The following is a 143804-nucleotide window of genomic DNA, read 5'->3' on the forward strand; positions in this document are numbered from 1 at the left end:
AAGTGACTGAGAAATGAACCACCTATTAAAATCTGTCCTTTTTTTTGTGGTACGCGGGCCTCTCACTGCTGTGGCCTCTCCCACTGCGGAGCACAGGTTCCGGACGCACAGGCTCAGCGGCCATGGCTCACCGGCCTAGCCGCTCTGCGGCACGTGGGATCCTCCTGGACCGGGGCACGAACCCGTGTCCCCTGCATCGGCAGACGGACTCTCAACCACTGAGCCACCAGGGAAGCCCTAAAATCTGTCTTTAATAAGAAAAATAAAGTTAGGAAATGGGTGCAATTAGTAAGTCACAATAAAAAACAGGTAAAGGGTCACTTAGAAAAATTAAATCTAGGAAGATGCATAAATCAGAGCACATAAACTAAAAGATCTGGCCAGAATTAGCTAATGAACTTAAGGAACTCTTGACATTTACTTTCAAAAAGAGAGTGAACCATGGGAGATGGTGTAGAGAGGAAGAACATGGGACTGGGCTTGAAAAACAGGAAGAAAACCGATTCCAGCAATTCCCCCCCCCAGGGAAGCCGTAAGTTCCGTTTGTAGGCAAGCCACAGAACAAATTTTATGATTAAAAATTTACGATAAGTTTTATGAGTAGAAAATCCAGTAAGCAGCTGGAGGGCAACAGAGGCCTGAGCCATAAACTGTGCTGGCAGGTTTACGCAGAAGTCATGCCGGGAAACCATAACCCTTTTTTTATTCTAACTAATTTGTAATATTAGTGGGAAGAGTGTCCACTGAAGATTTAGTGCTTTTTGATTTTTAGAAAAGCTTTTGATTCAGTGTCTCATGAAATCTGACTGGCAAAATTAATTTAAATTGGCATGGACAGGGAACATCTCTGGGATGGGGTTATGCTGAAAGGCTATAAACAAAGGTGTGATGAATGGGAGCCACAAACAGGAGGGGCGAGGGGCCGGGACCGGGCTGCTGCTGGCGGAGATGAGCTGAGCAGAAGTAGGTGCCTGATTACATTGATGGTCTCAATGAAGGAAAAGTTACTGGCTGATCAATTAAAGCTGCGTGTATAATTCAGCCAGAGTGACACAAACAGGGGAGGGTGGGAAACCCGAGAGACATGAAAAGGACAGAATTACCCCCAGGAAACAGTGTGTGCTGTGCAGCAGATGCCCAAGACCTGAAGAACCAAGGTCCACCTAGCAGGAGAAATCTGAGTCCAGATGAATGTCTAGCAAGATCCCCGAGGGATGGGGACACACACAGGTGGTCGAAGCTGCAAGGGATGCAAGTAATAGAAACTCTGCCTTGAACAACAAAGAAACTTATCTCACATGGAGGAAGTAGAGAGGTAGGGTTAGCTTCAGGCACAGAGCAATCAGGGCTCTGGCTTGGTTTCTTTGCCATTTGTTGGCTCTGCCCTCTCCCACATGTTAGTGTTGTCCTCAGGCTGGCTTTCCTCCAGATTGGAAAATGGCTGGGATGGGGTGAATGGTGGCCCCCCAAAAGATATGTCTATGCCCCAGAACCTGTGAATATGACCTTATTTGGAAAAAGGGTCTTTTCAGATGTAATTAAGTTAGGGATCTTGGGATGAGATCATCCTGGATTGGCCTGCTGAGTCCTAAATCCAATGACAATTATCCTTGTAACAGACAGAAGAGGACTTAGGCACAGAGGAGAAGGCCACGTGAAGACAGAGGCACAGACTGAATTATTCAGCCACAAGCCAAGGAACGGCTGGAGCCACCGGAAGCTGGAAGAGGCAAGGAGGATTCTCCCCTAGAGCCTTCCAATCCTGCCAGTGCCTTGATGTTGGACTTCTGGCCTCTGAACTGTAAGAGAATACATTTCTATTTTTTTTAAGCCACCGGTTTGTGGTCATTTGTTACAGAAGTCTCAGGAAATGAATGCAATGCCTGCTAGGGAGCGGCGTGGCTTTGTTCTCGAACAGACTAGCTTTGTGTGGCCGTCTGGTGAGACTGAAGTTCTTTTCCCGTGATCCCCAAGCAAGCCTCTCCCCACATCTCACTGGCTGACATTAGCCCAGCCTTGTCCCTGAATCAGTCACAGGCAAGGGGCTGAGACCATGTCGCATGGCTTCCACTCACCAGCTGGGTGGAATGGGCGACACCCAGTGACTACCTTCAAGATGATGGAGCCTCGCAGCCAGCGTCTCCTGTGAGGGTGACGTGGAGCAGAGGCTATCGTTCTCTGTGATGAACATACGACGTACATGAGAAAGAACCCTTTCCTATGAACCCACATGTCACCGAGATCTGGGGGCTATTTGTTACTGAGGCCAACCTGACTAACACAGAGGGGAAGATTATTGATGTTACCTGGAAGAACTGGCAAAATTTTGACAGGAAGATATGAGAGACAGTCCAGGCAGGCAGAACTGCATGAGCAAGAGTTGAGGGGCCAGTGTATTCAGGGAAAGATGGATGAGGAAACAAGTGCTAGAAAGGAAGAATAGGGCCCAGTCAGGGAGGGACAAAGGCTCCCAGTACAGAATTTGTATGTGAAAAGGAGGGAATACCGGGGTGACAAGATAAATTTAGGAAGCTGTTGCCAAAATCCAAAGGTGCTAAGGACCTGACCCAAAGAGGGGCAGTGAAAATAACAATAGTAGTAGCAATATCGTAGTAACAGCAATAATAGCTACCACTTATCAAAGCCTCGTTATGTTTGGAGCATGGTGCTAAGTTCTTTATCTTCATACCCTAATGGAAAGGAGGGTTAGGGTGGAGGTGGAGGCAGCCAATGCAGATCCGACACAGGTTAGCCCCGAACTAGCCAGGCCCAGTGCCCTGGGCCGCAGTACCTCCACTTTGTCTCCGTAGAGCTCCCACCGCTAGGCCTGCAGACAAGGAGAGTTGCCCTGCTCTCTAGGCTGGGGACCCACTGGGGAGGAGACAGACAGGTCCGGGGGGGCAGCAAGCCCAGGGCCACAGAATCACAATCCAGGGAGGTGAGCCCTCTCTTGTCTTGATCAGAGATGCACTGTTCAGAGGTGACGAGGAAGAGTGTGCTTCTCTCTCCAGGGGCTGCTGGGCTGTCGCGTTTTTGTGCACTCGGCCAACCTTGGAAGCGGCAGACCCAGTGAGACAGCACAAGAAACTCCCGGTGTCCTTTGAAGACAGTCACCTCCGCTGGGGTCATGAGAAGCACAACGTTGTAAGCAAACTAAGGGTTTTATCAGCTCCTGTCATGGAAAGGTCCACGGGTAGGTGTGCCTTCTTGCAGAGCTGGGACCTGGGTGCTTTCATCCCTCCCACCGTCTCTCAGCCTTCTTGGCCTTGGTCTTTCTCTACTTGGTGATGAGGTTGAATCTGGTAGCTGCAGGCCTTCCTGGTCTTTGTGGCCAGTGACCCCAGTGGAAAAGGCTGTCCCCTTTTCCATACGCTATCAGCAAAAGTCACAGGGATGACCCTAGCCCCTGCCTTGAGTCAGTTCCACCTGAAATGCATGAACAAAGGATGGTGAAAAAGTGAAGTCTTTGGCTGGGTTTCCCCAAAGACCCTGAGACAAGGGTCTGAGTGCAGGTGTTTTAACTGGGAGGTGGTCCCAGAAAGCATCATTAGGGGCATGGGAAAGGGAGACAGGGAGAAACAATTGAAGTGCATTAACAGGCAGGTTACATGATGGGCAACTGGGGCTCAGCTCCACCGAGGCCCTTGGGAGACTGTGTGGAAGCAGGTTTGAAGTTGTCACACCCGAGGGCTGAGGAAGTGGGGCATTTACCCACCACTGCACAATTTATCTTTAGTTGAGGATTGTTCCTGGGAACACTAACTCCCCAGCACGTCTTTCCTGCTCCATGCACGTGGGCTGAGCATGCTTCTGGGGACAGAGAGCCCTCTGGCAAGTGCTCACAGTGAGAAGTCACCAGTGTGTTTGGGAAAATTGGTACTCTCTGTTGCAGTTGGTCCCCAAGGGGAAGTAAGAGGCTATTACCAAAAAGAGAGGATGGGGATGCAGAGCAGGCATGAAGAGCAGATATCCATTGTAGCCAAGCTCCTGACAGAATGTACTCTGACAGGGCAGGGAAGCTGATTTATGACACTGCCTCCCCCCAAATTTGTGCATGTTTCTGGACAGAACATCTATAGATTTCATCAGGCTCTCAAAGAAGGTCTGGTCTTAATTCCAGAAATATTAAGAACCATTTCTCTAAGGGATAACCTGATAAAACTGAAGGTATCACCACTCCCAAAGGATTCATACTAATAAAGAATGATGATAGATCCAAACAAGTACATCACTAATGGTAGAATTTCAGACTCCGCAAAGTTGTTTACAGTGGAGAGATTCTAGGTGAGGTCCTTAGCATTGATACCCCACAGGAGGTCATCCTCCATGGCTAATTAGACATAAGGTGATAGGACCACATCTAATAACAATCATCACTAACCTTGTTTAGCTCTTTTAATAATCTCTGAGGCAGAAGGAATAAGTATTATCCCACACAGAAAATTGAGGCTCAAAGAGGTCACACAGTAGAGCAAGACTCTAACCTGGCTCATCTAACTCCAGCTGATTCCCCCCTTGCTGTCCCACAGGTGACAAAGGGCACTGGCAGGAAAGTGTTTGCAAATGGGGCGTTATGCTCCAACTCAAAGCACATTCCTTTAAGACTCTTCCCTGTGGTCCTAAGCCTTCCCCCAAATCCAGACTCCACATGGGGGCTGAGTCAGAATGGGACGAAAGCATGGGGCCCCCTGGAGCCAAGTGTAGAAGAAAACGCAAAAGAGCACCATATAATAATCATGGCGACCCACATTAGACTAGGAAGACAGGAGAAGAAAGGTCTCAGAGTCTCTAAAAGCATCCAATTATGGATTTTGCAGTCACTTGATTGAGCATTTTTGCCCCGTCTGTGCCCTCTTACATATGCACAAAGCAAAGTTCTCACGTGTTCCAGAAAGCATTATCTTTCTTGGTAACTGCTGCACCCTCTGGGCACTCGTGCCAGCAAATTGTGCCCCACCCTAACCCATACCGTCCAAAGCGCTCAGATCAACTCTCCAATGTTGGTATTCACAGTACAGACGCACCTCAGCTAGAGAAAAATAACTTACAACACTCGTGTACGCCCAGGAGGGTTTGCTGGTGTCCTGCGCGCCTTTGTGTGTTATAGCAGAGGTCCAGAACGCTTGGCTCTGAAGCTAGACTATCTGAGTATGGATCCTCGCTCTGGTGCGTCTAGGTTTTGTGATCTTGGGCAAGATTCTCAACTTCTCTTGTTTCCTTAAAAGGCGGATAATAACAACACATACCTCTTAGATTGTTTGGAGGATTAATTGAATATATATACATATATATATATGTATATATATATAGTGCTTATATTTTTAAAATTTATTTTAGAGATTTTAAAAAATTAATTAATTTATTTTATTTTTGGCTGTGTTGAATCTTCCTTGCTGTGCACGGGCTTTCTCTAGTTGTGGCGAGTAGGGGCTACTCTTCGTTGCGGTGTGCGGGCTTCTCATTGCAGTGGCTTCTGTTATTGCGGAGCACGGGCTCTAGGTGCACGGGCTTCAGTAGTTGTGGCACGCGGGCTCAGTAGTTGTGGCTCACGGGCTTAGTTGCTCCGCGACATGTGGGATCTTCCCGGACCAGGGCTCGAACCCGTGTCTCCTGCATTGGCAGGTGGATTCTTAACCTCTGCGCCACCAGGGAAGGTATTCAACAAATGTTAGCTATTTGGATCATTGATAAGTGAGTGAGGATGTGAGAGGCACCTAGCCCTGGAATAGAGCTGCTATGTGCAGGAGGCGTGTTCCGTGAGGGTCCCTTACAACTTCTAAGGTGTCCTTATTCTTGCACCATCAACGTTAGGTGAGCTGCCTGTAAGAAACATCACCTCTGTTTTCCTGCCCAGCAGCTCTCCTGGCGAAGAGGCGCCAGGCTGTGGAGTGGCTGTCTTGCATAGAGAAGCTTTAGATTTGCTTGAATTTCACTCCTAAAAGGAAAGAGGGCAGGCACCCTCCCTTAGTTCAGCGGGGGATATTAGACAGAAGACAATGGCCAGCTACTCCCCCACCTCCAAGAACTTGTAGAGAGGAAACTGCCCTGACGTGAGGATAGACGTAGGTTAGTTATTGGATCAGGCGTATTTCGAGGTCTCCTTCCTGAGAGTCTTGAAGGTGAGTGTTGGCTGCCTGTCTGCACTGGGGACAGCCAGTTTTATTGCCAGGACCACTGCCCTTCCTAACTCTACTCACCCCCCAGAATTTTTTTTTTTTTTTTTTTTTTTTGGCTGTCCCTCGAGGCTTATAGGATCTTAGTTCCCTGACCAGGGATTGAACCCAGGCCCTCGGCAGTGAGAGCACGGAGTCCTAACCACCAGACCTCCAGGGAATTCCCACCCCCCTGAATCTTGCTTGGCCGATTTTTTTCCAGGGCAGAAGTATCTCACTATTTTATTTGATCTTCACAATAGTCCTCATGAGGTAGGTATAATTTTATCTCTATTCTAGAGTTAAAGAAACAGAAACACAGAGACGTTAAGTAACTTGCCCAAGGTCACACAGCTATGAAGTAGAAAAGTCAGGTTTCAAACCCAGGTCTCTGAATCCTATTCCAGAACTTATGCTCTGAACTACTGCCTGCAGTTGCCAAGGAGAAGAATGTCTGTAACTCCTTTCAGTGCAGCCGTCAGTGATCTGCTCTAAGCAATTAGGACATGAGCTGCCTCATTTAGATCCCTAACCCTGGGCTGCTCTGGTTCTGCCCTTGTGTGTTGCAATGATGTATAACACCCGCAGAAGAAAGGAGGCTCCAAGGTTCCTGCGTTTTGTTAATGGGAGAAGAGATCAAAGAGGTTCCCCCCAAAGTTCCTAGTTGGATGACCCAGAGATGGTGGCAGTGCCATGGAGGGGAGAATCAAATTCAGAAAGGGGAAGCCAGAGGCACAAAAAGCAAACTTCCCACAAATTCTCAGTTTGCCAAAGACTGGCTCCGCCTGGCACTTTCCTTCCCAGGCACCCCTTCTGGCCTCCCCAGCCTCCCTTTCTGGCCTCCCCAGCCCCCAGCCCCTGATCGGGATGCAGCATCATAGTGGGCTGTTTTTAATCCTTGCTAGATCTCTTTTATTTTTTTCCCCCTTTGCCAGGCTTGCTGGGCTGTAATTTTTCCCTCTGTGTCATCCATCACAGACACAACGTCGCTTGTGCAAATTAAAATGCACCTCAGAATAATAAAAAAGGGGCCTTCTTTCCCCCCTCCTTTTCCTTCCCAGCAGCAACTCCTCAACACAAAACATTTGTCTCTGGGCAAGAGCCCGAGCATTAACCCTGCACGTGCCATCACCAGGCCCATATAGTCCCAGCAGCCTCGTGTAACCAGTGATCAGGGCCAGGGGACGGCTGCAGAACCGAAGAGCCTGGTTCCCACCACTTCACTGTGTGCTGACTGTGTACCAGGCACTGTTCATACATTGCCTCTTTAGTCCTTACTATAACCCGATAGGGCAGGAGCTAAGCTGTCTTCATTTTACAAATGCAGAAACTGAGGGGGGTGTTTAGCGACGCGCCTAGTTAGTTGGAGCCAGAGCTGGTATTTGAACACTGTCTGACTCCAAAGTCCATATTGTACCCTTGTTACTCAAAGTGTGGTCCGTGGACTGGTAGCACCACGGGCATCACTTGAGAGCTTGTTAGAAATGCAGAATCTTGGGTCCTATTCCAGACCTACTGAATAAGAATCTGCATTTTAACAAGATGCCCTGGTGATTCACATGCACATGAAAATTTAAGAAGTGCTACTCTAAACTATTTTGCTATCCTTGCTCTCACCTGCTCCCCACTCCCACAGCTTTGATGTCCCCACCTTGACCTGCCAAGAAAGGGCCATTTCTAGGGATGGGCCAGGAGCTCCGGTGGACTCAGCTCAAGCATCTCCTCCTCCATGAAGCCAGGCCCCAGGAGAATTTGACCAGATCTCTTTACCTGGGCCTATTTCCATCACAGCAAGTGTAACAGGTATTGTACTTACTTACCTATGTGCTCGCTTCAACCCTCCAGGCTGAGCTCCTTGAGGCTGGAGTTGTGCCTTATTTTGTTCTGTCCCTGTAGTGCCAGTACAGTGCCTGGCAGCTAACCAAGAGGCTGACAATGAACCTTGATGTGCCTGTGTCTTTTTTTTTTTAATTAAAAAAATTTTTTTTTGGCTGCGCCAAGTGTCAGGCAGAATCTTAGTTCACCAAGCAGGGAGTGAACCCCTGGTCCCTGCAGTGGAAGCGTGAGGTCTTAACCACTGGACACCAGGGAGGGCCAATGTGTCTGTATCCTAATACTCCCAAACACACTGACACAGGCACACACACACCCGTATACACTCACTGTTTTTTCTAATTTTAAAAGTCATGCAGTAGGACTTTTGCTTCTGGGAAGCTGGAATAGACATACTTTCCCCTATTACTTCCACTAAGTAAAACTAGAAACCCTGGACATTCCATATAAAACAACCAGTAAAAGGCTCTGAAAGGTGAAGAGAAGATGGAAGACCCGGTAGGGATGTCGAGGCCCAAGGAACAACATGCTGGTGCATTCTCTGTGTTTTCTTTTTGCCTCATAAGCCCCCAAATGGAAGCTGAAGAAGCTCGCAACATGAAACACCAATAAGCACAGATTTTTAAAAGCTCAAACAAAAGCCTGCTCTCCCCATCCAAAGGATCAGGAAGGGCAAGACAGAAAACTTACAGACGATAACTACTCTAGCCAAATACCACCGGAAAAAATGAGGCCACATCCCCTCCCAGCAACAAAGACAAAGGCGAAGCCTAGGTTTCCATCCTTGCCAGGTTGTGATGAGGTACCCTACCCCTCAGGGTAGTGTCGGAGAAGGCCATGTAGGGAGCTGGGAATTTTACCCCATCAGTTGGTAATGAGGCCACTCCCTCACTCTGTGGTGTCAGTGAGGCCACATGGAGAGCAGGAACGAGGCACTCCTACTCCTCCCAGCCAGGGAGGTGTCAGTGGACGGCTGGTGAGGAGCCAGAGCTCCCACCCCCACCCAGGAGTAATAAGAAGCACTGTCTTCGGGCTTCCCTGGTGGTGCAGTGGTTGAGAGTCTGCCTGCCGGTGCAGGGGACGCGGGTTCAGGCCCCAGTTCGGGAAGATCCCACATGCTGCTGAGCAGCTGGGCCCGTGAGCCATGGCCGCTGAGCCTGCGCGTCCGGAGCCTGTGCTCCTCAACGGGAGAGGCCACAACAGTGAGAGGCCCGCGTACCGCAAAAAAAAAAAAAAAAAGAAGAAGAACTGTCTTCTACCCTCACCTAGCAGTACAAGGCTGCACCCCCTCACTCCCTCCTGGAGTGGAGTCAAAAGAAAAGTAGCTAAAAGTGAAGGCTTAAATAAGATCCAGAGTTTCATAATATAATACCAAGTTTTAATGAAAAATTATCATACCAAGGTTCAGGAAGATCTCAAACTGAAAAGAAAAAGACGATCAATAGATGTCAGTGTCAAGATGACAGAGATGTTAGAATTAGATGACAAAGATTTTAAAGCAGCTATCATTAAAAGGCTTCAATAAGTAACAAACATGCTTGGAATAAATGAAAGAAAAACAGTCTCAGAAAAGTAATAGAAAATATAAATTAAAAAAGTGGACATTTTAGAACTGAAAAGTTCAATAACCAAAATAAAAAAAAAAGACAAAATTCAATGGATGGGCTCAGCAGCAGAGTGGAGAGGGCAGAGGAAAGAATCAGTAAACTTGAAAATAGAACAACAATAGACTTTAAAAATGAACAGTCACAGGAATCTTTGGACTATAACAAAAGATCTAACATTTGTGTCATCAGAGTTCTAGAAGGAGAGAAGGAGGGTGTGATTGAAAAGTACTCAACGAAATAATGCTGAAAACTCCCCAAATTTGACAACAGACATAAACCTACAGGTTCAAAAGTTAAGCAAATCACAAACAGGATGAACCTAAAGAAATCCACACCAACACACATGATAGTCAAACTTTTGAAAACTAATGACAAAGAAAAAATCTTGAAAGCAACAAGAGAAATGACACCTTACTTATAGGTGAAAAATAATTTAAATAGCAGCAGGTTTTTCATTAGAAGCCATGGGGCCAGAAGGAGGTGGCACAGCAGTTTTCAAGCACTCAAAGAAAAGCACCATCAACCAAGAATCCTATAACCAGAAAAAATATCCTTCAGGAATAAAGGAGGAAATCAGGACATTCCCAGAAGAAGGAAAGCTGAGATAAGTCATTGCCATTAGAGCTAACCTTGAAAGAATGACTAAGGGAATTTAGTTAAACAGAAAGAATAAAAGAAGGAACTTTGAAACACAAGGAAGAAAGAGAGAATACAGTAAGCAGAAATTCAGGTAAATACAACAGACCTTCCTTCTCCTCTTAGTTTTTCTAAATTACATTTGACAGTTGAAGAAAAATTATAACACAGTCTGATGTGGCTCTAAATTGTGTAGAAGAAATATTTAAGAAAATTATATAATAGAGGAGGGTAAAGGAATATAAAGGGGAGTAAAGTTTCTACAATTCATTTGAACTTATAAAATGATGATACCAGTAGATTGTGATTTGTACATGTAATGTAATCTCTAGAGCAACCATTAACAAAGCAATACAAACAGAAATACTCAAAAAATAGATGAATAAAAATGAAATTCTAAAAAATGTTCAAGGAACCCAGAGGAAGTCAGGAAAAAGAAAATACAGAAACAAAACACAGAGAGAACACAAAGAAAAAAACCTCTAGCATATCTATAATTATATTAAATATAAATGACTCAAAGATACTACTTAAAAGAGAATGGGGACTTCCCTGTGGTCCAGTGGCCTGCTAATGCAGGGGACACGGGTTCAATCCCTAGTCTATGTGCCACAACTACTGAGCCCGTGCTCTAGAGCCCACAAGCAGCAATTACTTAGCCTGCGCACCTCAACTACTGAGCCCGTGCACCACAACTACTGAAGTCTGTGTGCTCTAGAGCACATGTACCACAACCACTGAAGCCCACGCGCTCTAGGGCCTGCAGGCCACAACTACTGAGCCCGAGTGCTACAACTACTGATGCCCGTGTGCCTAGAGCCCGCACTCTGCAACAAGAGAATCCACCACAATGAGAAGCCTGTGCACCACAATGAAGAGTAGCACCCGCTCACCGCAACTATAGAAAGCCCACGCACAGTGACGAAGACCCAGCTCAGCCAAAAATAAATAAATAAAATTAAAAAAAATAAAAGAGAGCGGATAAAATAACATGACCCAACTGTCTTAGCTCAAGCTACTATAACAAAATACCATAAATTTGGTGACGTAAACAACAGAAGTTTATTTCTCACAGTTTTGGAGGCTGGCCGTCCAAGATCAGGGTGCCAGCATGGTTGGGTTGCCTCTTCTGAGTTGCAGACATCTGACTTTTTTTATCCTCAAAAGGCAGAGAGAGCTAGCAAGCTCTCTGGCCTCTTCTTACAGAGGCCCTAATCTTATTCATGACCTCATTACCTCCAAAAAGCCCCACCTCCAGATATCATCACATTGGAATAGGGTTTTGACGTATAAATTTGGAGGGGGGACCCAAACATTCAGTCCATGACACCAACTATATGCCATCTATAAGATATTCACTTTATACGTAACAATATAGGTAGGTTGAAAGTAAAAGGATGGAAAAGATATGTCTTGCAAATACAAATCTGGAGAAAAGAGAAATGTCTATATCAATAACAGACAAAGTAAATTTCAGAGCAAAGAAAACTATTGGTGACAAAGAAGTACTTTACATAATGATAAAAGTGTCAATCCACCAAGAACACCTAGCAATCCTAAAGGTGTATGCACCAAACAACAGAGCTGCAAAATATTGATAAAAATGCAAAAGTTGATAAAACTGGAAGGAGACATAGGGAAATCCATAATTAATGTTGGAGACTTCAATACCCCTCTCTTAGTAATTGATAGAACTAAACAGAAAACCAGCAAGAGTATAGAAAAATTTGACAACACCATAAACCAATAGAATCTAATCCACTCCACTCCACAAAGCAGAATACACATTCTTTTCAAGTGCCCATGGAACATATATCAAGACAGATCATATTTTGGGCCATAAACTAAATCTCAACAAATTGAAAAGAGTTGGAGTCATTCAGGGTGGTTTATCTGACCAAAATGGAATCAAACTAGAAATCAATAACAGAAATATAATAGAAAAATATCCAAATATTTGGAAATGAAACATTACAATTCCATGCAATTCCATGTAATCTATAGGTCAAAGAGGAAAGTCTAAAGGGAAATTAAAAAAAAATCAAACTGAATGAATATGAAAGTGGTTAAAACTTGTGGTTTTGTAGGTAAAGCCATGTTGAGAAGGAAATTTATAACATTAAGTGCTTATACCAGAAAAGAGGAAGAGTCTTAAATCAATAATCTAAGCTCCCACCTCAAAATCTTAGAAAAATAAGATCAAAATAAATGCAAAGCAAGGAAATAAGAAAGATGAGACCCAAAATCAGTGAAATTAAAAACAGGCAAAAATTTTAAATCAATGGAAAACAGAGCTGGTTCTTCAAAAATATCAATAAAATTGACAAACCTCTAGCAAGACTGACAAAGAATAAGAAGAGAAAATGCAAATTACCAATATCAGAAATGAAACAAGGGGTAACACTATAGACGCTGCAGATATTTTTTTTAAGTAAAAGGATACTACAAACAATTCTACACATAAATTTGACAACTTAGATGAAATGAACTCATTCCTCAAAAAATACCAACTACCACAGCTCACCCAATATGAAGTAAGTAATTTGAATAATCCTATACTTTTGAAGAAATTGAATTTGTAATTTAAAAACTCCCATATTAGAAACTCCTGGCCCAGAAAGCTTCACTGGAGCATTCTATCAAATGTTTAAAGAAGAATTAACACCAGTTCTACAGTAATCAAAACTGTATGGAATTTGGCAGATGGATAGACACATGGATCAATAGAACATAATTTTTACAAAACAGAAACAGACCTCCCATAAACATGCCTACCCTTAATTCTCCTTTGTTATATAACGTAACCCCCCAGGAATTAGGACATGGGCATCTTTGGGACGCCATTATTCTGCCTACCACAAATATATCTAGAGAAATAAGTTTGAAGTAAGAGCAAGGAGTATGAGAATATAAAGAACAACTTAAATAGCTGGAAATAAAACAAAAGGAACTTGTAGAAGTGGGAACATAATAATTAAACTTAGAATGTCAATCAAAGGATCAAACAAAAAATTAGACACAACTGAAGAGAAAAATACTAATAATATGAAAGATAGATTTAAACATTTTCCAGAATTTAGTTCAAAGAGACAAAGACATGTAAAATATGAAAGAGATGTTAAAGAGGCATGGAGGGTGGAGTGAGAAGATCTAAGATACGCCTGTTTTGAGTCCCAAAAGGAGAGAAGCAGAATGAAGAGCCAATGCTTGATGAAATAATGCCTGAGGATTTCCCGGAGTTGTTGAAAGACATCCTCACAGCCTGGATGTCCAATAAACTCTAAGCATAATAAATCAAAACACATTCATTCCAAATACATCAGAGTAAAATTGCAAAACATCAAAGAAAAAGGGATTTAAAAAATAGCCAGAGAGGGCTTCCCTGGTGGTGCAGTGGTTAAGGATCTGCCTGCCAATGCAGGGGACATGGGTTCAAGCCCTGGTCCGGGAAGATCCCACATGCCGCGGAGCAACTAAGCCCGTGAGCCACAACTACTGAGCCCGCGTGCCACAATTACTGAAGCCTGAGTGCCTAGAGCCTGTGCTCTGCAACAAGAGAAGCCATCACAACGAGAAGCCCGCGCACCACAACGAAGAGTAGGCCCCTCGCCGCAACTAGAGAAAGCCTGTGCACAGCAACAAAGACCCAATGCAGCCAAAAAAAAAAAAAAAAAGCCAGAGAGAAAAGACAGATCACTTAAAAAGGAACTGCAACTGGGTGGTGGCTCACTTATCAATAGCACTAATGGAAACTAGAAGATAGTGATGATATTATCTTCAAAATGTCAACCTAAGATCTATACCCAATGAAACTATCTTTTAAAAACTAAAGTTAAGTAATACATTTCATATGAATAAAGACTCAGTTTACCTCCAATTAATATTTTATTAAGTACCTACTATGTGCTAGGCACTCTGTGTGAGCCATCAGTCTGATGAGGTAAGCATGATCATTCCCATTTTAAGTATAGAAAAACTGAGGCTCAGAGAGGCTAAGAGACTTTCCCAGATCCTTCTGATTCCAGAGTCCATGTTCTTTACCCCACACCAAGGAGGTGCATCTTACATTGACAGTGGACTTTCCAGGATCATCCTATTTCCAGGCTGGATATAGGATGGACATTTTGAAGACAGGAAGCCACCTATTTGAGGAAGTGAATCTTCAGACTCCCAGATCTCAAAGAGTTTACCACTTTCATCCAGCAAATCTGGGTAAGTCTGTGCACACAAGCGATCAGGGCTTGGGTGGAAGAACTTTCTACACGTGGTGGTTGTGTGTGCGTGTGCATGTGCGTGTGTGTGTGTGTGATGCTGCGGGGGGAGGGCTCTGGGAAGAGCAGTTCAGCTCCATTCTCCCTTTTCTCTCCTCTGCTTTGCCCTCTCATACCCACCTTGCAGGTCCAATGTTCCCCAGCTTGGACAGTCCTCATGATAGTTATAATATCATTTACCCTTGGTTGCCATGAAAACTAAGTGAGCAAATGTCCAAGAGAGCAACTCCCAATGTGTACACCCCGTCAACGTCACTCTCCTCCTCTCGGTCCTGTCCTCATCCCCATCAGCAACATTTGATGCCATGTTCCGTAACTGGCACTGAGAATCCAGTGACAAAAATGCCAGAATGGGATGAGCATCACCATCATCACCCAGCCAACATCTTCCCAGTCCCCAGGGGAAAGAAGAAAGTCAAGCGAAAATTCATAAAGAGGCAAACATGAAGCCTTTCTGTGGGAGGAGAGGAAAAGGAGATAGGGGAAGAAAGGGGAAGGGAAGTGGAAATCACCATTATTCTTAATCATTACATGGGGCATTAGAATAATATGATTATGCATTGGCATTCTAATTGGGCTTAATGGGTATGAGAGAAGGCCTAGCATATACATGGTTTTATATGCTGTACATACCCCCCTGCCAGGGAAGCACAGGACCTCACATCAGGACCCCAGGACTCAGAGGCTAGAACAAGATGGTGCCCAACCATAACTCCCTACATGTGTGGCTGATGGCATTGGTATCTGGGGAACCATGATACCAATGTGTTCAAGAACAGACAGCCCAGGATTTCCCTGGTGGTCCAGTGGGTAAGATTCCACGCTCCCAATACAAGGGGCCCAGGTTCCATCCCTGGTCGGTGAACTAGATCCCAAATGCCGCAACTAAGAAGTCTACATGCTGCAACTAAAAGATAACGCACGCTGCAGTGAAGATCCCACATGCTGCAACTAAGACCTGGCACAGACAAAATAAATAAATATTAAAAAAGGAAGAACAGGGTGGGGACGAGCAGAGGGACATTCTGTGAGCTGTGAGTGGTATGGACACTGGCTGAAGGCAAGCTGGTAGGTGGCAGGGGTGTGATATTGTGTGAGTTGTGACCTCCTCCCCCCTCAGGGTGTGTATACCTACCTATAAAGGGTGTCTCAGGGTACATATGAGTTAGGAGTGGGATGAGGGTCAGATTTAGAGGGTAAACGCACTGTGAGTTTTAAGGATCCCCAAATAACTGGCTATATAGAGGACAGAGAGGAAAACTACCCAGCTCCCCCTTTGCTGTCTGAGGGTGGGCTGGGCTGTCTTCATGGCGGTGAACTCACTATGGACTTCACAGTTCTTTTTTTTTTGTGTGGTACGCGGGCCTCTCACTGTTGTGGCTTCTCCCGTTGCGGAGCACAGGCTCCAGACGCACAGGCTCAGCGGCCATGGCTCACGGGCCCAGCCACTCCACGGCATGTGGGATCTTCCCGGACCGGGGCACAAACCCGTGTCCCCTGCATTGGCAGGTGGACTCTCAACCACTGCCCCACCAGGGAAGCCCTGGACTTCACAGTGCTTGAGGCCATGTCTCCCAAGTGGCCATTCAGCTGGGTTCCTGGTTAATGGTATGATGGCTTTCATTCCTTCCTCCCTCCCTTCCCTCCCCCCTTCCTTCCTTCCTTCCTTCCTTCCTTCCTTCATTGTTTCTGGGTGAGAGGGGGCTGGTTAGGCAAGGGTCAGCATGAGCAGTGAACTAGACCAGAATGAAGATAGAAGGATAGAATATAGTTTAGATTAAGTCCTTTGGGCCCCAGGGGCTACATGGGTGTGTTAGTTGTGATAGGTAATGCTGGTTAAACAAAAAAAATCAGAAACTTACTGTAACAAAGGCTTATTCTCATTTATCCCACGTGTTAATCACAGGTCAGCAGGGGGCTCTACTTGGCATTGTAGGCACTCTAGGATTCTGACTGATGGAGAAGCCACCATCTGGATCATTGCAGGTTTTCAGAGCAGAGAGAGGGAGAGCTCTGGCATTAAATGCTTCAGCCTAAAAGTGACTCTTGGTAATTCTGCTTATAACTCATTGACCACAATAATCACATGGTCCCCACCATGTGGGGGGCTACAGGGGGGCCAGGGAGTGCAATCCTACTGTGCGCTGAGCAGGTGGGAAGTTAGAACTACTTGGTGGATAGCACTAATGAGTTTAAGAAGCTCCATGGTTCCAAGCCCCTTTGTCATGAGCTTTCCCAGGACTGTGGCCATCAGCTACTCAGTTGTCAAATATTTGCTGAGGGCCTATTCTCATCCATCATTGGGATGGGTTCTGGAAATATAAAAGTGAATAAGCTGGGCTTCCCTGGTGGCACAGTGGTTAAGAATCTGCCTGTCAATGCAGGGGACACGGGTTTGAGCCCTGGTCTGGGAAGATCCCACATGCTGCGGAGCAACTAAGCCTGTGCGCCACAACTACTGAGCCTGCGCTCTAGAGCCCGTGAGCCAGAACTACTGAGCCCACGTGCCACAACTACTGAACCCCACGCGCCTACAGCCCGTGATCCGCAACATGAGAAGCCACCGCAATGAGAAGCCTGTGCACCGCAACGAAGAGTAGCCCCTGCTCGCCGCAACTAGAGAAAGCCGGCGCACGGCAACAAAGACCCAACGCAGCCAAAAATAAATAATAAATAAATAAATTTTTAGAAAAAGGTGAATAAGCCATGGATCCTGCCTTCAAGGACTTTGAGGATTTATGAGGCAGGTGGACAAAAAACAACTGGGACTCATTATTCTAAGTACTAGGATAAGTAAGGGCAGGTGCTGTGGGAACATGAAACCCAAATTGAAAAGTCTGGGCTGGCTTCTTGAAGGAGGAGAAGCTTCAGTGGATCCTGAGGATTGAGGAGGAGTGAGGCAGAAGAAGAAAGGGAAGGGCATTTTAAGCAGAGGGAGTGGTGTGTGCAAAGGCCCAGACGCATGGTGCTTTCAGGGAAAACTACAATATGGCTGATGAGTGGGGTAGGGAATGCAATTGGTAAGAGATAATGCTGGAGAGGTAGACAGAGGCCAGGTCACGAAAGGCCTTGTCTATCATTCTAAAGACTGTGAGTTCAACCTGTGAGCAGCAGGAAGCCATCAGGGGGTGGAGCTGCATTTTGGAAACAATCCATTGGCTGTTGGGTGAAAAAAATGGCTTAGATGTGGTAAGACTGGAGACAGGGACAGTAGTCAGGAGATAGCAACAAACAATATTTCAGGTGAGAAATATTGGTGGCCTGACCCAGGCAGTAGCAATGGGGATGGATGGCAGTAGACAGAAGGGATGGTTTTAAGCTACTTATCGAGTGGTTGGGATTGGTTGACCAGTTGGACAGGATAAGCGTGCTGTGAAAAAGGGCTAGAATTTGTGTCATGCTTTGTTTCTGTGCACGTCTACTCTGTGTCGTCTGCTTTAATTGTTTTCTAGAGCAAGGCAGGGCATAAAACTATTATTCAATCTGTCAGTACTTCCTATTTGCTGGCTGTGCACTAGACACAGAGGAGTCAATGTGAACGAAGCCTAGCCCGTGCCTGGAGGAGCTCACAGACTCAAGATAGGTTCCTCACCCAGCCACGCAGAGGCAGAGACGTTGGCTGGAGGTGGCGAGGGGGCGGGGCAGGAAGTGGGGGGAGGCTCAGAGCTTCTCTTACACAAGTGCTGCCCAACTTCAGTTACTCCAGCTCCACCTTCGCAAAGGTCACCAAATTCATATCCCACTTATACTGTTACCTACTTGATATCTTTACTCAGACGAACTCACTTTGTAGCCTTATGGACCTACCTTAGCTTCTTCCTAAGCAAAATATCTGTAGATCATATTTGGGTAGGTTAGTAATATTTTCTCTAATACACATTAAAATAAAATAAAGCAAAACAAAATTTAAAAATAAAATTTCTTTTTTGGCCACACCATGTGGCATGTGGGATCTTTGTTCCCTGACCAGGGATCGAACCCGTGTTCCCTGCATTGGAAGTGCAGAGTCTTAACCACTGGACAGCCAGGGAAGTCCCAATAAAAATGTTTTAAATATCCAAGCGCCATGAGAAAATGTTTCATAATCACACTTTGAGAAACACTGTCCTATAGGGAAGAACTAGAAAGTCCAAAATAGAGTTCCTTTTCAGGTCTGCTCCCTAAGTGGCCAGGTGACCTCCCTTCATCATTCTTTTTTTTGCGGTACGTGGGCCTCTCACTGTTGTGGCCTCTCCCGTTGCGGAGCACAGGCTCCGGATGCACAGGCTCAGCGGCCATGGCTCATGGGCCCAGCCGCTCCGCGGCATGTGGGATCTTCCCGGACCGGGGCACGAACCCGTGTCCCCTGCATCGGCAGGCGGACTCAACCACTGCGCCACCAGGGAAGCCCCCTTCATCATTCTTATACTCAAATTCATTTAGCAAAGATGAAGTCCCTGACCTCCACTCTTGCTCCAGTTCTTTTCTTTCCAGCTACCTAAGGTTTCAGACGTTCGACAGCACACTTGTTAAGGGCTTCTTGGAAGGTCAGCTCTATAAGCCCATGGAGGGCACTCAGTGGCTCCTTCCTTGTTGACTTGTTAAATGCTATTGGGCAGTGTTGGGTCAGGGGCAGTTGCTGAGGTTATGTGAACTGCTGACTAACCTGGCCTGGCCTGTTGGAAGCATCATTCAGGTCACAGGTGCACCCATGTCTGGGCTCAGGCACAGAGGAATACCCTGGGTGGGAAATGCCAAAAGACACTGGCATATATGGCATTCTCTAAGGGAGCCTCAGAGTTTTCTCAGAATTCTCCAAGGGATCCCCAGTTGCTGAATAGGCACCCTTTTCTCTCAGGAGCAGACAGTAAAACTTAACAAGATTACTCCCTGTTTCTCTATTAAAAGTCTCCCCAGCCGGGAGGCAGCTTTATTGACAATTCAATCTGCCATCTCCAGTCACTTTCTGATCCTGGATTCAGGATTCTAACAATTTATCATCAAGGTCACTGATTATAAACACCAGACATTGACCCTGGAGAAAAAGGGATTTTATTGGAGCAACACTGGAGAGTTTGAAGAGCTGAGGAGACGGACAATCTGACCTCAGGCAGGGCAGGAACCGGGGCAGCTGGGTAGCTGGACCCACGGCAGGTCCCTTGCGGGGGCTGCCGACACGTGACCCTGTCCCAGAGTCTGATTGGCTGAGTTTGGATCCTGGCCCCACCCCTTGTTGGGGAGGGCAGGATGGTTGACAGCCTGGCCAGGACTATGTGGAAAGGGAATGGTGAAGTGGGGTGCTGTTATCATAAAGACAGAAATGGGCTGAGAACACCACAGATGCCCATTGCTGAGTTGCACAAGGAATAACAGAATAAGAAAATAGGAAGGTAACTTGGGGTTCATTTACTCAACCCAACAAGTTAGGGATTAGGAAATCAAGACTCAGAGAGGTGAAATAACTTTTCCATGGCAAAGCCAGACCCCGAATCCAGGCAGGTTTCTTGACGGTCAGAGCACGGCTTCTTCCACTTCACACCCTACTGTGGACAAAGGAAGAAAATATGCAACAGTTAAGTCTCTGGGATCTTCTCATCACCCCCAGCAGGTGGTTTCAGTTTGCTTATTCTTAGAGCATCTTTACTTTAATATTTTAGTGCTCCATAAAAGAGGGTGGGACAAATGCCCTGCAACACGCATGGGAGCCAACGCCATCTGGTTGACCCCAGGCAAGGAAAGGACCCGTAGGGTCACATGAGACCACTACTGCCCAGGAAGGGGACGTTGAAGAGGACAGCTGGCTCAGGCTGACTTCCTTCCGTCTCACCAACCCCAGGATACACATCTCCCCCCAGTTTCAGAAGACACCCCAAGGAAGACGAGCAGAAGGGGACTGAGAGTCTGTGCCTGTTCCGAAAGCAAGGCACTGCCAGGTGCCCGCGTCTTGGAATGTGTTGGCTTCATTGCTCTGACAGCATGAAAGATGTTTGGTTTTGTTCCCAGCGCTGCTATCATTTATCATCCTCTTATAAAAGCTGGCACCCTCTGCCTGTTCCCCCTTCCTTCCCTCTCTCTCCCCACCCCCATCTCCAATCCAACCTCCTCATTCTGCCACTGAGGGGAGCCCTCTCACATTTACCCCAGAGGAAATTCTCTCACATTTGTTCCCAGAAGTGTCCCAGGAGACACCCCAATTGAATTCAACTCATAAATATGTACTGAGCGATTCCTCTGGGCAGAGTAATGTGCTTGGGGCTTTGGGTGGTAAAACATAAGACAAGTCCCTGACTTCAAGGACCTTGCATTCAAGCAAGGAAATAACATGATGTCCCAGGCAGCAGAACACAGACCGGTGCAGAGGGTGAGGGAGAAGAACCACATGTTTAGGAAGTCTGGGAAAGGCGGTACTGATTGCCTTTCAAAGAGCAGAGGCCATTGGGTGGAAGATGGCAGAAGACAGAAGGCATGCGTGAGGAGTGAATCGGGAGGGAAACAATGAAGACATCAATATCTCCAGAACAGAACAGCTAAGAGCACAGAGGAAGAGATGAAAGTCACAGCTGGAAGAGGAGTTATCAAGTTTGAGCTAGTTTGAAGGTGAAAGAGGAGGAGCCAGTGGAATGGGCAAGGTTGAAAGTACAAGACAGAGGAAATAATTGATGAAGCAAAGGCCCCAAAGGGGCTGGGGGGAGGGCTGGCTATGGAGGGAAGTCAGAACAGATTTCAAGAACAAAGGAAAGGAAGAAATTGGTGTGTGACCACGGGAGGAAACTTGGTGATAAAAGGAAGTGTGTTGCCTCCATCTTCTTAGTGCATCAGGAGGTGAGGTCACCTGCTAAAGGATGAGATTGGCTTGGGATCTTAAGAATACTGGAAGTCAGAATATCCACTGAAGATAAAAATATAGGGCTTCCCTGGTGGCGCAGTGGTTGAGAGTCCGCCTGCCGATGCAGGGGACGTGGGTTCGTGCCCCGGTCCGGGAAGATCCCACATGCCGTGGAGTGGCTGGGCCCGTGAGCCATGGCCGCTGGGCCTGTGCATCCGGAGCCTGTGCTCCGCAACGGGAGAGGCCACAACAGTGAGAGGCCCGCATACCGCAAAAAAAAATAAAAAAATAAAATAAAAAATATAAATATAAAATAAAAGTTCTGGGCAATGAAAGAGTTGGCTAACATTAAGCCCCACTGCTGAGATTCATTCTTACCCCAGGGCCTTTGCACATGCTGTTTTCACTATTTAGAACATACTTCCACTCACTCTGCACAGTTAACATTGTCTCATCTTTCAGAGCTTGGCTTTAATGTCATCTCTTCAGAGTGACCCTCCCCAATAATCCCACCTAAAGTAGCTTTCCTCCCCATCCCATAGTTCTCCATCTCAGCTTCCTTATTCCTTTCTATCCCTCACACTTATAATTACTTTATTAGCTGCTGCTGCTTCTTTTTTAAAAAATCTGTCTAACCCAAGTAGCATGGAAGCCCCAGCGAAGCAGAGACCACAATTGTCTTTTTTACTACTGGATCCTCAGTGTCTACCCATGTGTCAGACACATAGCATGAACTCAACAAACAGTTGTTGAGTAGAGGAATGAATATCGAAGACAGTGTGTTTGGAGTGGAGCTCACAGCAAAGCTGAGCGGTTTTTCCCCAGGGTTGAGGACCACAGGCAGAGGCTAAGATGGGGTTGGGAGTGCAGGACATTTATGGGTGGGGGGAAGTGGGGGGAACCTGTGAAAGATAAAGGGAAGGAAGTAAAGTTTTTGCATGTGGTCTGGAAGGCAGAACCGGGATGGGCTGGGATGCATAGGAATAACAAGAAGGCAGAGGTGGGCTCAACCCATGACTTAGTGATTAGATATGTGCAGAAATGGAATGGATCGTCCAGGCTGTAGGGTTGCCAGATTTAACAAGTAAAAATACAGGACACCGAGTTACATTTGAATTTCAGGTAAACGACAAAAATCTCATGCAATATTTTGGGCATGCTTATACTAGAAAATTATTCCTTATTTATCTGAAATTCAAATTTAACTGAGCATCTAGGCTTTTACCTGGTAATCCTACCAGGCTAAGTTTTTGTCACTGAAGTTATACAAGCCGAGTCTGGAACACCATGATGAAGAGCAGGTACGGTGATTGGCTGAGATATCAGATGGTGGGTTTGAGTTTAAGAGCCCCACCCCACCCCTAACCAGGCCTTCAATTTCCCCAGTTTTCCCGGGGCAGAGTGTTCAGGCAAGGGGCATCCTCCCCGCTCACCCATAAGGATTTAATTCACTGTCCCTGAGCCTGTCAGCTCCTTGTTTAGAGCGCTGTCCTTCTATCACCTGCAGCAGCATCCCACGCCCCGCATCCCCATCCAAGAGCAGCTCGCCTGGGGCGGGGGGTGGGCGGTGTGCGCAGGTGGCGAAGCTCATCCCTACTGCTGGGGATCCACCGACACCCCGACCCCATGCCCAGGGCTGGGCTCCCTCCTCCCACCCCCTTATCCAACCCCTCTCCTGGGTGGTGAGCTGTCACCCACCCTTGTGCTGCTCCCGCGGCCTGCCGTCACCACACGCACTCGATTAGGGGATCCGAGTGACTTACAGGGGCTCCTCTTCCCCAGGGTCTGTATTTGCATAGGGTGATGGATGCTAAGATGTCATCTAAACACATCTGCACTTTGCATTTTAAATAAAGCAATTTCCAGAGGAAGCTGGGGGAGCTTTGTCTCCTTCCAGGCACATTGCCTCTGAGTCAAATTCTCTCTCTCTCTTTTTCTGTTGGTGAGCTTTTCACATCTGTCTCAGGTCCCTCTCCTCTACTGGCCGCCTACTCACTCCCCACACCCACCCCACCCTCATGGTAGTGATCTCAGTGTGGAGCAGGGGGTTACACGTGCCGTAGGATGAAGAGGACGTAGGACCTGGCCAGGGACAGGCAGGGATCGCCCATCCCCTCCTCTGTGCTGGACACTCGTACCCCCTCCCCATGTCCACTCTGCAGGAGACCTGTGACTAAGAAAGTGACCTTAGGCAGAACCAACCACCTACCAGACATGGTTTGAGGGACACAAAATACCTGCGCCAGGCATCCCTGTCTACCTCCACCTCCCAGGGTACCCTACGATCCTCCGTGTTTTATATGGGGACAGAGGATCCCTTCTATCTAAGCTCTGACCTCTGGTAGCCTATAACTGAGGCTTTTCCTCTTAATGAGTCTATGCCTTCCATCCAGGGACCTTTCAGATGATGACAGAAATGTCATCACAATATTGGCCCATGAGGCAAGACTGAAATTTTTCAAAGACAAGTGGGTAAGAATGAGGTATGGAGATCCTGGAATTTTGTCCCCAGTAATGTGGTCTGAAGGCCAGCGGCGTCACCCCAGCTACCTGCAAGGGGCATGACTTTGGGTAAAGTCACTTAACTGGCACAGCAAGACCCCCTCCAGAGGCCCCTTTGCGATCGTGCACATGAGCTGACCTGGATGGGCGGCGAGCTGGCCCTGGCAGGGGTGGGAGCAGACATCTGTGGCTTGGGGTGGCTCCTGTGAGGCCATGTGGCCCCCTGCTGTGGGAGGAGATCTGGGAAAGGAACAGACACTTGCTGAGTGCCTACTGTGTGCCTGGCCCTTAAATAATTAGTCTGAAATATGGTGTGGTGGTTAAGAGAAGAGAGTTTGGGCTTCCCTGGTGGCGCAGTGGTTGAGAGTCCGCCTGCCGATGCAGGGGACACACAGGTTCGTGCCCCGCTCAGGGAAGATCCCACACGCCGCGGAGCGGCTGGGCCCGTGAGCCATGGCCGCTGAGCCTGCGCGTCCGGAGCCTGTGCTCTGCAACGGGAGAGGCCGCAACAGTGAGAGGCCCGCATACCGCAAAAAAAAAAAAAAAAAAAGAAAGAAAGAGAAGAGAGTTTAATTGAACTCATACAGATCTGGATTCAAATTTGAGCTCTGTGACCTTATGCAAGTTGGTTAACCTTTCTGAGCTTTAGTCACCCATCAAAGGAAGACAGCAGCATTCGTGTCAAACACGCATCATGAGGAACGAATGGGATAATACGTGTAAAGTGTCTGGGATGTAGATGGGGTCCCACGAATACGTAACTTGTTAGCATCTTTACAGGGTATGGTAAGCTCCATTGTGCAGATGGAAAGGGAGGGGCCTGGCCTTGGCCAGTGAGGGCAGAGCAGGGACTTCTGAGTCTAGGCCGGTCTGAACCCAAAACCTGTGCTTCATGACCGGAGCCAGTCCATGGAGGACAGAAAGCTTGACCCACTATCTCTAGGTGGGAGAGACGGATCTGACTATGTCCCTTCCCTGTTTAAAACTCTGCCAGGCTTTCCCATTTGTTCTGGGATAGAGAGCAATGTCCTCAACAAGGCTGGCCAATCCCTACGCAGTCTGGCCCCTCTGACTTCCAGCCTTCTCTCCTCTTCCACCCCTTTGCCACCGACCAACCAATCAAGTGGTCTTCCAGTTTCTTGAGCAAGCCTGGAGCACATCATCCTCTGTGTGTGTGTGTCTCTCCTCTCTCTAGTCTGGAAATTCTCTCCCCAAGGCTCACCTGGCTTCCTCCTCTCCTACAGGTCTCAGCCTCCAGCTGCTCCCAAAAGATGTTTACTTGCACAAACCCCACTCCCCCAAACACCAGGTTGGTTGCCCTGTTACACATGCCCATATGTTGCTGAAAGTCTCCTGGATAAGGTGGCCTCATAAACCGCTAGTTCGCCGTCTATCTTCTCTGTTAAATCAGGAGCCCTCACCATACCCCCAGATCTAGCCCCATGCCGGGTGATGAATGAATGAGTAAAGAGAGCAGGCCAAAGTGACTAGAATTAGCAAGGAAAAAGAGGGCTTACTGGGAAGAGACAGCACATCCTGGCTCGGAAAAGATTTGCCTTTCTGGGTGTTTCCCTAAAACAGCTGCCAGACTTTGAGCCTGGAGGTGGGTTCCTGGATGGGCACGTCCTGGTTCTGTGGGACTGCAGTCTGCACGGCAGAGCCTCGGGGCAGGTAAGGGGCAGCTCTCTGGGATTCCAGGTAGCATCTGCTCCTTTGGGGGCGAAGTGAATTTGCATCAGAGGCAAAATAAAATATATGCGGTGGTGAGGTTTTCAGTCTTCTACTGCCCCCACCACACACCCTCTGCTCAAGAAGAGATCTTGCTTCCTGGATCAGCATCTAACTCCTCTTTAGCTTGTGCAGAAAAGTGAAAGAAGCTGGGGAGGCTGAGCTGATCTAGGCAGCAAAGAGCCGAATCAGGGATGGGACAGTTGAGAAGGGGCGCCCAGAAGACTGAGTTAGGGGGAGCTGGGACGGTATGGAGAGGCACAAGAGAGATTTCCAGGAGCAGGTGCTGCCTGGGAGAGAGAGATGTAAAAAGAGGTTCCTGATGGAGCTTTGCTGTACATTGGTAATTTAACATCTCACTGGTGGTGTTAAGCATATGCTAAGGGTAAGACTACAGTCACTTTAGTTATTTTGTGGTTGCTGGACTGTTGTTTCTTTGGAAGGGACCAGCTGGGCATTGAATGTGGTATTGCGGCTTTACCTGGAACATGGATTTAACGAGGGTTCTTGAGAACGGGGTCTAGTGCAGTCCGTGTGGCCCATGGGTTGCTCCGGAGTCTTCTCTCCTTTATGCCAGCCCCTGTCCCAGCCTTGCTCCAAGCTTGACTGTAGGGCTTGTCATGTGCGTGTGTGGGAGGAAGTGACGGGAAGCTCTGGTGTTCCTTCTTCTCCGCAGGGGAGGTGGGGAGACTCTTCAGTACCCAACTGAGAGCCACAGTGCCCTCGCTTTGACTTGAAACAGCTGCCAATGGGATCTTTGCACAGATGGGCTGGGCATTTGGTCTGAGAACGGGGGGATGACTGCAGAAGTGAGACCAACTTCCTGGAAAAAGTAAATTGGAAAAAAAGTCTCCTGTAGAGAAGAAGGCTTGGCATCTGACCATCAGACACGGGATTTTGAAAGGCTAAGCCCCAGGTTCCCTGCCCATCCCAGGCCAGCGAGGGAAATGATGAGAAAAAACTCACAGATGGAGCTGAACTTGTAGGGACAGTCATGGGAGGGCCACTTGAGGCCTAGAGGAGGTGGAGGCACCTTCATTCTCAGCACCTTAAACAGGGAGCACAGGGTTTGCCAGCAAGGCTCTCCACTTCTTCCAGACAGGAAGCCACAGGTGTGATCTTGCTTCCCCAAACCAAAAGTTTACATGTAAAAGGAAACCAGATCGGCCTGACTGCAGTACCGGACCCCTCTCTCCTCGTACCGCTAGGTCGAGTCTAAGTAGGAATCGTTCACATAGAGCGTGGGACATCTGCCCCGACAGATGTGTCGGGGCCAGAGCGAGACCAGGTGAGGCAGAGGTGGCATCTAGTGGTGGGAGGGGCTTGGTAAGGTGAGTTGACACCCCCAAATTCTGTTCCCTGGAACTCAGAGTGGGGGGTTTCCTTGATAATGCCCAGAATGTGTGTAAATTAGGGTTTTTCAACCTCAATGCTGTTGGCATTTGAGGTCAGATTATCCTGTGTTGTGGGGCCTGGTCTCCACCCACTAGATGCCAGTAGCGCCCCACTTTGTGACAGCAAAAGATGTCTCCAGACGTTGCCAGTGTACCCCTGGGGACAAAGTCGTCCCCATTTGAGAACTTCTGGTCTAAATCAAGTCAAGCAGCTGTGCATGCCTGAGTCCAGCACCCCGCACTGTTTTTGAGAATCAAGGGTGAGGTTAGAGTTTAGGCTCATTTCTCACAACTGTCAAATGGGGATATAAAACGGTAGTTGCTAAGCCCCTTCTGTTCCAAAAATCTGTGTTTCTAAGATGAATCTACTTTACTGCCTTAGAGAGCAACGGCTGCTGGTGGCTGGATGTGAGAAGGAATCCACAGCCGCTGAAGATGGTCAGTGCTAACATCTGCTCTCTAGGGATGCTCTCATTCCCTGGTCCCCATTTAGCAGGCCCCACACCTGCTGTCTTCTTGGTGTCTCCTCTGGACTTTCAATAGCTTCTCAAACGTAACACAGTTGATTCCCCACCTCTGGCTCCCAGAGCTGCCTTCTCTGAATCTTCCCACCTCAGTGGATGACAACCCTAGACTAGTTGTCGGGGCCAAAATCTTTGAAATCCCATATGTCTCCTTTTTTCCCTCACATTCCACATCCAATCTATCAGCAGATCCTGGTGGTTTCAAAACTGATCCAGGACTCAAGCACTTCTTAACCCCTGCTCTTCCCTGACCCCGGTCTAACCCACTGTCACCTTACCTGTGGTCTCCTAATTGGTCTTCCTGCTTCCATCCTTGTCCTTCTGTGGCCTGTTATTAACACATCAGCCAAAGGCTCCCATTGAGACATGAGGTCATAGGACTCCTTTATTCAAAATCTTCCGCTTAAAGTGAAAGCCACACTTACTGTGGCCTCAAGCCCCCTTGTGATTTCCCCACTCCCCCTCGCGTTACCAATTCCACTTTGGCCACACTTGTTCCCTTGATGTTCACTGAACGCACCAGGCATACTCCTACCTCAGGGACTTTGTACAGGCTGATCCCTCTACTTGGAGAATTTTTCCTCCAGACACTCACATGACCCTCACTTTTTCAACTTACTGTTCAATGAAACAGTCTCATTGAGGCTGCTCTGACCACTCCTTTAAAAATTTTTTGTTTGTTTGTTTGTTTGTTTTTGCGGTACGCGGGCCTCTCACTGTTGTGGTCTCTCCCGTTGCGGAGCACAGGCTCCGGACGCGCAGGCTCAGCGGCCATGGCTCACGGGCCCAGCTGCTCCGCGGCACGTGGGATCCTCCCGGACCGGGGCACGAACCCGTGTCCCCTGCATCGGCAGGCGGACTCTCAACCACTGCGCCACCAGGGAAGCCCTAAAAATTGTTTTTTTAATTAATTTATTTATTTGGCTGCGCTGGGTCTTAGCTGTGGAATCTTTAATTGCAGCATGCTGGGTCTAGTTCCCTGACCAGGGATTGAACCCGGGCCCCCTGCATTGGGAGCATGGAGTCTTAACCACTAGACCACCAGGGAAGTCCCTCCTTTTAAAATTATATCCCAACCCCCCCATTCTTGATCCCCCGTATCCTGCTTTTTTCCCCTCATGGAACTTATCACATTCTAACAAACTATATAATCTGGTTATTTATTGTGCTCATTGTCTCTCTCTTTCTCCCACTAGACTGTGTGTCCATGAAGACAGAGACTGTGCTTGTTCTCTTTACTGATATAGTCTAGTCTCTCTGCCCTGGCACAGGGCAGACCCTCAGTAAATATTTGTTGAATGAATGAATGACCCTCAGTTGTGTTTTTTCCCCTTTCTTTGAAGCTTCAATTCTTTTGCTAACATGAAGGGGGGAATATTTGGAGAACGAACAAAGAGAGATAAAGAAATGGATAAGGGTTAAGTCTTTGAAAAAATGAGCTATTAGCTAGTCTGATCACAATTATCTAGACAAATTGAAGATGTAGTACAGAAAATCCTAAAATAGAGAGTCCAATAAAAATTTCTAGTTTGATTGCCTTATATGATGCTCTGGTTGACTCTTTCCTAATTATTTTTTCTTAAGGTAGTAGCATGAATACCAGCTGTGTGTTTGTGTACACACATGTACACATGCACCAGATGTAGGTGAATTGGGAATTTACCTAAAATAATCCACAGACCAGGTACTTTAATTCCCACAAACAGTTTATGTATCAAGTGCACAAGACTTGCTAGGTATTGAGTTCAAAGACTGCCATGTGGATCTTCTCTTCCAAGAGCTTCAGGAAACCTACAAAGAGCCCACTGAAAGTTGACCAGACCTTGAGTTGTCTAGGTGTGTGGGTTCTGTGGGCATCATGATTGGTTGGTCACCTCCTAGACTTTCAACCTAACCCTTTTTGTGTAGCAGCTAGACTGATGTGAGACTGGCCCCACCCCCAGGTGGTCACAGTGGTCCATTAATGGATAGGCACAAAAGCAGCTAGGATTTGGAGTGAAGCTCTCAGATATTTTCCATGGTTGTAGGAAGATTTTTTCTCTCTCCCCATGATGCTAAATAAAAATCTGGCAGCCTTCTTGCTACTATGAAAGAGGCTAGTTTGAGGACAGACAGAAGAGGGCAGAACTGAGAGAATCACAAATGTAGAGCCAGAGCCCTACTGATTTTGTGAACCTCTGGATCAAACCCTGCCTGAAGCCTGATCCACTTTTAGACTTCACATATATCCAAGGCAATAAGCCCAGTAAGCCTTATAAGCTCTGGTGTCTTTAACTTGCAACAAAAAAAATCCTGATACAGTCCTCTCGATTTCTTTCAGGTCCTCCCTTCTGCCTCTCACAGGTCCTTAGTGTGTCCTGGTACAACACGTGGGCTTTCTGCACTGTCTGCGTCATGTGCATGCATACACAGATGCATTTCAAAATCCTAAGGCCATGAAATGTTTTTGGTTCACATATACTTGATGCTCCATTTCTCTGACATTAATGAAAATAATAAAGGGCCTCACCATTAATACTAAAAGTCTGAAAAGAAGCAGAAGTGGTTCTCAGACCTGTATCAGCTCAAGTTACGTTCCTGAGTTTTGCTGCTGAGTACACATTTTAATGCTCACTTGAATCCCCAGAGGACTCTGAGGCTGAGGTGGTTCTCCTGACGGTCTCTTCTAGCATCAACCTGAGACCTGAGGGCAGTGCTGTCCAGGGGACAGCCAGCCAGCAACGATAATGTGTGAAGAAACTCTCCGATAGGCCGTTCCTTATTTATTAGATTCCAGATACATGGGACCCGGATGGAAGCATCCTAGGGTGTTTGGGAGAACATATACAGAGGTGGAAGTACGTACAGGTGGGTGATGCAATGAGGGACCGCCATTTTAAAAAATATATACATCTTAAGAAGCCATTCCAGCCATATTATCATTATTAGAAAATAAAACAATCTCCACATAGTGCTTTTCTTTGGTGCTCTTCCGTGGGCATGGGCCCCTCTGTCTTCTGGTCACGAGTTTGTCACTACCTCCCCTCGCCACAACCCCCCTCCACCTTCGCCAACTGCGCAGGGGGAGGGGAGAGTCTGGAGGGAAGGGAGACCCTGACACAGGGGTGGGTGCAGATTCCGGCTCCTCTAAGGCCCTGCCATGGCCTCCCACCCAACATCCTACTCTGGTCTTCCTACTCGGTTCTTAAATTGTGCCCTGGGAAATCACCGAGGTTTCCCCTATGCCCAAACTGGGAGCCGCCATCAAGGTTCACATGAGACGAAACCAGTCTAGAATCTTTAGAAAGGGTGGGGACATGGGGACCAAACAAAGCCCAGCCAATACCACCTTCTCCATGGTTGGATTTTCTTCATTTTATTTCTTGGTTCATTTCAATGACCTGTATCATGAGAGTACAACAGAGAAGGGCTATTTCCTCTTTACAGATTTTCCAGGAAGAGCGGATTTGTGGGTAAACTTCAGTTTTGCTCTGTTTGGGGGGATGGGGTGTCCTAAACTCTCCTTGCTCCACTGTCTTCCACTAAGTCAGCCCCCCACCCCTTCCCAGGGAGGTCCCAAAGCTGGCTAGACTTCCAACTAAGAAGCTGGCTAGACTTCCAACTAAGAAGCTGGCTCCTGAACTTTTTCTCTGAAAGCCAGTGGATCCTTCAAGTACACACCAGGGCCTTTCCCACTGGACAGAATTCTCATCATTACCGATACATTTCCTGTCGCCGTTGGCGTTTTTTAAGTGTAAAAGCAGCAGCAGCAGGAGGGTCCACCTCGTTAGCACCAGGCCATCAGGACCACTGCCCCCTCTTTGCTTTAAAGGGGCTCTGATGCCGGGACACTTGCAGATGTGTGTGATCCGGCGAGGCGAAGCTGCCCTGCGTACAGAACACCCACCCACCGCAAACCAGTTGTTGCACTGTGAGCCAGAGATGCTTTTTCTAGAAAAGATGGACTGCAAAGGCCAGCTGTGCACAAGCCCCTGCCGCAGCTCACAGCTTGGGTCCTCATGCTTGAGCAGGGACGCTACAGACAGCGAGGGTGATGAGGTGCGACTCTCTGCCCCACCTCCTCGAGCACACAGCAGTGAGGGGCTAGGGGAGGCTCCCGCACAGCAGACCCCAAGTTCTCGCACCGTGCCATCTCCCTAGTCCAGACTTCATGGCATGGTCCCCAGTGGCTAGGTTAGGCCTGGGTTTTACCCCTGGTCCCTTAGAGGCACCTGTGTATCTGTCCGCCCAGATTGGAGACTGCAGAGAGAGCTAGGGCTGAAGCATCCCGGATCATCCCAATGCTGACTGACAAGTGACTGTGGCAAAAGGGAGGGGGGGCACACTTTGCTGGTCTGTGAAGTCTCTTGGAACCCCTGACATTTTCTATGTGAAGGTATCTGAGAGCAGCTGCTAGGATTTAGCCAACCCTCCTGCCTGGGGTGACCTCGGCACGTCCCAGCAAAAGTTCAGAAGGAGCAGAGTCTGGGGGTGGAGAGCTGGAGCCAGCGGTGGCTGCTTCCCTTGGAAAGCTGCGAGGCTGTGGCGGAGGGCGCCTGGCCTCCTGGTCCTAGCGACGGGTGGGTGGGATCTGCCTGCCTCTCCAAGTGACTAGAGGTCGGGTTAGAATGTGTGTGTGGATTCCCCAGGGATGTGCCCCACGGGGGATGCTCTTATCCCTGCTTCAGAAGGCAGCCGATTGGAAGCAGCTTCTCCATAACGCTCAAAACCATTCATCCTCGGGCGATCCCCTGAGCGGCCCTCAGCCAACCCCGTGAGCACCGGATGGCATGTTCAAGGCTGCCCCCGACCTACCACAAGTGGGTGAGAACAAACTTTCAGAGCCACTCGCAGAAATGGGTGACCAACTGTCCCCATTTGGGCAGGACTGAGGGGTTTCCTGGGAAATGGACTTTCAGTGCCAGAACCGGTCCTGGGCGAACTGGGGTGGTTGTCACCTTACACAGCAGCCTGGAGGACTGATGGGGCGCCGGAGTGGTTGTCCTGCCAGAAAGCTGGTCTTCTAAGTGCACCCAGGGAGCTACGCTACACCTCCTTAGGCCAAGGATGGCAGGAGCAGCCCCTCCTGTGGCGCTGATTCACCCAGCCCTTGGGATGCAGGGGAGGGGGCCTCGGTGTCCACTGCCCCTGGATACCAGGAAAGATCAGGTGGGCTGGTGACCTCCACCGAGCCTCTGTCTTCAGGGTTCCCCCGCCTGCTCATCTCTGCTTCTGGGCCTTTCTGTGCTCGGCAAAGATTGGTTTGGGCTCTCCCTACTATCCTGACCCGGTCCTCCCAGGGCTGCCAGAACCAAGTGCCCAGGGTGCCCTCAGACGGGGTCAGGCCCCTGCATCTCCCTCGTTTCCCAAGGCCTAGCTGCTCTGGACCTGCCCCCGGGGAGTGGGAGAAGCCAGAAGAAGGGGGAGCGCTGGGGAGTGTTGCCTGGTCCCTGCTCTTCTCCGAGCCAGCACCAGTCCTACCCACGGGCCCTGAGGTCTTGGCTGGCTGAACCCACTGTGGGAGTGAGCTCTGAGGTAGGGCAGGAAGTAGCAGCAGGACTCCTGGGGGAGAGAGGGGGAGGACAGGCCCTGGGGCCGTGGTGACAGGCGGGCGGGGGGCGCACCGAGGGGTGGGGTCACCAGGGAAACGCATGAGTTCTGGCGCTACTCTCCTGATGGTGAGCCGGGCCTGGGAGCTTAGAGGAAGGATGGAGGGAGGGAGCCGTCTGGACTGTGGAAGGTGTAGGGCCTCTTGAGGGGCCCCACAGAAGCCCAGAGTAGGCAGCACCCCTGCAAGAAAGTTAACTGCACTCTGGGAGAGGGAAACCTCCAGAAGGTACCCCACTTGAGTATGCTGGGCGCTAAGCACTGCCCACGCAGGCCATGGACAGAGGACAGGGGTCGGGCATGGGGTTAGGAAGTGTGTTCTGCTAGTGCTGCCTCTTGGTGATTTGGCAGGGAGAGGGGGCACTTCCTCGGTGGTCTCCAGCCTCAGGGGAGTCAGCTCTGGCCCAGGCCTCAGCGTTGCCCGTGGCGGAGGAAAAACATACCAAAGAAAAAGCCAGTTACAGATGAGCCCCGCGCCCTGCCCTCCCATCCCCGTTCCCTACCCCACAGCACCCAGGGCTCTGCACACAGCCAGGAGGCCAGGAGCCCCTTCCTCTGGGACTGCTCGCGGCCATGATACAGGACTTGAATGTTGAGGCTGGTGGCTGTGGAGGTCTCCCCGTCGGTTTGTCTGTCCTTGGGTGGGACTCGGTCCTTGGGCCAGGCCATCAGACCTTGGCCTCCAGCATCTCCAGGAAGAGTTTGTGCATGGGCACCTTGCCTTGCAGTTTGAGGCTGTGGAAGTGCTGCACGGCCTTGGCAGCCGTCTGCCGAAGCAGGGGCAGCGTCAGCAGCAACTTGCCCGTCCTCCGCGGCTCCTCGTGGCGCTGGCTCAGCTCGTAGTCCTGCAGCGCCTCATGCAGCAGGTCCTGCAGCTTCTGGACCGCCTCCAGATCCTCGATGTACATGGAATCTGTGGACGCAAGGCAGAGCATCAGCGGGCGTGGCCGGAGAGCACTGCCCTGGGCGTGGGGGCCACCCCGGGGTCCTTGATCTCTGCTTTGGAGCCAGAGAGAGAAACCCAGGCTCAGAGAGGTTAAGGTGCCAGTCTGAAGTCACAGAGGCCAATGACGGAGCTGTGGTTCACACCCAAGAAGAGATCTGTATCCATGGAGGACTTTTCTTGAGAACCCACCAAGAGGTGGCAGTGGAGACCCTGAAGGGCTTAAACACGAGCAGACCTGTCATTGTCCTGCAGGTGCCAGGTGGACTCTGAACCCAAACTGGTGGAATTGTAATCTTGCGTCCCTCACCTGCTAGCTCTGTGACTTTAGACAAGTTACTTAATTTCTCTGTGCCTCATTGTCCTAATTTTTGAAGAGATAATAGCCATACCTACACCTCAAGAGGTTAAGTGAGTTAATATAGATCGAGGGCTTAAAACAGTACTTGTCACAAAATAAGTGCCCAGCTAGTGGTATCATCATCACCATCACCACCACCACCAGCAGCATCATCATTAACACCATCACCACCATCATCTTTTCACCACCATCGTCACCGTCAATCATCATCAATACCACCACCACCATCACCTTCATCATCATCGCCATCGCCACCATCATAACCGTCATGACCGTGACGACCTTCATCATGATTATTATTGTTGCTGCTGCCACCAGGCACCAGCCCAAGTGTTCAGTGCATTCACTAAGCTTACAAAATAGCTGCTACAGTATACATACACCGATAAAGGGGCTGAGCGCTGTGTCTGCGTGCCATGCGGTGGGGGATACGGGGGCGCTAAGAGAGCATGGCTGGACACATGGGGCACAGTGATGGAAGATGCTCTTGGGAGTTCTACAGAATCCTGCGGAAGGCTTCGGGCTCAGGCCATGAACTTCAAATGAAATTTACCTAAATCCCAAAGGGGCAGGGAGGTGCCTGCTGACGGCTGGGTCTGAGCAGAAGCAAAGTAGAACCCACTTCATGGCCTTGGGGAAAATAACCAGCCCTCTGCTGATGTGCCTGAACTGCAGCCCCCAGGGCCTGCCAAAGGTGGGAGAGGATGGGTGCATGTGAATCAAGGGAACTTGAAGCTCTGGGTGGGTTGTCAAGGAAGACTGGGCAAGTTTCCTGAATTCTTCAAAAAAAAAAGCAGGGCAATTCCTTTGCATGCTGGGTTGGTTTAGATACCAGACTGCCAAGGGCAGTTGTACCAACTGGCTAAGCCCAGTAATTCCCTCTGACATTTTGGATCCGTACTCAGCCCATGCCTCCAAGGGTCCTGTCTCTTTTTCTTAGGAGAATAGCAGTAGAATGAGGTGGGTAAGACTCTGGAGTCTCAGATGCTGTGTGACTTTGGCCAAGTTACTTAGGCTCTCTGAGATTGTTTCCTGTCTGTGAAATGGAGCAAATGAGAGTGCCTACCTCACAGGGTAGTGGTGAGGGTTAAATGAACTAGCACGTCATCAGGCACTAATAAATGTTGTTATTATCATTACTGTGAAAACTCAGACTGCAGGAGAGTGCTCTCGCAGGGCCGGCCCCATACCTAAGACTCCTCCACATTTTCCTGCTCCTTGTTACCAAGGCGGTGAGGACTCTTCCTTTGCCAGCTGGGGATGAAGCGTGGCTCCATTCCTACACTCTTGGCTGATTCCAGAGCCTGCAGCCAAGATGCACTAGTCCCTGTAAGGCTGGGACCTGGCCGTCCAGATTCCTCTCCTTCCTGCCGGTTTCCTCTCCCCACCACCCCACGCTCCCCAAGGAGGCCAAAATTGGCAGCTGCCTTCGACCAAAACTGAAATAAAATAACATTGGAAGATTAATTCCTTTGCAATCCATCAGCGAGTCTGTATCGATGGCATTGATAAACTGTTAATTACAAAATCAATGGCTATGAATTTTTTCTGCTGTCAGGGAGCCTTGGAGAGGCCGGGAGGTGGGGTGAAAGACAGCCAGCAGGCTCCGAGGGGGCGTGGTTTGGGGCCAAAGCCTCTGACCTGCTACCGCCCACTCAGCCTCCGCAGTGGCACCCGTGGTGGCCCTCGGGGCTGCCACCAGCACCACTCCAGTGATCTCCTAGCCCCTGTCTCTCCTCCAGCTAACACGCTGTCTGCCTGGGTGACTGTCCTACCTCGCTGCTGGGGACAGGTCGCTCCTCCACAACCTTTCACGGCTCCCTATACTGACCCTATTCCACCCCACTCCCTTCAGAGTCCTGGAGCCTCTGTTCTGACACCAACAGCTCTTCTAGCCTAACCTCCAAACAGGCCTGTTCTTTCTCTGTTTCCTGCCTGCATCTGATCGCTCCATGAGGTAGCCAAGGCCTGAGGCATCACAAACTCCTCTTTTTCCACTTGGAGCTCTTGAACCTGCACAGAGCTGCAGGATGGCCTGGTAAATGCCACTGGGGCAAGAAGTCCAGATTCCCGGCACTTTGTCTCTCATGGCAAAGCACCTACTCCGGCAAAGCTTGATGCTAGCAGCAGCTCCTGCCGGGCTCCGTCGGTCCTCAGGTGTTTTATATTTGTATGTGTGTATGTCTGTGTGTGCGCATGTGCATGCGTGCATGTCTGTACGTATTGAGATCTAAGGCCAGAGCAGCTGACAGAGCTAAAGAGTCCTCTGAAAGCTTGGCGTTGAGGAGTGGGTGGAGGCGACAGCTGAGTGGCCTCCTACCTCCTCACGTTCCTCTCCTGGCCTGGGCAAGCGTGAGCTCCGGGTCTTGTGAGAAGTGGTCAGGAGAGTCCAACATCCAGGAGGTGCCCTCCAGGGTCTGGGCGGCCTTGCTGCATCTCGCTGTGCTTGCCCTGTGTCCTCTGATTTCACTGGTTTCCTCTCCTCCTCGGCCCACCCAAACCCCCAGCCCCTCTACAACCGCTGATGACAATGCTTCCCTTGGAACAGGAGAGTGCAGGGAACTGTGACGGTGTGAAACTCTTCTGCATGATATGTGATGACGGAGATTTGTCGTTGTGCATTTGTCAAAACTGATAGAACCAGACAACACAAAGAGTAAGCTCTGAAGGCAACTGTGGACTTTTGTTAATAATAGTGTATCAGTATTGGCTCATTGGGCTTCCATGCTGGCTCAGTGGTTAAGAATCTGCCTGCCAATGCAGGGGACATGGGTTCGAGCCTTGGTCTGGGAAGATCGCACATGCCGCGGAGCAACTAAGCCCGTGCGCCACAACTACTGAAGCCCGCGCACCTAGAGCCCGTGCTCCGCAACAAGAGACGCCACTGCAGTGAGAAGCCCGCGCGCCACAACAAAGAGCAGCCTCCGCTCACTGCAACTAGAGAAAGCCTGCGCGCAGCAATGAAGACCCAACGCAGCCAAAAATAAATAAATAAACGAAACTAAAAAAAAAAAAAAGCCGTCAGATTAAAAAAAAAAAATTGGCTCATTAATTGCGACAAATTACCAGACTAACGCAAGATGTTAATGGGAATTGTGTACAGGGGCTGGGGAATGAAGGTGGGATGGTGTATGGAACTCTATATACTATCTGCTCAGTTATTCTGTCAATCTGAAACTGTACCAGAAAGAAACCAACAGCATTAGCATTCTCTAACAGACTGCATTACAATTTTGGAATCAAGGTGTGTGTAAATGGTCTCTACAGAAGTATGTAAAATGTTTAACTCTTTTTTTGCATTAGTTTTTTAATAAAAGGGATTTGAACTAAAAAAAAAAGCTTCCTTCTGTCTATTAGGTCATATTCCCTGGAAGCAGAGCCTGAGATGGGGGTTCGGGTGCATGGGATTTGTGGCGAGTGTGCTTTCAGGAGAAAGGAAGGTGAGGAGGCGGGATAGGGCGAGGGCGGGGCAAGCACGGTAAGGATGCACACAGCCTGGCTTGTGCCTGATCCCACTCCGGGAGTCCAGCCTTTGGTTCCCCTGTGTGGGTCTGCTTTTGGCTGAAGGTGAGAAGGGGGTCGGGGGTTGGATATGTAACCCTCCAAGCAAGGCAGGTGAGGGTAGGTGTCTGGCGAAGGGGGCAGTTGTGTGCTATCAGCAGCAAAATTCAGCAGCTGGGGCACGGATGCACTAACCCAGTAAAGGGGGTCTGAGTGGGGCAGTGACAGCATCCCCTGTATTCTCTGTGAAGCCATTTGTTAGGGGACCAACTGTCTCAGTTTTACAGGGATTGAGGTTTCCCAGGACATGGAACTTCCAGTGAAAATGTGACAGCATTAAGCAAACTGGCTGGTTCCCCTATTTGTACTGTCTCCATCTGGAACCAGCTCTCTCTCTTCCATACACTGATAACACTTGTTTTCTCTAATATTAATAATAATGATAATAATATTTATTGAACATTTCCTCTAGGCCAGGCACTGGGCTAAGCGTGTTATCTTCAGTCAATCATTTAAAAAAGTGCTTGGAGGAGGGATGGGGACATCCCAACTTTACACACAGGACAGAGCTACGGAAGGTTGCCAACTTGCCCAAGGTCACACTGCTACGAAGTATCAGAGCTAGAATTTGAACTTGGGTCCACTTTGAACTTGACTGAGATCTGAGCAATTGACTACTGCATGCGCCCAGCAGCAGAATTATGTGTCTGCGTGCCTGACACTCTCTCTTTAGGACAGGGACCCTGCCTTTCTCCTTCTTCTGCAATCCCCACCACAACCCCTGCACCTGGCCTGGTACCTGCAGAGTGTGGACACAGGTTACATTGAAGCTCACTCACCTGAGTTACCAATGCCCGGTCCCTCTCCCCAGATAGTCTAGCTAGAAGTTGGTGGGCGCTAAAAGAAATGGGAGTGAAGCCTCCTTTTTAATGCCAGGAAAGTTTTCTCTCTTGGGCCTGAGCAATTTGAGTGGGAGATTCAAGGAGTGGGTATAAGCTTGGAGTTGACTTTGGAATCAGAGGACCTTGGTTTGGGTCCTAGCTCTGTCTGACGCTCTTTAACTGTGTGACCCTGGGCAATTTGCCTCACCTTTCCAAGCCCCAGTTTCCCCATTTGTAAAATGGGGTTAAAATAATAACTTTGCTCATAGGGTTGACTGTAAGATGAAATCAGTTCATGGCTAACTGATTTAACAGACTGAGTACTTATTATATGCCAAGCATAGTGTAAGCATAACTATATATAAATAAATCCCTTCCATAGTCTTCTGGACTGTTTGTTGTTCCCATTATACTGATGAAGAAACTGAGGCACAGAGTGAAGTGCGGCACAGACTTGCCCAAGTGGCAGGAGCAGGACTTGACTCTTAGCAACCTGCCTCTGAAATCTGTGCCCTTAACCCTGTGCTGATCTTCATGGCAAGGGCCCAGCAGGATGCCCTGCAAATCAAGGCCTTAGGAAATACTCAGCCAGTGCCAGCCTCCATCACCATCTCTTCGACTCCAGGCCACCCCTTGCACAATCTTTGGTGACAAGAAGCTCTGGCGTCCTCAGACCATTCCTGCCCCTTACAGAGGTCCTGCTCACAGGCCCCAGAGCTGTGCTCCCCAGGCCCAGAAGACCTCCTGGAGCTCCCCCTGGACGCCCCACACCCGCCCGTACCTGAGTTGGCCAGGGCCAGGGCCTTGAGCGTCACAAACTCCTCCTTCTCCACCTTGAGCTTCTTGTACCTGCGCACCAGCTGTAGGATGGCCCGGTAGAGCTCCAGCAGGCCCGCGAGGCGGGAGCGCTCCTCATCCATGATGTAGTCCTCAGCGTACACCAGCTTGTCGTCGTAGGGCAGCGAGCGGTACACGATGCCCAGGATGAGGATCTCCATCCAGGCACTCTGCAGCAGACTCATCTGGTCCCCCAGAGAGAGGCTGGAGAAGCCTGCAGGAAGAGGGCGCAAGCAGGGCAGCGGAGGTCAGGGGGCCTCCCTGGCGCTGGTGGGGAACCTCTGGACCCTGCCTCTCCCTTTTACCTGCTGGTCTCATTGTCCTTCCCTTGGTGAATGAGTCAGACATGGAATTCATGGAAAAGACTTAACAAAACAAGAGCTCAGTCAATGTTGACGGTTGTTATTATCATTATTACTGTTAGTTCTATGGCATTTTTCGAATGTGCAGAGAGGCTTTTTGATGAATGAAATGCATTTGTTATTTAAGGAGTTATTGAATTCATAGTAGAATCAGGAGGTGGCAGTATAGGGTGCCTTCCACTCAGAGGAGTTTCCATATCCCCCTCTCTGCTCAGTGTAGGGGACGCTTTAGTGCTTTCGAGTGACGCCTGACCTCAATGCAGTCTCAGCTGTGCCGAGACCCAGGGGCCCAACCAGGAAGGAGGAGGAATCAGCTGTTCCCGGCCAGTGACCACAGCCTGGGGCTGCTAAGAGCTCAAGAGTGCCCAGGGTCAGGGGGCACTTTCTCACAGGCAGCCTGTCCTCCCAGAGGTCAGACCCCCCCTGGCCTGGCCATCACTCTCCACCTAACAATGACCCAAGCAGTCCTGTATTCTGGGAGCTTGGATCAGGGGTGTTTCCCCCTCCCTACTAGCAAGGAGGCTGAGTTCAGAGTGAAAGAAGGACGGGGGCAGGGGGGGCTCCAGAGTTATGGCACTGTCTTGTTCAGTGTGCTCTGAAGGTTGCCTGGGCTTGAATCCCGACTCTGCATTTACTACCTGTAGGCTGACCTTGTAAGAGCTGTGCTACTTCCCCAAACCTCAGCTTCCCCATCTATGAAATGGGTATAACAGTAGTGCCTGCTTCAGAGAGTCACTGTGAGGTCTAAATGAGACCATGATTACAAAACGTACATTTACTGAGCTCTTACTATTATTATTAACGATGAGAAGAAAGTCTTCACCTGCAAAATGAGAATGACGCACTGGAACTGTATTATATATGCACTTAACTTAGGTAAAGTCAATGAACATCTTGATTTAAGAGAAAGAAAAAAGAAAAGGAAGGAAGGAAGGGAGAGCGAGGGAAGCAGGGAGGGAGGAGGAGAGTTGATTTTCAAATATCTTGGTCACTAAACACAAGGCAGTAACTTCAACCAGAAACTCAGTGATGGGTGCCACGACTGACCACATCCGATGTACCAAAAAGGAAAGGTATCCACAAAGCCATTGCACTATGCACCCGTCACGGACAACTGAAATGAAGGGAGCTCCACGGGTAATTTTGCTTATGTAGGACTCTTTACTTGCTGACCTAGAACCTAACCCCACTTAGATGCAGTGTTCTGACTCAGGGTGCGGTGGGGATGAAAAGAGATGGCCGCGGGAAGCACCTAACACCTCCCCCTGCACACAACTGGTGCTCAGTACACGTGAACGAGGAAGGTAGGTACTATTACTGTTGTTGTTGTTGTTGTTAGCACGCTATTGACGTGATTCTTCTCCCCCACCCCCAGACTGGAGGCCCGGGGCGGTCCCAAGCCTCTGGATTGGCCCATCCCTCTGGGTTCTCTTGGAGTCTATTTCACCCTCATCTGCTGTCCTCTGTCTCTAAGAGCCACTGTCCCTCCCTGTTTTCCAACCAGCGCAACAACCAGTGTCCAACTGTAAGGGGCATCCAGGGAAGGAAGCCCCCCTTCGCTCAGCAGGTACCCCTTTCCCAGTAAACACCCTTTTTAGTCTGACTATCACAGTTCGCAGGCCGATCTGTACAACCCGGACCTGGGATCACCACCCGGCTGCTGGCATCCCCGGTGATCGCCCACAGAGCTGGAGCGATTATACTGCCGACACGGGGTGAGCGTGGATTGATGCGTCTTCTCGGGGGAGAGGCTGTGGCACAGAGGGGTCAGGTGCTCGTGTGTTGTCGTCCAGATCCCAGAGTGGGAGCGGGTGTGGGCTGCCCGTGGTGGCGGGGAGAGCCGGAGAGCCGGGTGGTAATGAAAGATAGATAGAAATGGACATCCAATTTCCCTTATCGGGCCTCTGAGCAGGAGAGGCCTGGGGCGACATTAATTAACAGATAGCAATCAGCCAGCACGGGGGGTGTGTGTACGTAGGGACGTGTGGGACTGCACTGGGGGTGCGGGTCTGAAGGCAGACAGACTGGGAGGGAAGATGTAGGAGGTGGACGGGGCAAAATTAATAGACAATTGAACTGGAAGGTGGCAGAGAGGGAGGGTGAGGTAGGAGCTAGGCTTCTGGAAACGAAAGACAAAAGATTCACGAGAGGCTCAGGGCTAGGAGAACATGGGCAACACGCTCTGCCCCCTCGTTCACGCCCCACATATTTTCTGAGCACCTACTAAGTGCCAGGCCCTGTGCCAGGCACCAGGGACATAATGGCCAGCTGGAACCAGAGCCGATCCCTGCCTTCAAGAGCTCAGTCAAGAGGGAAAGCCACACCCCAAGTTACAGAGTGTCCCCATGAGGTTACAGCTGTAAGAAGAGCTCCAGTGAGATGAAGGGCTGAGAACATGCAACGGGGGAATGTGGCCCAAATGAGAGAGTCCTGGGGACTCTGCAGAAGAGGAGACTTTGGGGCTGAGCTCTGAGGGGCGAGGTGGAGCCCTGAAGGGGTGTGTCTGCACGGACCGCAGTCACTCCTGTGACTGGGAGCCCCAGGCTCCCGGGAGCACGGGCACCAAGCCGCTCACCTTCCAAGCCCCACTGCCAAGTGCCCAGCGTGGTGCAAAGGGGCCCCACAAACATTCCTGGCACAGAGGCAAGAATGGACAGATGCCACCGGTCCTCGACTCCTGGGTGACGAGAAGATGGGCCAGAAGAACATAGATGGACCCTCTTAGTCCTCTAGACATGAGTCCAGATTTAGCTGCCTTTGCTTATCATGCCTGAGTCAGAGGCAGGCCTACAGGGCAGGTCGGTGGCAGAGGGTGCCGTGGAGGGGGGGATGGAGCAACTTGGGGATGTGGGACCACCACCTGAGGGTGTCCTGAGGCCTGTGTGCACACCCCTTGCTAGGCTGGTTTGAGGAGTGACTCAGCCCCTGACTCTTCTCTTCTTCCTTGAGCTTCTTCAGGAGGATCTAGAAATAGCTTTGAAAATCCAGGTGCACACCCCAAAGTGCTGCACAGCGGATAGAGGCTGCTTGGTTTTGTGCAAGGTCGGGGGGAAATATTGGATATTTTCTAATGTTTGAAATAGCTCCAATATTTTCTAATGTTTGACAAAAGAAACACAAGAAGGAAAAATGAGAAATAAAAATTATCTCTAGGAGAAAGGAGGGGGAGGGGATGGGGATGGAGGTGAGAGTTCTGCCTACGCGTTTTTGTCTAGTTTTGGCTTTTGAACCTGTCCGTGTTGAAGAAGTGACATTAAATCAAGCATGACACAAAAGGCATTCTCCCTTCAACCTAGCAATCTCACCGCTAGGAATTTCTCCTAGAAAGAAAAGTATGCATAAACATAAAAAGATAAATGTGAAAAGGCTGTTTGTTAGATCTGTTTGTAACGACCCAAAGCAGGCGACAACGTGAATGTAACCAATGTACTATATGTACTTATTATATAAATGTAATAAAATGTAATTATTAGCTGGGTGAATGGAACAGTAGAAGCCACTAGAGAGAATAAGGAAGAACCATGAATGTGGATGTAGAAAGATACTCACTGCCCAAGAGAGATGTTAACTATGAAGGGCACAGATGCCAGAGCCAGCCTGTCTGTTGGAACCCTAGCTCTGCTGACCACTGGCTGTGACCCTGGGCACGTTTTCTGTGCCCCAGTTTCCTCATCTGTAAAATGGGAATAATAATAGTACTTACCTCGTTGGGTGGTTTGGATTAAATGAGCTAACGTGTGGACCGCTTAGAACACGGCTTAGCATATAGTAAATGCTACTATTTCATATAACTAAATGAAAAACGCAGAGTGTAAAGCAGTGTTATAGTATGAACGATGGCAGGGAGGGGACACACACACAGTGGCTATACACATACACAAATTCCCAGAATGAGGCTTAGGAAAGATGGGTATTTGGAACACATCACTTCCACCCCTCTGCCACATCTTTACTGGAAGCACATATTCTTTCTTTTATTAAACCCAAACAAAAGAGCTGAAGCACTCCTCCCTGCCCTTCAGCAATGCACCCTTCACTTCTGCGTTCCTGTGCTGGGCTGAGTCTCCTCCATCAACTGATCAGCAATTCTGGGGCAGAGGGGCTGCTGGGAGAGGCTACGTGTGGCCCGTGCCCCTGGGGCTCTCCCAGCTGGCTGCCTACTCCCACCTCTCCCACCTTGAGCTCTGCTGCCCCCGGAAAGTTGCTTTATCTGCACCAACTGATCTAATAACATTCGGGCTCTTCCCAAGCCCCCATCCCCCAGTGATTTGACAGCATGAGCTTCTAGAATTTAAAAAAAAAAAAAAAAAGAGCACATAATTTGTGGCAAGTGGAGTTCATAATCTGTTAATTTATTATCGTTTCTGTCGACCTGGAGGGCCATTAGCAGAGGTAATAAAGGGAGATGTAATTATAGGATCTGAGGCCACTCCAGACACAGCTGCTGTCACTCGTCAGCCCATATTTCATCGGCCGCTGGTGTTCTTCTCTCCCCAGTGTGAGCCAGACAGTGGCTTCCTGGTAGCAGGGTCTCTGAGGGACCCTCCGCTAGGAGGCCCCTTGGGGGTGTCCCCTGCAGAAACCGTGCACGTGTCAGCCTGGGCTGGGCAGGGCCAGCTGGTTGAGGCTGTCCTGGCTGGGGCACCCTCGGGGCTGCCTGGGCTGGGAGGGTAACACCTAATAACATCTGCAGGCTGCAATTCATCAAGTGATACCCACTGCCTGTGAATGTTTGTTGCCTCTTGTTCTAATCTCTCGCTCATGGGGAATAAGAGGCGGACACTCTAAAGACTTGGGCTTGTTCTCTGGGCAGCCCAATACTTGGAAAACTCAACTCAAGGGAAAAGCCTGTGCTGGGGTGGGCAACTTCAGACTGACTCAAACGAAAGAGTGGCTGCTGCTCTGGGGGAATCACAAGCAGCCCTAGCTTTCCCACGGAACTCACCCTTGCAGAAGTATCCTGTGTGTTCAGTAATATGGGGAAAAGGGAGAGGAGTGCTGGGAATGAGTTCGTGCTCAAATGAGCCTTCCTTCCGGCTAAGCTGGCCACTCAGTGCCCGCATGAATATGTCCGCTTCTGTGCACAGCACTTAATGTCCCTCTGGACTTTTCTTCCATGGCCACTTGCCCATCAATCCTGAAGGCCTCACTCTTGTTCTACTCTCTCCCCGCAAGCCCGCGGCATCCCTCCTGCCTCTGCACTCCATCCTGTGGTTCTTCCTGCTGCATTCTAACTAAGCATCTGCCTTCTCACGTCTGAGATACAGGAGGTGGGAAATGGGTGGGTAGAGAGGAAACAAGATTGGCCGTTGAGGGGATAACTGTTGAAGCAGGGTAATGGGGAGGTTCATCATACTCTTTGGTCTACCTTTGTTTGAAATTTTCCATGAAAAAAGGTTTTTGTTTTGTTTTTTTAAATTATCTAACTTATTCCCAAATGAGACCCTTAGGGCAGCAATTAATCTAATTCTTTAGATGGGCCACAACTCCTAGCAAGAGAGTTTACATACAGTTAGTACTCAATAAATGCATGCAAAAGCAAGTAGGAAGCACCCTCTGTGTGCCAGGCTCTGGATTAGACAATACTGACGCATGAAATGTGGTATCCTGTGCTTAATTCAGGGCAGCGGCTTGGGCTCCTCTCCAGAGCTCTAACCTGAGCGTCTAAAGAAGCCAAGCCAGTCCTTCTGTCTGTCCAGGGACCAAGATGGACAGTTGCTGACAAAAGTCCCAGGGTGGGGCCCTGGCTTCCTACTCAACCTGCCCTGTTTCTCATTCTCTTTCTCATTCTCTGACCAGGTCTTCAGATAAGTTTTCCATCTAATCTGAGATGGGATTAAGTCAATTAGTTTAACTATATCAGGCACTGGATTATGTCATCACCCTTAATATGAGGTTTACATGCAGTAGCAGGAGACCCTATTAATTAATTTTACCTTAAACACTAGAAGGTCAGGCCCAAATAATTCAGCATGCAAATGTATGCAAAATAGGCAAATTAGCATTTGAGACAGACAAATGAGCCCCTATGTTTATTTTTTAAGCAAAAAGAATTCAGCTTTGGACAAGGAGAAATGATGATGTGAAAGGAGGCTTTTAATACTATTAGCAACGACCATGGTCACAGTCTCTGCCATTTATCAGGTGCCCACTCTGTGAGGGGCCTGGGCTAAGCGAGCCAGGTCCTCCCAGCAACCCAGTGAGGGAGGCGCTACTACTCACAGGTGGGGACCCTGACGCACAGAAAAATGAAGCATCTCGCACAGAGCCAGTAAGGACGGAGCTGGGATGAGAGGCCAGGTCTGCCTGAATCCAAAGTCTGTGCCCTCAGCAACCATTCTGCTCTGCCACTGCACCCTTGGTTGGGCACAGACGGGAGGTGGGGCTGGGAGATGAGAAGGAAAATGGGTGCAAGGGAGGCACTGCCTCCTGGTGCTACTCTACCCCCTGGGGGTTACTGTGGGCACGAGGTGGTAGAAGAAGCGGGCAGTGACCCACGGGCCCGCCAGGAGCCACTCCTGAGCCGTGGCTGCGATGCAGTATCTGCTCAGCCTGGAAGAGGAGTGCGTGATGGGAAGGGGGTGTGTGCAGGGGGAGCTGTGCCTAACCTGGCCCTGGGTTAGTGGAGCAATCCAGGCTGAGGTGTCTTAAGCAGTGGCCTGACCCCACAGTGGTGCTGAATCAGCGCAGGGCAGATTCAAAAACTACTGAGTGTGTAATCCCAAGAGGCTGAGCTCCTTAGTAAGGGCGCTCCAGCCCAGATCCCCAGGGAGCCCACCCGTGAGTCAGGGAGTCCCTGTGGAAGGAATTCTAGGCTTCCTGCCAACTAAGTGACACCAGCACCCCCTCTGAGCCGTTGTCCGCAGGAAGGCTCCTTCCTGTAAGCTGTGCCCATAACATCTTATATGAGGACTTTCTGACTTGCCCCAATCAAACTGTGGGCCTTGGCATCTTAAGTTTCGGACACCTTTGCTACATAACCATGCATGCTGTATTCATCTTTCAGAGCCGGTGGCAAACACAAAAAGGACGTAGAGACAGGAAGATAAACTGTCCCACATTACAAAGCTAGGAAGAATCTGAGTCCATGGTAGGTCACTGCCAGAGAAGAACAGGACGTCTCCCCGATAGTATGAGCCAAGCTGTTAGGACCACAAAGGAATAAACTGCACAGACTTTAGAAAGCCCCCCAAGAAGGGTGTGGTGCAGAGTATGTGGGTATCGGAGTCTACAAAAACTAATTAAAAATCAGCTCCCTCCCTCTATCCAGAATGAAAAAGACTGAAAGAGCAGTTTGGGGCCACATGCAACAAAGAGAAGTCCGGATCACCCAAAACACATTCGTAACATGTACTTTTCATGCCAGAAATGATCTTAAAAATCACAGAATCCAAACTGAGAGACAGGCCTCCCGTAAGATCAGGCAAATGGCAAGAGTGAGCATGCAGCTGACGTCAGGATGTGCCAAGCATCATACACACGCTCGCATTTCAGCCCCACGTCAAAGCCCACGAAGGAGGTACTGCTGGTGTTTCCTGTTTGCAGAGAGGTCGGGCGACCTGCCTTGGGTTACACAGCTAGCAAGTTGCAGACCCAGAACCTGAATCCCAGTCTGATTCCAAAGCGCATGTTCTTAACCACTCCACTTCACCTGCCTCTAATAGGAAACAAGAGTCAATCCCTCTTCTGTGTTGTTTTCCGGTATATTGCCAATAAGATTTAGGATAAAACCCTGTTCTTTGGCCTTTAAGGATTCAAAGAACCTGCTCTGATTATTACCTATTGTAGAAGCAGTCATACCCCTGCTAGAATGATAATCCGTTCTGAAGAGCCCCCAGCAGTTCAGGAACATCACTGGACCTTCCAAACAACGGCTCACCTCCAATCCCACAAAGAGAGAAAGGAGGCCAGAGAAAAATAGTTTTGCCAAGATTCCACAGGGCTCCTGGGTCACGGGTTCCCATGCATCAGGACCAGAGCCACGGAGAGAGCGGCTGTGAGCCTCTGACTACACTCTCCCCCAGTCCTCTGGGACTCACCTGGGATGTGCTTGGCCCAGCCAATAATGACCACGAGCTCCCTGTCTGCCAGGTCACAGAGAGTGGTCAGAGCCTTGATGTCGCCCTCTGGCATGCCAGGGGGTGGCATGGCGTAGAGTTTGTCCGGCTCAGCCACCAGCAGGTAGGAGACGATTTTAGTCACTGCAACAACAAAAGGGAGAATGTAAATGCCTGGGCAAAGAGGAAAGGGGCCAAGGTGGAATCTGAGATGGCTCAGGAAGAAAAGCCGGGTTCTGAGGAGCCCCAGGAAGCTCAAACATGGCTAAAAACCCCCCTCCATTCCTCCCTCCCTCCCTCCCTTCCTTCCTTTCCTCCCTCCCTCCCTTTCTTTCTTTCCTTCCTTCTTTCTTTCTTTCTTTCTCTCTTTCTTTCTTTCTTTCTCTCTCTTCCTTTCTCTCTCTTTCTTCTTTCTTTCTCTCCTTCTATTTTATTGGTGATAGTTGATTTATGATGTTTTAATTTCTGCTATATAGCAAAGTGACTCAGTTATACATATATACATTCTTTTTTATATTCTTTTCCATTATGGTTTATCCCAGAACATTGACTATAGTTCCCTGTGCTATACAGTAGGACCTTGGTGTCCATCCATTCTATATGTAATAGTTTGCATCTGCTAACCCAAAACTCCCAGTCCATCCCTTTCTGACTCCACAGAGTTGCTGGCAGTGATGGTTTGGGCTCTTGGGAGATATCCCAACAAGGGAAGTTGCCTGGTGAATTCTCCTGAGATGAACGTGATTCGAGTGGGAGGTGAGGGATGCTGGGCCTGTGCCCTCTTAGGATCATGCTGCATTTGGAGCTACATTCTGTAAATGCCACAGGAAAGGTCTTCTGAATGAAGCCTGAAGTACCCGATACCAATGCCAGACACTGATGCCCCTCCCCGTGACCCTCAGTGCCCCATAACCCAGCAGTGTGAAGATGGCATTTCCCCAAAGGGACGCCAGATGTTCCAGGGACAGATGCTGGCAAGAGGGGCAGGGATGCCCTGCACTCACATGGCTTTTTAGCAGGAGGAGAAATCTGTAAGCTCAGGTACGGGCTGCTCTCTGAGTCCAGCCGTCGCTTGTATTTCTGGCGGCCTCCACGCACTCGATCAAGGCGCACACCTTTTGGGGAGGAAAGGGAGAAGGTCTCAGAGTTGTTCAACATCACCAGGGGTGTTAGCGCTGACTTTGGAATTTCAGCAACGGCTAAATCTTCAGGGCTGCGCGTCCATGGCTTTTTTTTACAGCTGCCACATGGCCAGCCTCAGGCCAGGTGATTGGACAATCCTAAGATAACTGTCTTCACGGTCATAATGGCCCATCCGGGTTGCCCTAGGCCTGGTCCTGCCTCTCTGGAGTCAACATCCTCCTGAAATCCATCCCAAGCAACCTTCAGCTCTTGAGTCTTTCTGTCTCCAAAAGACAAAGCACAACAAACACGCTCCTCCAACGGCTGGGGAAAGAAGACACATCATTTTAGATCTGCCGTGAATCCAGGCAGGACTGAGTTAGCTTTACGAAGAGAGGAAAGGAATCCCTGCCATGCGCGGCCCCTCCAAAGAGCTATAACAAAGACTTGCAAACTGCTCACATAAAAAGCATCTAGATGGGCACTCGTTACAGATGTCAGTTTCTGGATCCCTCCCTCAGAGATTCTAGGATTCAGTTCTGTCTGTCTATACGAACGCCCCACGGGATGAGCATGCTGTTTGTCCTGGCCACACCAGGAACACCGGTGCCCAGAAGGCTCTCAACAGCAGGTACGAAAGCAGCTGTGGCCATTCCACCCTGACGTCCCTTTCCAGGAGTGAGGCCCTATCCTAGGGAGACAGACCCCTTATCGTCACTGGGTCCATACCACCTTCAAGAGTGCTGCCCACCCACAGCTCCTGCTGTCTGGACAGAGCTGTTGGTACCATTTGACAGCCCCACCATTAGGCAGGGTGGACAGGACCTCCAGGGGGGGTCCTCACCCAAGGCTACACAAGCCTGTGTGTAGCCACCAACCTATGTGACCTGACATGAAAAGATGGATGGGACACATTGACTGAGCTCCAAGTGAGAACGAACACAGAAAGCAGAGCGGCTCTCCTTTCCTTACCATGAAATGGACCTTGACTAAAACACATAAGAAGTCAGAGACAGAGCCAGCATCCCCAGAGCGAGCAAGCTCGGTGGCTTCAACTCCTCCTCCTTTCCCCAAAGGTCAAGAGCGTCATGGGCACAGAGCCCCAGTCAGGTGATCTTCGGGGCCCTGTCTTTCCCCGGCACTTCCTCCTGCCGGTCCTACCTTCTTCCATCTTCCTAGCTCACGGGGGTGCTCGGAGGGCCAGGAGGATGCTGTAAGCACACCCAGCCAGACTGCCTGAGGGGACTGTCTTTTGGGGGCCAATCAGTGCTCGCCCTTTCACCAGCAGCATCCTTTTTACCCCACAACCTGGTACTTTTGTGTTTGATGCTGAACATGGCTGTAGTGAACTCTTTTCCCCAGGAAAGGGTCTACCCAGCATCCCACCCCTGCTTCCTATTTCAAGGCAATTCCCCTGTTGTGAGTCATCTTACTGGGGAGGGTAGCAGTAGTGCTGTCAGCCGCAGGGGTGTGGGCAGCCCTGGGCCAGACTCTCCTGATTACTGCATCTCCCGTGCCTGGGCTCTCAGCGGCTTCCCTTGGTCCTTGTCTGGCTAAGTGTGGTCCTTGAGCCTCCTGACGGGTGTGCCATGAACTCCCCTTCTGCTTCGAGAGTCAGAATGGGTTGCAACTGACCACCTCTACAGTGGGTTCTCTGGGACAAGACACTGCGATAAGGACATGAATGTAGGCAAGTTTATTTTGGAGGTGTTCTCAGGAAGAAAGTCAATAACGACCACCGCTTCCTAGCGGATGTGGCTGTATCATCCACGTCCATCAGTACCTCGGACCTTGAAGGGGCAGCGGAATCCCATCCAGCACAAGACCACACTCATGTGCTGATGGGACTCTGGCTCACCCCTCCCGGCCCCTTCTGTGAGGGCAGAAGGAGCAGGCACATAAGGGCAGGAAGGAGGACAGTTCCTCCCTTTGGGGAAAAGGTTTTTGGGGAGAAGTGCCCTGTTTGCAAGAGTCTTCTTGACCCCATCCTGTGACACAGCCACAAAGCAGCTCAGCCCTGCCTACTACACCCGAGGCGAGTCAAACCCTCCACCAAGCTTCTCCCCCTGGAAAGCTGGCAAGACCAAGAGTGAAAATGCCAAGCGTCAGGCATAAAGGGCCGTGAGGACCCCAGTTTCCTGAGCACCTACTATATGCCAGGGTCTGACTTGGAGTCCAAGATGAACCCCTTCCCCGCTTCACTGACTCTGTCTGCTAGATGCCAGTCTCATGAGCTTCCCCCTCCCACCCAGGCTGCCCGATCCCAGACAGATGTCAGCAGGAGAGTGAACTGCTCCAAAAAAGTAAAAAGAGGCGCCCATCCCTCAGCAAGGCGAGAAGATGGGCAGATGCCACCTCTGTCGCGGCATCCATGTGAAATACTCTCTGTCCTGATACAGGGCCTGGCTCTTTGTGGGTGTTCAAGAAAGTCTTGACACATACAGGAAGGGATATGCCTCCACCCAGGCTGGGTGCTTCTTCCTGGGCTCCAATAACACATCGGGCTTCCCCTCACGACTAGGCGCCCCTTACAGCCAGAGGCTGCTCACCGTGCTACTCCAGGGACTGTCGTGGCACCCGACGTGCCACGTGTTTGCTTAGAAAATGTGAGCTGTTACTATGATCGTCGCTGTCATCGTTATTATTGCTCTTCCCCTGTGCTGCGTACAACCCTCTGGTAAGTCACATTGATAATGACAATGAGAACAGCCTAACTTACGGAGGACTTTCTGTATGCGTCGCCCTATTTAAGCCACAGCATATAAAGCAGGTGCTATTATCCCCATTTTACAAACGAGAAAAACTGAGACTCACAGAGATTTAGCAAGTTGCCCAATAAATGAGCCAATATCCAAGCTCTTTGCCATTCCAGGGTATGACCTCCCAGGGCACAACAGGTATAAACTCTCTAAATTTTCTCCACCAGATCTTTATAGCACAATGGTCAATAGCGCCAATCAATAAGTGTATCAATTAACAGGTTATTCTGTTTAAAAAAAAGAGTAGCCTGTTGCGTTTGATTATGCACAAATTGATACCTGTTATGAGGTGTGTTTGTCCTCCTTGCTACCTGTCTGCTTTCCAAGTCCTACTCTGAACACAAACCCAAGGCACTCAAGCCCACGGGATCCAGTGATCAAGGTCCCTTATGAGTTGTGTGGCCTTAGCCAAGCTGGCGCTCGTGGCCTTGGTCTGGGATACAGCGGAGGGGGCAGTGGTAGTAACAACTCTGCTCACCGCATGTGGCTGTTGTGACAAATGACATCATAGTGGGAAAATTATTGGTAAATTGGGAATTGGCTTCAGTAGCCAGGTGAGGCCATCACTCCCATGGCTCTGTGCTCTGACACCCACCTGGTACTCCACATGCCACCTCCAATTCAGTGGGCTCTTGGAGGACAGGGCCCAGGTCTGCCCCATTTTCTGAGTTCTCCCTTCCCCCCCTACACTGCCCCACAGTCAGGGTTTATCAAAGACCATTTAGGGTAGAGGGGTCCTGGGGCATAGACCCAGGCTGGGGTTGGGCAAATGGGCCCCCACCTAAGTGACCTGCCCATACCATCAAAGGTACCCTTGAAGGCCCCGTTCAACTATTATCTCTACCGGGAAACCTTTCCAGACTCCCCTGGCAGAGCTGGCCACGCCATTCTTGGGCTCCCTTTGTTCTTTCTCTATACAGCAACCAAGGTCAAAACAACTCTTCACCATCATGCACTATGTGCCCATCTCCCTGGCGGACTGTGGGCAACTTCTGGACAAGGACTTTCATTTATCGTTGCAGCCCAAGCTCAGCACACAGCCTGCGGTCAGTAACCAAGTGTCTGAGTAAAATGACGCGCCCAGTTAAAATGAAGCTCTTCAGAGTTAAGAAACGAAAGAATCTCAGGGTCTGATCCTTGCCCCAGCTTCCATTTGTCTCTCCAGCCTCCAGAAATTCATTCTCTCAAGGCAGCCTATTCCTCATGAAACTTTCTCCTTGTATTGAGCTAAATTCTTTCTCCAGATCACTCCTTACCCTGCATCCCATCCAACAAGGCCACCTCCCTTCCATAAGACAACCCTTTATGGACTTGAACATCCTTGGGCATCCACCTTCTATGCTCAAGTACCCTTTATGTTCTACATTTGTACAGTGTTCTAGGCCAGCCACCTCCTCGCCTTCCACACATTTGTCTGTACTGATGCGACCTGATGCGAGAAAGGTCAGCCCCTCAAGGGCAGAGGCAGTGGACAGAGGTCTGAATTCCTTTGCACTCTGCCTAAACAGACATTGGTCTATGTTTATACTTATTATCTGCCAATGTGTGTTTTTGGGGGGACTTCCCTGGTGGCACAGTGGTTAAGAATCCACCTGCCAATGCAGGGGACACGGGTTCGAGCCCTGGTCCGGGAAGATCCCACATGCCACGGAACAACCAATCTCGTGCGCCACAACACGAGCCCACAAGCCACAACTACTGAGCCTGCGTGCCACAGCTACTGAAGCCCGTGTGCCTAGAGCCCGTGCTCCACAACAAGAGAAGCCACCGCAATGAGAAGCCCGCACACCGCAGCAAAGAGTAGCCCCCGCTTGTTGCAACTAGAGAAAGCCAGTGCGCAGCAATGAAGACCTAAAGCAGCCAAAAATAAATAAATAAATTTATAAAAAAAAAAAAAAGAAAGAAACAGCCCCTCCCCAAGAGGTAATACAGCAAGATGTTGTATCATGAATCCTTTAGAAGTGCATCACCAAATACTAACAGTTGGATCTGGCAGACATTATTAGTTTCCCACCCAATTTCATTCCATTCCCCCTCTTCCATGCTAACAGAGACTGGATTTTCTTCATAGGCACATAGGGCTTTCTTCATAGAGAGCCCTAGCCAGTCCCAGCATTCCTGTTCCCCACTTTCCCAGTTTCCCTGGTAACCAAGGCTGGTCATATGACCTGGTTCTGGCCAATGGGATGTAAGGTGAAGTCCATGGTGGGGGCTTCTGGGAATGGTTTTGTTTTTCTGATAAAAGAGACAGACATAAAAAAAAAAAAGAGAGACAGACATAGTTGGTGCAGCTCTTTTTGCCCTTCTACTGCCCTGACCTGGAAGATGAAGCCTAGAGCTGTGGCAACCACCTTGTAACAATGAGGCAGCCATGTGAGGATACCAGAGAAGAAAGGCGGAGCCTGAGCCCTTGATGCTGTGGCTGAGAAGCCTGTGCAACTGGCCATTTCTGGTCTTCTTAGGTGGGGCAATCAATCTCATTTATCGATGCTTAAGCCACTAGCAGTCAAGTTCTCTGTAACTTGCAGCAGAAAGCAATTTTAACTGATAAAATGGGCAATTACTTTTTAAATTAGGATGCTTAAGTCTTACAAACAGCAAATGGAAAAAAATAAAGGCGGGGACTTGAACCTGAAATAAGAGTTGCCTTATTGTTTGTGTTCTTATGTTAGTGAAATATCTAAAAAAGTAGGCTCAGGGAGCATATTAAAATACTAATTAACTTAAAATTGCTGTCCAGGATTATTAGATTATATCATCTTATTGATACTTTCTGAATTTAAAAAAGCATCAATAATATTCTCATGTAAAGTATACCAGAGCTCCAAATACTATAATAAATACTTATCCTTTGTTTTAACTACAGTTCAACACTGTGTCATCTTTTAACATGTGCAGGCCAAAATTTAAGTATTCATAAGTGTGTCATGAATACGTAGTGAGTGCTCAATAAATGTTAGCCAATGTAATTATTATTAAAAATATCAATACTTCACCCTTGAAACTGTTCCGTATCTTGACTGTATCAAAGCAAATATTCTGGCTGTGATATTGTACTATAGCTTAGCAAGATGTTACCATTGGGAGTAACTGGGTAAAGGGTACATGAGATCTCTCTGTATTATTTCTTACAACTGCATATGAATCTACAATTATATCAAAATTTAAAAGGTTAATTAAAAATTTGTTTAACTACTTGTGGAAATGTAACCCAGCGATTCCACTCCTAGGTCTATACTCGAAAGAACTGAAATCAGGACCTCGAACAGATACTCATCTGCAAATGCTCATGGCAGTATTATTCACAATAGCCAAAAGGTAGAAGCAACACAAGTATCCTTTCTTTTTTTTTCAAAGGTCCTTTTAAAATTTTTTTTAATTTTAAGTTTTTTTTTGGCTGAGCTGTGTGGCTTGTGGGATCTTAGTTTCCCGACCAGGGATCGAACCCAGGCCCTGGCAGTGAAAGTGCCAAGTCCTAACCACTGGACCGCCAGGGAATTCCCCAACCTAAGTATCCATCGACACACAATGTGGAATTATACACACAATGGAATATTACTCAGTCATGAAAAAAGAATGAAGTTCTGATACATGCTATGGCATGGATGAACCTTGAAAACATTATGCTAAGTGAAATAAGCCAGACACAAAAGGAGAGATGTTGTAGGATTTCATTTATAAGAAATAACTCGAATAGACAGAAAGTAGATTGGAGGATCCCGGGGTGGGGGCTGGGGGAGAAATGGGAGTTATAGTATTGTTTCTGTTTGGGATGATGAAAGTGTTGGAAACAGGTAGTGGTGATGGTTGCAAAACACTGAACGTGCTTAATGCCACTGAATTTTATGTACACTTAAAAATGATTTTTAGGGAATTCCCTGGTGGTCCAGTGATTAGGACTCAGCACTTTCACTCTCATGGCCCAGGTTCAATCCCTGGTTGGGGAACTAGGATCCCACAGTCACACAGCTCAGCCGGGAAAAATAAAAAGTTTTTAAAAGGTGAATTTTGTTGAATATGTTTTGCCACAATTAAAAAAACAATGTAATATACCTAAAACCACTGAATTGTACAGTTTAAATGGGTGAATTATATCTCAATAAAGCTATTAAAAGATTTTTAAAAATACTTCATTTTTCTCTGATTAGTGGAATTAAATAACATAAAATGTATGAAACATAGTAATGTGCTTAGTACACAGTAGGCCCTCAATAGTCATCTCTTTCCTCTCATCTGCCTATGAAAGTGGTAGTGTCTGCCTTAAACTGCTAGCTTTCTTCATGGGAAGAGAGAGAAACACACCCCTTTAGTTATAACTACCGTAGGTCAGATGTGTTAAACAAAACTCTCAAGAAACTAAGGTTCAGAGAGGTTGGATATTGTGCCCAGGGGCACACAGCACCAACACAGGTACTCTCTTGAATATGCTCGGCTGCAGCCGTATAGTCCCCAACCCCCAGCGGTCTCATCACTAGGCTGGTGGCCCTCTATCTACAGCGTCCAATCCTACTTCCCAGCTCAGGGCACAGGAAAGAGCAAAGAAGCTGCTGGGCTGCTCTGAGGAAGAAACTGCCTGCGGGGAGGGGAGTGGGGCTCCCCCAAGCCCCTGCCCCATCGACTGACCTATCCACACTGCAGGCACGTCAGAGCAGTCAGAGCCTGCGGCTGCCGTGTCCTGGATCACATGTCCACTTGCTGACTTGATAAGATGAGGCTTCTGACTTTTTTCTTAATGGAAGTAAAATAATTCCTGCTTCCCTCCAACTCCCCCCTTTCCCCTCGGTCGCCGCCACCCCCCCCCCCCCACTAAGCTGGATGAGATCCCAGCCTTTCCGAAGTAAAAATAGCAGAGTGTGCAGGGGCGGCAGCAGCGTGGGGGCAGTTTTAAGTTTCTTTCTTTTATCCCAGGCACTAAAAATAACCGGTTAAAGCTCAGAAAAGCCTGGCCCTGCACCTGGCCCCCAGCCTGTCCCAGGTGCTGCCCCATCACATTTCTCTTCCCACGGGAAAGGCTCAGACAAGGCAGAGAGGGAGAGGTTCTGAGCCTGTGTCCTTCTCCTGCCTCCTCTGCAGAGCTGCCGTCCCGACACTGCAAAGCTGTCATGGTCAAGACTCTTCTCTTCCCCTTACCTAGAAACCCGCCCCCCCCACACACACAATTTAATGTCCTTGGTTTATTAAGGATGTGTGCAATGCTTTACAGTTTACAAAGCTATTTCCATATGTCATTTGATCTGTGTACCAGAATTGAGGGAGGGAGAACACATGATGATTATTATTATTCCCATGTGAAAACTGAGGCTCAGAAAGGGCAGGTGACTTTCTCAGGGCCACTTCCTCAGCCAGGAAAGGTCTGAGGGAGGATCTGAACCTTAATCTCTAAGTCTTATCTCCTTTGCCCTGAACTTGAGACCACCTACCCTGTATGATCGTCAGAATGCCCCGAAAGCCTTTGAACTACACAGACCTTAAGGACTTACCACTTCGAGGTTCTAAGTCAATAGGGGAGATGTACAGGAATGGATAATTTTGCAATGCTCCTCCAATGGTTCTTACTATCTACCAGGTCTGGGGAGCATGCACTAAACCTATTTTATGCAGTACTTTTGTCTAACCAGTGTTCCTTCCAGGAGACTTAGGTGTTGACTCTCTACCTATAAGTTCTACCAAACTATAGCTGACCCATCTCCAGAAAGAGGAACAAATCACACAAAAGGTGAGAGGAGTACTCTGGGCTCCTGAGGGCCCAGGGGCTGTGGGTCACATGGACACACTGATGGACACCCCAGCCCAGCAGAATGCCCTCCTAAACACTCATCTACACCCCCCGCACGATCTGAGCTCCCTTCAGCCACCCTGTCGGGCAGGAGGTCCTGGGTGACAGGTGAGCTCACCTTGCTGCCTCCGACAGGACAGCTATCTCGGGCTGCCCCTTACCCTGGTGCTATATGATAATGGTGAAGAGTGCCTCACTCCTGACTCACTATAAGCCGAGAGAGCCTTGCGGGCGGGTAAACACACATGCCACCTGATATTCCAGGGCTTGTGCCAGCTGCTCCAGGATGGTACTGGGTGATGAGACCCTGGCCTTCGGCTTATTAAGGAAGTGTCCACTCTCCTGCTGCTCTCTCCTCTGGACCCTTCTCACCCAGGGCACCGTGTCCCCAAGGACATTTCAGTAGGGCTGTGCTATCCTTGCATTCCCAGCTGCCAGAAAGTCTCTAAAACTGAACACCTAACCAGGAAAGACTACTTCAGCTCAGCCTCCCTTTCCACTCCCTTCCTCTTTTTCCCACTTTGAGGAAGGGCTACAGACTTTGCTACTGGCCAAGGCATCTCAATGAGTTGGATTGGGCTTCTTAGAAGGAATTCTTGTATAACCAAGGAGACTAGATTCCACCCAGCTCTGTTATTTACTAGCTGCATGGCCTTGGGCAAATCACTTAAACTCAGTTGCACTAGATCAGTCATGACAAAAAGCTGTCAGCTGTGCCACCACCCTCCATTTCCTAGTCTGTGGCAGACATTGCTAATCAGTCACAGCACTCCTGCCTACTGATCCCAGGCACTGCCTAAAAAGCCTTCCAATCATGCATTCTAGGCGGCTGCTCCCCACCCTACAGTTGACAGTCCAGCTGAAAGCAATTTGCCATCCTGGAGCCAGCTCATTGTACTCAAAAGTCAAGTCCAGCAGGATCCCAGACCAACATGGGTAAGGCAGATTAGGAAAGCATCTTTACAGTAGCAGGTTAAGTAGATAAATAATATATATTTTAATGACACAGAAGTGCAAACCATAAAGGAAAAGACTGATACATTCAATTTATTAGAATTACTAACTTCTGTTCATCAAAGGATGCCATAAAGAGAAGAGAGCTACAAATGAGATTTTTACACCACCAGCTACTGAAAACATGACTCATAAAAATGACCAGAACATACAAAGATTTCTAAATGAAGTAGAAAATCTGAGGAAAGGCTCAGACAAGTACCTCACAGAATACAGCTCTGTTTACTCCTCTACGTACTGTCTGTGGCCACTTTCACATTACAACAGCAGATTTAAATAGTTAAAAGCATTTTAACTTCAAAAGTATAGTTAAAAGTATTTTAACTTTAAAGTATTTTAACTTTACTTTAAAATACTTTAAAAGTATTTTAATACTTTTAAATACTTTAAAATACTTTACTTTAAAATACTTTAAAAGTATTTTAACTTTAACTAGTTAAAAGTATTTTCACTTTTGGCCCACAAAGCCTAAAATATGTATCCGGCTGACTCCTGTAATACAGAATGAAAATAAATGAATGATAGCACCATGCAACAGGAAGCATTCATCTCGGAAATACTGATTAAAATAATTAAGATGCAGAAGACTATGTATAGTATAATTTCATTTAAAATGGAAAAACATGATATGATTTGAGATACAAATATATGATAAAACCATAAAGAACGGCAAGGGAAAATAATGTGGAATCAGGATGGTAGCTGCCCCTGAAAGTAATGAATGCGGCTCAGACACAGAGGGAAGCTCAAAAGTAAGGGTAAAATTTCTTTTTATTAGACTGGGTGGAACGTTATCAATGTTCTTCCTACTTCACGTATGTTTTTGGCAAATGACAATGCCTGTCCTTTAAAATATGTTATTCTTTTCCCATCCCAACATAGTTTTAGCTGGACACATGGCATCCCAGCTAAAGACTACAATTCCCAGACATCCTTGCAAAGACGTGTGGCCGAGTGACTAGATTCCACCAATGGGCTGTGAATGGAAGGAACTTGTACTACTCTGGGTCCTGCCCTTCGAGGGATCGGATACAGGCTTTTCTTCCTTTTGGCTGTCTCGGAGATGGGTCCACAAGTGGAAACCACTTGCTAAGGATGGCAAAGCCGCCAACCAGTCCTGGATCACCTTAGACATATTGGACTGTTATATGAGAGATGAGAGAGAATTAAAGTTCTATCTTGCTTAGGTTTGAGTTTTTTGCTTTGAGGGAGCGAGTCTCTTTGTACAGAAGTTTAGCCTTACCCTAACTAATATAACATACTATAAATATTTTTCTGGATCTACTTGATGCTTACTTAAAAAAAAAATATTTATTTATTTTGGCTGCGCTGGGTGTTAGTTGTGGCACGCAGGATCTCTTAGTTGCGGCATGCGGGCTCTTAGTTGCGGCACGCATGTGGGATCTAGTTCTCTGACCAGGGATTGAACCTGGGTCCCCCGCATTGGGAGCACGAAATCCCACCGACTGGACCACCAGGGAAGTCCCTCAATGCTTACTTTTTAAGGAAGTGTTTTGTTTGTTTTCATTTTTATTTTTAAAGTGGATAGATATATAGTAAGTGTTGTCAACCCTTCAGGAAAGTTTTGTTGAGAAAGGGAGCAGGGTAAGGTAGCAGCAGCTGAACAGAGATAAAGTTTGGATCAAAATACACTTGTGGGTGTTTTAAATTAAATTCTGTTTGGGTGCTGATGAAAATGATCCAGCAGTGAGGAAGGGTTTGATGGGGTTGGAAGCAGACATGATACTATAGGAGTGAAGTCCCTAATAAAGAAAGAGGAATGCGATTCAGCGCAGAGATGGGGAGCCTGGCTTTTGATAGGAACAGAAATACCTCTAACAAGAGTGAAGACAGAAAACAAGTAGGTAGGTTTGTGGATTCAACAGCAGGAGGTTTAGAAATTCCCCACTTGACTGTTTCTATTTTCTCAAGCAAACATGAAGCAAGGTCATCGGCCAAGGAGCAGGGAAAGAGGCTGCAGGAGAGTCACAACTGCCTTCTGAAACACAGAAGGAACCAGTGATGTAACATGATGCAGAGTATCTCAAATCAGTGACTAACATTTTACTCTGTGGTACAACTCCAGGAGTTTCCCTGGTGAATCAGGAGCAAGATGAAACAGCAACTAACTACTAGCATTCCCTTTTTACAGAGGAGGAAAGGGAGGCTTCAAGAAGTTAGTAAATCACCCAAGGAGCGTATACGTGGTGCCGCTGGGGTTTTATCGGGTCTGTGTGACCACTGAACCTGTTACCCAACGTCTGATGAGCCAGAAGCCCTGAATGGACAGTAATAAGGGCTCAGCACAGACGAGACCATCTTCTGTGACTTCATTCAATTAACGCTTCCCCAACCAGAGGTCATCAGGTCATCGTGCCTGAGTGGCCCAAGGTGCGAGGCCACATGGGAAGATCTTGTGAGGCGTCAGATGTGTGTGCGTGAGCATGTGTGTGTGTAGGGTGGAAGGTGGTTCGGGGGATACAAACAGCCATCAGAGTTCTTGGGCTCTAGTTCAAAACTATTCTTTGAAGTGCTCGAGAGTTGTTTTGTTTCAGAACACTAATGTATTTTGGAAAAGAAAAAGAATTTTTAAAGGCAAGTCATCTCTCATCCTCTTTCTTCATTCACAGGGCCAGAAAAGTGGTATTTCTGGCATGGGCTAGAGGCGGGATACTCTATAAATACAAAGCCATTAAATCCCATGCAGCGGGAACCTGATCAGGGCCTCCTTTTAATTTCCTGACATGAGCTGGCCACTAACCCAATTACCCAGAATCCCCGGAGGAGCCCTCCGCCTTCCCAACAAGCACAAAGAGATTGAGAGCGTATCGCATGGATGTCAGCCCAGCTTTCACTGAAATCAAATATCTTTTCGAAAACACTTGGGGAAAGGCAGACCAGGGGCTGAGGGGAGGAGGAAATGAAGCGGGCCCGGGAGGCTGGTGGCCTGAGGGAGGTAAAGTGAGGTGAGCAGAAGAAGTTTGCGTGGACAGTCTGTGCAGGAAGATCTGCAGAATTCCCGGATGTACGGGTGCCCCCTGTGACACGCAGCAAATGGTTCTCCAGGTTCTCCTGGCTTAGAGGCCATCAGGCCACACCCTCACCTATCTGGGGAGGGCTTCTCCATGGTCCTCCCAAGGGACCCTCTCATCCTCATTTTAGACCCCAGACGGGGTCAGCCTAAGGCGATGCCACCTCTAGGTCTCCCACCAGCCAATCCAGGAGGAAACTCAAGGCAGCTGGACACTAGTAGGCCCCACCTAACACAATGGGCGCAAACGAGAGCATCTTTGAATCCAATACTACTTTAACACGCCCAGGAAGCTGACATTTTAAAGCGGTCCCACAGCAGATCTTACCAAGGAGTCGTCCCATCTGGTCCTCACCTTGACCTAGTGATAGAGAGCAGGTTTCAACACCCCTGCTCCACAGGTGAAGAAATGCAGGCCCAGGCTCGTAAGTGAGAAATCATAGACAAAGCAAGGATACCTAAGAGCCAGGAGGGGACACAGGCACTGACGCCCAGCCCGGAGCAGATTTTGTATTCAGTTTCCTATAAAGAGAATCGTCACTCTTTTCTCTGAAAATACAGATTTTCATACACGGGATTTGCTTGAAGCAAGACAGACCCTTGGACATCACCTGTGCTCCACAGCCGACGCTTCCAGAACTGACAGCAGCCTCGAGGCAGAGGCTGAGCCAAAGAAAGCCCCACTTCTGACCTTTTCCCTGGCAGTTGCTGGGCCCCCAAATCGCGTGGCGCTCTCTCAGGTTATTTTACTTAAGAAAGGAAAGACCGAATAAGGATCCAGAGCTGCTGGACAGAAGAGGGAAGCAGCGTTCTGACGTGCAGGTGAGATGCGGAGGAGGGGAGGCTGGCCTTCCATTCTCCCCTTCTCCATCCCCCTCCCCCAGAAGACCCAGGACCCCAGCCCCTGGCTCCCCGATGTCGAGGAGCCTTGAAGATGGGGTGCGGGGGGGGCACCTGGGGAAGGCTGAGGTCTGCATTTCAGAGTCAGGTCAGAGTCTGAGGGAGACAGAGGGAGGCTGCGTGCCTGCACATGATGGGGGGTGGGGGGACGGGCACCTAAACAAAAGCAGAAGCCAGGGCAGCTCCCTGGCAGGGACACAGCCTTCTCAGGGAGGCGCGCTCCTCTGAAGGGGCCGGTCCCCGCGGAGCTTCAGAGCCCGGGACCTTGCCAAGGCTCTGTACTGCGCGGAAGAGCTAAACGAAGGCGCCTTTGTGTCATCTTCCCCCGTCAGCAGCGGGGGGCAGGGCAGAGCGGGGGGAGGGAGCGTTCTGGTGACTGCCCTTCTCCTGGGGCACAGCTCCTGAGGGCTGACCCCCGGGAAGTTCACCCCGGCACACCTGCCCGGCTCCCGCCAACAGCCTCAGACGCCCAGCACGCGTGTGCTCCCCACCTGAGGCTCTCGTTCCCCCAGCAGCCCACACCATCATCCTGGGCCACACAGCGTCCATCTCGCTCCTTTTAAGTAGCTGGCGGGGCGCCTGGCCTGCTGTTGCCGATGGACTGTGCCCCTGGCCACCTGCTTCCCTGCCTCTGTGGACCCCTCATCATTCTGCCTTTCTGGGGCGCCACTGGGAAGTACCCCTGCTCTCTTCCCAGCACTGGGTAACCCCTCAAGAGACTCTGCTCAAAGGTTGCAAGGTGGTCCTGGGATTTCAAGTGGCGGTCCCCACTTTTTCCTTCTCTCTCCCTCCCTGCTCATAATCCTGGGGGGAGGGTGAGGTGGCCTGGGATTAGAAGCCTCCCCACCCCTGACCTGGGCCATGCGGAGCAGACACAGCACAGCAGGGAGAAGCTCCAGGCTCTGGGACCAGCTCCCCTCAAACCAGCGTGCGTCGCTGCAGGACTCAATTTTGCCTGCCTTCATTTCAGGAGTATATTGATAGCAATCAGCTGCTTCTGTTCCAAGCTCCTCAGACGCTGTGAAGTAAGCCAGGAAGGCTACACGCTCCAACCAGGAAAGGCTGTTGGACAGCTGGCCCCTGCCCGGGTCAGGGCCCTCACACCTGGCTTCCCAGAACATCCTTACACACTTAAGAGCAGAGTCTCTCCAAGGCTGACAAAGCCTTCGGTTGCTTCTCAGCAGCATGCAGAGGGGGGATCAGGAGACCAGCGCTGAGGCACGCTTCTGAGGGCCTCTGTGCCTCAGTTTCCTCATCTGTGCACCCCAGGATGCTCTGGAGCAGCAGAAAGGACCCGGTACAGAAGACAGAGGACCTGGTTCAGCCACTAGCTGGGGTCACACCCTACACGGGGGTAGACCAAAATTGGGGAGAATCAAAATGAACAGACACAGTCTTTCAGCAGGTCCAGCGCAGCCTGTTTCTAATCTAGAAAGAGAGCTGTTTCTTCAGCTGGTTCCCCCGGTGGAGCAGCTGGCATGTGAATAAGAGCTGAGGGGCCTCCTCCATGTCAAAAGGGTTGCATGAAACAACTAGTAAGAAACGCAGTTTAAGGGTCAATGTGCCATGTTGACACAGGGGCGATGGAGGAACCGAGCTCAGCGGAGGTGAAGGGGGCACCCGGAATGGAAAACGGACGGAGTCCCCGATTTCCACATCACAACAACGTCCAAGTCGTCCTACTAACAAAGCACCTTAGATTCGCGCCCTCTTCCCAGAGGGCGCCTGGAAGCCAGGATGGGAGGAGGGCCTCGGGCTCTTAAAGGCTGGGCTGGGCTCCAGAAGCCCCTCCCACTGAGGGCCTGCATTCCAGTCCTGCCCCTTCCTCTCCTCTCCCAGCCCCTCTGGATCCGATAATCTGATCACCAGCACACACCTCTTTTCCTGACTCCTCTCATTTCTGGAAGGATCCCAGGGCCCAGAATCATAAAAGCAGATCTGTAGAAATTGCCACTGGCTCCCCTTGAAAGCAGGGGAAGGGGAGAAACACACACACACACACACACACACACACACACACACACACACACACACACTACCCGTCTCCAAAAATGGCACTAAACGAGGTTCATCAGCCTGAGCAGATCAACAGGGAAGGCGGTGCGGGAGACCGAGAGCTGTGCTGTCCTAATAACGAGAGCCACAGGTCACTTACAATTCTCTAGTAGCCACGCTAAAGAAGGTAAAAAGAAGCTGTGATATCAATGTCATAATACGTTTTGTTTAATCCAATATGTCCAGAATATCATCATCTCAACATGTAATCATTTAAAAAATTATTACCACAATATTTTACACTCCTTTTTATCATCCTAGTAAATCTTCAAAATCTGGTGTGTAATTTACACTTAGAAGACGTGGCTCACGCTGCCGTGTTGGATGGCAGGCTCTAGAGGAGAAAGAGAGGCAAAAGGTAGAGAAAGGAAAGGGAAGAGAGAGGATGGGGGTGGGGGCAGGGGACAGGAGGAGGAAAACACTGGCCAGGGGACAGCCATGTCCTGTGCACCTGCTGGAAAACAGAGGTTGACCTTGGCAGGTGAAGGGTACATGACGTGTCATTCTGGGCCTCAACGTCTCTGCTCTCCGCATGCCCACACTCCATGGGCCACCGAGAGGTGATAAAGCATCCCAAGGCTTCCTTCCCAGGGTGGAGAGGGTTCTTGGCCCCGACGAGGGCCTTCCCCAGAGCGCCAAGCCAGCTTTTCTAAGGCCCAAGTGGGGTCATGATTCCCCAAAGGATCTTTAATGGAGAACTTCCACCTCCTGTTGCCCAGCAGCGTCCCGAGAGCGCGGAGAGCTTTAGCCGCCCACGGGGACTGGAGGCCGCACACCTGCCTGCAGGCTGTGTGAGACAGGCAGCCCGGGGGGCAGGGCCTTCACCCGGGCTGCAGGGAGAGGCCCGTTCCCGTGCGCCGCTCAGGGAGAAGGTCCTGGGCTTGCTGGCATTTCCCGGGGGTCTGAGGCCTCCCGTGGGAAGAAGAGCTTGCCCAGGGCCCAGGCTTCGGCTCCGCCTTGCATGGCCAAGCGGGGCCTCTTACCTTCCTTCAGCATCCCCACTTTGAGGCATTTCATGAAGCGACAGGCCTGGCAGGACTTGCGCCTCCGTTTCGTGATCTCACACTCGTTGGTGGCCGGGCAGCTGTACTCAATGTTCCCTGTAAGCAGACACAGAAGGGTTGCCAGGTACTGCCCCCATCTGCCAGCCACAGGCTGCATGGGGACTCACCGACCAAATCACTACTCTCCAGCCCCGAGGTTCCCACAGGGCAGTGGTTCTCAAAGTAGGAGGTGCTCCGAGACACACGTCAGGGTGTTTCCTCCTCTCTTAAATACAGAGATCCCAGTGCCAGAGGTCAGGTTGGCCAGGCAGCCACAGCTTTGAAGCCACCACTGAACTGGGACATCAAAACTCACTGAGCTGACATTTTATCCCAAGCAGAGAAATTTTATCCCACTGCTGACCAAAATGTCAGTGTGGCCCACCGGCCCTATGCCCTCAGCCTGGGCCCCAACTCATGGGAAAAACCTCTTGGCAGCTCTGAGCCCGCAGGGACCAGGGCCTGCATCCCACATCCCACGGCAGAGGCCCAGGCCACCCAGCTTGGCTGACCTTGAGAAAATCACTTTCCTCTCACTGAGTTGCAGTTTCCTCATCTGCAAAATAGTGTGATATCTGCTAGATGAAGGATTAAGCAAGATCAGGTATATAAGATTGCTTTAAAAATTGTAAAGCACGATTTGAAGTGAGCTGGTGATTTTATAAGCACAGTTCATTACTGCAGAGGGAAACTGTGATTAATTTTCCATGTCACCCCTTAACTGGGTGATAATAATGGCTTCTGTGAACCTGACCCCATGCTCCTAGTAGGCTGTGAGCACCACGAAGGCAAGAGGTGTGCTGTTCATCACGTCATCTCTATTGCACTGAGATCAACCCCTGCTGCACAGAAGGCGTGCAAGACAAGCCTGCTGAATAAAAATCTACCGAATCCTCATAGCAACTCCATGAAGTAGGTACTGATACCATCCCCATTTTACAGATGAGAAACCTGAGGTTTACAGAGTGGTTTACAGTCTTATTCGGGATGAGCTGATCTTCGAATGCTCTGGGGAGGCCATTGTCCCTTTGCAGGGCCTCTTCCTGGGAGGGCTGACAGCACAGTCGGGAGAGGCTGCAGCTGCCTTTCTAACGTAGGGGCACAGCATCTGCCCTGAGTGCTCTTACGTGTCTGCACTCATGTCACAAATGTGCACTGTGCAGCTATAACAAGCCTGGAGGCCAAAGGAAAGGCAATGGGAGGGGGAAAGGGACTGGAATTGTTGGGGGTGGGCGGAGAGACAGGCAATAGAAAGATACAAGTGCAGGACAGCGGACCACTGTGCCGTTTTGGATTTTATCATGTCTCCTCGGCCCCCGTCCCAGTCAGTGCAGTCTGCTTGAGTCTGTGGTTTTCAGAGAACAGACTCTGAAAGACTGCAAACCTTTCATCCCAACACCCATCCAGCTGCCACCTTCTCAGGGAGCAGGGTCAAGTGATGCCCAGCAAGCCGCTTGTCCAGATTCCCCTCCCGGGCCCAGCTCACCCAACAAGGACACTGCCTGGCACGGAGCAGCCACCAAAAGGCCACGCCCAGCCCTGCACCGTGCTAGAAAGGGCAGCTCCAGGCCTGCCTGTGCCCAGAACCCCGCCCCCCCCAACACACACACACATAACCCATCCACTTTAGCAGCAATAAGAGCCACCTTCATTGTGCACCTGCTAGGAGCGTGACCTGCCTCAGACCCCTCCATCCTCACGGCAACCCTCTGGGACCCACCAGTGCCCCATTTTACAGACCAAGAAACTGAGAGTCAGGGAGCTGAAGTGAGTTACCCGAGGCCACACAGAGCCGCTGTGCCACCCCTGCACCCCACAAGAAGCTTGGGGACTTCAGACAGGCCCCTATGCTAACCCAGCTACTGAGGTGGTCTAGAGGAAGGGGAGAGGGGCTGTCCTCAGGTGACCCTGTGCCTCAGCCTCCCCAGGTAGCATTTGGATTTTCTGAGAACAAGCATGAACCAGGTTCCACCACTGACAAAAGTGTTTTGAAGCACTGAAATTATTGAGCCCCAATTACAAGATGCCTAATTACACTGAGTACTCACAACGTCCCAGTGAGCATTCCGATCCTCATTTTGTACAGGTGAGAAAACTGAGGCTCACAGAGGTCGATTTGGCCGGAACACCTTACAGATCTCTCTCTCTCTCTCTCTCTCAAGTCCAGCCGGCACCATCCTTCTGTGGGGAGGGGGGCCAGAAGCCATCCTCTGTGCTGGAGGATGGGAGGTAAGAGGAAAGGGGAGGAATAAAGATTCCGTGTGCCCCTCCCTTCCATTACCTGACCCTAACCATTTCTTAGGTCACTCTCTTTATGACTTCTTGGGAAATAATTTCAATATTCACATAAGTATGGTAAGATTAAAAAGAGAAACAGGGGAGGGATAAATTAGGAGCTTGGGATGTACAAATAAACACTATTATATATAAAATAGAAAAACAGGGCCTTCCCTGGTGGTGCAGTGCTTGAGAGTCCGCCTGCCGATGCAGGGAACACGGGTTCGTGCCCTGGTCCGCGAAGATCGCACATGCCGCGGAGCGGCTGGGCCCGTGAGCCATGGCCGCTGGGCCTGCGCATCCGGAGCCTGTGCTCCGCAGCGGCAGAGGCCGCAACAGCGAGAGGCCCGCGTACAGCAAAAAAAAAAAAAAAAAAAAAAAAAAAACATAAACAACGAGGACCTATGTATAGCACAGGGAACTATATTCAATACCCTATAATAACCTATTATAGAAAAGAATCTGAAAAAGAAGAGATATATATGTATAACTGAATCACTTTGCTGTACACCAGAAACTAACACAACATTGTAAAGAAAGAGAGAGAGAGAGAGAGAGAAACAGAAAGGAGGAAATCCCATACGTAAGCTAGTTCATCCAGGTCTATCCCGGCTTAGAAGGTTTTGTAGAATTTGGCCCCGGCCTCCACCCCACTCCCCTCCTCTCTCTCCAGCCTCACCTTCCCCATTGCTCTGCATAACTCAGTTCCTGGAACTCAATGACCTCCTAGGCTCCCAGGCCTTTGCTGCTTAGGACAAGGCCACTCTGCTCCCTCCGCCTCCTGGCCTGGCCTGCCCACACCTCCTGGTCCCCCTTGGGAAGGTGACCCTTCTCTCCATCACCCGGTCGCCACTGTGTGTCTCCTCCTCCCAAATCAGCTTTTCTCTGTAGTCCCAGTGCCTGGCACACAGTAGGTGCTCAATACACACTGAGAGCTGACACCGACGAGAGCTTGTTATGAAGCAGCTGCGGTTCTACTTTTCTTATGTTGAATCTTTAATTTTCCCAACAACACTGGAGGTAAACATCTTCCTCTCCATCTTACAGATGAGAAAGGTAAGCAGAGTCCAGGACGAGGCAGAGCAAGGACTTGAAACCAGGGGGTCTGGCTCTGCTCTGCTCGCCTGGGCGGTGACTTTACAGGGCCTGGGGCCTGGGGACTCGGGTCGCCTTGGGATGCCACTTGCAGGTGGCTAACTCTTCACGTTCACTGGTCTCAGCCCCCCAGCCAGCCTATCAATCCCTTGAAGGACAGATCTTAGGTTGTCACTCCAGCAAGGGGTCCATAAGTATCTGTTGATTTGGCACTGCTGCTCTCCCAGGACAAGAGACTGAGCATTAACAAGAACCTAGGGATGTTCTTGACTCTGTGGGTGTGGCTGTGTGTGTGTGTGAGAGGGAGAGAGATCTAATTTTATTTATTTATTTTTGTTCCTTTCAATTTGTTTTATGGCCCCAGCGGCTGACTGCCAGCAAAGCCAGGCTGGTGGCCCTGCCTTGTAATTTCTGTAAGTGCCTCCTTGATAAAGTGATGAGATTAATTCATCAGAATTCCTGTGGTCTCTGGAGGGCAGTCTAGGAGAGCACAGGAGCAGGGAGGGGCGTGTATACACACACACACACACACACACACACTCACTCACTCACTCACTCACTCACTCACTCACTCACCAGGGGCTGAGGGGTGGCAGGGTTGGGGATGGGCTCTCACAGGACAAGGACACAGCCAACATCTAGCATAAATTCAGAGTTCTAACCTGGGAGTGTGCCCAGTATAGACATATGCAGACTCTACCCCAGGCAAATCACCCAACTTCTCTGGGCCCCAGCTTCCTCATCTGTAAAATGGGCACAATATGTTCCCAACTATACAGTCCTGAGGATTCAGCACATAAAGGGCTTAGTGAAGTGCATGCACTGGGTGGCAAGCAAAGTGAACATGCTTATTTTTACATGCATCAGGGCTGCCAGGGTACATATAGCCAGAAGACCCCAGGGTAAGTCCTTTCCAGGTGTCAGACCTGAGGCCAGCCACCCATTCTGCCATTTAAGAACATTAGGACCAGGCCTCCCATAGATAGACCTCAGAGCTCATGCTGCCTGTGGGAGGGAGAGGGAGTCAGGAATGATCTGGATTTCAGTGTGACCTCAAGGCACAGGGAAATCCCCACCATCAACTCTCTTCAATCCTGTGCCCCAGGAGAAGGAAAGCCCAGGGGCATCCCCATCAGCTGTCCTGAAACAGCTGCAGGAAAGTGGGCAGTCCCCTCCCTGGGGCTCAGGGATGGGGGCTGCAGAGCTTAGATAAACAGCTCGTGAGGAATTTATGGGCTCAGGGGCTGCTAGCTAACATTCTGAATGGCCACCATTTTTAGCTCTGGAGTGATAGGGCTGGGCTGGGAGTCACTTGGTTCCACTCCCTTATTTATCTCACTCCTGGAGGAGAGAGACTCTCCCTTTCATCTCTGCACAGTCCGCTGTCCTCAGCTCTCCACCCTTCCCTCCTCCTTACCCTCCAGCTGATGATCTCATTCATGCCACTGGCTTCAGCTTATGTAATTGGCAAGGACGGGCAGCAAGAGGCACTGTCTGTGCTTCAAACCCTTATATCCATCTGCCTGCTGGCTACTTCCACCTGGAATTCCCTTGGGTTCTTCATACTTCCTCCACCTGAACCCATCCTCACCCAGACTTTCTCTTACTGTGTTCCTTGTCTCAGCAAAGCCATCACTAAGCCACCTGCCACCTGGGTCAGAAACTGAGGTGGCATCGTAGATTCATGCCTCTCCTTTACTTCTAAGGTCCTTTTCATCCCACCTGCCTGATATTTCCACCCTCCTTCCCCTCCTGCCACAGCTAGTTCCCACGCCCATCGTCTCTTCCCTCTCCTCTAACGCACTTGCTTCCTCTTGTCACCATTGCCCTTTCCAATCAGTCTACCCTCCACACCGCCCCTGGAGAGACGTGAATAACTCCTGTGCAAAGTGCCTCGATGGATCACCCACTTCTGTCTGCATGCCTTCCCAGGAGCCCGCCAAAGGGCAGTAAGGGAGTGAGAACAGTCACGGAAGAATGAAGGAAGTCAAAACCAAAGTAACCGGAGGGGATTCCGGATAAGAAATAAGCCCTTGTACCGCAGAACCTCAAAAAGCCTCAGGTGTTGAAGACACAATGGAAGATGGAGTGAGGTATGGGAGTAAAAATGGGAATTTGCTGGAAGTCTGTATTTAAGGAGTACTTAGCTGCCACTACGGGTGGCCTCCAAGGATCTCCCCACAGCCTGCACAAGAGAAGCCAACTACATCTCTGGAGAGTCTAAGCAAGTGAATCCGGACTCAGGGGCTTAGCTGAGGGCAGACGGGAAGCTGAAGTTTCCGAATACTGCACACCAAAGAGTGAGACCGCCCAGCCCCACTCCCCAAGCTCACCCCCAAAATTCTAGCAGGCAGACATCTACTCCACACCCTCACTCCCACCCTCCACTCCCTACTCCCCTAGCCTGAAGATGGGAATTTGTAGCAATCTTCTCTGGAAAAACAAATGGCATCAGAGAAAAGACCAGCAGGTATAGGGGCAGGACAGGAATAAAGACACAAACGTAGAGAATGGACTTGATGACACGGGGGAGGGGGAAGGGTAAGCTGGGACGAAGTGAGAGAGTGGCATGGACATATATACACCACCAAATGTAAAATAGATAGCTAGTGGGAAGCAGCCGTGTAGCACAGGGAGATCAGCTCGGTGCTTTGTGACCACCTAGAGGGGGGGGATAGGGAGGGCGGGAGGGAGGGAGACGCAAGAGGGAGGAGATATGGGGGTGTATGTATATGTATAGCTGATTCACTTTGTTATAAAGCAAAAGCTAACACACCATTGTAAAGCAGTTATACTCCAGTAAAGATGTTAAAAAAAAAAAATCAGCAGATAAAAAATAAGCCAAAGGAAAGCTCTTTCTATGCTTTTTATCCCTGTTTGCATTTAAGACAGCCAAGGATTATCACTACATCTGTGAAAAGCTTCAATATAAAAACTAACCAAGATAAACAGGGGGAACATTATGTGGGAAGAAACCAGGACAAAGCAAGAAGGAGAAATGAACCTCCACAAGCAATACTCAGTATACTGTTGACTTGAGAAGATAAAAATACTGCATTCATGAAACAAGAACAGCATGCAATAAAAATAAAGTATAAAATGGAGCTCAGGGACTTCCCTGGTGGTGCAGTGGTTAAGAATCCACCTGCCAATGCAGGAGACATGGGTTTGAGACCCGGTCCGGGAAGATCCCACATGCCACAGAGCAACTAAACCCGTGCGCCACAACTACTGAGCCTGTGCTCTAGAGCCTGCGAGCCACAACTACTGAAGCCTGCACGCCACAACTGCTGAAGCCCGTGCACCTAGAGCCCGTGCTCCATAGCAAGAGAAGCCACCGCAATGAGAAGCCCGCACACCTCAACCAAGAGTAGCCCCCGCTCACCACAACTAGAGAAAGCCCGTGTGCAGCAACAAAGACCAATGCAGCCAAAAATAAATAAATAAATTTATTATTTTTTTAATGGAGCTCATAGAAATTAAAAATACAAAAAAATTCCAAAGAATCAACTAAGCAGCTACTCTAAAATAGAACAAAAAATCAAAGAGATGGACAATAAGCCAGAAAAGAGGTAAGAACTAGAAGATTGGTCCTGGAAACTCAATATCCAATCCTGAGGAGTTTTTGAAAGAGAAAACAGTGGAGAGGAAGTTATCACCAAGGGAGAAAGGGAAGGCGAGAAGAGGGGAGGGACGAAAATGTCTAAGACCAGAAGAATATGAGTTTCCAGGTCAAAAGGCCTGCTGAGAGTCCAGAAGAATGAATGAAAATGACCTGGACAGCATTATAGAGGTGGAGAACAAATCAGTGGCTGCCAGGGTCAGGGAGGGAAGAGACAGGCAGGTGGTGTGGCTGTAAAAGGGTAGCACCAGGAATCCTGTGTGATGGAACCGTTCTGTATCTTGACTGTGGTGGTGCTCACAGGAATTTGCAGTGATAAAACTGCACAGAACTTCACACACACACACACACACACACACACAGATGAGAGTGTACAACTAGTAAAATCTGAGTAAGCCTGATGGATATCAATGCCATTTTCCTGGTTGTGGTATCTTGCTATATATACTTATGTTATATAGCCCATATGTGTTATGTCATATAGCTACATATAGTTATATATGCTACATTGTTATGTAAGATGTTACCACTGAAGGAAGCTGGGTGAAATGTATGGGATCTATGTACATGGAATCTCTCTGTAATATTTCTTATAACTGCATGGGAATCTACAATTACCTCAAAACAAAAATATAATAATAATAATAATATAGGGCCTTCCCTGGTGGCGCAGTGGTTAAGAATCTGCCTGCCAATGCAGGGGACACAGTTCGAGCCCTGGTCCAGGAAGATCCCACATGCTACAGGGCAACTAAGCCCGTGCACAACAACTACTGAAGCCTGCGTGCTCTAGGGCCTGTGCTCTGCAACAAGAGAAGCCACCACAATGAGAAGCCCGCCCGCTGCAATAAAGAGTAGCCCCCGCTTACCGCAACTAGAGAAAGCTCACGCGCAACAACGAAGACCCAGTGCAGCCAAAAATAAATAAAATACATAAATTTTTTTAAAAGTATCTGAAGGTACTAAAAAAATAATAATAATATAAAGACCTATACACACAACATAGATTTTTCATCATGGAAGACCAAAAAAAGATCCTAAAAACTTTCAGCAAGAGTGTTAAAAACAAGTCAAGGGCTTCCCTGGTGGCGCAGTGGTTGGGTGTTCACCTGCTGATGCAGGGGGCGTGGGTTCGTGCCCCGGTCTGGGAGGATCCCGCGTGCCACGGAGCGGCTGGGCCCGTGAGCCATGGCCGCTGGGCCTGCACGTCTGGAGCCTGTGCTCCGCAGCGGGAGAGGCTGCAGCGGTGAGAGGCCCACGTACCGCCAAAAAAAAAAAAAAGTCAAATACAAAGGATCAAGAATAAGATTGGCCACCATATCTCAAACCATAAGGGAAAAAACCCTCTCTGTACACACACAAATACACAAAACTAGTGCACATACTCACCACTCTTTTTTCTTCTTAGCACTCATCACCTGACTTTTGTTTATTTAGCTTGTTTATTATCTGCTTTGTTCATTGCTGTTTTCCAACACCTAGAACCATGTCTGGGAAAGAGTGAGGCCTCAGTATACATTTTCTAAGTGAATGAATCAAACTTCTGGACAGCAGCACTAGAAGCTAGAAGACAAAGCAGCAATCGTGTCCAAATTCTCGGGAGAAATTATTTTCAACTAGCATCTAATGTATGGGTTGAAGGATTGAGTAAAGACATTTCCACACATCCAAGATGTCAACAATTTTACCTCTCCTGTGCCTTTCTAGCATGAGCTTCTCCCCCACGCCCCACCCCAAAAGGGAAGGACCCAAAAGAGGAAGAGGACAGAGGATCCTACCAGGAGAAAAGTCAAGGGGACATCCAGGAGGAATTGGCAATAGACAAAGAGATTTAACCAAAAATTGTGATATAACCATATTCAGACAATGGGAAGATGGGAAATGTATGTGTGTTGGGATGGTTTGTATAATGGGAACTAACTCTTCATCTTCCATAACAGGAAGTCAAGAAATAATGTAAAATTGCTGTAAGTATAGCTGTAAAATCATAGTCGTAATTAAGAAGACAAAGGGCTAGAAGAAAGATTTTCTTAAATGGCTAACTCTAGATCATGGAGGGAGAGAATGGATAGGGTCAGGGACTCTTATTTTTCATTATAAGAGTTATACTTTGGGTCTTTTTAAACTATGTGCATACATTATTTTGGTAAAAGTTAAAAATTAATTTAAAATTAATTTGTTCATTGTGTAAAGATGAAATCTAACCTCCAGGGAAAAGCACATCGGGCCCTTTATGATCTGGCCACCTCTGACCAGTCCACTGTAATCTCCCTCCACCTAGGGCCCCGGTTTGTAGGCTCCAGAAAACCACACGGAGCCTCTGGGCCCTCTCATACCTCCCTCTAGCTGAAACCCCTCCTGGCAAACTCTTCCACATCCTCGGAGGCTCAGCGCGCATGTGGCCTTTTCAGTGACGCCCTCTTCCCTTCTGTCCCAGGTAGGCTTACATGCCCTTTCCTGTTTGCCCCCAGAGGCCTCATCCATCACCCCGCCTGCCACACACATACACACACTGAAAGCAACTAGCTTAATGTTTCATAATCAGGATTTTGCATGCTGTCCTCCCTTCTGAACTGCGTGCTTACTGGGGATAGAGATTGCTAGGTCTTTCATTTCTGTATCTCAAGTACAGTGTCTGCCCCCTGAAGCACCCATTGATCAAGGCAAATAAATTGAAAGCAAGAGTGCCCACCCAGGGAGGGAGGGAGACGCAAGAGGGAAGAGATATGGGAACATATGTATATGTATAACTGATTCACTTTGTTATAAAGCAGAAACTAACACACCATTGTAAAGCAATTATACCCCAATAAAGATGTTAAAAAAAAAATAGAGAGTGCCCACCCAGAGAAACCTAGAATTCAACAATGACCTTCCAGTTGTCAAGTGCAATCCCCTCCCTTGGGCCTTCCCCATCCTGGTCCTTCCGGAAGCAGCAGACACCCATCACACCTCTTAAAACCCACTCTGTTAGATTTCATCTCCCTTCTCTCCAGGGACTCTTGTAACGTCTCTGATCGCGTCTATATTTATTGCATAGAATCTAAGATGCTTTTCATGGTAAGATTGCACCATTATTTTATATACCACCAAGAAAGAGAGGAAAAACATCTGCCAATCAAAGTACGGCTGTGCTTCCTCGCCACTAGCATTTTCTCTTTTTTTTTCTTATTAAAAGAGCTCTTTGAGACTTATTGATAGATACAGATTTGATCACACAGCATTCTTGTGGATACATGAAAGGGAAAACATAAGACAAATAAATTGAAGATATTGCTAAAATTTCTCAGAGTGTGACTCTTCTTAATCCTTTTTGATCAAAGTCATTGTCTTTGTGTTTTTCCACAGATCGGTCCTCTTTGCTGACAAACGAGCTGAGGACGCTGTGCTTCCTGAGTGTCCCTTGTTCTCGTAGGGGTTTCCTTCCAGGTCACTGGCCCCTTTCTGCAAGTTTTAATGTGCTTGTGAGGGCAGTGACAACCACATACATCTGTCACCTAGCAGACAGTAATCGGCCCAATTCAGAGACGTTACACGGGGGAAATGTGCATCTTAGAACTGACAAAATATGGTATTTCTCAGTCTCCTTTCAAGGCTCTGACCCCTTCCTTTCACCAGCGTCCCTCCTCCTGGCGCCTTATCCCTTGACCCTCTCCTTCAGAGCAGCTTTCCCTAGAACAAGCTCTCCCAGAGGGCCTGTTAACTCAGAGCCTCAGATTCTGCAGGCCTGAAATCTGCATTTCTAACCGGCCCCCTAGTGAAGCCTGTGCTGAGGTGTGGGGACCATACTTTGAGAACCCCTGCCCTAGAGGATCTCATTAGACCCAAAAGCCCACTCGGATTTTACTCTTGGGGTCTAGCCCTGCATTTCCAACTGCCCAGGTTAAGGCCTGTGAACTGATCAAACTCAACATGCCTCAGACTTCAGCCATTATCCCAACCTCTCCTCCCTGCCCACCCCCCTTCCACTAGCAAAATTATTCTTTCTAGGTTTCTCCCCCGCCAATGGCCTGACCATCCTCTAGTAGCCTAAATTAGACATCTAAGAGCCAGTCTCACAATCCAGTTACTATTTTTTTATACTGAAATCACTTTCAAAATCCTAACCTCTCCTTTTAACCCTTCTGCCACTGTTGGGGTTTGGATACTTCTAAGTGGACTGTTAACTAGATCTCTGAACTGGACTGTTAAAATCGCCGCCTAGTCTGCCGGCCCCTAGACTCTCCCATTTCCAGCCCATCTTCCCTATCACTGCCAGAATTATCTTGCTAAAAGGAGATGTGATTAATTCCCTGCTCAAAAATCTTCAATGGCTTCTCGTTGCCAAGTATAAATAACAAATAACAAATCCTATTTATCTAATGGTTATCATAGGCCAGGCACTAGGCTAAACACTCTACATTCATGTCTCATTTAATTTCTGCAAGAATATCCTGGGAGCGGGAACTATTTATTAGCCCCATCAGTCCCCTTTTACTGACAAGGAAATTAAGGACCAGAGAAACGAAGTAACTTGCCCAACTTGACACAACTACGAAATTGTGAAGTTGGGGTTCTAAGCCAGGTGAAGCAGCTCAAGCAGAAATATTACTCTATACTTTTCCTACCAAGGGCCTGTGAAAACCTTTGACATCCGGTCCCAGCTTCTGTTCCAGCCCCTCACCTACCACTGGTCCCCTCTTGCTGAGCAGAGCACACTCAACTCCTGTGGGCCTCTTCCTGCTGTTCTTTCTACCAAGGATGTTCACTTTCCACTCCAGCTTAAATGTCCCTTCCTCTGGGAAGCCCTCCCTGCTCTGTCTGGCTGTGTCTCACCTGACTTTCACCCTGGCTGTGCCTCTGAAAAGAGGAACTGTGATTTGTTCTTCCTCTCATTGCCTCAGTGCCCGGCAGACAGCAATGTTTTGTGGGTTTAATTGACTCTTTTTATGCATTTGTACAGATGAGGAAACTGAGGCCAGAGGATCCTAGGCCCTGCTCAAGGTCAGCTGGCTGGCGAGTGGCAGGGCTGGGACAGCACTCCACTCTGGGCTCCCACTTACTCCTGGCTTGTCTCTGCATCCCTGTCACAGTCTCTGTCCCCTGGGATCCCAGGCCTCATTCACCAGGACAAAAGGCCTGGAGGTGGTCCAAGGCAGGATAAGCCATCAATCATCCCCCCGCCCCTCTCCTTGGGGAGTTTCCTTCCAAGCCTGCATCGGGGCCCCATGTGAACAGAGGGAGCTCGGTGCCAGGGCCTCTTTCTTGCTTGTTCCTCCTCATCTTAAGGAGCTACTCAAGGGGCCTCCTGGTGACCTGCAAAGTTGGCCACTTGCCCTGGGAACACAGGGAAGGGGACAGGGCAGTTTTACCCTCTGCACAGCCCCTCATGGCCACGCAGCATGTGTTGTCAACGGCTTCCGTCCCACCTAGAAGAAAATCCAAGTGCTGCACTCACCACGGCCTGAGTTTTGTCAGCCTCTCAGCCCCGTCTCCTTCCACTTGGCCTCTACTCACTCATAACAGCCACAATGGCCCTCCTTCTGGTCCTGAAACAGATCCGCTGTTTCCCCTGCCTGGAACGCCTGAACTTCCCCTTACCTTGAAAGTCGCCTTCTTAGCACGGCCTTACCTAATCCTCAGGCTAAATTAGACCCCCTCTCTCAGCCACCTTTGCTCTCATCACTGGTTTTTCTCTTTCACAGTACTCACTTGGGTCTGTCATTATGCCTCTTTGTTACCGTATATACTGTCTGCCTTACCCCCGAGAATACAAGACCACAGAGTAGGGCCCATTGTTCTGTCTTCAGCTCCCAGCACAATGGTTGGGACTCAGTAAAGTATCACCAAAGAACTGAACAAGTGCTTCCTAAGCTCAGATGTAAGGCAGGAGTTTTCCCCGAACACTGTCCTTTAGAAAAGAGGAAGTGGGCTTCCCTGGTGGCACAGTTAAGAATCTGCCTGTCAATGCAGGGGACACGGGTTCGAGCCCTGGTCTGGGAAGATCCCACATGCCGCGGAGCAACTAAACCTGTGAGCCACAACTACTGAAGCCTGCGCATCTAGAGCCCGTGCTCCACAACAAGAGAAGCCGCCGCAATGAGAAGCCCGCGCACTGCAGCGAAGAGTAGCCCCGCTCGCCACAACTAGAGAAAGCCCGCGCGCAGCAACGAAGACCCAACGCAGCCAAAAATGAATGAATTAATTAATTTTAAAAAAAAGAAAGAAAGGAGAGGAAGTTGCTTAATATCTGCGTCTTTGTGAAGTCTCTTATCAGAGGTGCTGTGTCAGTCCCTTCATATTGAACAACTGCCTTTTGGGGAGACTCAGTGCCCTGAGAAGACCCCAATCAAGGCTCGTCACCGGACTGAATCAGTAACAAAGGCAGAAAGAAATTTAGCCCAAATTTAGTTATTGCTGGGGATATGAACCATAATTAACAAACACTGAGAGTCAAAAGCAGTATGGGGGCTTCCCTGGCGGTGCAGTGGTTGAGAGTCCGCCTGCCGATGCAGGGGACACGGGTTCATGCCCCGGTCCGGGAGGATCCCACATGCCGCGGAGCGGCTGGGCCCATGAGCCATGGCCGCTGAGGCTGCGCGTCCAGAGCCTGTGCTCCGCAACGGGAGAGGCCACAACAGTGAGAGGCCCGCGTACTGCAAAAAAAAAAAGAAGCAGTATGGTACCTGATATGTTGTGGAAACCATGACTATAAATTGACCCAACTATATAAAATAGGTAAACATCAAAGATCTACTGTGTAACACAGGGAACTCTACTCAATATCTTGTAATAACCTACATAAAGAAAAAGAATCTGAAAGAATATATATATATACACACACACATATATATGTATAACTGAATCACTTTGCTGTACACTTGAAACTAACACAACACTGTAAATTAATCAAACTTCAATTAAAAAATACTGACACAACTAAAACAGAACTATCCTAATGGTCTAGGAAATGTACTTAGTGCTCAAAATAAAAATCTGAGGGACAGCAGCACATACACGCTCATATAATCTCCCATAACCAAGATGAAGTGAAGGTGGTGTGCTCTGAAACACTGCACCAAATGATGCGGAAAGCGGCAAAGACACTTTCATCAAAGAGTCATGTGAAACATTTGATAAACCTCGTCTTCCAAAATGTTAAGAAAAAGGTTTTCAAAAAATAATACATGGTCTTACATAATATGACTGAAAATATGCAAGTTTAACAAAAGGGCATATTGTTGTGCTTTTTGTTTTGTTTTTGGCCACGCAGCTTGCAGGATCTTAGTTCCCCAAACAGGGATCAAACCCGTGCACCCTGCAGTGGAAGCACAGAGTCTTAACCACTGGACCTCCAGGGAAGTCCCAGAAGGGACTTTCTTTTTAAGACTGGAGCTACTAACAGTATTTAAATGCTGATGGAAAGGAGCCCATTGGGAGTGAGATGATGAAAGAGAGGAGATAATGGGTAGGAAGGTCTCTGGGAAGTGGTGAGGAGATGGATTCCAAGCCTGAGAAAAGCTGAGCCTGGGGTGGGAGCCACCTCTCCCCGCACGAGTGGGTAGCAATGAAGATGTGTACCATCAGTGAATGAGAGATGCTGCCGAGAGTGGGCAGGGCTGGTGGCAACAAGCTGAGGGAGTGCCCATCTGAGGGCCTCCACTTTCCCCATGGGACAGGAGAGGAGGCAGGGTGGCTGCTGAGAGAGGGTCAGAGTTTGGGGGTATAGCTTAGCAAAGATCCCCCAGGTGGCTCCCCGAAAGGCCCCCTCGTCACTGCGGTACTCATGACAAAGGTTTTCATTACTGTGGGTCAGCGTCCCAGTCCAGAAGCTGGCGCTTAGCCCTATGATCCAGAAGCCTGACTGTGTCAGCCACAGAAAAGGGCTCCATCTCTCAGGGGCTGACTCCCATTGCCCCAATTCAGGGACCAGATGTATAAGCCCAGGATGCCTGCACACTCAAGTATGATAAGAAATTGATCTACCCAGCCAGCATCCTGCCTAACCAGCAAGGTGGCTCCAAGCAGAAGACCAACAGGGTACCCAGATTATAATCAGAAAGATGTTAATCAAATCCATTGAATGTTTAATCACAATAGGCTGTCCCAGGCTGACTCCCTTTACCTCGGGTGGGGACTTTGCCAAAGTCAGCTTTCTTTTTCTGTGCCTCCAGGGCTGATCCATCCTCTTTTTTTTCCATAGATATGCTAGTAAATTCAATCAGGTTGAGGGTGGTTCCTTTGCCATGGAGCCTTTCTGTCCCTTCAGGACTGTGCCTTTTTGTCTATCTCCGAGCTCATCTACTCTGGGTGAGTGACATAAGCCCCAGCACTGATGGCATAGAAATGGGCAAAGTGTAATGAACACTTAACATGCATTACTAGGCATTGAGGGCTAGTGGGCTGCATCTACCTGTTCAGTGCTGAAGTGCAGGGCGGGGTTTACAAGTTTTTACTGTAAAAAGCCAGAAAGTGTCAATGCTTTCTGCGTGTGGCCAGGTCTCTGACAACTACTCCACCAAAGCACCAAAACAGACAATATGTAAACAAATAGGTGTGGCCCTGTTCTAATACAACTTGATTTACAAAAGCAGGAAGCCGCCGGCAAACTGTACTTTGCCCACCACTCCCATCCCCTCCCCCATCCACACAGCGCTAGCCCCCGGCACAGACAAGCACACACTGAGTGCTCGATAAATATTTGTAGGCAAGGAATGGCGGTCTGAGGGCTTTCTCCCTAAGTCTATCGTGACTTCTTTGTTTCCATAAATTTCTTCCCATGTTGACGTAACCACCGAATTGGGCAGATGGAAGGGATCTAAGGAGGGAAGGGGGGGTTGTGAGCTAGCATGATTTTCAGAGCTGTCCAGGCGTTTACTTTGCGAATGGATCATTCTGTGACTAAAGGCCTTTTTAAAGATGGCCTACGTACCCTCCTTAATTGGGGAGGTGCTTAGAAGACTGCCCTGGCTGGGCTAAGGCTCTGCCTGCAGCCTCGTGTGCTCTAAGCCTCAGATTCCAGCTTCTTGAGGGCAGGTACCCTGTCTCTTTCTCTCCCTGAAGCACCTTACTCAGGGCAGGGACTAAATTAATGCTCTCTTGGTACTAAACTGACTCTGGGGTTGTCCAATTGTAGATCATTTGTTTCCTCTTTATATTTTCCCCATTTTTCCAAATTTCCTACAACTATTATGCTCAGAAACAACAAAATCAAAATCTTTGTTAGAAGAAAACCAAAGAATTGATAAGATAACCAGAGCAATCCGTCAGCCTTAGAGTTCACTGGTCCCTGTTTCAGATAGAGACCTTTCTGGTTGGAAATGAGTAACTCTTCTTGTGACAAAGAAACGAGAGTACTTCAGTTCTGATCGCAATAAAGGCTGCTGTTTGTCTTTGGACTTCTAGGAAGAGATCTTTATCCTTTACGTGGTAGCAAATAACTAAGACTATTTACAAATCCTTCCTCTGGGCTCTTTATTTATTTATTTAAAAAAATTTTTTTTGGCTGTGTTGGATCTTTGTTGCTGTGCGCGGGCTTTCTCGAGCTGCGGCGAGCGGGGGCTACTCTTGGTTGCGGTGCGTGGGCGTCTCATTGCGGTGGCTTCTCTTGTTGCGGAGCATGGGCTCTAGGCACGCGGGCTTCAGTAGTTGTGGCATGTGGGCTCAGTAGTTGTGGCTCGCGGGCTCTAGAGTGCAGGCTCAGTAGCTGTGGCGCACGGGCTTAGTTGCTCCACGGCATGTGGGATCTTCCCAGACCAGGACTCGAACCCGTGTCCCCTGCATTGGCAGGCGGATTCTTAACCACTGCGCTGCAAGGGAAGTCTCTTCCTGTGGGCTCTTGACTTGCAGAGGATGTTGTCAGCACCCAGGCCGCTGTTGAGGGTGTAGTAAGGTTCCTGAGTCTACACCAGGCTCTGCTTTCAGAAAATTTAATCCAGAACTCTCCAGCACATTTAAGAATATGGACAGAAGAAAATGTAACTGTCTCTTAAAAAGCAATTTTTCAAAAACCGCCCTCCGAGAGTCTAAAATGGTGGCAATCTTACCAAGATCACTTCCCAATTTGTAAAGAAAAACACTGTTATTTCAGTAGCTTAAATTGGTTTAAACATCTCATGTTTATTTGTCAAATATCCAATGATACTCATTGGATATTGGACTGGAGGTTTTCAACCCTGGTTGAGGCAGGATACTGAGAATTAATGCAGTGCTTTTGACATCTAGAGATTCCAGGGCCTCCTCCCAGACTGGAGAATGTGAAGCTGGCAGGGACCAGGATGCATCCGTTCACTGTGCTGAAGGCTAGCACGGTGCCTGATACAAAAGTGCTCAATCAATATTTGCTGAGAGAAGTTGGTATCATGACTCCTTTGGGGAAAGGTCTAGGGAACTGGGGCCTAGGGTTTTAGGAAAACTTACTCTTTACTGTCTTATTCCTTCGTACTGTTTGAATTTTTACCATGTTTATATTTTTTTAAAGTGTTCACTTAATGAATGAATTTATCTATAACTAAAGTAGCTAAAATAGTTTAAATCCTGTTAAGTCAAAATAGTGATCGTACTGTTTCATTTAAATGTACGTTAATTACAAAGGCCTGCTCTGGAAGATAAAACAAATTTGGTCTGTTGTCTTAATATGTCCTAAGTGATATTGCGAAAGTGAAAATAATAATTGCAAACATTTATTTAGCGCTTACTAAGTGCCAGGCAAAAGTATGAGTGCTTTAGGGCTTCCCTGGTGGCGCAGTGGTTGAGAGTCCGCCTGCCGATGCAGGGGACGTGGGTTCGTGCCCCGGTCCGGGAAGATCCCACATGCCGCGGAGCGGCTAGGCCTGTAAGCCATGGCTGCTGAGCCTGCGCGTCCGGAGCCTGTGCTCCGCAACGGGAGAGGCCACAACAGTGAGAGGCCCGCGTACCACAAAAAAAAAAAAAAAAAGTATGAGTGCTTTATAGTCATTAATGCACTTAAGCCTGTTTTAGCAGCTCTATGTGAGGTAGGCATGACATCATCCCACCTTACCCAAGAGCAAACTGAAGCAGAGAGAGAAACTGAGGCAGGCCCCAAAGGCATTGAGCTATAAGGTAAGGGATGGAGCTGTGTGACCCAGGAGCCCGCCTGGCGGTTGGCCAGGACACCACACCATCTCAACTAATACATAGAACTGGAAACATAGACAATCCTAGCGCCCTCAATTAGTTTAATAAATAACTCGTCACAAGAAATTGAAACAAATATTCGCTGAATGAACAGGCCAAGAATCACCCCAGGGAAGCTCAGCCTGCCTCTTCCAAAAGTGAAATAGGGGAGTGGCGGAAGGGAGGACACCCTCGGATCGCCGGGCAGGACGGGGACAGGATTGGCACCCCTGGGTTTCCTCCAGTCTGGTTTGCAGTTTCTGTCCCCAGGGGTCGGCATCTGCTCATCTCAGTGACCTCCACGAGCAAGGCTTTTGGTCTATCCTAGCGTCAGGCTGGACGGGAGGGAACGCATGAAGCAAGTGCCCCACGCGTGACCTACTGTAGAAAGAATCTTGGCTGGCATGCCCAGCCATTCCTCTGCGCTGCACCCTGTGCCATGACCTTCATAACAGCCCTGTGAGGGCGGACCCATTGTTATCCCCAATTTGCGCAGGACTGACTTCCTCAGAGTGAGTACCCACCGAGAGAGACAGCCACCGCATGGCCTTTGGAACATGACTCAGCTGATATGCACATGCCCTCAAAGAGCGGCCCCACGGGGATGGGACAGGATGAGTAGTCAGGGGGAGATTTCCCTTGCTCTGTGGCCCTGACCGTTTCACGATGAAGAAAATAGTCACATTCCATTTGTGCAATTAAAAAAGATAAAACCAAAAGGAGAGACCCATTACAGTTCAAGAGGTCTGGAGTTGCAGGGCAAAGAGGGCTTTTTCTCCAAAACATTCAGCTTTCTAGGGACACTCATTTGACAGCGTTCCCCATCCTAGCGAGAGAGACACCTGTGCTAAGGCATTTGTGTGGATTTTCTTTGGGTCTTCTGGGGCTCCCTATGGGGGTGCATGCCATTTCAACAAAAGCCTGGAACTTAGAACCCTTGTCCAGAATCCCAAAATGAGAACACCTGGGATACAGAGAAGGGAGCCTCCAGAACTTGGGCTCCAGTGGCTCCCAGACCCAAGCTGGCAGCTCGCGGTTCCCTGCCGGGCCCGCACCCCGCCTGGGCCCACCCTGCTGCCACGCACCTTGGATGGTCCTCTTGAAGAAAGCCTTGCAGGCCTCGCAGGAGGCCACACCGTAGTGGTAGCCGGAGGCGATGTCCCCGCACACGAGGCACAGGCGCTTGGGGATGGCGTTGAGCATGTACTCGCACTTGATGGCCGAATCCTCCATGATGCCGCCGGCACAGTCCTCGTAGCCCTTGCGGCAGGGGGTGCCTCCCAGCCCGGCGCCCGCGAACATGGGCGGCGAGTCCAGACCGTTGGCGTGGGCGCCCAGGGCCAGGCCGAAGCCGCCGCTGGCGTCGGACGAGCCGCTGGGGCTGTGGTGGCTGAGGGCATCGATGCCCGAGGACGGGCTGGATGGCTCGGTCTTGATGAAGGAGCCGCAGCTGGAGACCAGGTGCCGGTCGTCTGCGGACATCCTGTTCAGCAGCCTGGGGACACAGAGCGCAGGAGTCAGCTCGGAGAGGGTGCGGTGGGTGTGACGCTGTCCCCAGGAATTAGCTTTGGGCTCCGGGCACCGGGTGGGCGGGGTGGCTGGGAGGGGCCCTACATTAAGGCATCGGTGAGATAAAATGCTCGCCGAGAAGGTCAATTGGGCTGAAAAACGGCACAGCCCAGAGCAAGTTTCTGGCATTACCCACCAGAACCTTCTGAGTCCTCCAAACAAAAACTACATTTTGATCAATCAACAAACTTCAGATGAGGCCCCCCAGTCCTTTGCAAATTGCTGGTCTGAGGGTGACAAAAGTGGTAATAATTCAGCCAAAATATTTGGCCAACCTTCTGGCACAACAATAATACATTTGAAAGTCCAGGGGTGCCAGCTCCTGGACCAGACACCCTCAGTACAATGACCTGATGACCCACTTCACCTGAGCCCCGGGGGCAGCAGGTAAGCCCGAGCTTGGAGCTTCCCACAAATGCCACCATCGCTGAGATTGGGACCAGAGACGCCAAGCCACCTGGCCAGGGCAAGAGGCAGGGCTTGTGGCCAAGGCGTCCGCCCAACTGGCTGCCCTCCGGGTTTTGCCTCTGGCCCAGGGCACATCTGGTGGGTGGCCCCCAGGCCCCCTCTTTCATTCCTCTTCATAGCCCTGATCAGGCTGGCCTCCCCCTCAAGAGACTGTGCCTCAATCATGCAGCATGAGGAGGCCTTCCAACCCCAACTCCGCGCATCCCCCAGCTGTTTCTTAACTCAAACTTCAACCTCTAAGGTCCCTGCCTCACTGTAGAGTCAAGGGAGCGTTAACAGTGAGGCAGGATCACGAGGAAGGGTCATAAGACAGTTCCCAAAACGAAAAGCCCTCCTCCCAGAACCATGCTGAGAGGGTAAGAAGGCAAAGTGCGACCCTCACACATCCTAGCTCCCAGGATGAGGGGAGGGGCTTCTCTCCCACGTGAGCAAGGAGAGGGAAGGGCCGGGAAATGCATTCAGGAAAGCCCAGCTGCAGTCCATGCCCAAGAGCTCTGGGCCAGCCAGGCCCTGGAGTCGGGAGGCTGGGTCAGGGTTCATCTGTCCATGTCCTGGCCTGGCTGGGTGGAGGTAAAGAGGAGGCCAAGGCGGATGCCTAAGGAGCAGGTGAAAGTTAATAGGGAAGGGTCCTGCAAAGGTTCGATCCCTGGTCTGGGAAGATCCCACATGCTGCGGAGCAACTAAGCCCGTGCGCCGCAACTACTGAGCCTGCGCTCTAGAGTCTGGGAGCCACAACTACTGAGCCCGCGTGCCGCAACTACTGAAGCCCACGCGGCTAGAGCCCGTGCTCTGCAACGAGAAGCCACCGCGATGAGAAGCCCACGCACCGCAACGAAGAGTAGCCCCCACTTGCCACAACTAGAGAAAGCCCGCGTGCAGCAACGAAGACCCAACACAACCAAAAATAAATAAATAAATAAAATTGATTCTTTAAAAAAAAAAAAAGAGAGAGGGAAGTGTCCTGGAGAACGAAAAGGGCTGGAGAGGGTGGCAGTACAGCCCCATTCATCGAAAGATGGCCCCAGTGGGGAGGGAGGGAGTGTCCCAGTGCTGGAGGGCCCACTGGGGAAGCAGCCACAGTCCAACGATGCTCAGAGGTAGCCCCTGTTTCCTGAGCAGATCACTGGGGAAAGGATTATTCACCATGTGGGGAAAGGCCTGTCTTACCACACCCACAAAGCCCACCCTCCCAAGAAAACCTTGGCCACACACTTGCACCGCCAAAAGCAATCTTATGATGGGGAGGGGCCTCCACTGTCCCTGGTCCCACCAGTGATTTCATAGTCAATACCCCTCCCAGGGCACTGTCCCATCCATCTACACTTGAACATGTCCGGAGGCAGGGAACACATTGCCCCGCAGACAGTTCTAATCAGAAGCTGGGAGCTGCTTCTGATAAAAAGATAAAAGATACCTATAAGGATCCTACTGTCAAGAAGTTTATTATCTACTGGAATGTAGTGTTTGAAGATAGAGGCTCCCAGGTCTGTTCTGTTCCAAACTGAATATTCCTGAGTCTTCTGAGATACCTCTCCTACTAGCCCATCCCTTACATTGGCAGAGGGTACCACACTGAAAGTCTTCTCTGGTGGTTTTTTTTTTTTTTTTACATCTCTGGCTGGTGCCCTGTCATGTCCCCAGCCTCCACAAGGCTACCTGCCACCCCCTCCATCCACCAGAGGCTCCCTGGTGTGTTCTCAGGAAATGCCATTGGCCTGAGAAACACAAATGCACCTGTGGGTTAACTCCCCACAGTGCCTTGTGCTGGGCCTGCAGGGAGAGCAAACCGGGTGCTCTTACATTTGTAATCCCCTCCTCCTGCTGCTTTAGGCTCTGCAGTGCCCAGGAACATCCCAGGCCCACTGTGACAAACACTGCAGGACAAGGCAGCTCCCAGACCCAAGCCCCCCATCCCACTCCTCTCCCAGGCTGTGAGTGCCCCTGAGATTTCAGGAGATACACTTGATATAAGCAGTAATGATAGCATCTGCTATTTAGTGAGCACGTGTTATATGCCACCCGCTTCAGATCTGTCCCTTGGACGGATGAGAAGCTTGTGCCCTGAGAGACGCAGCTGGGGAGACCTACAGCCATGCCTGGTGGACAGCAGGACACAGTTTCCCCAGCTGTCTTCCCCAGACTCACGGCTCAGCCAGCCCTGAAGGACACTCAGGGCAGGCAGTGGTTTCATACCCTAAGCCACAGGTCTCCCCTCCTGCCTCTCTCCTTATTGGTTCAAAGCCTTCTTTAGTGACCGCTGCCCCCAGGCCCTGGTCAGAGACTCTAGGACTGAGAAGGAAGTAAACTTGACCCTGGCCTCAGCGTTGGCACAGAAATCCACCTACTGGTTTAGTGCCTGAGCCCCAGCTGAGGAGGGTCTGATGATTTCATCCCTGCAGGTGTCTCACTTCTGTGACCATTATTTTGGCCCCTAGAATGTCTTTTCCAGGGTGAGTCAACAAGTACTTCGGGCACCTACCATGTGCCAAGTGCTGGCCAGACAGCAGGACGTGACCAGCGCAGCCCATGATGTCAAGAAGCTCATCCTCTCACCGGAAGGACGGACACAAAAGAAACACACGTGTGCAGAGCGCCAGCAAGGCAGGGGCTGGGGGTGTGGAACACGACACCGACAGGGCTCCCTCCGCCCCCCCGCCATGCCCCTTTGGTCTGACTTCATTCATTCACTCATTTATTCATATTTGCCTTCATTTTCCCTCCAGGAAACCTACCCCTCCCTCCACCCATCCTTGACCTCCTGGACATTGTTCCTTTACTCAAAAGCAAAATTTAAAGGAAGGACAGAGGGAAAGAAGTCCAAGAAGAGGGCAGAGAAGAAGTGGCCAGAGGAGCTGGAGGAGACGAGAGAGAGTCGTGGACATGCAGTGAGGAGAGCCATCGCGAGGGAGGTGGCGGCACGTCACGTGCAGCCACAAAGTCAGGTGAAGTCAGGAGTGCAGTGTCCCCTGCAGTGAACAGTCAGGATGTGGCTGGTCAGAGCAGTATCACGCATGGGGGGATGGGAGTCACAGGGCCGGGTCTGCAGGAGGCATTGAACAGCAGACAATCCTTTCAGGGAGTTTGGCCATGTCTGGCCGAGCCGGGCAGAGGAGGGAGTAGGGGTGGCGTCCTCCTTGCTCACCTGTAGGCAGCACCATCCCCTTGAACTTAGGGGCGGTGGCGGCAGGGAAGGAATGTTTTTGTTGTTATTGTCCGTAATTTATCAGCCTCTTTGATGAGGAGGGGGTGTGTCAAGAATGTAAGGAATTTAAAAATTACTTTCCAGTTTGCCCTGGGCAATCGTGATCCCACCTACTGACCCCGTATAATTATCCATCGCTCCCCATTACTCCCCAGAGGAGGCAATGAATTCTATGGTGACTCCATGTTACATGCTAATGGTAAAGAGCGAATCAAGATGGAAAGATTGCAATCACAAAAGATTTTTCTCAAATTCCAGTCCAATCTTCATCAGAGTCAGCAAACGTGCTGGTTGAACAGGTAGCTTCCTGGACCCAACCTCACCCCAGTCATATTCTGGACACTCAGCCCTGCAGGAGGGGCCCAGAAATCTGCATTTAAAAAAATCTTTTTAATTTATTTATTTTAGGCTGTGTTGGGTCTTCATTGCTGTGCGTGGGCTTCTCATTGCGGTGGCTTCTCTTGTTGAGGAGCACGGGCTCTAGGCGCGTGGGCTTCAGTAGTTGTGGCTTGTGAGCTCTAGAGTGCAGGCTCAGTAGTTGTGGCGCACAGGCTTAGTTGCTCCACGGCCTGGGGGATCTTCCCGGACCAGGGCTTGAACCCGTGTCCCCTGCATTGGCAGGCGGATTCTTAACCACTGCGCCACCAGGGAAGCCCCTGCATTTTTGGTTTTGCTTATTGCTTTGCTTTCAGCACCCCAGATGTGAATCTTAGGGGAGTCAAGTTTGAATCCTACAGGAATAACACATGCAGTCAGGGGACCTGGTGGGAGTTTGCAAGGTATCTGGATGCCCTGGAAGAGAAGAGAAACGAGCCAAAGCAGTAAGAGGGGGAGGGAGGGTTGGCTGTGCAGAGGGGAAGTTTGGAGGTGGCCTCCCTTGCCCCCCACGTGGCCTCTCCTCATTCTGTGAAATGGGAGGTGAGGTCAGGAGATCCAGGAAAAGGAAGAAAGTTTGCAACAGCAACTGTGGGAGGAGGAGAGAACACAAATCAGGGGCATAAAGCTTTACCAGGCCCCTTAACTCACTCTGCAGGGCCAGCAACACAGGGGAGCTTTGATCTGCGTTTCTCAGCCCGGGCACTGCTGACATTTGGGGCCAGTGATTCTTCACTGTGGGCCATCCTGTGCGCTGCAGGACGTTTAGCAGCACCCCTGCCCTTTACCCACTAGAAGCCAGTAGCACCCCCAGCCCCAGATATGACAAGCCAAACCTTCTCCAGACACTGCCAGATGCTCCCCGGGGGGCAAAATCGCCGCCAGTTGAGAACCACTGACTTGGACGTTGGCGGGAAAGGGGTAAGCACAGGGCCCAGGAGCTGAAGCGTGGGCATATGGTGTAGTTTGGGGCTAGAGTGATGTCACAAAGAGAGGAATTGGGAGAAAACGGAGCGCCCGAGAGCATGGGGGTTTCCAGGCGGGGGAGGCTGAGGTACGGCAGGAGGAAGGAGCAGGACAGCTGCAAGGATGGGAGATTGGGTCAGGGAAGATCTCAGAGGTGGAGCCTGGATGCCAAGGCCCAGGAGGATGTGGCCACTGGGTAGGTGGCTAGGATGGGCAGCAGGGAGAGCACAGCCTAGGGGTGAAGGGGAGGTGGCTAACACTTGCGCTCTGGGGAGGAGAGGGTCATGTCGAGTCCATCATCTGTGGTTGGCTGGGTCCCAGTTCCCAACTGGTCGATGACTATTGACTTTACAGGAGGGGACCGCTGCCCCATCTGAGCCGCCTGTGAAAGAGCAGTAGTCAGTGGTCGAAGCCCCTCGAGGCATCATTTTCCCTCTGATCCATCTCGTAACAGGAGCACAGCCAGAGCTGCCCTGGCCTCAATGTCACCACCATCTGATTAATGTGGGTCCCCTCCCCCACCTAGTCCTGCCCCTCTTAGTGTCCAGTGTGGGACCCTTACCCCAGAGCGGCCTGACCTCCAGGGACGCCTGAGCTTACTGGGGACTCTCTGCCTCTGCTGGACATCACCTTGCTGGACAGTGAAGTGGGTTGAAGTTTTTCCAAATACAACAGAATCTTGGAAGTTCTGAAGGAAACCCAAACTCTTCAGCTATTTAGCCACGGACCTCTAGAGGAAGAGAAACTCCAGGATATCAGCAAGAGACAGTCATAAATCTTTAGGTTGGAACAACTATACTGCAATACATTTTTTTTAATAAAAAGAAATAAAAATAAAAAATTTTAAAAATAAAAATCTGAGCTGGAATCCCAGGGACCTACCCCCCTCAAGGCTACCTACTGGTGGGCAGGCAGCAGAAGAGAAGCTTCTGGAGGAACAGAGGCTCCTGGAGGGAAGAGGGATGTGATGGTCTGATTAGGGCCTGGCTTGTTGTCATCTACTGAGTAGAGTCCACCCTACAACACGCCAGAAGCCGGATCACATGCCGAGGGGCTGCCCTCACAGCCGCCTTTTGGCTCTGTGCTGGGGTTGCCCCTGTAACAGCAGAAACAAGCCACTGAGTCACTTAATGGTTAAGAGCCATCACTCTGACGTCAGATGAGCACTGCAGTTCACAGTAGCTGCTGACTTTGCGTTAAACAGGTCACCCTCTCTGGGCCTCAGGGTCCTCATCTGTAAAATGGGCTCCACCACAGCACCTCCTTCCTAGGGTTGTTCTGGGCGAGCAGGGGCTAATGCAGGCAAAACGTTTAGAACGTGCTAGAGCCCAGCAAGCTCTCAGGGGACAGTGGCTGCTGTTGTGATTCTCCCAGGAAGCCCCTTCCAGAAAATCCAGCAGCTGGCGGCAGCCTGTGGTTAAACCTAGCAAAGCTCTTCGCTCGGCCAAGTATAATAATTCCACAAGGAACCTGCCATTTACCAGGAAAGAAAGTAGCAGGTTAGGTGAATTAAGAGGATAAATAAGCCTGAAATGGGAATCCACTCTACGGAAGAAAAATGGTTCCGTACACTTGAGAAACTCTTACGGTACATTTCCATGATTAGTTTGCTAACCAGGGGCCACTGAGCTCTTCATTAAAGCAGACCTTCAGACCCTCCAGCAAGGCTTTATTTGTTATGAATCAGCCCCTCAGGCACCTGAAAGTAACAGAGCTAAACTTCCTTTAAAAATATTATTAGACAATGCACAATGGGCCTTTAATGGACATATAGGATGGGGGGGACCATATGGCTAAATTGACAAGGTCCTAGTATTCCTGTTGGGACAGGGATCCATGGGTACTTATTACACGGGAGGGACAGAAGAGAGGGGGGAAGGAGGAAGGGAAGGGAGGGGGAAGGAAGGAGTGGGAATGGGAAGCCAGTGATGAAAAGTATTACTAACCAAGGATTATAATTAATCCAATTCCATGCATCTATTTGTTATATATTCTTTCCTTAAACTCAGATATTTCTTTAATTCAAATTGACCTTCCCTCGGAGTGGTCTGAATCACCTGTTTTAATAAACAGTGTTTTTATCACTCCTTGCGAAACCCTGCAATGAGTGTCTTTCATCAGTGGATCTATTTTTCTGGGCAGACAGGGCACAGAGGGAGTCAGTGAATCATAAGCGCTCAGAGGTTCTTCTGCCTGGCCTGGTGCCTTTCAGATGAGCAGCTGAAGGCCCTAGAAGTCGTGACTCACTCAGAGACACTAACTAGAGAGCCAGGCTGGCTGGGGGCTGGCTGGGGGCCGGCTAGGGGTGTAGAGACACGGTGGGTAGGTGACCTGCGCAGGGGAGCAGGTTGACTCAGCCCACCTGCTACCCTCCATCACCACGTCACTACCACAGCACCGGTCCTGTGCTGGTTCGATTTTGTCTGGTCTCCTCAGGAATACTTTCCTCATTCTTTCTTTCTCTCTGTCCCCTCAGGGGACCCTCTGGGACTTAAGACTACAAAATGACCTGATAGCAAACTGGCTTCAGTGAGAGCTGCCTCCCCCTGTACGCCAGAACTCAGGCAAAAATCTGTAATTAAGCATCTTGTCGTTAGAAAGATTAGTCAAAACCAGGTTGATCCCAGACAACTGATTGAAATCTCGTTCCATACAAATTACTGCATGGAAAATAATGATGGGTAATTAGTGCCTTTCAATTGGGGCTTTTTATCCATGATGTCCCAGGCTGCATCCATCATCATGAGAAGTGAGAGGCTCGCCAAAGCAGGAGGAGACCTCTGGAAGCAAAGTGGCTGCCACGGGACAGCTGGAAGGGCCCAGTCCCCCGGCAAAGCTCCGGCCCACAATGGGCAGCCGCTGCTGGCTCATTCTGTGGCTGTGTGTGGATTAGAAAGAGGGGCCCCCTCTGGGGAGACCAATTCGAAATTTCAGCCCTCACCTCGGTCCTCTCAAGGGAGTGTCCTCATGCAGGAGCCAAAGGTACCTGATGGCTCTTACTTTAGCCCATATGGCCAACTCTAGCCTCTGACACCACAAAGGGGTGTGTCTGGAGGAAGGACAGCTCACAATTTCAGAAGATGCCCCCAAACACACCTCTAGCGATCTTCCTTTCAATATCTCTTGGAGATCTGACATCTGTGAATTTATCTTAACTCTACTTGAATCTGTTTTATTTTTACCCCATATCAAGCAGTGATACAGCATAAACATCCCACCTACTGTCACTGAACAAATTCAGCAGTTTCCAGATGGCATTCAGTCCTGGAGGAGCTGAGATGCTGGGCCGTAGAGCTGAGTCGTTGGAGCTGGACTGACTGAGTCCGAATTCCAGTTCTGTCTCTTACAAGTTATTTAACCTTTCTGAGCCTCAGTTTCCTCATCTGTACAATAGGGATGATAATAATTATTGTATTCATCTTATAGGGTGGTCTTGAGGGTTAGCGAGTTAATACAGAAAAGAGCTTAGAACTGTGCCTGGCGAAAGTGCTCAATAAATACGTTAGCAGTTGTTACTAGCACCCTTTTTGGTAATGAGCAGATGGCTTCCATTCAGTCTCTAAAAAGTCCATTCCCACAGCAAGCAAGACTGTCTTGCTCCCTCTCTCCTTCCCATCACCCATCCATCCGTGCATCCGTCCATCCACCACTTAGTCATGCATTTGTGTGCCTCTCTGCATGCGGGAACTTCCACTGAGGAAGTCCCTTTTCAGACAGAGGGATTCCTTATTCAGGCACTACTAGAACCAACTATTAGAACTAACTAGCCTCTCTTCTAGGAGCTGACAACTGACTCCAGCCTCCTTTCTCTCTTATTCCTGTGTGCAGCGAGAAAGAAGAATACGGAAGCTGGCAGCAGAGAAGGGTGCCAGCCAGGGGCAGGGGCCCGGGAGCCTTAGTTAGCAGCTGCGCGGCAGCACGGCAGCACCTCTGTTCAGGTGAGCGACGAGGCCTGACTCCCCGGTGTGGCAGCTCACACAAGGGGGTTCTGATAGCTAACCAACTGACACGCCGTCTCGTTCGTTCATCCACTCGCTCCTTCCCTCCCTCATTCATCCCATTACTATTCCTTGAGTACCCTCGGTGTGCCAGATACCGTTCTAGCCCTGGGGATGGTTGGTGCCCAAGGTGGACGTGTTCCTTTCCTCAAGGAGTGACAGCACCATATTTCATTGACTCTAAACTACACCCTTTTTTCACTTTTTAACATCTTGGCAATCAGAATGCATCTTGAGTGGATGGCTTGCCATAGTTTAATTTAATTAGTGGTTCCAGAAATAATGGTGTCTATGATGTCAAAGATTCAATGAAATATGATAATGAGTAGAGCTGAGACTGCCACGAGGTCATCAAAAGCAGTTTCATGTTCTTTCTAGACCCAGGAAGACCACATTTCCCAGTCTCCCTTGCAGTTAGCTGTGCGCATCAACCGGGTCCTGACCAATGGAATGTGGGCAAGAGGATGTAAGGCACTCCTCCCTCCGGCCCATAAAAATCTCCCATGGCCCTCCCCGCCCCCACTTCCTCCCTCTCTCTGTCCTCCCCCATCTGCAGGCCACACAAGATCCATGCAGAGGCTCCAGGAGGGGACTCCAAGGCCCTGGGGGATGGCAGAGCCACAAGTTGGAAGGAGCCTGGACCCATGAAAAACCTCATGAAAGGTGATCTGCCAAGTACCTTCACCAAAATGTTCTGTGAGCAAGACGTAACCTGTCATCCTAAGCCACTGAAAAACTGAGGTTGTATGTAACAATAGCTAGCGTGACCCACTCTAACTAATAAATAAGTAAACAACCAAATAGTATAAATTCAGTTAGTGATGAGCGCTATGAAGAAAGAGCAGGGCTGGGGACAGATGGCAGAGTGGAGGAGTGTCCAGACACAGTGGCCAGAGAAGGCTTCTCTGAAAGGGTGACATTTAAGCAGAAGCCCGAGGAAAAACAGATAAGGAGGCATGCAGGGAGAGCTCCGTGTTGAAGGAATAGCAGAGAGATAGGGAGAGGTAGGCGGGCAGCGCCCTGTCCCAGCCAGGAGCACTTGGACCAGGCCAGGACCTCAAAGGGCTCCTGGTCTGTCCCATAGGCTGCCTGCCTTTGCTAAAGACCCCAGTGATAAGGAGATCACTAATTCAGGCAGCAGCTGTTTCCGTCTTTGGACAACTTAGTTTTTTTTTTTTTTTTTTTGTGGTACGCGGGCCTTTCACTGTTGTGGCCTCTCCCGTTGCGGAGCACAGGCTCCGGACACGCAGGCTCAGCGGCCACGGCTCACGGGCCCAGCCGCTCTGCGGCATGTGGGATCCTCCCGGACCGGGGCACGAACCCGCGTCCCCTGCATCGGCAGGCGGACTCTCAACCACTGCGCCACCAGAGAAGCCCTTTTTTTTTTTTTAAGTTCTTTGTCAAGAGCCAAAATATTTCTTCTTTCTGGAGCTTTCAGTTATAGTTTATACAGCTCCCTCCCTCAGGACCTACAGAACAAGTCTAACCCCCCACTTCCATCTGACAGCCCTCTAGATTGCTGAAGGCAGCTTCCTGCTCCCTGCTGAGCCCCGTCTTCACCAGGAGCACATCTCCTGGACCTAGAATCACTCCTGCACACATTTTGCCCTCCTTTGAGAACAGTCCATCTGCTCTGTTTACTCCTCACAGAAAGGAGCATCAGAATACAGCACAGCCTTCCAGGTGAGTTCTGACCAGTGCAGAACAGTTCTGACACCTCTCTCGTCCTAGATACTATACTTCTGGGTTTTTTTTTATCCTCTAAAGCTAAGTTTGTTTTAAAAAAAAAATTTTTTTTTTGATACTATACCTCTTTTCATGCAACCCTAGATGGGATCAGCGTTTAAGGCCCTTGGTTCACACTGCTAACTTCCCCTCTGCTCCTTATGCAATCACACACCTGAGTCTCTTTCATGTGTGCTGTTCCTGGGTGTCACCACCCCCTTCTTATGTGCGTTCCTGCAGGGCAGTGTGCAAACCCAGTGAGAGGGACCACACTTCCATATATCACCTGGTCACAGCAGTGGCCCTTTCCATGTGGCCTTATGCACAGCAGGGATGACACAGGAAGTTTGGGGCTCCCAGTATCCATTTCTCTTCCTGACTCTCTTCTGTTTTTCAGTCTTTGTGCCAATGGGCAGCCTGGGCAGATGACAAAGATACATCTTAACTCGGGTGAACAGGTGGGGACCTGACACTGCAGCCAACTGGGAACCTGCTTCTGAGCTCCATAATGGTGACGACAGAGGGCTCACTCTGCACTGGGCACGAAACTATACGCACGAGGTCAGCGATTCCTTTCAACAACCTGTCGTCATTTTGCAGATGAAGAAACAGAGGCCAGAGGGGCTAAATATCTTGGCAGGGGTCTCACTGCCAGAAAGTACTGGAGTGAGTTACAATGCAAAGGGGAGTAAGTCACAACACTCCCCTGCTCCAGACAGCCAGGGACTTCCCATCACACCCCCAGGAAAGCAGGAGTCCTTTCCACAGCTGCCCACTCCCCCACGGGGCCACTCCGGCTGTTTCTGGACCAGATCGCATGCTTCCACCTCGGGGCCTCTGCCCTCCTCTCTGTTGCTCTCCACTGTCTAGGACGCTACCGGACACAACAGATGCTCAGAAAAGATTTGTTGGGTGAACAAATGAAGCAGGAGGTCTGAGATTTGGGTGGGATACGAGTCCCCAAGGCCTGCCCCCCCTCGGGCTGTGACAGTCACAGGCCTGAGCCACAAACAACATAGGGCCAGAGTCAGGGCAAAGGAGTCAGCCAGCACCTCAAGAGCAGAGGCCCAGCCAACAGTCCCACTGAAACCTGCCCCCAGTTCCCATCAAATTCCACTAATCCTGGTGGAAAAGGCTTTGCTTATGATGTATGGATTTTTCTTACTTTTATTTATTTATTTTTTTAAGCACCCGAATGCCTGTCATGTGTTTGGAAGGAACTTAGAGAAGCTAGCACCTCAGACCCACTTATCAAGAAATCTAGTTTTGAAACGTTAAAGAAGATATTTTAACACAAAAGGCAAAGTAATTCATGAAAACCTGTGGGAAGTGAGGTTGGAAAAAGCTCGCCTTGACTTCAGAGCCAGGACCCCGAATCTGTATAAGTGAAAAAATAGCCACTGCCTCTCCCTGCCCTCTAGAGGGGACAGAACCAGGCCCAGGCACAAGGGTTCTGGGCCCAGATCACCTGGGTTCGAATCCTGGCTTTGTTACCTACAGGCTGTACAACTGGTTGCTTTACCTCTCCATGCCTCAGTTCCTTCATCTGCAAAATGGGTAATATAAAGATACCTACCTCCGAGAAGTGTTCTGAGGATTAAATGACACAATAAATGGGAAGCACTGACACCAGCGCCGGCACATAGTAAGTGCTCAATAAATGTGAGCTGTTACTATGATTCCTCAGGCCTCTGGGATGCAGGTCCTTCCAGCCATGGCAGGTATGGTCTGACAATTTGGCTCTCAGTCGTCTCCTCTATAAACTGGATATAAGAAGAAAATGAGGAAAGGGGGAAGCAGTGGTGGGTCACTCCCAGGCTCCTTGGCTCTCCTTAATCTAAACCTTTGGGAGTGAGGGGCTGGATTCACCAGGCTTGCCCTTGGAAATGCTGTCACTTATCACGCGGACTTCTCCAGATGGGGCATTTTGACTATTGATCTGATAAATAAACAGCCTGCTGGCTCGATCAAAATGTTATTTTGCATTCCAATTACTGCTCACTAATGCAACCTTCATCCTGCCAAGATGCTGCTGGCAATGACACCAGCCCTGCCACTGGCTTGAGAGGTGGAGCCACCCCCTGCCAGTACTAAGCAAGGATTAGGGCCCTTCTCCCTGGGAAGTCACAGCCGGGGTGGGGAAGACAGCTGCTCCAGGAAGGCGAGACAGGAGGATGACAGGAAATTGTCCTTTTCCTTCATGAGGGGAGCCCCAGAGGGGCAGGGGCTGCTGTCATTCCGGACAGGAAAGGCCCTTGGGGCTGCAGGTATGCCAGACTGGGATACCCCTAGGGACCTCAGGGTCAGGCCTCAGTGCCTCCACTGCCTTGTTGAGTGGCCTTGGACAAGTCACTATACTCCCTGCATCTCAGGTACTGCACTGGTAAACTGGATCCAAGAAAAACCACCCTACTTTCCTGGGTGGTTGTAAAGACTCAGTAAGAAAATAGACGTGGAAGCCCTTTAAAGGAAAAAAAAACAATTAATGCTGCTGTATTATTTAACGCAGTAATTATACTAAATTTCCTATCTTGTTTAGCAGGCATTTACTATGTGTGAAGCATTTTGCGCATGCAAGCTTATTTAATCCTCCCAATAATTCTGGATTTTTAGCCCTGTTTTACTGGGAAAACGGGAAAGTCTGTGGGGGCACCGATGGGCCTCACGGGCCACACAGCTTCTAGGGTTCACTGAAGGTTGTATGTTAATCCAACCTGACGCCCACGGTGAGGGGTTCAGCCACTCTGCCCAACCTGCCCCCTTCCAAAGATCAAGGACTATCTCTGGAGAAGTGTGATGACTCCAAACAGTTACTTTTTCCCTTTCTTGGCCAGTCTGGTCTTTAAAGGTGGCAGAAGAGAAGCTCTTTCCTCCTCTTAGTGGGTCTGGCTGGTAAGAGGGGCAGAGGCTACTGACAGCCAGAAAGAAGACAGCAGGTGTCATAGACCCAATGTGTATGTCCTCAGCCCAACATTCATACGTGGAAAACTAACCGCCATTGTGATGGTATTAGGGGGGCCTATGGGAGGTGACTGGGTCATAAGGGAGGAGCCCTCATAAGTGGGATCAGTGCTCCTATAAAAGAGACCACAGGGCTTCCCTGGTGGCGCAGTGGTTGAGAGTCCGCCTGCCGATGCAGGAGACGCGGGTTCGTGCCCCGGTTCGGGAAGATCCCACATGCCGCGGAGCGGCTGGGCCCGTGAGCCATGGCCGCTGAGCCTGCGCGTCCGGAGCCTGTGCTCCGCAGCGGGAGAGGCCACAGCGGTGAGGGGCCCGCGTACCGCAAAAAAAAAAAAACAAAACAAAAAGACCACAGAGAGCTCTCTCCCCTACCCCTTGCACCACGTGAGGCCATAGGGAAAAGACAGCTCTCTATGAACCAGGAAGTGGCCCCTCACCAGACACCGAATCTGCCAGCACCTTGATCTGGGACTTGCCAGCCTCCAGAGCTGTAAGACATAAATTTCTGTTGTTCATAAGCCACCCAGTCTACGGTATTTTGTTATGAATCACAAACAGACTAAGACAGCAGGTCTGAGCAGAAACTCTTCTCTGGATCACCCAGGTACGGTGACCCATGTCCCAAGGCCAACCACCAGGGCCAAGAGGAGGAGGGAGCGGGCGAACACTCAGTCCGCTCCGTGAGATGCTAAGCTTCTCAGAGATCTGAAAACCTGGGCACACCTTGGTGATGGGGGACACACAGAGGAGATGTCACTTAGAACCAGAAGAATTGCCAGGGCCACATCATCCTTGTGCAGAGCTACGAGGGGCTGGGGGCAGCCTGTGAGCCCCAAATGTAGCAAGTTCAAAGAGGATGGAATGGGAACCTCAAATATCAAGGGAATGGCAGCCACAGGCCCCAGAGGTCCTTTCAGAAAGGACTGCCCACCCCTCCACCCTCTGTGTGCCTTGGTGGAATAGAGGGCACATTTTGGCTGTCAGGCTTAAATGCCAAAATTGCTTTGTTCTCTGTCCTCATAGTGTGCATACACACACACACACACACACACACACACACACACGCCCTCCAGCTCCCTTTTCAAGGGTGGAGTTGCCATTTTGTAGTTTACATTTCAGGTTTTTAAAGAAATAGTAAACAGCACAAGGGTCTTCTGAGCTCTTATTATACCAGGTAGAAAGAGCCCAGTGACTAATAAGGCTTCTGCCCCAGCTCCAAGGCTGTGTGTTCTTGAGACAGTCATTTGCCCTGTCTGATCTCAGTCACTCCATTTCCCTTTCTGCAAAATGGAGACAGCCTAGCCATCTGCAGGAGAGGCCTGAAGACACATGACACAGGAGGTAGCACAGTGGGCCCTCTGGGGGGAAGCTGGAGCCACTGGTCCCGAGATTTCCCCAGGAAGCAGGCCCCAGTCACAAGCTTTTGGCTCATCCCAGTTTCACAGGTAATTCAAGGGTTAAAAATGAAATCACTTAAAGAAAAAAAAAAAAAACCCCACATTACAAAATGAAAACACTCCCTGGGGCTTCCCTGGTGGCGCAGTGGTTAAGAATCCACCTGCTAATACAGGGAACATGGGTTCGAGCCCTGGTCTGGGAAGATCCCACATGCCACGGAGCAGCTAAGCCTGTGCGCCACAACTACTGAAGCTCGCGTGCTTAGAGCCCGTGCTCTGCAACAAGAGAAGCCACCGCAACGAGAAGCCTGCGCACTGCAACGAAAACCCAACACAGACAAATAAATAAATAAATAATTTAAAAATAAATAAATAAAATAAACCAGGGTTAACTCATCCTGCTACCTCATGGAGTTACTGTGGGGATCAAGTTAGGATCTTAGTTTCAAAAGCTTTGCAAAGTGTCAGCTTCAGACAAAGTTGTCACACCTTCCCGGCCATCCTGCTCGCTCTGGCATTTCACAACCCTGGCTCCTGGAGAGGAAGTGAACAAGGTCTTCAGGGCAATCAGTCCCAGCAGGTGTCCATCGAAATGAAAACGAAAATGAAACCTGAATTTCTGAGCACTTAAGCAACCATCCAGTGAACCCTCACCAGGTCCCAGCGGGAGGCAACTCACGCCCACTGTAAGGGGGGAGGAACGGAGGATAGAAGGGTTCCTCAGTCGCCTCCTGGGTTGGGGGCACAGCCAGGATTTGAACCCAGGCCCTTCCAACTCCTGCGTTCCCAACGTCACGATTTCAGATGGAAATAGAAAGTTTAAAAATGCAAAAGCAAAATACCTAGCCAGCAAGCTTCAAAGCTGTCAAGGTCATGAAAACTAAGAAAAGTCAGAGAAGCTGTCACAGACCAGAGGATATTGAGGAGACATGACAATTGGATGCAGGGTGGGGTGGTGAGCTGGGTCCTGGAAGAGAAAAGGGACAGCAGTGGGAAATGAATGAAATCTGAACAAAGTTCAGTGTTTAGTTAATAGTGTCCCCATGTCATTTTCATCATTGTGACAAACGTACCATGATAACGTTGTAAGAAGTTAGTGACAGGGAAAGCTGGACAGGGGTATACAGGAACTGTCTACACTATCTTTGCAATTTTTCTGCAAAAGCAAAACTATCCTAATAAAAAGTTTTTTAAAAAACTAGAAAAAAAATGGGGACTTCCCTGGTGGCGCAGTGGTTAAGAATCCGCCTGCCAATGCAGGGGACACGGGTTCGAGCCCTGGTCCGGGAAGATCCCACATGCTACAGAGCAACTAAGCCCGTTTGCTACAGCTACAGAGCTGGCACTCTAGAGCCCACGAGCCACAACTACTGAAGCTCGCACACCTAGAGCCTGTGCTCCGCAACAAGAGATGCCACCGTAATGAGGAGCCTGCGCACCGCCGTGAAGAGTAGCCCCCGCTCGCCGCAACTAGAGAAAGCCTGCGTGCAGCAACCGAGACCCAACGCAGCCAAAAATAAATAAATAAATAAATAAATTACTTTTTAAAAAATACTGGAAAAAATGTAAAAGCTCCAACTTTGCCTCTTGAAGAGAAGGTGAAGCGCCACGCGTGCTGACTGTCCTGAGGTGGCATCTACCTTCCCATCGCCCACCGCTCCTTCAGGGCCAGAGGCCTCCGGACAAGCCTTACTCTTCCTTGGTTCTGCGCCTTGGCACTCACACATCCGCTGGCTGCAGTGCCTTCCCCTCTCTCCACCACAAGTCACAGCCTGGCCGTGCTGGTCTAGTCACACAAATGATCGATCACCAAACCGGTCACCTCAATGCCTACTGCTTTAGACGAAGAAAGTTCACCAGAAGCCAAAAGCCATATGCCTGAAATGCAACCTATAGTGTTCACTTCAGACACACATGAGTGCACACACACACAATGCACACACACTGCCCCCTGGAAACAACCTCAGTGTTGGTAAATAAGGTCACATCCACTGGCTTGACTTTTGAAACAACAGGAACTGGAAGACAATGGCAAAACCTGTAGGGAATAAAAGCCAGCCCCTACCAAGGTCTACAAAGCCCTCATGCCCTAGCCCTGGCTGCCTTTCCAACTTCACCTTCCACCCTTCTCCCCATGTTGCAGCCATCCTGGCCTCCTTTCTCGTCCCCAAACACGCCAAGGGCATCACCACCTCAGGGCCTTTGCACTGGAGAGATGTATATATTCACAACATAAAAAGGGTATGCGTGGAAGATAATGTACAAAAAATGAAAAGAGAAGTGATATTTGGGGAAATCAGCTGAACATTTTAAAACCCTTTCTCAAACTATTGAACACTGTACATGGTAGAAAACTATATAAAGAGAACATGCTTTCATATCGTTCACACCTCATTTACTTGCTGTGTAGCTTTAGGCAAGCCATTTAGCCCTGCCAAGTTTCAAGTGTCCGTCTGTAAAATTGCTATTGCATTCCCCTAGTCACAGGCTTGCTGTGAGGATCACAGAGGAAATGAAAAGAAAGGGCTTAAGCACAGTACTTGGCACAGAGGGGTGACCTCCATAAAGGTCACTGCCCCCCATCACAGTCTGTTTTGTTTCGTTTTGCACTGAGGTCACCCCCTCTACGCTTTCCAGAGTTAGGGACTCCCCTCAAAACCCTGTTGAACCTAGAACACAGGGAAGTTATAAATGCTGGAATCTGCTGCTGGTCAGGCTATCCCCACCCCAGCTCCTGGAAGGCAGGGCCCTGGTCTCACTCACATCTGGATCCCACAACACCTGGCTGAGTGCTGGGCACAGGGTCTCAGTGACGCTGAATGAATGAATGATTCACAGCCCAAGGCGGGAGCGGGGGCAGGGGTGGGGGGTGGTGGTACTTAGATGTAGAGTCTTTATAGCATTTTTGGGCAGGAAAGGATCAGAAGGCTCGCTGAGTTCAATTCCCTTTTTACAGAGGAAGAAATTCAGGCTCAGAGAGGGTAAGGAACTCACCGCAGGTCACTCAGCCAGGTAGGGTCAGGTGCCTGGCTCCCAGCCCACCGAGCCATGCCACTGCATCCCTAGGGCAGGAGCCCTGGACCCTAACAACCAGCCCAGGTACTCTCTGGGCAAAGGTACAGGCTGGGGGAGGAGAGGGTTACCGAGTATCTCCTTCCAATCAGTGATTGTGCTAATCAATCAACTCAATTAAATCTTGAAGGCTTTAAAAAAGTAATAAACAAAAACAGCAGCAGAAAGTAATGACTAATAATCAAGTAAAATTGGATTACTTCCGTGCTGACTGGTTGTGGTGGGGAGGGAAGTGAGAAAGTTCACCGGAGCGAGGGGAGAGACAGAAATGGCAAGCTCAGCAACTTGGGGGCGTGGGAGGGGGTGAGGGTGGGCTGGGAGGATCCGCAGGGGCAGGATTCCAGAGCCCTCCGGAATGAAATCCACCGCCCGACACAGAACGATGTCCAGGCCCTGTTCTAAGTGCAGCACTTACTTCATCTTAGCAGCAGCCCTAAGAGGTCTGAACTATTACAGTCCCATAGGAAGGGTGGGGAACCTGAGAGGCAAAGTAATTTGGTCACAGAGCTGGTGTAGAGCCAGGATTAATTTCGACTCCCATGGTCTAACACCAGGGTTTGGTTCTTAAGGACATGCTGTATGCTTCCTGGGGGATGTGGTGCCTGGGGATGAAGCACCTTTACCTCACATAAAAAAAATTTCATTTACTACAAGTTTACTGAGTCAAACACAAGGACCCTGCTCCAATCTCAGCAGCTCATAGCAGCTACAAACAAGTGAACGCTGACAGTAAAGTGTCCAGTAGTGTTCTGATAGAGTCACACATGCCTATGCACGGGGACTCCTGAAGCAGAGAGGAAGGGTGTCTAACCTTCCTCAGGGGAAAGGGGGTCAGGGAAGCCTTCCTGGAGGCGGTGTCCTCTAGGCTGTCTTGAAGGACAAGTAAGGTGTTCGCTAGGCCAATAAGGAAAGCGGGTGTGGAATGGCCTCTGGGTAACGGGACCACCACGTGCAACTCACAGATGGGAAACAGCAGTATACATCGAGGAATCGGAATCTGGAAAGTCTAGGACAGGGGCAAATGAGGGCATGACAGGGGATCTGGATGGAGAGGTGGGCAGGGGCTCGTTCCAGAAAATCCCTGGGGGCTACGTTAGGGCGTCTGGACCTCTGAGCTTTTGCGGGGCGGCTGCGGGGCTCTGGAGCATCTGCTGGGCTGGTGCATCACACCCACAGCGCGTGAGGCGGGTCTGTCCCCCCCGCTGCGGTTCGAGCTGGGCGCCTTAGCTGTGCAGCGCAGCCTTGACACAGCGGTTGGCGGTCCTCCTGCCGGCACCTCAGGGCAGACGCTTCTCATTTCCGTCAAGGAAACTGAGGCTCCACGAGGTAAAATGCCCGTCACGCAGCAGGCGTAGAACGAAGACCTTCTGCCTCACAGACCTGTCCTCTTTTTTCTCCCACCCCCTTTCTTTGCAGTACAAATGCATTAGCAAAGCCAGCTATTTAAAGGAACCCCGCAGCTAATCCTTGTGTAAGCAGAAAATCTTTAAGCAAAGCTAATAATCGCCCCGTAATCCAGCTGTTACATAATTCTGGGTTTTACACTTCAGCGTCAGGGCTGAGGTCTTCTGGTCCCTACAGAATGTGGGGAGAGGGAGCCTAGCCCTTTACCCCATGCACTTCCCAGTCCCCCCCAAACAGCTTGGGCTGCGATTGACTCCCCTGTTGTCATTCTCCCCTCGAGAAATTAGATTCAGAATGGAGATAAAAGAGAACCAAGATCTCGATTTAAAGCTGGTAAAGGGAAGGGAAAAAAATGCAAAATCACATTTATTGAGCGTTTCTTGTATGCCTATCCTTACACTAATTCTGTTCTTTAAAAGCTCTATTATGGAAACAGAATTATAATTTAAATAATATTAGCTATTAAGTAATAGTAAATAACAGTATAATAATATAAGAACAGTACTATTCTTATATTTTAGTTGGGGTAACTTGTACAGAGTAGATGAGTAATATATGAAAGTTTACCTAGGTAGTATTACTAATAATTGCTAATATTTATTGAGACGTTACCATGGGCCAGGTGCCATGCCATCATACCATTCAGACCTCCCAAGAACCTATGAGGTTGGCACCAGTACCATCTGTAATAAGCTGGGCGCTGACCCTGGGTTCTGAAGCCACACTTACTTTACAGCCCACACTGCCACTTGCACACAGTTCTTCCCTCCTCCACACACATACAAGTGCCTGGTAGGGAAGGGGACAGAAGGAGGCCGCCCACCATATCCTGATAAAACAGACAAGGATTCACTCCAGGCCGTCTCATGAGGGCTGTCGAATTGAAGGAGTCTCCCACCAAGATGCCCTTGCAAGTTTCCATCCTGTTTTGAAGATTCTTGAGTAAAAGTGGACCAAATGACAGCACATGAGTGGACTCAAGAGAAGAGCTGGAGAAATAAAAATCCAAGGGTCTAGCTTTAAGCAGTCCCCTCTCTTTTCAGGACTGACACATGATTCCATGAAAAGACTCCAGGATTTAAAGCCAGGCCATTGACAATTTGGATCCTGGCCCTGCCACTCACCAACTGGCATTTTACCAATCTGAGCCTCAATTTCTCCATCTGTGAAATGAGACACCCAGGCTCCCTTGCAGGTTTGCTGGAGGCATTAAGAAAGCTCTGTATGCCCATGGAAAATCTGAGAAAACATAAGATTCATAGAAAACTTGGTAACAATGGTTACTTTGGGAAGGCTGTCTGTGGAACCAAGGATTATGGGAGAAAGAATAACTTACCAGTCACTGCCTATACTCTCAAACTCTTTGACTTTTTTGGTTATACATGTGAATATTACTTTAAAAAAATTGTAAAATGAAAAAAAGATACATATAGGGGCTTAATAACTTGGCAAGCAATGCAAGTCCCTTTAAAACTTTGCTTCATTCTCCTGGACTGGCTAAAACCATCAAAAATGCACACCCTTGGCTATGCTGGGTACAGCTACACCCAGGACCTGCGCAGAAAGCACCTCTTTCATTTCCTCAGCCTTCCCACCATCTCCCTGCCTCGTCCCCCCCAAACCCTCTCCCCAAAGGAGCCCCCTCAGCTTGTTTGGCTAATGTATTCGCAAACCAAATTAGGGGCCCTGGCTCCCAGGGAGGTCCCCAAGCCAGTTGCTAGATGCAGGGAATTAGATACCATCTAGTGTTCAAATCCGATTAGGTCCCCCCCACTCCCACCCCACATGCAAAAGCCCACTTTCTAATCAATTTTACAAAGGGCCCTCTGCAGATATACACTAATGGTATTGAGCTGAGATCTTTAAACCAAGTCTGCAAGAAGTCTGCAGAGATAAAATTACACACTGTACGAAGGAGGAGGCCTGTCGCCACAGTGTCCCGCCCCTCAAAGAGAGGGGCAGGGGTGCAGGGGGACTGTCCGCTGCAGACAAATGCCATCCCTGCTCTAGGGATACCAGCCTCAACACTCTTTCTCCTCCCAGACTGAACCCTCACCCCAACTCCTTCCCCTTAAGGTTCCTTTTCACTTAACCTTTACACGCTAGAGCCCAACAAGTGATCCAGAGATTACTATGTTATTTCCCGTCTCCTAATTCTTGGTCCCCTAACAGCCTCCCCACAGTAACCCCTGGTACCAAGTTTTTTTGTGAATCTTGTATCTTTTCACAGATTTTCCATGTGCATTCATGCATAGCTTTCTTAATCCCTCCAGGAAACCTGCAAGAGAAGCCTGGGTATCCCATTTTACAGATGGAGAAATCGAGGCTCAGACTGCTTAAGTACCAGTTGGTGAGTGGTTTAACACCTGGCTCTACCACTTACTACCTGCATGGCCTGGAGCATTAACTTAACCTCTCTGGGCCTCGGGCTATGCAACTGTATCATGGGAGTGATAGCAATCTCCAAGGGTTAAAGAGATTGCTATCACTCCCATTATACATTGGCATCGCCTGAGGGTTAAGAGCATGTGTAAGAACATTGCCTGGTTGGGACTCAGTGTTTAATAAAAGTTAGCTCTTACTTCTCTCCTCTACACTGCCACTCACACCAAATTTCTTGGCGCTCCCCGAATATTTTATGACTCTCACACCTTTGTCTGGAATGCCTTTTCCCTTGTCCTTCGAGAAGAAGCCTTCCCTTGCGCCATTCTCTCTCCCTCCTCAATGTTCCCCTGCACCTCTCTCTTCAGCAGAGATTTACTGGGTGTCTGCTGCGTGTAGCACTGCGTGTTTAATGGCTGCTTGCTGCTCTGTAAGTGCTTGTGCCTTGGGGCATCGTTTATTGGTTAAGTTCCTTGAGGACAGGGACTGTCTTATTCATCTTGGTGTCCTCATAGAAGGTGCCTAATACATTTTTGTGGAATGAACAAAAGAACGAGTCAGTGGGGCTTCCCTGGTGGCGCAGTGGTTAAGAATCCGCCTGCCAATGCAGGGGACACGGGTTCGAGCCCTGGTCTGGGAAGATCCCACATGTCGCAGAGCAGCTAAGCCCGTGTGCCACAACTACTGAGCCCGCGTGCCACAACTACTGAGCCTGCGTGCCTAGAGCCCATGCTCCACAACAAGAGAAACCACCGCAATGAGAAGCCCGCGCACCGCAACGAAGAGTAGCCCCCTCTCTCCGCAACTAGAGAAAGCCCACGCACACAGTAACAAAGACACAATGCAGCCAAAAATAAATATAAATAAATAAATTTATATATATAAAAAAAAGAACAAATCAATGAGTGAGGCCAGAGTTCTGGCAACGGCCACCTGCACTCTTTTTGGGCCAAGTCCTGATGGCCCCTCAAACCGGCCTCATGACTCGGGGGTCCCAAGTCTGCTCTGCAGATGTGAGTAACTGTGGCCAGATACCCTGTCCTCGAAGATTACTGGTGCATCTGTGACCTGCACACCATGTGCTGCCTGGTGTCTGTCAGAGGGCTGGGCAGCCAGGACGCACAGTCCAGTGTCAATAGTCACCCAGCCAGGGGCTGCACCAGAGGAATTCACGGGCGCTTTGTACAAGCAGATCAGGCTGGGAGGATCTGTCCTGCTTCAGAGAAGCAGCCAATCAGCTGCCTCCAACCACACTGGGCTCATTAGCTGTGGGCTGTTCAGCTTCCAATGCCAGCAATTCTGTGCCTCGTGCCAAGGGCTTCAGGCAGTAACCGGTTACCTCTGACCTCCTGAGGGCACCCAGACCTGCTTCTCCAAGACAGTTCAGCCCCTATCAATGTTCAGGCTGAGTGTGAATCAGGCCCAGTGGCCTGGCTGGCCCCGCAGGACCTGGTGTGCGCCCTGAGCTGCCTGTGTGGTTGGCAGCTCCCAAATCCTCTGGTCTAAAAAGAAGAAATAGGCAAACCAGAACTCCAGCACCCAGGGGTACCAAGCCAGAGTCACGGTTCTCAGTGCAGGCTCCTGGGACCTTCAGAGGGGCAGCCCCATTCCCGCCTGCCACCAACTTTGGAACCATGGGCTCTGGGGTCACACTGCATTCCAGCTTGAGACAGCCCAGGGGCTCTGGGTTCTTGTCTTGATCTGCGAAATGAAGCGAAGGTTACAACTAGTGCTCGGTGAGGGCTTCTCTCAGTGTGGTCTGGTGACCAGCAGCATCAGTATCACCCAGAAAGTTTGTTCAATTCAGATGCCAGGGCTCTGCCCCAGACCCATGGAATCAGAATCTTTGGGTGTGAGGCGTCAACCTGCACTTCAACACGTTCTTCAAGCGACTGTTACCAGGATGGAAGTTTGAGAACTGCTGTCCTGTGAGCCACGTCGTGAACACCTGGAAAGCCCTCTGCAAACAGAAAATGTGCTCTGACTCCTGGGGCCCCTGGCACATTAGTTTATCATCTGAAGAGTGCATCTCTTCTTACCTGATTCTCCTGACAGCCACTGGAGGCAGGCAGACAAAGATCATTCATTCGCTCATTTATGGAGCCAACAAGCATTTACCGTGTGGAGTTACTAGGTGCCAGACACTGTCCAAGGAGCTGGAGACGCCGCCATGAACAAAACACAGTCCCACTCAGGAAAAGGGTCCAGACAGACCACACGCAAGTAAATAAACTAATGCACGACAGTGGACACTCCCTACTTCCTTGTCCTGATTTATCTGTCTTCATAGTATTAGTGGCTTCTTAACACCGCATCATATATTGGAGAAGGATGAGGTACCATTTTAACTAAGATGACATTTGAGTAGGGTCTTGACTGAAGAGAGGGAGGGAGTTAAATGGCTGTCTGGAAGCTTGGAGGAGAAGCACCCCAGGCAACAGAACAAGGCTTCAATGCCTTTTTACAGATGAGATCAACTAACAATCAGAGAAGACTCCAGAACACAGCCCTGACTCTCAGCCCTAGCTCCACCCCAGTTGGCTCTCAGAGACCCTGGGCTTCTCCAGCCATCACCTTCCCCTTCCCCACCTCCCCCTCCTGCCCCTTCCCTACCCTGTAACTCCCAAGGGTGGAACAGGGTCGGTTTGTCCACTCAGCTCTACATACACAGAGCCTCTGGCCTGTGAATTTTTTCAAAGACCTTCATATGTTTGAAATATGCAAAATATTATTAATGCCCAAATATGAAAAGGAAAAAAATGCAAAATCAAAAAATTTTTAATGTTTAATTAAATGTCCACAAAGCATAACATGATGTCAACTTGCCTCGTTAATGATTTATTCATAAACATTTCATCACATCTGAAAATAATCGGTAGGTTAGATTGTTTTTTTTTAGTAAGAATATCTGAGTTGGCTTAATGATTTCCAAGAAATCAGAGTCTATTGTAAATTCAATGAGTTATTTGCATCCCTGAAATTCCAAATGTTTTTCAACCTTTCCAAGTAATTTTTACAATAAAAATTATATTAATGAGGCATTTAACATGGATGCTTTGATATGGATTTGTGAAGATCTCAAACAGCCTTGGCTGGGAGCGTGCAAGGCTCTGTGCTAAGCTGTGAGAGCAGCAGCAGGGGCAATGGCTCCAAACCAGGCTCAGTGCCCAGTGCCCCAGGATCAGGGCTCCCGGAGCTTGGGCAGAAAGTGGCAATGCAGCCCAAGGGCCAGCGCTGTAGACAGAATGAAGGGCCTGCCCAGCAAGAGGTAGTCTGTGAGGCAGGGCACAGCCGTTCTGTCCCACCCTAACTACGCCCAGGGGTAGCAGGGCCAACCTCTGCCTCTGCGGGGGTCCATCCATCACAGGAGAAGGGCCTGGCTTCCTGGGTAGCTGCTCTCCCAGGCAGGTAGTGAGCACAGGGTGGAATAAGATGCAAGCCCAGGAGAGAGGAAATCAGAGTGGGAGGAGTCGCTGCCGAGGTCCCACAGTGACACGTCAAAGGCGGAGGGAAGGCTTGGCAGAGAAGAAGAGCTAAATTAACCTTGGTTTACCAACCTGACCAAAGCAGGCCCTTGGAGATTCTGGGCTTTGTCCACTTCCCTCTCCCCTCTGGGATCTGTTTGCTGAAGTTCACAGAGCCTCACCCCCAGGTTCACTAGGAAAAACTGCCGGGAAAACTCTACCCTCTTCTGGTCATGCCCATAAACTCAGCATCCAAGCTCCCAAACCACCTCAAAAGGAAACTTAGAAGGCAGTTCATCCCACCCTCTGGGCGCTGGGCCGTCTTCCAAAAGGTATTAATATTCAAAAAAATATTAGTCTGATTACTACTACACTCATTTATCATCTCTGGGTTAGTGACCAACTTGGCCAACAAACCAGCTCATATGCTGGGTTCCAAATGACCTTTGTCTCTTAGAAAAAAAGGTAAAAATTGTCATTAAGGATATTCAAGAGGCTGGGCTGAAGCCAGAGATGACTCTGAGCACCAGGGACCTGGAGGGGAAACTGAGCAAGAGGGAGGGGGAAGAGGAGACGAGGGAGGGGGAGGAGGAGTAGGGGGAGGGAAGGGGAGATGAGGGGGAGGGGAGGGGGAAAAGGAGGGGGAAGGGAGGGAAGGAGGGGGAGGGGAGGGGGAAAGGAGGGGGAAGGGAGGGAGGGGACAGAGAAAGGAGGGGGAGTGGCAGGGGGAGGAGAGGAGAGGAGGAGGTGGGGGAGAGGAGGAGGGAGAGGGAGGGGGCACAGAAGAGAGGAGAAGGGGAGGGTGAGAGGGAAGGGTAGAGGGTGGGGAAGAAGGGAGAACTGGAAGGGAAGGAGGAAGGGGAGGGAGAAGGAGGGGAAGGGGAGGAGGAGGAAGGGAGGGAGAGGGTGGGGGGGGAGAGAGAAGGGAAGAAGGGAGGATAGGAGAGGGGAGGGGAGGGGGTGGGGAGGGGAAGAAGGCTGAAAGAGCTAACTGAAGTTTCCGAAGGGCTCTGCTGAAGGGGTGCAGTTCACAGGAAGGTGTAAATTTCAGGACAATTTACTAAAAGATTATACCTAGTGGTCTGTCCATTCATCCATTCATTCATTCATAATATTTATTGGGTACTTCAGTGCTCTGGACACTCCCTGGCAGTGAAAATAAGGTCTGTGACCTCAGGCAGCTTTTATTCTCTTGGGAGGGACAGATGATTAACAAGGATATAATACAATATAATACATACTTATAATATAATTGAAATAACTTAAAAGTACTGTGTGATGCAGGAACACATTTATGTGTGGTGTGTACACAGTATGCAGACACACTCCTGTGGGCACCTCTGTGGCAGGAGCCAGCCCCTCCCTGATGGGCACCGACCGCTGCAGACAGACATGGTCACACACGCACGCACACACACCGCCCCTCCTCTGTGGAATACCCTTGTGCCAAATCGGACACAGCCGCCTTGCTCACTTAGCAGATAGGCAGACAGCACGCCAGATATTTGGGAGCACCCAGCTTGTCCAAGCCAGGCCTATGATTGGACCAGACGTCCTGCTCCCGGTTAGCAGGACCTTGCTGCCTGTTACCACCTCAGCCCACTGGCGCTCTCAGGGATCATCTCCAAGGGCACCAGGCCGTTCCTGCACCAAGTGAAACACACAGCTGAGCAGGGTCTGTCTGTCACCAGCAAGGGGGACCGTGGGCCAGGACATCCTAAGCTGACGCTCTTCTGCCTTTCCCTCTGGAACACGAGCACATTTTACAAACACAGTCTCTCTTCCCTAACTGGCATTATCTTCCTCCCCTTCCCTAACCTCTCCAATTTTCTCTTTTGCCATCAATAGACCGATTTCAAACTACATGCCTGTGAGAACTTTGCTTCCTTTGTTCCTAAAGGTTTCCCAGTCACACATTGCAAATCAGGGTAGCACGGTGGTAAAGGGCATGGTTCTGGAGCACATGGGCTCCAGAACCCATGTTCAAATACTGACTTCCCATTTGCTAGAAAGTAATGGAAACTCTGTGCCTATTTCTCTCTTTTTTTTGTCTGCGCCACGTGGCATACGGGATCTTAGTTCTCCAACCAGGGATTGAACCCGTGCCCCCTGCAGTGGAAGTGCGGAGCCTTAACCACTGGACTGCCAGGGAATTCCCACCGTGCCTATTTCTTTATCTGTAAAATGAGATACCAGTTCCTAACTCAAAGGGTCGTTGGAACAATTAAATGAGATCATGCATATAAATAAGGCACTTAGCACCAAGCCAGCACTGAGTAAGTACCTAAGAAAAGCCACCTAAATAAGAACTCTCAGAAAGTTCTCTCTTAAGTCGTTTTACTTTTGGCTGCAGTTTGACCACGATAGTGCATGAAATCTTCTACATGCACAATAGCCCCAATCATGGACAGGCCACCTTTGTGCCAGCTCAGCATGGGGGAGAGCAGGGAAGAGAAGCCCAAGAAGCCAAAATCAAATACTTGCAGGGAGGCAGTTATGGCAGAGGAAATTCTGAGGACCAGTGATGTCTCAGCTAATGTCTCCAGGGCAGTGTTTCCCACTGCCTGGTCCACAGAATCTAGTTACATGAGATTTTAACAGGTATCTTGTCTGTTCCCCACACCACCTCCACAAAAATAAAAGAAAGAAAAAAATCATTGTCAAATAAATAAGCAAAACACTTGGGCGAACAAGTCAAATAGGTTTTTTTAACTGCAGAACTTCTCCGAACCTTTAATATACTAACGCACACTGGAAGGTGTGAGACACAGCTATAGTACACAGAGTATCCCAAGTTCATCTGACCACGTGATGGTTAATTTTATGCGTCAACTTTACTGGACAACAAGGTGCTCAGATATTTGGTCAAACATTTTTCCGGCTGTTTCTGTGAGGGCCTTTCTGGATGAGATTAACATTTGAATTAGTAGACTGAGTAAAGCAGATTGTCCTCCCTTATGTGGGTGGGCCTCGCCCAATCAGTTGAAGGTCTGCATAGAACAAAAAGGGCCTCTCCCAAGTACGAGAGAACTCTTCCTGCCTGACTGCTTTCAAACTGGGACATCAGCTTTTGCCTGCCTTTAAACTCAAACTGAAACAGCAGCTCTTCCTGGGTGTCCAGTCTGTCGGCCTTTGGACTGGAACTACAACATCAGCTCTCCTGGTTCTCAGGCCTTTGGACTAGCTGACTGACCCGCAGGTCCTGGGATTTGCCAGCGTCTGTAATTGCATGAGCCAATTCCTTAAAATCTCTCTATATATACATATATATGTGTGTGTGTATGTGTACCTATATGTGTGATACACACACACACACACACACATACACACACACACCCTCCCTATTTGTTCTGATTCTCTGGAGAACCCTGACTAATACAGCTACAGAAACCTTTTTTTCCCCCGAGAGCATCTTGCAGTCCCTAAGTTCCACGAATGCTTCAAGGAGCGCTGTAGCTGAGGGTCAGGATCGAAGAGGGCTGTAGGATCTGCTCCCACCCACTGCCCAGAAAGTGGAGCCAACCCCAACCTAAATCCTGGGGCGCTCTCTGAAGTAATGTGTCACTGTGGTCACTATTCATCATGGCCCTTTAATCTGAAGTCTTCCAGGCTGGAAAGGCTGGAGTGGGGATTAAGAAGACATGCTCTTTCATGGATGACAATTCCCAGTCTGTTTCAGATTTTCCTTTATTGTTCCCTTCTCCTTTGACGCAAGGAGTTGCTTGCTTTTCTCCTCTCGATCCTCCCACGTGAATATCTGGGGCTATGCTGGCCTCAACAGTGGCCTGGCCCTGAACTGCCATTACCACAAAGGGTAATAGGAGCCTTTCTTCTCAGACACGCAGCTGCCGATGCCTCGCAGGAGGCCAGACCTTCGGGCGGAATCCAGGGAGGGTGAAGACAGCGTTCTCAGCAGCACTTGGCCAAAGCCGAGAAGAAATCTCCTCTCTCTGTGACTTCTAGTCAGCTGCCCTTTGAACAGCACAAAGAGCAGAGCTTCCAGGGGGAAGAAGATTCCTGGGTGGACGGAGCCCCATCTCGTAGGAGCCTCCCCTTGAAAAACATCAGGTGCGAGCACTAGTTTCCCGTGTCTGCACTTGCTGCCCCAGGTTCCCTGCAGAGCCCGTGGTCCAGCCTGAGGACAGCTGGTGTCTGGGTTCTGTGTTCTAGGCCAGTGGGTCCCCATCTTTCAGTCTCACAGAATGAACCTCACTCTACCCCACTACCACCAAATTTGGGAATCAGTACAAGGTTGACTATTTTGTCAGGTAAGAATGTTAATGAAAAAAAAAAAAGAACCTAGTATGACCATCATTTCATAAAAGAAGAGCCATTTAAAAATAAAAATCTCACAATAAGGACAATCTTGCCCTTGAAGTGAACGCTTTTGGGAGGTTCGTGGTACTGCTCCTTTCCCATTCTGTTCTGATCTCTAACGGTCTTCAGACCAGCATTTGAGGTCCACCTGCCACTATTCAGGGTTCTCTGCCCCCGTACTCTGCCTTTCTCCCCAAGTTATGTTCTTGGCTTGCTATTTTCTTATTCAAAACTTCCGAATTTCTACGTTTCCCAGAACGGTTTCTCGGGAAGTTTTCCCAGAAGCAAAATGCCAGGGGATGGCAGTACCAGCAAACGGGAATGAAGTGCCCATTTTTGGGGCTCCCACTGCCAGGCTAATTCTCGAGAGCAAATGATGTCCTGGGGGTCGGGAGGGGCTGAGTGTCCTTTTTCCCTTTTGCCTCCCGCTAGACTCTCCAGAGCTCCGGCTCATTTGGCCTTCCTGGCCGAAGCAGCATGGGTTCTGCTGGGTAATTTGCGGGTTTGGCTGGTAAAACGAGAAAGTATAGGCATCTTGCTGGGCCGTTACTTATTCTGCATGGAGCAGGGACTGAGACTGACCCGCGGCTGCCACAATTACCCAAGTTCCCCTGGATGCCTGCATGAGCCCCCCGCCCCAAGTCTGCTCTGCCAACGGGGGCAGCTCGTCAGGAGCAACGGAGTGTGACTGTGAAGTCAGGAGACCAATTGTGACCAACCGATATTTATACACCTGGAGAGTGCTGTCCCCTTCCACGTGGTCACCTTGGGCATCCCTTCCCAGTTCCCAGCGATGCTGTCTTTGGTCAAAGCCTTTTTGAAACTCCTCTTGGGAACTGCCTTGAGAGCTAGATTACCTGAGAGAGAGTCACATCCTCACTTTTCCTTGTAATCAAGAATCGCTTTGTCACCCAGCTAATTCCATACACTTGCCTCCATATGACCTTGGCTACATTAAAAATGAAATCACCCCCGTAGGAAGAAGACTCGCCACCAGCGGGCAAATTCAGAGAAGATGATGCAGACTGTGGGGCCCACCAAGGAGGGGTGGGGCATGGAGGCACTGCTAGGCTGTGCCTCCCAGGGAGTCGCATCTCACCGTTGTTGGAGACTTGATTTCACCTAACCCTCGCATGTACCCAGTGAGCTGGGGTGATATTATCCGCATTATACAGATGCGAAAATGGAGGCTCAGAGGCTGACTAGTTAAGATGACAGATCTACCAAAGGGGCTGAGCTAGGGCCTCAGACTCCACCACAGGGAACTTCCTGTTGGACTGGCCAAAGCATTCCACCTGTTTAAATCGGGATGTGAGTACTGATTTAAAAACAAGCAAAAAACAACCAGCCAGCCAACACATCATCCAGTTTCCTCCCCTTGCACACAGCCATGTGACCATTTCCTTCAAATTATCAGCATCTACTGTTTGGACCCCTCTGCAAAGAGAACAGACCGGAGACAGGGGACAAGGAGGGGCCTGGTGGTAACTTTGGTCCCCAACCTCTGACTTCAACAAGACACTCTGGGGCATCACGGTCTTGATCTGGAAAAGGAGGATTAGAATAATCCCTCACTCACCTACGGAACTGCGTCTCTTCTGTTTCCCCATATATTCCCTCAACAAGAGAGCAGAGACTGATCTCTACGATATGCAGGATGGCGGTGGAGAGACTGAGTTAGGAATCAGGTAGATTCTGATCTGATCTGAATCTGACTCCACTGTCCACTAGCTGATCAACCACGCAGCCAATCTGGGCATCAGTCTCAGTGTCCGTGCAGCGAGGCACAGGAGAGCTTCTGCTCCACTGCGTTATTGCAACGACTGGATGAGCGTGTGTATCTGGGGCCTGGGAAGGCTGACCCTGAATGAGATGCCCGACGCTAAGCACCCCCTACCCCAGGTGAATGCCCTCATGTGGCAAGAGTGTTGCCCAGAGAGTCCTCTTCTCGGACCCCCTCCCCTGTAGCCCTGCCCTCCTCCCAGCCATTAGGCCTGCCAAGGCAGGAAGCAGCAAAGCAGAGACCACCCAGTTTCTTGACTGCCTTTAAACTCTGATAGCGTAAAGAGTGACAAAAAGGAGAACCAAACAATTTCCAACGGGGAGCAAAGAATACAGAGGGAGCCATTTGTCATCCACAAGTGTGTCCAGCAGAGTGGGCTCGGAGGTGGATCTGGGTTCAAATCCTGGCTTTGCCTTTTATTAGCTCTGTGACTTTGGGGATGCTACTCAACCTCTCTGAGCCCCGGCCTTCTCATCTGTCAAATGAGAAAAATATATGTGCCTACCTTGCAGTACTGTTGAGATTCAAAGATGAAAAGTAGATAAAAGCATGCAGTGCTGTGCCTGGCACATAGTTAAACACATAGATATGTGTTAGCTATTAGGGTTATTGAACCAACTTTCCAATAAGTGCAAGGTAGCTCAGAAGGCGCTGCCCCATGCTGGAAAGATCAGAAGTAAAAAAGTGAGATGCTGTCCAATGTGGCCCTGTGCAGGTGCACCGTCTCCTCCCCACCGCTATGAAACGAAGGGGGTTTTTCTAAAGAGCAAAGTGTACAACAGCAAGCTCAATCCAAACAGGTCCCCTTTCCACTTACATGCCCCTAGTGATGGAGAACTCACTGCTCAGAAGATAGTCCAACTTTGAGTACCAAACATCTAGGTTAACCAAAGACCCTCTCCTTTGGGACTTCCCTGGCGGTGCAGTGGTTAAGAGTCTGCCTGCCAATGCAGGGGACACGAGTTTGATCCCTGGTCCGGGAAGATCCCACATGCCGTGGAGCAACTAAGCCCGTGTGCCACAACTACTGAGCCTGCGCTCTAGAGCCCGCAGACCCTAGAGCCCGAGTGCGGCAACTACTGAGCCTACGTGATGCAGCTACTGAAGCCCGCGCGCCTGGAGCCCGTGCTCCGCAACAAGAGAAGCCGCCGCAATGAGAAGCCCGCGCACCACAACGAAGAGTAGCCCCCGCTCGCCACAACTAGAGAAAGCCCGCGCCCAGCAACGAAGACCCAACGCAGCCAAAAAAAAAAGACCCTCTCCTTTGCACAAAATTACTTTACCCCAAATCACTCTGTTTTGGAATTACTCTAAAGCCAGCAACCTCTGCCTTCCTAAAGCAAATACGGACCTGAGACTAAAGCCGATATTCCCAGGGCCAAGGTCAAACTACACACATTTGCTGACACCCCAGACTGGGTACCTGGCACTTTGGCTATTTTGTGTGGGAAGAGTCAGACTGCAGGGAAGGAAGCCCAGAGCTGGTAGCACCAGGAAGTTCTGGGGCCAGGCCTGGCCCGTGGGACTGGCCTGCCTGGGGCGGTGAGTAGGGTCTTGCCCTCTCTGCGGTCCTGGGCCTCCCTGTGCAAGCCCCCTCCTGAGGCATCCACAGGACGGGAGGCCCCCGGCCCCGCAGGCAGCCTCTGGAGGCTGCACCTACCTGTGACCTTGAATCAGAAGGCCCCGCCAAAGGAATAACAATGAGAAATGTCACCAGACACAGCTCTATTTGATGTGTCCCGACCTGGGGAATTCGTGTCAGAAGACACACAGAAAAGCCAGATGGTGTGTTCCAGGGTCACGGTCCACCACAGAGAGAAGCCCAGGGCCCCTTTCATGTCCTTTCCCGAGTCCGTCTGTGCCAGGGCAGCGGGGGTGGGAGGCCGAGGAGACACAAGATTAATGGCTTCTGAGGCAGGGGGGCGGCCGCCCACTCATCCAGCCAAGATCCTCCAGCGACTCCCCCGGGCTGGCTCTGCGAGGCGTGAAGCGGAAAACGGCTGTGGTGAGGAGGCCAGCCCTTGCCAACCCGGGAGAGCCCGGCTGCCTCATCCCCTGTCAGCACCACGCCTGCGAGCCCAGCCTGCGGGCGGACCTGCACCCAGGTTCGTCTCTGCGGCTGCTGCGGGCAGAGGTACCCACCCCTGCGTGGTGAGGCGTGCACTGCAGGGGCCAAGGGGGAGCAGGGGGGCAGGGAGCCCGGCAAGGACAGAGCCCCGTTTCTGGAAGTCTGTCTGTCCAGAGCGCTGGCTTCCAAGCTTGTAGAGGACCCTTTTTTATTTCGATGTTTTTCTTGGGAGCATTTGCCAATGTGCTTGCTTAAGTCGGTTTCCTTAACTTTTAAATTACAATTGTTTTCATATAGAACCCATACTCACATATGACCAAAAGGGTAAGGTCAAAAGAAAAATCTTTCCCAATTCCAGGATTCCCAAGCAGACTCCCCAGAGGTAACTCAAATGACAGCTTTTTGTGTCTCCTTCCCAAAATTCCCAAAGCATATGCCCAGCATTTGGAACTTAAAAAGCCATAAATGTAATTTTACTATATATTCTGCTCAGCCTTCTGCTTTTTCACTTAACTCTATGCTGTCTATATTTCTGCATCAGTCCATACGGACCTAGGAGGGCTTTTTCATATCAAAACATTTCCTGATTCTCCTGTATCATAATCTTGGTACCTTTATTCTTCATCAGTTGGAAAAATACATAATAAATTCACAATTCAGTCATACTTTAAAATGAATTTGCACGTTTCCTTTCAATGACCACAGAATGTTTACAGAGAATGCTTGGGGCATAATGGACATTATGAGGTCCTGTATGAACATTTTACAAGCATTATTGTATTAAAGCTTCTCACAACCCTTAAGGGAAGGCTTATTATTTCTTTTTTTTTTTTTTTAGCCGCACCGCATGGCATGTGGGATCTTAGTTCCCCGACCAGGGATCGAACCCGTGCCCCCTGCAGTGGAAGCGCAGAGTCTTAACCACTAGACTGTCAGGGAAGTCCCAGAAGGGTTATTATTTCTATTTTTCAGATGAGGCCAGCGTGGCACAGGGAGGTTAGGTGACTCTCTCAAGGCTGCACAGCAAGGGGAGCCAGAATTACCAGGTGAATTCAGACCAGTCTGACATCAAAGTTTCCACCCTCTCCAGCACATCACACAGGGCTGGTCTATTCCTGCATGGCCGCTAGTGTGAGTCAGATGTCAGGAAAGGGTACCCTCTCCTTCCTCCAAGGGGCCCTTCTCTAGCCTCGCCAGCCCAGCCGGGTGCGTTTATGTACCCGGGAGTATTACAGACCCTGACGCTGACCTCGGATCAGGGATGGCCAGTTAGGTGCTGACCTTGGACATGGGCTGCAGCAGCTTGGATGCTGCCTGAAAGTGCCCACAGGGTTGGCAGCAGGGCAATGTGTTCTTTTTTGGTGCCAGCCATGGGGTGAGGCACCAGGAAGGCCAGCGTGAGCCAGACAGAGCACGTGGTCATTACTGTCACGTGGCTCAAATCTCCCACCTTCTCCTCCACATGGGGAGATCCTTGCTGTCTCCACCTTGGTCACCGAGAGCAGAGCCCAGTCTAAGAGATGCCTTGGGAGGGAAACGTGAAGGAGCTCACAGGCGTGCATTGGGGATGGATGGCAGGGGAACCACGAGGAGTGGGGGGCCTCCTTGCCCAGGACCACCAGCTCATCTCTCTTCCTGCCAGTTTCCAACTATTGAAACTCTCTCAATCCTTCGATGTTTTAAAATGATTGGAATTGTTCATGTCAGTCTGTCCAGCACCCCTATGATTCTCTGTCTGGCTCCCACCGGCTCCTTCTGTTGCCTGACCCGGCCCGGCTAGGGTGGGCGCACAGGGTAACAGTGGAAGAGAGAGATGGTGACGAGCACTGCTCGGCCCTGAGGCTCACAGTTCGGGTCCTGGAGGCCCTCCCTGAAGCTGAGGGCAAAGAGGATTTCCATCCAGAAAGATAGACAGTGCACGACCAGGTGCTGGGTGGGGCCTGGGCTGGATTCTGCACATGAGCTGCAGGACTGCAGACAAGACCCTCATCCGCTCAGGGCCTCAGTTTCCCATCTGTCAAATGAGGGCTGAGGCGCCCATGAGCCTCCTGGGTCTTCCGCAGCCCCCAGATTCTGCCTTCTCCCTTTGGGAAGTAGGGAGTCCCACACGCCACCCATGTATGGTGCTCAGGGGCTCCCAGGGCTGAGTCTTTAGAACAGAAGGTCTGGAAAGAGAGGACGGAAAAGATGCGAGTGTCCACAGGAAGCGATTTGCACGGTGCCTCACTCATAGTAGGCATTCAGCAGATGTTAGTGATGACGACTGTGGCCATGAGCAGCAAGAAGAGAAAAATACAGTGAAACAAGCCTAGGATAACAGAGGCAGGACTACAGGGCTGGGAGGCAAGTATGATGGAGAAACAGAAAAGAGCTGCAGACGCGGAGAGAAAGTGGTTTAGCCTGGAGTGGCTGGGTCTCCCGGTCATGGGCACCATCTCTGGCCTCACCTGCATGGCCAGGAGTTGTGATTACTGAATAAACCAGAATCCAGTGACCCCCCGAGAAGACTGCGGCTATGGCGTCCCTCGCCCGAGTCCCCGCCTCTACACCCCTCGGTCCTCCTGCATGCCCGTGGAGAGGCCTCTGATTCAGATCCTGCAGGTATCTGCTGCACATGGCCACTGGCTGCTGGCTGGGCCCCTGCTCGGCAACACTGCAGACCCACCGACCCATGAGCAGCGGCCCACACCGGCCACACCCACGATGACGACCTGGCACTGCCAGGACCCCTGCCTCCCGTTCTGACCTCTGCACTCCCTGTGGGCCTGGCTTGGCCGCCAGGGGTCCCTATTTTCTGGGACTGCTCTGATCTCAGGTTACTTTAACCTCTGCCATAAAGGTATTTCATGCAATATCTAGATGTCACAACATGTAACAGTTTTTAGATAAATATATTTACAGACCAAATAAAAAAAGATCCATTGCGGACCACTGTAACTATATTTTTTACTATTACCGGAGGAAAGTACCTGGCAGAGTAAAGACTTAGGAGGTTGCAGGGGTGGAGAAGGGGTGGGCAAGGCTGACAGCCATGAGCACACGTGCGGGTGTCTAGTTGGGCCAAGCTGGGGCCCTTCCCAAGGCGATGAGAGCCTTTTTGCTGAGGGGTGCCTGTCCCCAGGGAGGGCAGGGTGGGTCCCCCACTGTTGCCCCAAGTCAATCCTGAGACTGCTCTGCTGGTTGGGGTGGAGCTGCGGCGATGGGGAGGTTGGATATACAGGAGAGGGAAAACCTCAAACCCAAACCCAGGCCTGCTAAACACTGGCCACAGCACAGACAAGCCAATGCAGGCTCCCTCTCCACTGTGCCCTAAAGGCTACACGCAGGACCCTGGCCTCTGGAACATCCCCTCCCCCACAGACCTGCATGGAGGCCCCTGGAGGCACCACCACAGGCCTGAGTTCCAACTCGAGCAGGCTGACTGCTCTCAGCAGCTCCAAGGCAGCTGACCTGGAAGCAGCGGGGAGGGGTGGGGGGGGGGGTGGGGGGGGCGGGCGGGTACTTCATTCCTCCTCCTCCCTTTTTGGCGAGAAGAGGCACTTCCCTCAGCCCAGCACAGACATCCACAGGCACCTACATCCACACTTCCGGATGCCCTGACCCTCTGCTCAGGTGCCCCGGGCAGCTCGAGAGCCACATGCCCTCCTCGGGGGCTCTGCTCCCGTTCCTGAGCCCAGGGGCAGCTCGGGACCAGTTATCGTGACAGGGGAAGTGTCAGGAGGGCTGGTCTGGAGCGCTGCGCTACTCAGGCAGGCTTGGATTCGCAGCCTGGACCTTTAAAGTGGACCCACATGTCACCTTGGGCAAGTCACTCAATCTCTCTGGACCTCCAGTTCCTCGTCCCATAAAGGCGGATAGGACCCCCTACTTTACGGAGGTGTTACTGTAAATTTAAAGAGATCCTGCCTGCGAGCACCCGATCAAACGCTAACACAGCAGTTCCCTTCCCTTTCAAGTTACTAAGCTCCAGCGCTCCCCAAAATCTACTTACCGAGGCCCTTGGGGCCCAGGGACCATGTGAGACTCTCCCTCTAACATGCCCTGCCAGCCAGGGCCCCCGCCTGCCCACACCCACACACCACCCGGCCCCTTGAGTCTGGGAACACAGGGGCCCAATGTGTTGGGCAGCAACAGAACAGGGCCTGGGTGACCCTTCCTGGTCTTGCCTATGGAGAGCTCTGGGGGCCCACTAAGAACTGCAGTTAGACAAAACAGAAAGCTTTCTGAAGACCTTATCAGGCTCTAAACTCAGGCTGCAAGGATGGTGCTGAGCAGACAGAAACACAGCGGCTTTTAGACAACCACGGCATATGTTAGTTAGGGGGGTTGTTCCCATTGTGTGTCAGAGCCTGAGACTCCTCAGCCCCTCTAGGCCCTGAACTTGAATACTCACCGCCTCTCCTCCCTGCCATGTGTATCTTGGGGTTAATTAGAACAACTAGGTTCAGACCTCACCCACACCCTCAACCAGGAACTCTTGGTCAGTGAACAACCTGTACAACTGTACAGGTGGCCCATCAGCAGCTCAACTCAGTACATAAATTTTCTCAAATTGTATCCAAGCTTTCACCTCGTATTTACTGAAGGCTCCTCCATGCCTGGCCCTGCACTGCAGATTCACAAATAAATTGGACCCAGGCCTTTAAGGGGCTCAGGGTGATGGGGCAACACTCATGGAGACGTGGGAAAGAGGGTTTGATTCTCAAGGCTGCCTCTTCCTTGACAAGGCCACTTCTAAGGGCATTTCTCTACAGAATAGGGATTCGGAGAACGAAGTGAGCCCCCAGCGATGAGATGCACCCCTGGCCTGGAAAGCTGTGCAGATCTAGCTGTTACCCATGTCTGCAGGCTTGCAGGCCACTCAACACTGAAAGCGGGCTGGCCTGGCCTGGGGGCTGTGTGTGACTGAGTCATTGAGCTGAACCTCCTGATGCCAAAGGTCTGAGCCAGAAGCAATTTCCAGGGAACTGCCAGTGCAGAGACCTCCTCTGGGGCCAGAGTTTACTGCGGCCCGAGAATCCAGCCGAGGAAGAGTCCAGGAGAGCCTAGCGCACTCTGGCCTCTCCTGGGCCTCTGCTGTGCTGGGAGCTGTGGATTTTCCTGCGGCTTCCCCAGCAACTGCAGCACGGCCCATGCAACTCCAGCTCAAGCTGATTACAGCATGTGTGCTAACTTGGGGATGGTCTGGAATATTCCTTCAACTCCCAAACCAGGGGAGCCCTTTTCTCCGCAGGCATGGCTGCACTGCCCAGCATTTCCTGGGAGACGATCTGCCCCCTCATGTGATCTAAGGGACCCATTGCAGCCACTGCACAGCCTCCCTTCACCCTGGCGCTTGGCTATTCTTTGCATCTGCTCTGTTTCTCTCCTGACTTCACCTGTGCCCACCTCACCTGCTCAGCCACATTGGTGGCTGCTGTGGTCCCAGTTCCTCTCTTGGCCCGGAGGCTTGAGTGTGCCTCTCCACAGGGGCCTTTCCCCCTGGAAGATTAGTGCTTTCTGCTTCCTGCTCTTGGCTACCACAGTTAAACCCCATGGGCAAGGGTCCAGCAGGGAAAAACGATAACCTTACACTCTAAGGATAAAACTCACACTCTGCTATCTGGGAAAGTCATTAGTTTTGATAGAATTTCAATAGGGACATGCTTGGAACCGTGAGGAAGAAACACTAAAAAGAGTCAAAATTTCTGGAGCACTTATTGTGTACCAGTCTCTGCTTTAAGTACCTTATATTGATCAATTTTTAATCTTTACAGAAATGAAGGTCGTCACTGATAATGAGGAATCGGAGGCACAGAGAGATTAAGTAACTTATCCGGGGTCACAGAGCTGGGATGTCACACAGCCAGGCAGTGGTGTGACAGTAAATGTTTAAGAACTGGATGGAAGAAGGGGAATGATTTGCCTGCTTCCATAGTGTAAATACCATCGTGGCCAGCTTCAAGCTACCAATGTGACATCACTGATGCCGTGTTACTGTGAAGAGATGGGCAGTTAACAATCCGTCATATAGTATTCCTACCATGCAGACATACTAGATGCAAATTTAGTTCAAGAACATAAAGGTAATAAAATATTAAAGTAGTGAGTTTTGAGTATTTATTACCTTTGAGTTTTTTTGTTTTGTTTTTGTAAAAACAATTATTTTCTACTTAGCTTTTTTAAAAAATTTATTTATTTTATTTGTTTTTATTTTTGGCTGTGTTGGGTCTTTGCTGCTGCATGCGGGCTTTTCTCTACTTGCGGCGAGCAGGGGCCACTCTCCGTCACGGTGCGTGGGCTTCTCACTGCGGTGGCCTCTCCCGTTTTGGAGCACGGGTTCTAGGGTGCGTGGGGTTCAGCAGCTGCGGCACGTGGTCTCAGCAGTTGTGGCACAAGGGCTTAGCCACTCCGCATCATGTGGGATCCTCCCGGACCAGGGCCCAAACCCGTGTCCCCTGAACTGGCAGGTGGATTCCCAACCACTGTGCCACAAGGGAAGCCCTACCTTTGTTTTTAAGACAATGTATTTACTAGTAAGTTTATATAATTTCATTTTTAATGATGATTGTGTTTAACAATCAGCTACAAAATTCCTGAAAATGGTCGGTTCTCCCGAGCCAGTTTGAGCTGGTTCCAGCACACCACTGGGGCCAGGATTTAGACTCAGTCATTCTGGAGCCAGCGCTTTCCCCCCTAACCATTACATTATACTGCCCCCAAGAAGGGCATGGAGGCCACCTAGCCAGCCAGATCTGCCCTCATCGGTCAACAGGGCAATAGATGCTGCAGAGCCAGGCCCCTCCTGGCCACTGTTTCCATGGCCTTCTACCTCCCTCTTATGCCTGCAGAATTCCCCTTTACTCATATCTGATCTCCCTAGGTGAGCCCCACCAACATGCATTAAGCACCTTCTTCATACCAGGTGCTGTTCTAGGCGGTGGGGACAGAGATGAGCTTGTACTCTAGGGGCTCATGAAGTTGTGGGAAAAGATAAGCATATATTCAAATCCAACAGGTTACAACCCAGTCAAGGGCATGGGCCAGACTGTAGCTGCAAAACGAGAGAGATTACTTCCCCCTGGGAGGCGTCAGGGATGGCTTCACTCAGAGGGGGACACATGAGCAGGGTTTAAAGGATAAATAGAGGGGACTTCCCTGGTGGTCCAGTGGTTATGATTCTACACTTCCACTGCAGGGGTCTCGGGTTTGATCCCTGGTCAGGGAACTAAGATCCTGCATGCTGCGTGGTGCGGCCAAAATAAATAAATAAATAAATAAATAAATAAATAAATAAATAAATAAAAATTTCAAAAAGTTGAATAAAACTTACAAAATTAAAGTTAAAAAAATAAATAAAGGCTAAATAGAAGTTTGCCAGGCAGACTGGGGGTTGCGGGTATATAACAGCACGAATAGGAAATAGATCTGAGGTGTATATTTAGATAGACGCTCCATATCCTAGCTGGGGGCCCCTGCGTCAAGGGAGGGCGAGACAAGGGAGACACGGGGAGAAGCAGTTTGGAGGGCGATGCTGCAATTCTCTTTTGCACGTGCTGGCGTGAGGTCCAGCCAGGAGCCCAAGCTGGACACCAGAGTCCAACCCTGAGATTCAGACTTAGGAGCTGTTGGAGAGCCGGTGATAAGAAAACAAGGGGAAGGCATGAGATGGGAGAAAATTACAGCTTCAACATACATTGACGACAGTCTCAGAGGGAGGCACGAAGCGGGTGCCCCTGGAGGTTGGCCATGGGCTCTTGGAGGATGAGGTCAGGAAGACTAAAAGTTCCTTTCTCCAGCCTTCCCTTCTGCCCATGACACAGGCTAAGGGGGGAACAGGGCCCAACCCGCTGTGGCCATTCTTCCCTCTGCTTTTCTAGGAACAAGACATGAGGCCCAATTTCCCCCTTCCACCTCCACCCCAAATTTTACCTATGTGTTCGACCCACACAGCTAAGAAGGGGTGGTGTAAAAGCTGGAGTTAGAAAGCTAGAATTCTAGACTCACTGAGTGACATACAACACATATAGCACTGGCTGGAGTGCAGGCACACAGCCAGATTGCTCCTGAGCAAATCCCAGCTTTGCCAGCTGTGTGACCTTGGGCAAGTGACCTAGCATCTCTGTGCCTTAGTTTCCTTACCTGTAAAATGGGGATAGTAATTGGACCTAGTTCCTATTTTCTAATTAACCCCAATAGGGTTATTGTGAGAAAGCAGTGAGTTAATACATGAAATGTTCTTAGGACAAAGCCCGGCACCCAGTAAGTGCTCGATAAATGTTAACGACTGTTATTATTAGTAGTATTACAATTGTCCACCTCTGACCCTGCAGTTTATTTTCAGCTCTCTTGTCTTCCCCCAAATTTTTCTTCCAGCAAACCCTAAATGATCCCCAGGGAGTTAGGCGTCTTGGAGAAGACAGTCTGGACACAAGTGTCAATTGGGCTCTGAAAATAGCACTGGCTGCGGTGACGCCTGGAGGGCATTCCTTAAGCTGAGTGAGGCCTGAGCACTGCTCAACCTGTCGGGAGGTCAGAGTCCTGCGTGTGTATGTGTGCGTGGGGGGAGGGCATTGGCATACCACACAAGGAGGCAACTGCAGTGCTAAAAAGCATGGAGCATGGCTCCGAAAGGCGATTCCAAAACCAGAGCTACTTTCTGAAGCCGGGATCCTAACCCTAACCCACTCCTCCAGGATCCTGTGTTGCTGCAGGCTCACCTGCTGGGATCCTCCACATTCCTTCCCACCCTCATAAGGCTCTGTAAGTGGGAGTCGCCCACGAGGTGCAGTGCCACTGATGGCCTGCAGGGGGCTCTAGAGCTCTTCCATTTCCCATATTCTGGGCTGCGAGGGTACCACGCTTAAAACAATGGGTTGTGTTTACCGGGCTGAGCAACTATGCTGCTCTGGGAGGTGAGTGAAGAGAAGCTGGGGTTTGCTGGTCCCTCGTATGTCCCAGTTCATCCATGCCCCCAACTGACTGTATCAGGTTCAGCCCCTTGGCCTTCCTACTCCACCACCTAACACTACTTTGGGCCGTTTCCCTCACAGCCCCCTAGGGGATGCCTCCAAAAGGTCAGCCTCTTGTCCTTGTGTGGGAAGGCAGGGAGAGGCCGCTGCTTTGGCCTCCCAGGTGCAGCCAGGGTAGCTTCCAATTGCTGGGATGTCAGGTTCTAACAATCCAGCCCCTCAACCTGCTTGTCAGGGAAACATCACGCAGAGGCAGGTTCCCGAAAAGACTGCTTACCCTGTTTCTCCGTAAGGCAAAATTCAGTAGCTCCGGGTGCTACGCTAGGAGACCTCATTCGGCAGGATCTGTTTACCTGATTGCAACTCTATCAATATATCTGGATGACAGAAATCACTTCTACGCACTAACTTCTAAGGACATGGCCAACCTAACAAGTTAATATTGGCAAAAAGTTAAAGATAGTCATTTAAAAAACACTTTGAAAAAACTACACATAATTGTTCTTTGGGGCTTTGTCGAAAGTAGAAAAGATAAGGGAAATGTGTTTTTTAATCAGACCAATTTAAGAAAAACACCCATGGTAGGGTTGCCAGATTTACCAAATACCACATGGGACATACTTATACTAAAAAATTATTTGTTGCTTATCTAAAATCCAAATGTAACTGAGTGTCCTGTATTTTACTGGGCAACTCTACCCATGGTCCAAGGATATAGGGATTCATTCAGAGGAAATTTCCTATTCATCACCTCAGCCCCAAATCGTAATTCCCTCTGTAATCCCCTTGTGTTACATATGGAAACCCAAGCCACATTGATCGCATTAAACAAAGTAATCAGTTCAAGCACCCCAATCTCACTGCTGAGTAGGAAGGACTTTCATTGTGAGGTTATATCAAAGGAATGAAAAGTAACTTCCAATAAGATAGCATCAAAAAATTAACAAGAACATCAAACATTTAATGTACACCCACTATGTGCCTGACACTTGTGAATTACCTCTGTTTAATCTTCACAATAACCCTGGGAGGAAGATAGTATTCTGGAAACTAAAAAGAGTATCTACAAGTCTAATTTCTCTACTTCTTGCAAAGGCATGTAAATTTCTAGTCAATTACTTCCCAGGGAAAGAAAGGGGAGGGAAATCGAGAGGCAGACTCCATTCCATCAACAAACTGGCTTATTCATAATGCAATGCCGGGTCTGTTGCTCTTTGGTTATGTGCCACTTACACAGGAAACTGTCTTAATTTCAATGAATGATCACTGACTTGCGGTATGGGATCGTGGGAGAGAACTGGGTGGGAAACCCGTAACGATCTTCAGTAAGTTGGCCTTACAACTGAGGAAGACGTGTTACACTTCGGGATAATAAACAGCTCATTTGCTGTGAATAAAGGCACGCTCAAGCCACCCCGAACACTCGGTGACAATGACACGCAGATTCCAAATGTTCTCTGTAAGAAAAAACACCCTTTCTCCTAATCCTTCTTAACTCAACAAGACTGATTGGTTTTTATTATTCATGAATTAATTTTTTACTCAGGGTCCAGCAAGGGAATTGAAGCTATAACGTTTCTCACCGACTGAGGGGGAAAAAAGCAGATCTCAGCCTCAGCAACACAGCCAGATCCTTGCTGGGATTCCTTGTGGGGTAGGATGTTTTGTTTGTTAAATCAGATAATAATCAATTAATAACCCAAAAATTTAGGTTGTTGGGTATTTTTGGGGGAAAAATTGAGTAAGAACACGAGTAAGAATACTGAAGTAGAAAAAAAATACAGTCATGGGACCTTGGTATATTAGGTGTCTCCTGTTATGTTAGGCTGGTATATTAGGCTGTCTCCTATTTCCAAGTCGCACATACAAAAATAGGGGGTGGTGGTGAGAGAGGAAATAACAAAGGCAGCACCAATTTCAAAAGTAATGCGCAGATAAGCAGTTTGCAGGTGAGCAGGTCCAGGCCTGGGACTCGGCATGAAAAGTCACAAGAGGGGTCTCAGGGATCCAGAGGGGGCGGCTCCCCGGTGCCCTCCCTCTAATTTCTGCCTCCAGAGAACAGGTTGAGGTACCCAGGAACAGGGACAGCAGCCCTGGGAGACGCTGAATGGCCAAGAAGGTGATCAAGGGTGGTGAGGTGACTTTGCCTCTCTCTTCACCCAGTTCTTTTCCCAGCTATTCACATGTGCCAAGTCATAACCCCTCTTGTCCTCTGTGTGCCTTTGGTCTGCAAACTTCTCCTGAGATTGCAGCCAGAGGAACCAAGGAACGTTGGGGGCATGGAGAGGCAGAGCCTGGCATGGACCTCAGATGCTTGTGACAGGAGGGTCAGACCCGACCCAGTGTCCTTTACAAGAAACATTTCTCCCTTCCCAGTTCAAAGGCAACACACCTAGCATTTCTGAGGGGGACCGTGGGGCTGACACCATATTCTCCTTCACCAGTCTGTTCAAATTTCAAACACCAGGCATTTTTTGCTCTTGGATGAATTTAGACATGCAAACCTGAAGCCTGTGCAAGTTATGTTTGCAGAAAAACATTTATGTTCAGAGGCAAGACACAGCAACCCTCACCCAGTCACTACGAGGAAACTGGTTATGAGAATTGCTTTGCGCTTTTGGGGAAGAAAAAGCTGCAAGCTGTTATTACTGTTATAATTATTACAACCATCACATTCTTGCTATTATTTCTGTGAAAGCGGTGTTCTTTCTGCCAAAGCTTGTTAGCCTGACTGCTTAGGTAGACAATGTCAACACACCCAAGGGACAAATGACAAAGAGTGAGGCTAAAAGGAAAAGGATAAATACTGCACTCTGCATTGCGTGCTGAAGACATGTCTCACCATCAAAAGGGAATGTTTTCTGCCGATCGATTAGGAAAGCAAAAACAAAAGCATACGCTAGCTCATTCACTCAGCAACACCAGGATCCCAAACTAGAGCTCAACGTGCTAGGAAGTGAGATAAGAGAGCAGAGAGATGGAAAAATAGACTTCGAATAAAGTTCGGTATGTCCTGACACCCCTCACCTGCACCTCCTCAGGTAACAGACAACCAACCTGGAACGTGCGGTTTTTACCCTCTTTGGTGTCCCCACCACATGCGAGCAGGCCATTGACAGTGGGTCAAGGCCTTGATGGCTGTATCGGAACAGGGTGGCCCACGACAGCCATTCTGCTTTGGGACTTGTCTCGGCTAATCGCGCGCAGCAGCTCAAAACGGCTCCAACACACCCTCACACTCAGACACACACACATGCACACACGCTCAGGTAGACACACACACAGACGCACCACCCTACACTCCTTCCTCCAAAACATAGAAAACCGAAGAGGGATGAAAGGACAAAGGCAAACTAGAGCAAGTTGGGATGAAAATAGAGGGAAAAAAATAAGACAAAGGAAAATGTTAAATTGTAGAAGACATGAGAGAATTTCATCTGAAGCACCACCCTTCACATCCTCCACCCTCCCCTAGAGCATTTTCTTACGACTGTATTTCCTTGTTCTTTGCCCTTTGGAAACCAAGAACACACGAAAAGACCAGTGATGATCAAAAACCTTTTGCCGGGTATCTTTTTAAACATACAAGCCAGGTGAAAAAACCGAAAGCATCAATCTAAGTAAATATAATACTTTAAGAATTTTATAACAATAAGAAGAAAAAAACCCAAATTTATGAATTCAAGTTAATTCAAGCAATTAAAAAAAATAAAGAGCCACGTTAAAGTAACACTTAGCATTTGGGGTTTTGAAACTCATGGCTTCCTAGATAGAAAAGCTTGACTCTAATTGGGCACTTCACATCTGTGCAATTTTAATGTAGTGTTTCAGTAAACACCAATGAGGCATGAGGCTGACTGCTGCTGTAATTGGCAGGAGAGGATTCTGATACAGTTTTAAATGAAAATTGATCACTTTTGAAACAAGAAGATAAAAACAAAAGCTTGTTGGAGTTTGTTTAACTGTCTTTTGACCTCTGGATGAAATGACATTGAGAAACAAAATAACATTATCCAGAAAACCATTTCCAGAAAAGGCTCAATCCCGGGGATACCAAATGACAATATTGAATAGAATATTTTAAAGTCCTAAGGAACAGAGGACAGAAATTTAAAGAGAGAGAGAGGGAGAGAGAGGGGGGAAGGGAGAGAGAGAGGAAAAGAAGGGGAAAAAAACTTCTTTGGGACTACAATGTGTATAGGTTAAAAAGCATGGCAAAACGAAGATGAAAAAACTTATGTCTGTAACCCCCAGGAAAACTTTTGCTTGGGGCTTATTTTAACCCAAGCACACACAACTCTGAATTTAAGATATTTTGCCAATAGATTTTTCCCCCATCTTGTCCAATTCCATACTGAACTGGCAGATTAAAACCAGTCTGATTTTCCTTAAGAACACGTTTGACCTTTTTAGCGATAGACTGTCAGTGGCCCTATCCAGGGAGAGAAGGGTTAGTCGGGGACCTGGGGCAGAAATCCCAATGCTCCTTTGAGCGTGGCCATCTGTTCTGCTGGAGAAGGGCAGTACGGCCTGCTCACCCTCTCTGGGGTCTGCCAGCCTTACCCAGGCCCAGAAAACTCGAGAGAGCCTCTAAAGAAAGACTGAACTCCTCTGGCAGCAGGGACAGCCAGCCCTTGAGTCTCTCTGCGCTCCCTCTCACACCACAGAAAAACCCCAAGGCTCAGCAGCCCTTCATGGAAATGTGGCCACAGCCTGACCTCAGTCTAGGCAAGGGGTAGAAGGCAGGGTGGCCGGGGCTGTGTTTAAACAGCAGAGCCCGTCGCCCCCGTGACGCCCATCTGAAAGGGGAGCGCCACCATAGCACGCTCTCACACGCGTACACACACAGACACTCTCCTAGGAACAGATGCGGCTCTTGATGTTTCGGGGTTCAGAGATATCCTCTATATCAAGGGTGTTGACGGCAACAAGAAAGGTCTTGACACTCCCTTAAGCCAATGCTTACAACTAAAGGTGCTATTAAAAATCCTTTCTGTTCTAATCCTGATCGGTACAGAAAGGCCCTCTAAGTGGGCAGAGACCAGTACACTCACAGGAGGGGCTGGGGCTAGGGACCAGGCGGCTCCAAGTTTCCCACTCATCTCGTTTGTCAGTGTCTTTTTTTTTTTTTTTTTTTTTGCAGTACGTGGGCCTCTCACTGTTGTGGCCTCTCCCGTTGCGGAGCACAGGCTCCGGACGCACAGGCTCAGCGGCCATGGCTCACGGGCCTACCTGCTCCGCGGCATGTGGGATCTTCCCGGACCGGGGCACGAACCCGTGTCCCCTGCATCGGCAGGCAGACTCTCAACCACTGCGCCACCAGGGAAGCCCTGTCAGTGTCTTTTGCTGGATGGTTGCTTGGCGGTCTCTGCTCCTAGGGACAAATTGAGCCCACGCTGTCCTATGGCGTGCCTCCCCGTGCCACATCCGGAGTGGGGGCAGCCCCGCAGAACCTGGGAGCCAGCAGGCATTCACTCCCCTCTGCCCGCTGAGCCCCAGGAGCAGTCCTCCGAAGCCACAGGACGCCCCCTCCAGAGCCCTGCTTTCCCCAACAAGGCGCCCAGAGCCACAGACCAGCACGCACCCAAAGTCTTCTGGTGACCTGCTTCCAGCGTGGCCCAGGAAGTGCACGAGGAAATGCCCCAGGGCAGCCTGCCACGTGGGGCCACACTGTCACTAGTGGTAAGGGTCACGTGCTCAGTGGCCTAGGGAAAAACTACACCCTCAGCGACTGACCTCTCCCAGGCATTGCCCTGACAACCTCTCCGAGGAAGGGGTCTGGCCCTGCCATCCCTCCCCCGGGGACAGCCCTGCCATTATCAGTGAAAGGTCAGCGGCCTCACCAGAGCGGGGGGGGCAGGCTGGCCCGGGGAGGGTTAATCTGCCGGCCAGCCAGCACAGGGGTCACTGTGATGTGCAGAGAAGTTGAGCTTCCCAGTCCCCCCAGAGCTGGTCTGCTAATTACATTTGCAATTATAAACACCGCAACCTCCCTGCGCAGGGACCTGGCCATACCAGCCGATGGGACAACCGGGATGTGATCCTGCCGCAGGCCACCCCAGCCATGCGGGACACCGGGGCCAGCAGAAGCCTATGGGCCCCTCCTCCGAGGAATGACCATGCATGTGACCCTTCCCCGGAGGTCTGAGGCTGATGGGACTGAGAAAGGGGATGCTCACCAGAGATGAAACCCAGTCAGGGGTCAGCAGCACTTAACAGCGCTAAAAAGACCTTTGATTTATCCCTAGAAATCAGCAAATGGCCTCAAGCGCAGGAGGTGGGCTCAGACTTGTCTGGTCCCAGCATCCCCAAGTTGAGCCTTTCCAGGATTCCTGGCACGGTCTGTGGACCCCCTACTAGCAGCACCCTCCTGGGCCCACGCACCCTCTGGGAACCACGGCCACTGCGGAGGACATCAGAGGCTCAGCCCTCAAGCCATGCTGGGGTCCCCCATGGGATCATTCAGCCAAAAGCCACCCGATACCAAGAAACAAGCTCCCAGCAAGAGCTGTGAGGAGTCCTGACTAATTCTGGGCAGACCTCCTGGTCAAGCTGGAAGAGACTGGGAGGGCCTTGCTTGCAGAGAGAAAAGGGACAGAGCCAGATGATGGCTGGTAGGTGTGGAAAGGCACCAGCCTGGGGTGTTCAGGGTGTGGGCTGGACTTTACTTTGAAGGAGTGGATTACGGTCTAAGTATCTGCTATTCCTTCCCCTTAAATTAGAACCGCGAATAATCTTAATCATATTGAGGAAACCACTTAAAGCATCCGCGAAGACAAGTTCTAGGGAACAGCGCTGCAGAACCGCGTCAAGAGCATCCGCCTCTTATCTAACTGTTCGGCTGTCTTCCGAACTGAACTTGATTTCCTTTTGAATCCTCACACAGCCAGCTCTATCGCCCACCCGCCAGGCAAACACGCTCACAATGTCTGTCTCACAACCCACCCCTCTTTTTGGGGGCTGCCAGACTTGTACAGAGCTTCCCAGTTCCAACTGCTCAAAAGAAACTAGGCATTTTGCAGAGCACTGAGGAAGGTGACAAACTTTCAATGAGCATGGATTATCTTAAATAAAAACCATTTGGCAAAATGTCCCATTATCAGGAATACGGATCAAGCACACAGGACAAGGTCACGAAGGCCCCCTGGGCTAGGGCCGGGGTGGGGGGGGCACTCTGAGAAGGCAGGGTTGTGACATGAAATCTCTATCACAGCCACTTCCCTCACAGAGCTTTCCCCGAAAGTCCCCTCTGTCCCTCCTCTCTTAGACTAAATGGAATAGGTATTGATTACTCCAAATCAATAGAATGAAAATGTTCTTGTTTGGTGGGTCAGTTTGTTTCTTCATATGTATTTTTTAAAGAAACATATTTTTATATGTCCCAATTATTGGTAAAATCGAGGACTGTTTGTAAAATGGAGTTGGGGAAATAAGCTCTGAGAGGAAATTTCCAGTTGATGTCAAGACCTCACTGAGCTGGAAAGGGCCTTACCAGGGACTGGGGCCCTCTGCGCTGACCCACTGTTTTCTCCTAGTTTATCACCCTCAGGCCTGAACGAGCCCACCCTCTTCCATGGCAGCCCACACCTCCAGAAGTGTGGCAGGCACGTAAAAGTTTCTTTCCTAGAGCCCCTCCCTCAGAAAACCAAGACTAATGTCCTCACTCTGATTTATTTTTACATGTACCATTAAAAATTAATTTCCCCCTTTGTTTTTCTCTGGGTCACTGATTCTGAATTACCATGTGGCATTTTTCCTACGTGTGAACCCACATATTTTACCTTCAGGACAGTTTGTTCTCTGTTTCTTTAACATCAGCAAAGTGGTCATCGGACGCTGGGTGACGCAGCGCCCCCTGCTCCCTGGATTTTATGCCGAGGGTCTCCATCAGGTCCGTCCCCGACGCATTTGTACACAAGCCCACACAGGCCAGCACACTCACTCCCACTCTAGCTGATTATATATGTACATAAAATATTGATTAGAACTGGTAATGGAGTCACCTACAGGATTGGCTACAGGAAAATGAAAATGAAGGAGAGAAAGGTATGAAGGTCCGGGTGTGTGTGTGTGTGTGTGTGTGTGTGTGTGTGTGAATTTCTCACCTGGAAAGTGAAAATAACACTAAAGCATTAAAAAAATGCTCTCCGTGTATCAGCAGGTGAGAAGGAAATACGGGAAGTTCTTTCTCACTGGACTGTGGTCCCTGCACCCTTGGGTTTTTTCCAGTCCAGGGATATCAACTAAGCCAAAGAGGTAGAAATTGTGTGTACAGAGCACTCGAACCCACTCTTGTATATGCTCCCCAAGAAACATCGGCACCGTAATGGATGGATTCATTCTATGGTCCTTCGAACAGACCAAAGAATGCAGTCCTCTGTCTCGTGACTTTGCTACCAGTGGCTCTAAAGCTGCTTGGGAAGCACCGGGGCTGAGGTCAGAAAGATGCCTCCCCCCAAACCAGCCTCTGACCTCCACAAGCTCGTCCTTGGAAATTCTGGACCCCTGTGACTACAGCAGAGGTAAACCCTCGCCAGGAGGCAGACACCTGTATATGGGGCCAGCTCACTAATGCTTTGGCGGTTGCCCAGCAGGTCCTGGGCTCTGAGAAACAGCATCTCACAGGGATGCTTAGCTCCTCCGTAGAAAAAGCAGGCATGTTTCTGGCTTTTCCTCTGTCCCATGGAGCGAGAAGCTAATTCCTTGCAAAGAAACCAAGAAGGCTAGGGGGTCCAAACCACTCTCAGGCTTACTTTATAACTGATTTCCACTTCAAACCTTTCCCAGACACCCAGGACCTCAGCTCCCTCTCTCCCCTTTGCCACTCCCCCGACATTCCTTTTTTGCCCATATTTCTCCTCAAACTCAAGCCAGGGTTGCCGTCAACTCGATGAATTACCCAACTGCTAAATCCCCCATCTCTCCTTGCTTTCTTGGTCAACATAATCAAAAGATGTACTTCCCCACAGGAAATTTCATATTTATTGACTGTGACTTGAGCCAGGGACAAATACATAGATATTTCAAGCTCAACTAAAGAAGGCACCTCTGGAGAGAGTGACCTAAATAATTTAAATATCCAATATTTGTCGTACTTGGTAGTTTTACGTGAGGAAATGCCCCCACGAACATCCTACATTGTTCACAGCTTCGCCCACGCCGGAGGTTCCTCTGGGGGCTCCCACTCTCTCACGGAAGGAGCACCACCGTGTGAAACTACCCCTCACTCCAGCCCCACCAGCCACGCAAGCTGGGATCAGTGTAACCTTTAAAGAGAATGAAAAGCCACTTTTCAAACGGATGGAAATCTGAATCCATTATAATTAAAGATTCCCCTCATCTCCCAACGCAATCGCCTTCTTCTGACACTCTGTCTAAATTCTGGCGGCATCTAAAGGACCCTCTGTCGAGGGAAACCCCAAAACTACAAGCAAAAAGGTCAGCGTGGAGGCTGGACAGTCCGGTCACCCCCACGAGATGCTGCTGTGAAGTTGCCTCCTCTCTCACGCGTGGTCCACCTGGGGTGGAGGTATTCTGTGCAGCGAGGGGGATGTAATCACACTTCCTGGGACCCCACGTTATCCAGAGTATTGTTGTAGGGATGTCGCGGTTCTTGGGAGGAAGGGGTGGTATAAAAATGAAAGGATGGCGGTACGAGAACTGACTTTGGTAGTTCTGTTTGCTTCAGGAAAAAAAAGGGGGAGGAAGAAGAGGAAGAAGTTAAACAGTTCCGCGAGAACCTAGAGTTTTCATTGTATTATTGTTTGAAGCCTTCCGAGGGACCACTTTGCACGCGCCCACACCCCGACGCCGGGACACCAGCCCGGAGCGCGGCGGCACGCGTAGAGCCCGCGGGGAGACCAGGGCAGGTACCTGGGCAGGTGGGACGACAACCGCGGAGGGCCCTGGGAGGGAAACCGCGGGTGGCCGGGGCAGGACCCCGGAGAGCCCAGGCTGGCCGCGCGGGGCAGCCTCCCACCGTTCAGGGAATCAGTTCTCCGCTTCCTCACTCTGCGCGCTCGGCACGCTGCCCAAGCTCGGGGACCCGCGGTTACTGCGAGTCGCTTCCTGCAGTCCCCGCCGTCACCCACGCGCACGCCGCTCAGACAACCCCGGGTTCCAGGGAGGCGAGCGCTAAGCCGCCCCGGGGCACGGAAATCACGCCAGTCTGTTTCGCAGGGCGCAGCCTCTCCTGAAGCCGCGAACCAACTTTGCCTCCGCCACTGTGCTGAGCCGACTGTCCCCACTCCCAGCGGGATGCGGGCTCCCCTCGCAGGGCGTGCGGGGCGCAGTCTGCCCGGGCCGCGCCGCCCGCACCCCTGGGGTGGCTTGAGTCCACCGCGCCGCGTGCGTGCCCTCGGGGCGCCCCACTGGGACTGCGGTGCGAGACGGCGCTGGCCGCCCACAGTTTCCAAACCTGCGCGGCACGTTCGATTTCGTCCCCTTGCCGGGATCGTTTTTGGTCCCCAGTATGGAAATAAACATTAAAGTCAAAGGGCTCGCAGGGAGGCTTTCCCGGATGGGACCCGGTATCCTTGCGACACTCCCGCACCTGTTCTAGGCTTGCTCCTCCCCAACCCACAGAAACGCAAAGATTTTCTCCCCGCGGGGAAGGTCTGAGAGAAAGAGTGAATGAGAAAGCTCCGCTCTTACCTAAAAGTGAGGGTTTGTAAAAGGGGGTGAGGGAAAAGTTAGAGTCGGGTTTATCCCCAGAAGGAAACCCAGGAAGTGGGTGGTTTTCCCTTTCCAACCTCCCCACCCCCCCCAAGTGCCCCCGGGGTCCCTGCCACTTCAAGAATGCCTAGAAGAAGAACTGCGACACCCAGACGGAAGGACAGACACAGAGGGAGAAGCAGAGGACCTACTGGTTGTGGTAGCCGAGGGGGTCCGGGATGCAGAGTTCTGACACGTCCATCAGTCCCCTTTTAGCATTCCCAGTTGGTAGAGAAAGGCGGCGGGGAAATCACGCGGAAGAGCGAGTGAAGGGCACCGGCGAGGTGCGAGTCCGGGCAGGGGCACGGTGAGCGGGAGAAGGCAGAGTGGAAGGAAGCACCGTGGTGGGGCGAGAGGGAGGCAGAGAGCCTTGCGCGCCCAGCCCAGCGCTGCCACTGATGCACACACTCCGAGCGGGCAGAGGGGATGGAGAGCCGTGGAGGAGGCTCGGGCACCAGAGACTTGGAGCCCACTAACCCTACTGTAGCTTTAAGGCTGGGAGACTGATGTATGGTTTGGCTCCTATTGGCTATCTCTCAGGGGCTGGACTTAAAGTGACAGAATCGAGCTGGGGTGGGGGGAGGGGGGTGAGCCAGAGAGACTTCAATGGAATCAGACGCTCGCGCGAGGTCCCCACCTCCTGAGGAGTAGGATTGTGCTGTAGAGCTGCAAGGCCTGTCCTCTCGCCATTAAAGAAAAAAAAAATTGTCCAACTGGCTGGTGGGTTTGGGGGGTTGAAAGATATGCCCCTTGTATATCTTCTCACCCCCATCCTATCTTTTAACTGGCAGGTTTAGCAAACTCACCTCTCAGCCTTTCGGAAGGGGTCTGTTTTACAAATTAAAAATGAGTCACATTTCTCCTCCCTCATATCAAGGAGAAGAGGCCAGCGCCTTAGAAATTCATAGCCTCAAACCTGGTGTTTGGTGCACAGAAGTGCAAAGGGTCAGGCCAGCAGGTGAGGCCCAGCAAGAGAGAACAGGATAGAAACTGATTCCCTTCCCAGCTCTCATCACCTGGGCCGGTGGGTTCTGAAAGGCTCTCATATGGCGAGACGCAGGGCACGCTTCTATAAGACGCTCTCTAGATATATAAAATCATGCTCACTGGCAACTCTCAGAAACGTACCCAGGACACAGACACGAGCAAATAAATTCCTGTCTGCTTAGAAAAACACAGTTGTGGTTAAAACAACCAACTTAGCTGCCACATCCACTTCGAGGCACAAGTAGACACTTCAACATACACACCTGAAGCCCCAGCTACAAACACACCTGCAATCCCTGCCTGCTGCTCCCTCCATGAACCTGAATGTTATGGGCTGCACTGTACCAGAACCGGCTTTACGTCGAGCCCCTATCCTTCTTCTGGGGCTTGTCATCTTTTGAGATGTGACAGCCACAGGGATAATCAATTTGATGATTCAAATGAGTGTGGGGAGAGGATAGGTATAGAATTATTTAAAGAGGGGGAAAAGCCCTCAGGAGAGACCACCACCTTATTCTCCTATATTCTGCAAAAGACAATGAGCCCAAGGGCGGGAAATTTCATTTTATCACCAAAATAATGTCTAAATGGAGTGTAACTGCAGGCAGTGTCCAAGCACTTCAGGAATAAAAGCAGGAGGGTTGTGAGCAACCCCAGAGGGGCTGGCCACTCAGAAGGGGCTGGGGAATGGGCAGCAACACAGCAGATGATACTTGACTTGGATAAATGGAAGCTTGTGCAGGCTGGGAAACAAAGCTGAGGTTTTTCCTATGTGCTGAAGTGGAGGAACGCATGGGATTCTCCAGGCTCGGGGCGCTGGCAGATATCTCACAGAGAGATGGATGAAGATGTCGACTCTGTCAGCAGAACCCCTGGCAGCCCGGATTGTTTTAATCACATAGGTACTTGGTTACGTTGGAGACGGAAAGAGAGGTGCAGAGCCACAACCACCATCTCTTGCCAAGACCTCAGTGACTGGTTTCTCTGTATCCTTTCTGGCCCCTGGAAATCCACTCTCCAAGCCACAGCAGCCAGGGAGTGCACTGTAAGATGCACACCCAAAGTCTCCTTTGCAATTTGTTGCAATCAGGAAAAAGGCCCCAGTCCTTCCCTGTGGTCTACAAGGCAAGCCCCAGATGACAGGCTCCTGTTGTCTCCCCACCTCTCCTCAGCCCATGCCGTGTCCCCCTCAGGCTCTGCCCCTGCCACCTAGAACGCCCCACCTTCCAGATCACGCCAGAACCTTCTATTTGCCTTGCTTCAGGTAATTTATTAGTTTGCAATTATACGCATATTGGTATGAATAATACCCCCTACCCCGTCACACACGCACTAGATTGTAAGCTCCATAAGGGCGGGGACCTTGTCTGTCTTTGCTCACTGGAGAATCCCCGGTGCTTACCGGTGCCTAGCACACAGCAGTTGCCTGATAAAGACTTCGTTGAATGAAATGTTAGACCACAGCAGTTTGGAGGGTGGGAGTGGGCAAAGCCTGCTGAGGGGACAGGCTGGCTACCCTGGAGGGGCTTAGTCCCTGACAGGTTGTAGGAGATCTGTTGGCTCCTTGCTTTGGGTGGGTGCACCTTTTTTTAAACTGGAGACAGCACAGTCGATGGAGCATGAAAAGAAAGACAACTTCACGGCCCGGAGCAGTGGGTGCAAAGCCACCGGGGGCGAATGAGGGAAAACAGGCTCAAAACACACACAAGCTACTATATATTATATAAAGTAGATAATTAATAAGAATACGTACAGCACAGGCAACTCTACTCAGTAATGACCTGTACGGGAATAGAATCTACAAAAGAGTGGATATATGTATATGTATAACTGATTCACTTTGCTGTACAGCGGAAATTAACACAACACTGTAACTCAGCTATACTCTAATAAAAATTAATTAAAAAAAAAAAGCTAGGCTAACGCCCACACAACTACTGTCTGCATCCAAGGCACAGGGATGCAGGAACTGAGGGCCTCATCCCTGGGCACAAGCAGATTGTCCTCCAGGGTGAGAGTGAGGTCCCTAAGATCTGGTCCTCTTCTGACCATCTTCCTCCGCGGTGCCTGTCCAGTCCCCTTGCACATGGCCCTGGGGCAGAGTTCTTCCTCCCTTCCCTCCCTGGCAAGTGTGAGCCTGTGGACTCCACTGCAGGAGAGAAGAGGACCCACCAGCAGAGACATCCTGGTGACCTGATTCAGCCTGGCAGACCCAGGCTTCTCCTGTGGTTTTTCCAGGCAAACATGGCCAGGACACACACTATTCATGGTACAAGCTTTTCTCCCTCTCTGTCCTCAGCCAGCTCATGGGGGGATGGATTTCCTTCCTGAAGCTAGAGTGGGTTCCACGCCTGTAGCTGGAGAAGCGGTAGTGTGGGAGCGTGCAGAGGACTCCGGGATCTGGTCCTAACCACTCCGCGTGGCCTTGCTGATGTCATCTCTTCTCCAGAAAACAAAGGGGGTAGAATGGGGTGGGCAAGGCTCTTGTGCTCCTTCAAGCTTGAAATTCATTCAGCCAATCATCATCTCAATCTTCCACTGCTCCCCTGGAGCAGGGGCTATTGGTAATCCACCCCAGCAAAAAACTCTAAGCCACCCCTTCACTGTCCCGTGTCCCAGTACTGGCACGCCTAGGTGGGCAAGTCAGCCCAAAGGGAATGGAACAAAATGTATTACACACAGTAATTGTGGAGGGTAGAAGGGGACAGCAGCTGACTTTCTCTTGTGACAAATTCCTTTAAATAGATATTTATTACATTCACAGGACCTTACGGCTGGAGAGTGGGGGTGGGGAGGGTTCAGGGAATCATTTAGAACCATCAGCAGACTTTATAAATACGGAAATGTGTAAATGGCCCTGTGTGGTGAAGGGACCTCCCCAAGGTCACATGGCGAACAACTGGCAAAGCACGGGTTTCTACTTATTCAACTCCTAACTCTCTGTATGCAAGTCTCTTCACTTTCCCTCCTCCCTGCTTGCCCAAGTTCAAGCTCTTTCCTAAGGAATATGAAGACAAACGAGAACCATGCCCCTGGCAACAACACTCCACACACACATCACCTGGGAGATGGTGGGGACCCAGCCTTCTGTGTCCACACCCTTCCCCAGGTGGTCTCCTTGGGGTGGGGTCCGGGAGGTAGATAAGTAGGAAAACATACCCAGACACAGCTCGGAGTGTTCTGTCCCCCAAATCTATGTTCCCCTGGGTACAAAAAGCACCAGGTATCTCACGCATAGCCGAACCCAGGTCCACACTAGCCACCCACTCTTTTCCATCCCAGCCTGGCTAAGTCCTTAGAATGGGCTGTCCGAATGCCTGCACCTGGATCTCGAGGGCCACTCAAGTTGTCTTGCCATGATCTACGCGGCTGACCCCAGTGCAGCACCCCTTGCCACAAGTGTGGTGAAGATCGCCACCTTGCACTGGTCTTGGTGTGTATGTCCCTGTCTTGAGGTGCCCCCCTGCCCCTGACACTGCACATGCAAGGCAGCAGCAAGCGGTGTCTCTCGGGTTCTTGAATCCCCTCCCTGGACGGGCTGCTTCCAGCTCAACCATGGGGACGCTTTTCTCAGCTTTCAAGCCAGGCAACCTAGCAGGAGGACCTAATGGCTTCATCACTAAAAGACAAGAGCAACGAGAATTTCTGGCAATTCCACCACGTGCTCCCTAAGCATGGTGAATGCGGGACACTGATTGTTTGGTTACAGCGTCCCTGTCCCTCAACCTTACCCATGTTCCCCGAACCAAGTTTCCAGGTGAGAATGATGCCTTGAGAAACACAAGGTGTATAGTTAATTCTTACCACCAGCCCAGGAAGGAGAGGATGCCTCCGTGAAACTGAATCACAGTCCAAGCCTGTTTCTGTTCCACCCCAGGGTAAGCGCTGGGGGAGGTGAGTCGGGGAAGCACAACCATTGACGGTCCATGAGGACTATGGTGGGCCCAGCCTGGAGAGTGAGCCTAACCTGGACATCTCCGGATACCGTGCTGATCAGGCCAGGGCTCCATGGACTCCTGGCCAGAGACAATGTCCCAACCACACACCCCTGTGGGCCCACTCTCTTCTCAGTGCTTGAATTTGGGGTGTGGAGTTATATCCCCGAGTGCTGGTCAGCAGACTGGCAGCCCACTGGCTGGCACGCGTCCCAAGAATCATAATGAACTGATAACGCTAATACAATGCGAGTTTGTGCTCCCATAATAGTCTCCTG

At 49.8% G+C, this 143804-nt stretch overlaps 1 protein-coding gene across 1 annotated transcript; it reads right to left on the reverse strand.

Moving 5' to 3' along the window:
• Positions 1-33290: 33290 nt before the first annotated feature.
• Positions 33291-85284, reverse strand: ESRRB (estrogen related receptor beta). Its single transcript, XM_082649585.1, has 6 exons — positions 84875-85284; positions 65621-65737; positions 48985-49095; positions 47963-48124; positions 39506-39775; positions 33291-33951 (listed from the first exon to the last, which is right to left on the reverse strand). The coding sequence occupies exons 1-6, from the start codon at positions 85269-85271 to the stop codon at positions 33707-33709; spliced, it is 1302 nt and encodes a 433-aa protein (XP_082505711.1). The 5' UTR covers positions 85272-85284; the 3' UTR covers positions 33291-33706.
• Between the last annotated feature and the right edge of the window lie 58520 nt (positions 85285-143804).

This window comes from Grampus griseus, assembly GCF_964374135.1.
Source record: "Grampus griseus genome assembly, chromosome: 2".
Taxonomy (NCBI): Eukaryota; Metazoa; Chordata; class Mammalia; order Artiodactyla; family Delphinidae; genus Grampus; species Grampus griseus.

Bases quoted from the DNA above. Each gene is read 5' to 3' on its own strand.
- ESRRB (XM_082649585.1), bottom strand. From the start codon at position 85,271: ATGTCCGCAGACGACCGGCACCTGGTCTCCAGCTGCGGCTCCTTCATC. The intron at 48,125-48,984 runs GTGAGTGCAGGG...TTGTTGTTGCAG, and splicing joins TCCTCCTGCTAAAAAGCCAT to TGACTAAAATCGTCTCCTAC. The intron at 33,952-39,505 runs GTACGGGCGGGT...TTGCGTCCACAG, and splicing joins CCTGGCCCTGGCCAACTCAG to ATTCCATGTACATCGAGGAT.